The 138,529-nt window shown below is 47.3% G+C and overlaps 6 protein-coding genes and 1 long non-coding RNA gene across 17 annotated transcripts; 5 read left to right on the top strand and 2 right to left on the bottom strand.

The window, feature by feature from the left end:
* Window positions 1-3,713: 3,713 nt before the first annotated feature.
* ARHGAP40 (Rho GTPase activating protein 40) lies at window positions 3,714-43,455 on the top strand. 6 transcript variants are annotated; one of them, XM_065850094.2, is made up of 15 exons: window positions 3,714-3,798; window positions 26,429-26,631; window positions 30,482-30,702; window positions 32,626-32,701; window positions 33,073-33,224; window positions 33,829-33,994; window positions 34,349-34,440; window positions 34,570-34,647; window positions 34,901-35,060; window positions 35,773-35,855; window positions 37,012-37,218; window positions 37,474-37,614; window positions 39,216-39,376; window positions 40,380-40,435; window positions 40,848-43,455. In XM_065850094.2, the coding sequence occupies exons 2-15, from the start codon at window positions 26,451-26,453 to the stop codon at window positions 40,952-40,954; spliced, it is 1,881 nt and encodes a 626-aa protein (XP_065706166.1). In that variant the 5' UTR covers window positions 3,714-3,798; window positions 26,429-26,450; the 3' UTR covers window positions 40,955-43,455. The 6 variants fall into 6 exon arrangements, with proteins under 6 accessions (XP_065706166.1, XP_071671551.1, XP_071671550.1 ...); XM_071815450.1 differs by having other exon boundaries at window positions 3,746-3,798; window positions 26,432-26,631; XM_071815449.1 differs by lacking the exon at window positions 3,714-3,798 and adding an exon at window positions 13,155-13,374 and having other exon boundaries at window positions 26,432-26,631.
* A 33,783-nt stretch (window positions 43,456-77,238) lies between these two features.
* On the bottom strand, window positions 77,239-81,851 carry LOC139829202 (uncharacterized). The gene is made up of 3 exons (XR_011741580.1): window positions 81,795-81,851; window positions 81,368-81,469; window positions 77,239-80,616 (listed from the first exon to the last, which is right to left on the bottom strand). It is a non-coding gene; the product is annotated as an uncharacterized lncRNA (long non-coding RNA).
* Window positions 78,865-87,552, top strand: SLC32A1 (solute carrier family 32 member 1). 3 transcript variants are annotated; one of them, XR_011741579.1, is made up of 4 exons: window positions 78,865-78,981; window positions 83,252-84,043; window positions 84,812-86,853; window positions 87,311-87,552. XR_011741579.1 is itself a non-coding variant. In XM_065849846.2 (3 exons), exons 2-3 carry the CDS (start codon window positions 83,666-83,668, stop codon window positions 85,997-85,999), a joined length of 1,566 nt encoding a protein of 521 aa, XP_065705918.2. In that variant the 5' UTR covers window positions 78,865-78,981; window positions 83,252-83,665; the 3' UTR covers window positions 86,000-86,973. The 3 variants fall into 3 exon arrangements, 2 of the variants coding, with proteins under 2 accessions (XP_065705918.2, XP_065705919.2); XM_065849846.2 differs by lacking the exon at window positions 87,311-87,552 and having other exon boundaries at window positions 84,812-86,973; XM_065849847.2 differs by lacking the exons at window positions 78,865-78,981; window positions 87,311-87,552 and adding an exon at window positions 79,419-80,073 and having other exon boundaries at window positions 84,812-86,973.
* Window positions 87,553-90,189: 2,637 nt separating this feature from the next.
* Window positions 90,190-109,404, top strand: SGK2 (serum/glucocorticoid regulated kinase 2). 4 transcript variants are annotated; one of them, XM_065849711.2, is made up of 15 exons: window positions 90,190-91,239; window positions 94,730-94,875; window positions 99,441-99,510; window positions 100,751-100,808; window positions 101,627-101,676; window positions 102,237-102,294; window positions 102,885-102,968; window positions 103,277-103,408; window positions 104,230-104,342; window positions 104,825-104,861; window positions 105,423-105,509; window positions 106,845-106,940; window positions 107,215-107,370; window positions 107,766-107,855; window positions 108,074-109,404. In XM_065849711.2, exons 2-15 carry the CDS (start codon window positions 94,824-94,826, stop codon window positions 108,227-108,229), a joined length of 1,239 nt encoding a protein of 412 aa, XP_065705783.1. In that variant the 5' UTR covers window positions 90,190-91,239; window positions 94,730-94,823; the 3' UTR covers window positions 108,230-109,404. The 4 variants fall into 4 exon arrangements, with proteins under 4 accessions (XP_065705783.1, XP_071671623.1, XP_071671624.1 ...); XM_071815522.1 differs by having other exon boundaries at window positions 90,195-91,239; window positions 94,730-94,825; XM_071815523.1 differs by lacking the exons at window positions 90,190-91,239; window positions 94,730-94,875 and adding an exon at window positions 95,554-96,009.
* Window positions 109,405-109,781: 377 nt separating this feature from the next.
* Window positions 109,782-119,527, top strand: IFT52 (intraflagellar transport 52). Its single transcript, XM_065850127.2, has 13 exons — window positions 109,782-110,043; window positions 110,624-110,711; window positions 110,959-111,088; window positions 111,209-111,284; window positions 111,372-111,443; window positions 112,312-112,438; window positions 113,573-113,659; window positions 114,366-114,434; window positions 115,160-115,314; window positions 116,296-116,383; window positions 116,895-117,003; window positions 117,533-117,678; window positions 117,782-119,527. Exons 1-13 carry the CDS (start codon window positions 109,925-109,927, stop codon window positions 117,827-117,829), a joined length of 1,314 nt encoding a protein of 437 aa, XP_065706199.2. The 5' UTR covers window positions 109,782-109,924; the 3' UTR covers window positions 117,830-119,527.
* A 379-nt stretch (window positions 119,528-119,906) lies between these two features.
* Window positions 119,907-121,736, bottom strand: LOC136108362 (uncharacterized). The gene is made up of 3 exons (XM_071815739.1): window positions 120,980-121,736; window positions 120,181-120,617; window positions 119,907-120,047 (listed from the first exon to the last, which is right to left on the bottom strand). Exons 1-3 carry the CDS (start codon window positions 121,710-121,712, stop codon window positions 119,907-119,909), a joined length of 1,311 nt encoding a protein of 436 aa, XP_071671840.1. The 5' UTR covers window positions 121,713-121,736.
* Window positions 121,737-124,284: 2,548 nt separating this feature from the next.
* MYBL2 (MYB proto-oncogene like 2) lies at window positions 124,285-138,213 on the top strand. The gene is made up of 14 exons (XM_065849758.2): window positions 124,285-124,385; window positions 125,148-125,241; window positions 126,366-126,437; window positions 126,802-126,894; window positions 127,539-127,759; window positions 127,920-128,076; window positions 128,852-129,094; window positions 130,310-130,693; window positions 132,252-132,391; window positions 133,399-133,498; window positions 134,128-134,241; window positions 134,799-134,915; window positions 135,141-135,287; window positions 137,512-138,213. The coding sequence occupies exons 1-14, from the start codon at window positions 124,285-124,287 to the stop codon at window positions 137,638-137,640; spliced, it is 2,112 nt and encodes a 703-aa protein (XP_065705830.1). The 3' UTR covers window positions 137,641-138,213.
* The last annotated feature ends 316 nt before the right edge of the window (window positions 138,214-138,529 follow it).

Here is a 138,529-nt window from a genome sequence, read left to right as displayed (position 1 = left end):
CAATCTCAGATAACTGGTCTCAGAGTCAGAGGATAAAACCTTCCCACACTGAGAAGAGCAATCTCTGTAACATTGTGATGGTGAGTGGAATGACCACAGTATCTCTTTGCATATCTACTGCTTTTGTGCCTCAGCTCTGATATTTTTCACCTCTGTCCAACTCCCTGCCTCTTGGGTGAGAGAAAGCTGCAAGATTGGTTTCTGCTTGGTTAATGACTGACAGGAGGGATTTTTTTTGTATCATCTCCCCTATTTGGAATGACTCCTGTTGTAGACCAGATAGAGGTACTGCAGAATTGTATAGAATAATTATTATAGAAGTGTACTGTATAAGCAGATGTATAAATATATAAAGATATATGTATATTTAAGAAGTCCTTGAGAACTGAATTTGAAACAGTGAAAAGTGCTACATGTTCACAGAATATTAGGGATTGGAAGGGACCTGGAAAGCTCATCCAGTGCAATCCCCCCGGAGCAGGAACACCCAGCTGAGGTTCCACAGGAAGGTGTCCAGGCGGGTTTGAATGTCTGCGGAGAAGGAGACTCCACAACCTCCCTGGGCAGCCTGGGCCAGGCTCTGCCACTCTCACTGGGAAGAAGTTTCTTCTCAAATTTAAGTGGAATCTCTTGTGTTCCAGTTTGTACCCATTGTCCCTTGTCCTATTATCACTGAGAAGAGCCTGGCTCCATCCTCCTGACACTCACCTTTTACATATTGATAACCATGAATGAGATCACCCCTCAGTCTCCTCTTTTCCAACCTAAAGAGACCCGGCTCCCTTGGCCTTTCCTCCTTCAAGACAAGTTTCTGTACAGAAACTCTCCTGGTATGTGTGGCTGATATTATGTATTTTAAAAAACAGCTTAATATTTTTACACAGTGTGTGACTAAAACTAGATGTATTTCACTTGCCCAAAGAGAGCTGAAGCCAGAAATCTTATGTGAACACAGCAGTCCCAATCCTCTTAGGCTTTATACAAATCCCAAAAGATATATTTGAAGCAGTGGAAGAGCTTAGTGTCTTGTGTCTTCTCTTTCCCAGTGCCTTGACTGTATGTTCCTTTGCAGCAGGGGCTCAGAAGGGAAAGCTGGTCTGTGCCTCCACTATATCTATTCACAGTCCTGTCTACTCACATTGCTGGGATTTTTGAATTGCAGCAACTGAGGTACTCGCCATGCTTACTTCCACCAGCTGTGCTGGAGCGGTAACCTTTATTAGGCTGGGATTGCTAAGGACTGGTATCATCTGACACTGCTGGGGTTGTTTGGCTGACACACCCTGAAGCTGATCTTTAGCACGGAATCAGAAATATCTCAAGTCAAATATTTTTGGCCTTATTAACACCACTGAAGCAGTACCAAGTCAGCGTAGTAAGATTTTTGTTGTGTTGCTCCAAGGTTAGAGAATGATGCTAAGAATGAGCTTGGGCTTGCCTAGGGTAACATTTGATTCTCTTAGAGCTCTTCACATACACGAGTATCGATGTGAACTGAGCAGTTTAAAGAACTGGGGTTTAAACTTGTCCCATGTAGGACATAATACTTACACTGCAAGGCTTGTTAGTTGCATTGGGTGGGTGAGGGAACAATCACTCATGGTCTCGCAGATTTTATATCCTGCTGAAAACTGAACCACTTCTGAAAACATCATTGCCATGACTATTTTCTTCCTCCTTTTCTTCACAGCTGTTGTGCACCACGCTTTCTTCTCTCACCTGGAACTTTGTCACCCAGTTGCTCCAGATCTCTAATGTCTTGAGGATTCACCTGCTGCCATCCTCTCTGGTTACCTACATGGCTCAGCTGTTTGTTTTGTTGCGTGGAAAAGTTGTGAAAATCCTGGGCTCCCTGAGGCTGGAAAGCAGAGGGCTGTTGGCTTCAATCTTGGGGAGGAGATGTCAGCAAAGTGGAAGAGAGTGATGAAGCTCAGAGAATCACCTCAAGGTGTATAAAGCAGGTAGTCCCATGACCATTAGCAGCAATCCCACTCAGCATCAGTGAGAGCCACTGCAGCTCGGCAGAGGGTGGTTAATGCTCTGAAAAGGAAACCTACTCAAGACCGAGTCAACACGCTCGGGTCCCAACAGCTACTTTCAGAGTGAACAGTATTGACTGGCTAAATATTAAAAGGATGACAGCAGCCAGCCTCTTGTCCAGTGCTTGGGTGTGTACTCTGCTCCCCTCCTGCTTTACTGAGGGGTGAATTTCTTTTTCATAAGGACCAAGCACTACACCAGCACCAGTGATGCCCTCTTTGATTTCAGATGAATAACATCAAGGCAACAGCTCCCAGGAGTGGTTCTTAGTTAGTAAAACACAGTGATGATTTTTCTTATCCTGCAATTAGCTGAATTCTCAAAGTAGGAAGCAATTTTTCAGCACTTGAGTGTAACAAATGAAACAAGCCTACCTCCAATTAAGACATAATTAAACCCTTAGCAGATATTGGGCATGCATTTCCTTCATTTCTGTTCCAGATATGTCTTTTCAGCACTGTTGAGGGGCTGATACCAGGTTGGATCACAGCCCGAAGAGGCACTCACTCATGGACAGCTTGGGTTATGCAGCTAGAGGGATGACAGGGAGGTTGGTGGGGTTGGGATGAGCCATAATTTTGTGGCCTGAATGTTTCTCCAGTTGTCAGGCTCTGAACAGAACAGCTGTCAGCTCCTGGTCTTGATGCACGCACTCAACTATTTTGTTTTATTTATTTTAAATGAGGACCTGAGTCAGGCAGTTGCATCCCAAAGAACACATTGCTGCTTGTGAAAACCTTTGTCCCTGCTCTGGGGTGAAGTAGTTCTGTCTCTCCAGAGTCTTGCAAACGCAAACTGTGTAACAGTTACACCAACCTGCACTAATTATGAAGCACGCCTTGTTTGTGCTTATTTGTCTTTCCCTTCCCATCCCCTGAAGTCTGCGTGTCCAAATATTTGTCCAGAGCAGTAAGCTCTTAAATAAAACTTGTTTGTCCACATTTTTATTTAGAAAAAAAAAATAAATAATATTGCCGTTTCTCAGCTGTTTGCCAAGGAAATCTCTGTTTGTTCTTCTGCCCAGAGGGTGACCCCGGGGTACGGTCCTTCTCTTTCGGGGACGCCTCGTTTCCTCCCCGTTTGCTGAAGTGGGTGTTTAGGGCAGATGCTGAGGGACCCGTTACAGCCGCTGTTGTCGCGGGGGGGAAGCGGCCCAGCGCGGGGTCCGGCCCGCTCCCGTGTGGGTTCAGCAATCCCTCCCTGCCGGAGCCGCGCAGCGGCCGGGACCGGGACCGGGACCGGGACCGGGACCGGGTCCCCCCCAACCCCGGGCGGGCTCTCGCCTCCCGCCTGCGCGGTGCGGAGGGAGAGAAGGAGGGGGGGTATTTGCTTGACCCCGAGGTCCCGGGGATCCTGTGATCACGCCGGAGGGGTGTGGGTATGACCGCGGGATCATGTCACCGAGGTCCCGGGGGGGATCCCGGGGCTGACCCTGGCATCACGCTCGGGGGATCCTTTGTTGACCGCGACATCATGCCAGGGGGTCTGGGCTTGACACCGTGGTCGTGCCAGTGGAGTCCCGGACGGGTCCTGGCGTTCACCCTGGAATCACGCCGGGGGGTCTCGGGGCTGACCCCGGTATCACGTTGCGGGGGAGTCCTGGGTTGACTCCGGAATCACGCCCGATTTGGGCTGGGTGGAGCTGGGGGCGGGCGGGGCCGCGTTGCTCGGGCGGTCGTGCCGCGGTCGGTGTCCGCAGAGCTCCCGCCTCTCCTCGGCTCCTCCGGTTCAACCGCTCCCGGCTACCGAGCGGAGCAGGTAGGCTGGTGCTCGGCGGTGGTGGGGACTGGCCCTGCCCAGAGCTGTGTGCTTTCCTTTGCTTGAGATGTTGTAACGTGATTCGGGGCTGAGCTGCTGCTTTTCCTGCAGAATGTGGCTTCCCCTGCCCTGCTGGGGAGCGGGGTTATTGTTCTAGCTACAGCTCCCCTATGGATAAAGCGAGAAGGTTTTCTGGCAGTCTCAAGGTTTTTCTCTTTTCTTTTTCTGCCTAGTCCGTGTGCATTCAAAATCAGGTTGGTGAGAAAGACTTAATCTTGCAGCTGGATCGCTGGAGATGCCTCCCGCCTCTTTGGGATTTCACGTGTTTAAGCAACATGAATGTGTGTTGGGCTCTCTGTTAATCTCGGCTCACTGTCAAACCTTATTGTCTTGAGGCAGTTGCCAAATTGCTGCAACTTAAGTTAAAATGTTTTACTGTGATCATTGCTGCAAGATGTAGATGAACAGGTAAAGTGTCTAAAGGTCTCTTAGAATATTGCTGTTTCTTGTATTGCATGGCGATGTTTTAAAGCCTGGTGACACTGAAGTATATGCTTTGAGTAGTTTTCAGTCTGTGTAAATACACTGGGAATAGTTTTAGCTTGGCTGGGCTGGCTGTTGCTTGCGATGTCACTGTAATAGCAGGGAGGTGGGTGCCAGCAGGCAAAACCTGCTTGAGAAACCTACTTTGAGGGTTACTGGTTCCTGAGGAGTTCCCCACTACCACAGCTATGCTGCTGGCACTAATGGTTTATACCTGGTTTTCCTGTCTCTGTGCTATGAGAAACATTGCATGACTAAATATTTGGCTGTTATGAACATAACTTTTGTGCGTGGATTTGGCTAAAAGTAGTACTGAAGGGCCATTTTGGCTCTGCTGAGGACCTGTGCTTCTTGCAAGAGGCTGATGAAGTGTGAACCTGACCTAGAGAATGGGCCCAGACCTGCAGATGTGGGAACTCGGTTTGAACCCTGTAGACTTTGTGCTGTGGTCTACTGGTGTTAAAATTTTCCTTGCTCCGAATCTAGCTGTAGTGCCTGCCCCTGTGCCTCTCATTGCTGAGCATTTGGAGTTCACAGTATGAAAGCAGCATGAGCTCTCAGCTGCCTTGCAGTCTGCAAGTGCTTGAATAGCATCCTGGAATTCGTGCTTTAATTTCCTCTTTGCTGTGGTGTGCAAAAACTGTTTTCTGGGCATCAGCAGCATTAGAGCTTATATATTGTAGCAGAGCAGACTTGATATTGTAGTAGAGCTCCTGTCAATGGGATTGCTTCCAGAGATTTCAAATAGATGATGGTGGATTTTTTTGTTTGTTTGGTTTGGGTTTTATTTATTCATTTATAAATGAAGGCTTTTGTGTAGTTTGGGATTTGGACTAGCTGACCTTTTGAGGTCCCTTCCAATTCCTAACAGTCTGTGATTCTGTGATTTAATTCACCTGTAAGGTGACTTTTTCACCTGAGGCAAAGCACCTTTTTTCATATGCACCCAGCAGCCTCCATCCCTGGATGCCTCTATATTGTAGCAAATATGTAGTTTTCTTAGCTGCAAAGTTTTGATACCAAAATCTGGGTTGAACGCTTTGTAGCGCAGCATTAGTGGTAGTTTCTTTTGACTGACGTTAAGCCCGCTGGGAGATGCAAGTCTGCATTTCTATATACCAGTCTGGACTGCAGATGTTTTATGACCTTTTGCACATCACTTCATCTCTCTTTTTAACCCCCTTCTTATTTATAAAGCACTTACTTTGCAGGCATGTCACAGGGCTGTGGTTTGATAGATACTAAGACTCCACTGGAAAGCATCGTACATTGAAAAACGTGGATACCACTTTCTTTCTCCTCTGAGCTCAAAAGTCTGGAAGAAGTTGATAAAAGACTCAAACTCTAATCTAGTCTAAATTTAAATAACCTAATGTGTTTTGATGGATTTTGGTGATAAACATGTCTGAAAGCAGTACGTCAAAGCATTTTGGGATAAGGTCTTGCAGCACATTGGGATCTCTGATTTGTAAACTGGGCCTCTCTGGGTAACAGCTGGGTGAGCTGTGGCTGTTTACATCTTTCTCCTGGAGGAGTCATGGGATGATTTAACTTGGCCGACATCTGTTTTTCGTAAAGAGGAATTGGGGTTCTTGGGTCCAGCTGCATGTAGAAAAATAATGCTCAAAGTTTGGCTCCTGGTCCTTTGTGCCCCAAGAGGGCGCAAGGGCAGCAGCAGAGCTCTGGGTTTGATCAGGAGCTGGGGTTTGAGATGGTGTTTTTGATGCTGAAAGGAAAAACCCATATATTCTTTTTTTTTCCAGTTCATAGCATCTTTGATTATTTGCATGGAGCATTGTGTCACTTGTCAAAGCTTTGTAAGCTGCAATGGGTGAGGGTCTTGTTTGCCTTCAGGAAAAATATCACTCCCTGTGAATACAGAGGAGTGTTAGAAAGGGGGCCCCACAGAGGTGGTGGCACCTCAGTCCTTTACAAGACCCAACTGGTCAGAGCCCTCAGCATCCTGATCTGACTTCTCTTCTGACCCTGCTTTCTAGCTTCAAATGTCTTTTAGGCTCTCAGTTCAGCAAAATGTTTGCTCAATGGGGGACGTTATGGCTCATGTGCTTCTATTCCAAGCAGTTCAAGTGCTTTTAGTTGGAGACATAAAAATGTCTTAGCTGTGACATGGTGTTTGAGCCTTCCTGCTGCAGATGTAAAATCCATATGGCAGTGAGTCTTAATTGAAACCTGCTGGAGTTATTTTTCTCCTTCATCATATTATATGAAATATTCTTTATGCAGCTGGCTTGAAAGGATTAGCCTTAATTAGGTATTTTTAATCAGTTAGTGCTATTCCTTTCTGTAATGCTGTTTCTGTCTAAGAAACATGGTTTTGAGTTAGATAAGCCACTTAAGATGTGATATTCTACATATCAAATGTGGCCTGTGTGATTCATTCATTATTCTATGCCATGGCCTTTAGGTAGACGTCATTTACTGCAGCATTGTTAATGGTGTGGGTAAGTCCCTCCAGGTGGGTTGTGTAGTGAAAAGCTTGTCTGAAATCAGAATCTGTTGCTTGAAAAGTTAGGCCTCTAAATCAGTTTTCGATTCAGATGTTTACAATACTTTCTCATATTCGTTGCTGTTTGTAAGACCGTTAGGTCAGTTTGCAGGGGAGTATGTTTTGTGATCGCAAAGAAGTTTGGAGAAAGAAATACAAAAGCTGATGTAGCTTAAAGCGTATTCCCCAAAGCAAATTACTCCAAGAGTCTGGAATGTGTCGGTGGGAGGCTACAGTTCTAGTGAGATGTTGCTCCATGCGTGCAGGAGTTCTTCCCCTCCTAAATAATTGTTTCCATCTGCAGAGCTTATTCCATCGGCCCCTGGGCTGCTGGTGCCTGGCTGCTGCTCTCTCTGCAAAATTTGGGTCTCTTGTAAAACTGAAGGTTTTTCTCACCAAATCCTCAGTGCTACCTATGTATGAAGGGAACTTTACTGTTGTCATACAGAAAAATAATAGGCCAACCCCCACTGGGGGACCTTTTAAAATAAACAATACTCTTGTCTTTCATGTTCTTTTAAATTTTGAGAGGGAGAAGTTGCAGGACCCCTGAATCTTCTTGCATGATGCCTGGCAAGCCTATTATTAATTCACTGTTGTCTCAGAGTTGTTTAGTTTTTATATAATATGATATATAAATTGCAGTGTTCTGGGCTACTTGAATTGAATACTCTGACTTATGGTCTGTAAGATGTCACGGTCACATCATATGGTGGAGCCTGAGCATAGGGAGTGATACTGAATGCAGCACGTAGTGGAGACTTTGGTGTTTTAGTGAACAGCTTGGCTGAGCCCCAGGGGCATTTCTAGTGTGTGATTCCTGTTTGTTGATTTTGCAGCAATAATGTACTAATTCCTTTGTCCTGTTTTTACCGTTTTATAGAAGACTCCTTCTAGGCTGATGGACTTTGTGACTTTATTAGCAGTGGGTTTTGGTCCTGACATGTTACTGTTATGGGTAATTGGGAAGGGGCTGCCAAGGAGGTAGTGATGGCAATGGCAAGAATCTGCTCAACTATCACATGCTCGCAGTTCAGCAGGCAGCCTGTGCATTGATGACAGCAGGCTCCTGGCCAAGAGTTAACACTTTATACTGTGCAGTTATCCCAATGAAGCACAGAAGAGACATCGTTGTAAACAAGAAGCAGTGGAACGACACAAATGTGATGCACTCTTCACTCGCGTGCCTCTACACTCTTCTTCCTGAAGGTCCTCTCTTCTGATTTAGTTGAAGCCAATTAGCTGAGGTTGGTTGTTTCCTGCAGGAGGCAGCATGACAGACGTGTCTTTCCTTAATCTCAGTTCTTGGTGAACCTTCTCTGGGCTCAGCCTGTGGTGGATGTGGAGAGCATGCACACGAGGAAAGGACATCTACCTGGTGGGGTGCTGGGGCATCTGAAGGGCTGGCTGGCAGCACTGCTGGTTTGGGGTGGAAAGGAGACTTTTGCGTGAGGCTGTCTGGGTGATGGACATTGCCATTCAACTCTGCGAACTTAAACTTCTCCTGCCTAACGAACAGTTATGCTGGAGTTCTGGGAGCTCAGATTCCTCGGTGTCTCTGTGTATACATAGCTGAGCATGCTGCAGCGCTTGAGTGCCCGTTTCTCCTGCTGGTCATGCTCCTGACAACCCCTACCAAGTGACCAACACTGGAGATGAAAGCCGTGTTTCTTGCATTGAGGGCACCTGTAACTCTTGCAATGTCCATAGCAGGTGGCCAATATATAATGGAACTGGAAGGATATCCACTTTAAGCAGCACATAAATACAGCTTTGCTGATGAAGGTTGTTTTTCTCACTCAGGGTAAAGCTCGGACAATGTCAATGTTTGAAAACAGCAGGGCTGACACAGTGGAAGGAAATCCTTGCATGCCTCACAGCGGAAGGTAGACATGAGCCTGCAATATATACATCCCTGCAGCTGACCTGAGATGCGGTTGTTTTGGTCAAATATTCCGGAATCCTGGACTCGCTCCAGCTTATGCATGAGAAGGGTAAAAGTAGATAAAGGTAACAGCTGTATTTAGATGCAGTATTTCCTTTGATTAACGGGAGAGGAAGAATACCTCCTGGGAGCAGTCCTTCTAATGATATCCCGAATCCAAGAGTTTTGGAATTCATTCACTTCGTGCTTCCTACGCTCTCTTGGCCAGCACAAAGCAGGCGTGAAGCTGCTGGATGTTTGCAGGCCAGGAAAAGTCTGGAGCAAGCACAGAGCTGCAGGGTCAGTTGGCAGGTTCAAGGTTTTATTAAATACCAGCATGCATTGTGGAGAAAGCTTTTTGGAGAATGGCTTTTTGCAAAGGTTATTTTAGCTGCAACAATGTGTTAGTTGAAAGAAAACCTAACTGAGGGGCAAATCTATAAGCAGGACCAAGGAATTGCTTCTGCAAGGCTTTCCTGTGAGGTCTGTGCAGTTTTGTAGTGGATTAGCATCACCTCACTGTCCACAAAGCAAATGGCAAAGAAAAACCCATCTTTGTAAAGGTCAGAAAGCTGCTACCTAGTTGCTTTCTGGGGATCTGTGAATAACATTTAACCCTATATTAGTACTTTTTCTGACAATAGCACTGAGTCGTGTTCATTAGGACTTCCCAAAGTTACAGTAGGATGTACCCTGTGAATGCAACTTTATAACGTGAGCTCATTAGGTAGAAATCAAACAGGCTCAGTCCCCCTTCAGTGGGCTGGTGTAACTTGTTAATCTCTAATTCATTACTTCATTAATTCACCAATTCACTACATTGTGTGCTCATGAGGAAGCCAGTTTGCCATCCTTCCTCCTCTGTCAGGGTGCAGGTGTCCCAGTGTCACAGCGGGAAGCCCAGGAGCCTCAGCAGTGCAGATGCTGAAAACTTGAAAGCTTTTTGGATAAGGTGATGTACTTGCACATCTCGTCATGGAAGTTTGGTTTCTGCCACTCCTGTGGGTTGTTCCAGTTAATTCTGAAGAGTTTTGGTCTTACCAGAAACTGTCCAGTGGATGATCTGTGTGATGTTTTCTTTTTGCCTCTGCAGTACCACTGTATTACTCTGAACTTGCACGCTGGGTGTAAACTGAAAAATCTGTCTTGCAACATCACTTGACATTGATGCCTGAGATTTCGTATGTCTGACCTCCCCTTTGGCCCTGCAGTTAGAGCAGTGGATTTTTATACAAAAGCAAACAGTGTGTGGGGATTTATAGGCACTATTCCAGCCTCTGACCAACCTTTGAGATGATCTTACACCACTGACCTCACCCATCTTGTGTCGTTCTTCCTTCAAACCCTGCACTACAGAGTTTGGAAAGGTCTGTAGCAAGTTCTTCCATTCCCCTCATTGACCCCTCAATCCAAGATCACGCCTGCAATCTTCTGATTCTAGTTTTCATGAAATCTCATGGTAGTTAAACTTTGTCACGCGTATTTTGGAAAAACAAACCCTCTCCTAATGAGTTAACAAACTCTTGACTACTAATCTCTCTGTAAGAGCTGTGAGCACTATTGTGCAATCGGGTTCAGCATCTCAGCCAGTTCTGTTCCAGCTGTTGCATCGTTTATAGACGAAACTCGTACAAACAAGCTCTGCGTGGTGATTTCAGTGCATGGTGCCAGCATAGCAAAAATAGTGACAGCTGAGTGTGTTTTGTTCTTTTAAACTTCTGAGCCTTTAAAGCAGCAGCCCAGTTCTGTTTCTATCCCAGCTCTCTTCTAGAAGACAAATGAGGAGGATGCCTAAAAATATGAATTATGGGCCACTCGTAATCTCTCCACACACTGAGAAGTTTGGATTCCTCCTGATGGGCCTGTTACTGCTAAAGAGATGAAGAAGCAGAACAGAAGCCTGTTAGGATAAATGACGGCACTTCTGCATGCAAGCACAACTGTTGCTTATGAGCGAAATAATTGGCGCTTAATAGTTAGTGCCTGACTGCTAAATAAAAACTTCTACTACTGAGCTGCATTACGTTTAGTTTTTATTTTGGAAATAATTGATTGAGCAGTTGGGGTCTGCACAAATGAGGAGCTCGTTCTGTTCCCCTGCTCAGAGACTGATGGGAGTCCTGCCTGCAAATGTGAACAGCGGCATTTCATTCCCGAGTAAATGCCCTGTATCCCTGTGTGTAAGGACAATGCGTGGGGACATATTTGGTAAGTATTTTTCTCTGGATCTTAAATTTGGAGTAGTTAGATGTGGATTTAGTCTTTATTATGAATTCAATAAGACAAGGTTTGATAACACAGGCGGTTCCAGCTCAATCTCCGCAGTAGTTCCAGCTAGTCTGAGTCAATATAAAAACTTCTGGGTAGATTTTTAAAACTATAAGATTCTAAAATCTATCAAAATACCCGAACGGGGCGTTGCTTTGAAAACTAAATTTGTGTATTGTCCAGGCTCTGTTCTTGGGCATTTCACTTTTAATCTTAATAAACAGCTGAGTTGTGTAGCTACCATCAGGTCACTTTGACTTCTCCCCTTGTCTTACCATCCTTGCTAAAATTCGAGCTTATCTGAGGGGAGCTATCAGTAGCTGTTGTTTAGCTGCCTCATAACCTTGGTAGCTCTGTGCTGCTCGTGGGGCCGTGCCATGTGCATGACTTCGGTTCCGTCAGGAGTGGATGTTTGGCATTCTTTGGGCAGTAACTCCTGTAGGATGCCCGAAAACACCCTGACTCATGGGGAGTTCAACCCATGGAGCCCATCCCACTGCTTGTGATTATGGTGCAGGAAATAAACAGGATGACAACCCAATCTATCATGTCTTTGGGCTGAGAACTGGGGCAGCAGAGTGCGATAGTCCATTTCTGACACGTTTCTTATTCGTAGCTCTGTTGCCCCATCCTTTTTCCCAGAAGGGAACTGAAAATTCAACTTGCAAAAATCAAAATGAGGTTTGTGAAACAGGATGGGATGTGTCCTTGGGAATTTGAACTCTTGCATAGTCTTTTTTTCTATGAAAATGAAGGAGGTTTGAAGTGCTCCATGAAGGTGGTGCTGGGGCCAAGCTCTGCAGCGTGGACTCCAGTCCCGTGTGAGCTCGACTGACACATCTGGGCTGGCATGAGGTGGTGGTTACTCATGAGAGCTGGAGAGGGACCTGACTGCTCATCCTTGGTCCCATCTGCCTCTCTTCTATCACACCCTAGAAATGACATGTAGCACTTTGTCAGCTGGTTGCAGTGATAATTGGGCCCTGTGTTTGAGGGAAGTGGACAAGCAGCTTGGTGGTTATTAATCTGGTGCCCGTCACTTCTTTCTGCCTTTAGTGGCCAGCAAGAAAGATACGTTTTTTGCAAGGCACAGCACACGGGAGAAGTCAGACATGTGTTTGAATAGGGAGGCAAACAAGGTCATCCTCAGAAACCCGCTAAGACTTCTAATTTTATGCACTCTGAAAATGCCCAGGAGGCAGAAACATATTCAATTTAAATTAGGAAATAAGTCTTGGTTATTCATCAGAATAAGTGTTTCTGTGTATTAAGAATAGCTGCTGTGTCTTAGCGCTTCCTCCCATTGTTGCAGCCCTTCCTTGAGTAGTGCAAATGTTTGGGGTGGTTTAAATTACATTTACAGTAGTAATGAAGTTTAAGCAAGTTTGCAGTTCACTTATCTAAATAGACATCTGTTTCTAAAGAGTGTGTGATTTTATCCCCCTCCTCCTTCACTCCCCCAGCCAAAACGCTGTCAAACAGGGTGGGCAGCTGGTGGCAGTCGTGTGTCCAACCACTGGCCTGTGTCTGATGGTCATCTCTGCTCAGAGCTGCTCCTTCTGATGAGGACATGATGCAGTTGTTCTTGCAGCATCACATCCCACCAGGTACCAGCGGTTCCTTCTTTGCCCAATGTTTGGGTTTTTTTTATTTTTTTCTTAAATGTGAGATTAGTAGCCATCTGCATGCAAACAATCTCAGCTTAGGAAGCATCTGTTCTTGCTGTTTGTCCACCACCTGAAGTCCTAACCCTCTGTTTGTCACAACTCTTGGGTGCAGTAAAGCAGGCGATGTGCTCTGACAAACAGCTGCACACAGGCTGGGTTTTACAGTAAGGAGGGTCTGACTGCTCATCGTTGGGTCTGAGCCACCCTAAGGGTGGTGGGTACAGCAGGGGGCTCAAGGGGGTGATGCTGGGCAGCTGGGGAGGTGATGCTTTACCTCTCCACTTGCACTGGGTCGATACCCCAGCTCCCGTGGGCACACCTGTATCTTTTCCAGTAGGATGACAAATTCGCTCCTGTCTCATGAAGCAAAGTCACGAATAGAAGCGCTTTGTAGGGTCTGAGTGTTGCTGTGGCTGTTTCTTGACAGCTCTTTTGCTGGGAGATGCTGGTTTGATCTTGCAGAGCGGAGCCGGCCGGTGTTGCGTGGCTGGGAGCTGGTGTCTGTCACCCAGACGTGGCTGCAACTTGGTGCTTTGCCGCAGGACACAGCCTGGGTGCTGCCTCCCTGCCAGACTGGGAACAAGCTGCAACTTGGATAATCTCATCGCCTTGGTGACTCCAGAAACTGTAATAATCTCTTAATCTTAATGGGCCTACATGATGGACAGGTAACACTACTTGAGGAGTCTCTTGATATGTGGCAGGGTGGAGGGGGGATAAATTGTTTTCAGGCTTTCGTAATCTTATGTACTCTGTAAAAATAGCCCTGCTGGAGAAAAAAGAATTGCGTGTTAGGGATTTCAACTGTGTTCAGGTTTTTCCACTCTAGTTCACAGTGCAGCATCTTTCACTTGCATTTGGTTTTCATGGTAAAAAAATTACTTTGGGGATGCTTGCAAAAGGTAATGATGCCATAAGGTGTTGCGATGCAGCTCATGAACGTTGTCTTCAGGCTGACCTGAAGGCCCTGATGCTGGGTTCTGCCAGGCTGGTGGGGTCCCTGGGGTCTGACGGAGGATTTATGTGGTCTTTAGGTCTCCAGCCCACACATGCTTCACCCAGCTGAAATTCCCCATTATCCAAAAGCACGTTGGATGTTTTTTCCCCTCCTTTTTGGTCCTGAAAATATCAGGTTAACTGGGCAAGCCCAGTCGTGTTGGTTTGGCAGGACATGTAGATACCTTCAAAAATACCTTGAGCACCAAAGCTGTGATGACAAGAGCGCTGGGTCTGTACCAGTGATTCATTTGAACTAATTGGCTGGTGAGAACATTGGTATGTCTCTCTGTCTCCATGTTTGAGTGAGATTCAGCTCCTGTGATACAGATTATCTCATGCTAGTGAGCTTGGCTCATCTCTAATGATGCCAGGCGGATTGTCCTGGAGCATGAAACATACTGGAGAACTTGAAACTGGAGTTGGAATATTTATCCTGATTCACTCCATCCAAAAATGCAGACTCAGCTGGCCTCGTGTCCTATTCCTCTGCCTCTTTTCTCACAAGCTAGGAAATTAACTTACTGATTATTCCTCTCAAATGCCGTGAGTACCTGAAGTCCAGACAGGGTGAATATGAGAAAGGCTGTAGATGGTAGTGCAGCTGTTATTATCCACAGAGATCTTAAACTTTCAGTAATGCTTGTGTAATGCTTTATATGAGTAATCAAAGCTGAATGTACTATTAGAGAATTCTGTTTTCATTCTGGATGCTTTAAATTCGTCTGAGTTGTGCAACAAGCCCAGCTGAATTATTACTTCTGTGTTGGAAACCTGCAACGATGGAGCTCGCCCATATGAGTGACTGACAGCCATCTGAAAATCTGCTGGTCCAAAGGGACAAGCAGCTGGCTGAAGTTATTAAAGTAAATGTAATGAGAAGGAACGTAGCTGTGGGCTGTTGTGCCCATCTACTTGCAGTCCTGACGGCTTAGATTTGCTTTTGCATGTGGGACAAGGGATGGTCTGAAACCCAACCACGTGTTTCAGGGCATGGTGTTAAGCTTAGAGCAGCCCCATCTCCTCTCATAGATGTTTTTGTCGTTGCCCTTCCTCGCTCTCCCCTCCCATGTCTCAAACCCTGGGCAGTTTGTGTGGTCATATATGATGGTGTAGGCTTCTGTTCAATGTAGCTTTGCAACAACCATTCCCTGTATACCTGAATAAAGCATCACAACTGTTTTGATTCACTCTTTTTGCACGCTGGTAACTTGTTTCGGAGCTGATGGAGGAGAAGTTGATACGAAGTGGATAAGCTGAGTTTTGAATTTGATTCCTCATGATTCTTATTAGGACCACTTGTGATGAATAAGCTGAATAAGAAATGTAACACACAGTGTATATGTGAGGCCTGTGGGTCTGTTGGGAACTGAAGTGAACCAGGGGAAGGCAGCTCTGACTCCAGCTGTACATAAGAGCGTTCCCCCAGGTGCCTTCAGTTACCTGGAGAAAGACTCACCCACCTTCAGCATGGTGGGTCCTTCTTGCTGGGCGCCTCTTCTCTTGCTTTGCTTTAGTGTATAAAATTTGGGGGGAGGAATAAAATTTTGGAAGAATTTGGATTAAGTAGAAAGGAAGCAGGGGGGAGAAGAAAAATCCCATTAATGCTTTACATACTTCTGAGTCCCAAATGAAATTACCTTCCCTCTACCTCCTCAAGGGACTGAAGCCATGCTGGGGTTTGGCCATGGGCTGGGGTTGTGCCTAAACCGTGGAAAATTGATGTCGTTTAATGTAGCACAGAGAATGTAAATCAGGGATCCCTCCTGGACACAGCCAGGGTAGGCTTGGGACAGAGTCTGGGCTAATCCTGGTCTACAGAAGGTGCGAAGCGGGATCCTGGCAGGAATTTGGGCAGCGTTCCTTCTGCAACACATCAGCTGTGTGTTCGCAAGGTGGGATGAAAGCAGCTGGGCTGAAGCAGTGGCTGGAAAAAATAGCTGTATTCGTGGGTAAGGAAGAAAACTGAGGTGGCCTCTGTGTGTTTTTTATGAGGGATTGTCTCTAAAATAGCTGCTCCTGCCCTTTAAGCTGTTGCAGGCAAAGCAGGCTGAGCCATAGATCCAGTCTTTCTGGGAGTATTGGAAACAAGGAGTGGGGTTATTACCTGTGCTGGAGAAGCTTAGTGTGTCTTCGTTAAGGAAACTTTAAATAAATTACCTGTTTGTCCCTTTTAACTTCAGGACTATGAATAGTAAATGTTAGAGGAAAGGGAAGTTACAGAAACACTGTGAAAGGAGGTTGGGTGGAGAGAATAACAAGGAAAGAGCAAAACCTGTTGGGACAGCAGGTAGACGGAAATTCGACTGCTTTAACCCCTTTTTTGCTTATGTGTTTCTTGCTGAGATTTTTAAAGAAGGATCTGGAGCTTGCAAAATATTCGCTGTGGGTGTTACGGGTTTATGCTGCTCTTTCAACACCAGTGTCTTGCATACAGCTGGGATTTACTCACTGCTCAACTATGGCAGGATATGCTGAGTTTGCTTTTTTATAATAACAAGCGCTTGGGTTTTTTTTTGCTGCACCCCCACCCCTGAGTCCCCAGGCAGATCTTTTGTGCTTTTCTTGATGTTCTCTTACTTCAGAGAAGCACAGTTTTGAGGAGCGAATATGCTGTTCGACTCCTCCTTCCAGTGCTGCTTGTGGGAGTTACTTTTTCGCGCAGCTGAAGCTCAAGTTAATGTTTAGCAGACCTTAACTTCAGCCCAGGCTTGGAAATAACTCCGTTTAGTTTTCAGTTACTCGGAGGGCTGGGTGCTGTGTCCCAGCCGCGGGTGGCTCGGCCTTGGGCACCACTGCCTGGAAGGCACGGGTGCATTTACCGTCACTGCTGCTCACAAGTGTCACCCAGGCGTGTGGATACGGGGAGGGAGGAGAAGGATGCTCACGGCCACCCAATTAGCACCTCGTGGGTGATGAGGAGCGGATCTTCGTTACCCGCCACGAGGCTCGGCAGTCACTCATTGGCAGCGCAGGGGTGTGGATGGACTGATCGCCGCTCTCCTCCCCAGTGGACATGGACATGAGTGGCATGTGTGGCTCGGGGGCCACCAGCAGCAGGATCCCCAGGCCCCGGGTGACGTTGGCACCAGGCAGCTGTGCCCGGCTCAGCAGGTACGGAGCATGGCGGGGTACAGCTTGGGGCTACAGCTGTGCGGGGTGACGCTGCTCTTCCTCCTACAGGGACAGGGCGATACCTGGGGCAAGGTGGCTGGAAAGAAGGTAAATTTCCAGAGACAAGTTCTTTAAAACTGTGCTTTGACTGCCTTGATCATGAAATGAAACCGACTATCCTCCCCCCCCCCCCTTTTTTTTTGTTTTGGGTTTTTTGGTATTAACTCTGTGACTGGGATCAGTGCAGTGAGCTGTGCAAGTGGGACTGGGGGGTAAAATGCAAACTGTGTCTTTCCCCTGGCGGCTCGTGGGGTTTGAGAGCTGTGCTGTGATTTGTAGAACTGAACAAAGGCGAGAACTGCGTATTTATAAATATTGCACCAAGCACACATACAAAAGGGATACAACTGAAAATCAAACTACTTTGGTTGGTAAACACTGCACTGTTTGTGTGCTTAAACGGCACTAAATTACTTACGACTTCATCTAATGTGTATTTATGTCAGCTTAGAAATTGCACCAAGTTTCAGAACATCTGCCTGCTGCAGTAATTGAAACTCGTTGGTTTTGTGTGAATGTACTCATGGTCATTTTTCTTTCTAAACATACCTCACATTTTCATGTTGCTATTTTCCTAGTCTGTTTTGACCTTGTGTGTAGAAGCGAGGAAGGAAATCTTTAAAAGATGGCAGGCAAAAATTGAGATGTAACAACAACAAAATCTTAGGGGCAATGACAGAATGACCCAGGAATTATATGATAAATTACTTTAAAACTACCCATGTGTAAAAGAACTAGACTAGCACCTTGAGTGGTGCAGGGTTTCTTTGATAAAAATCAAACTATTTGGTGGCAATGTATAATTTTTGCCAAGCGAGTTAGTTGAGTTCTGGTGTCTGTACTGGTGCCAGCACAGCTCTGCGGTCAGGTCTGAAGAGCTGCTGCAGCAGGAACCCTGCCCTTGCTCACTAACTTTGACCAAAACACTTAAATCCTGGCAAGTGGCAATTTGCAGCTGTTAATTTGGGACTCGCCAGCAGGTGAAAGACATCCCGTGTGTATATGTGTAACGAAACCTCTCTGCTGGGATTGACCTAAAACGTGCCTGTGTGATAAGGCGACAATACGCCAGCCATCCTGGTTTTCTAATTGATTGACATTAATGAGTGTTTATTTTTGCGGCGGCGAGTGTGGCACGCTGGCGGGTTCCCATGAAGACACCCACTCGTTTACATGGGGTGCTGGTGTCGTTCCTCCAAAGCACGACTGAGGAGCTCTGTTGCTGAACTGGATCTCTCTGCCTCCTGCTCCTCCTCTCAGTGCTGTAGAGCTGCTGGTTCCTGGGGTGACTAGTGCTGGTGGCCAGTTATTAGTTATATTAGTTATAAATCTCAACCTAGGGGAGGCTTTTTATGGCATTGTAGTAACTGAGCACGTTTAATGTGTAATAACTCTTACCTGAGAAGTCCAAGCAAAGAGCTTATGAGTGTCCTTCCTGTCTTCCTGCATCCCTAAACCTCTCACGTGTGAAGCATCGCTGGATTCCAGCACGTCCCTCAGCTCCTCCTTGCTTTGTGCTGGTCAGCGGGTTACTCTTGTGACCTCTGCAGTCTCTTGCCTGTTCCCATACATCTGAGCAACAACTTATAGTTACTCATTCCCTGCTGTGATGTAGCTACAGCTGGTAGAATGGGCTACAAGAAGAAAATGAGTTCTATCATCCTGATTTAGTCTAAGTTTAACCTTAAAGAATTTGTAGGACAAATACTTAGCATGTGGTCATCTGCTTTTGTAAAAAGCTTCACCCTGATGAACGATCCCACAAAAAATAAATGCACGGCCTTCTTATAAAGGATTCAGCCACACTAGCAGTCTTTCCTCTGAAAGCCATGTGGTCCCTCACCCCCTTTGTCCCCAAGCTGGACAGCAAAGGTGTGCAGAGGTTGAACATCCTGCCTAAAGTCACAGCAGTGATGGAAATAAAGTCAGGGCGTCTCATCTGACGTAACGGTAGCGTGTCTTGAGGATGTGTTCAGTAACTGCGAGGTATTGACTCATTCTGGCGGCGGTAAGGTCCCTGTCAGTGTGTGCTGTGGGGCTGTGACAGCCAAGTCACTCGAGGGCAGTGAGTCCGTGCCAGCAATGCCATGGGAATCCCATGCATGGGCTTAACTGGGGGAGCCCAGGGCAGTGTCTGTACTGGGGTGGTGGGTAAGAACAAGTGTGGAGAACCTCCTGTTTGGAGCTGGTGTCACTGTGGGTTTTGGTGTGCTGGTGTTATGCTGATACATGGAACTTGAAAGGCAGACTGGATCTTTGCGGCTGCTGGCTGGACAAAGCTGCTTGTGTATTTAGATGAATTCAGTGGAGTGTGTGAAGATACCAACAGGCATGAGAATGTCACCTTTTAATTAACGTTTCTTATATAATAATCTGGTAGATCAGGCTTATCAATTAACAACTGCATTAAAGATCACAGTACTCCTACAGCTTTGTTTTGGCCAGGTACCCCTTTCCGTGGCCGGATTTCCGTGTCAATGAAAGCCCTTTCCTGTTTGGCTCACCGTGTGAACACAGGGAAAGTGAACAACGGGCTCGTCTGCAGTGTCCTTACAGCAAAACAAAAAAGCACATTCAGAGAGCATGGCTTATGGCCTCTGAGGCCAGAACTATCTCTAGTGTGGTGGGACAGACACCCAGCTAATAGACTAAACTAAACATGCCTTTGAATATTTTTAATTTGGCTGTATCTGCGTGGGCTTATCAATCTGGTGTTTGTGCTGCTCTGTGTTTGTCTGAGGCGCCTCCAGGAAGATCTGTAATTACAGGCAAATTTTGCTATTCCTTAGCTTGGTTATTCAGACCCTTACTAGACAGAGTGGAGACAAGTCTACTGCTGGTGGAGGCCTGAGATACAGATGTTGAGATGGAGTTTCACACAGATGTTGAGATGGAGTTTCACACAGATGTTGAGATGGCGTTTCTTAGAGATGTTGAGATGGCGTTTCTTTGCTCTTAAATACTTTGATAGAAACACTTACTGCCAGGTAAGTTATGGCCTATGCTTTCTTTAAAACTCCTGGTGTTATGGTGGAGGTAGCCTCTGGGGTTTGAGTCCTGCACAGACAGCACTGGAGGTGCTGGGCTAAAGCCGTGTGTTACAAGGGTCAGGATTCACATCGCACTCCACATAGCACTGGGCAGAGAATCGCTGTTTTGTCTCTCTGATGTCACCAGGGATGCTGGGACAGGAGTTGGGGACAGTGCCTTGTTGGGGTGAGAGGAAGCTGGAGCTGGGATGAAACACTCCACGCATGCAGAGCTCCCTGGCACGTCCTCTTTATCACTTGCAGAACAGGCTTCTTGCAAACAACCCCAAATGACGCTGCTCCCCAGGCTGCTTGCATAATGGGAGATCTTGATGAACTGATTGCTGCGTTACTGAAAACAAGCTGTAATCTTATTAGCAAATTGTAGTAGTGACATCTTAGCTATTCTTGCTGGTGCGATAGAGACAGACCTTCAAGTGTGCCATCCCATGGGTGCGAAATGCTTGATAAAATGCCTTAATGCGAATATAAGTGGCAGTGCAGTGTAAACTAGCCTGGGCTAAAGGCTTCTCACGGGGGATGCTCTTGGTGAAACCACTGCGTATATGAACAAATCCCCTATGGTTAGAGATATTCAAAGACGTACGGCAGCAGGGGCAGCTTGCTTCTAAGATAGCTTTAATTGTGCCTCTTGAGCTGCTTTGGTTTAGTAAAGCACGGTAAGAGTGTGTTGGGTAAGTAATTGTTCATCGGTAATTTGATAATTAGTCTGTCTTTACTTTTATGGTCTGGTCTGAGGAATCTGAACCATATGCTTTTCATTTTTTCCTAAGAGTGAGCTTCAGTGTGGCTCTTTTACTGCTGCTTGTGGGGAGGAGGAGGGGATTGGTAGTCTGTGGTGTTTATACTTTGTGTACCAAATTTGAGGATTGGAGGAGTAACAAAGCCAGGCTTTAAAGATTCGCAATAAAGCTTGGCTTTGATTTAGACCTTTGGTAGAAAAGGTGTGGAGCTTGTGTCCACAAGGCATGTCCTGGATAAATTTGCTGTCTATGTTGGGAATGGAGTTTTGTGTAATTCTACATATCTGAATAAAATAGCCGATTTTGAATATTTTATCTAAAATTCTGATAATAAGTAGATTGACTTATTTCATAAATGGAGATGCTCTTATATTAACTTTTCTATCTTTGAAAGACCAAGGTTTAAACTTCCAACAGTTTCAGTAAGCAAAATTATGGATCTTTTTATGTAGAGACAGCTATAAATTGGTGACTAACTGCTTCAGGATTTTCTCTGGCTTTTCAAATCTTCTGTCTGTTGGTTCTGGATGCCTTTACCCTACTGTGTGATTTTAAACAAGAAAACCTATCATGTTATGAACTGTGGTGAGCTGACCTTGAGTTGATTCTTTCTCTTAAGATTTACCTACGCAGTTCTTCGCTTGGGTTCAAGCTGCTTGCTCAGGGTAGGAGCTTGGAAGCAAAGTGAAGAGGCATTTTTTTCCCGCATGGACTTTTCTGTGTGTTTCTTTTAATTTTGTGCTTTTGTACCCATTTATTTTTTTGATCTTGAATTAAAGTGAAAGCCAGTAAGATGTGTGTGTTGTGATGCTAATGTATTTTTGTATTCTTTATCTGTCAAAATACTGCAACTGTTTTCAGAAGAGCTTTTGTTGCATGCTGGTGGTCTGAGTTGCTATGATGTTGTGAGTTGGTGTGCTGCTCCTACCTTGCTCTTGAGGTTAATTCAGACTCCTTCCATGTGTTTGTTTCTTTCATGCCTGCCTTTGTGCTTGCTGCGGATCTTTGGAAACGTCTTTTAAAAATTAGGTGCTTGTCATATGGAAGGACTCCCTTGCCTAACTCAATTCTTCTGTTCCTGTTGCCTTTTTTTCATCTTAGTTTTTCTGGAAACGGCATTAAAGGAATTCCATTTTCTTGGCTTACACTTGTTGCCTCCTGTTCTGCTTGAAATGCTTGGGAAAGAACCTATTTATTAATCTGCTAGAAAGGTATTTCAATGAGGGAAGGAGGTCGAGCAAGCAGTGAAGTAGTTTAGGCAGCTACAGATCCTTGGAGAAGCTCTCTGGGAATGATTCAAGCCCAGAATGAACAAATGCATAGCAACAGTGTTTATTCTATTTTGATATTCAAGAGGGCCAAGGGTTGCACGAGTGTTTGCAATGTATTTGCTGTGTGTTGACAGTATCTAGGAACAGATGAAAAACTACACCGAGACTGCATATTCTAGCCCAGGACTGGTGAACCACCACCACTCAGAGTCAACACTCTGCAGGCATGCAAATCTCGGTAAGGGCTCTGCACGGAGGGGATTTATAGAAGAAATAATAAAAACATAAACTTTATATGGTCCAGACAAGTCTAATGTCTCTTAACTCTGCTGTTAGTATTGTTAAGTCATGATTAGGCTGAAGGTGTTGAAGGAGTCAACTGAATGAATCTCAAGCCCCGTTAATACGAGTTGTGCTCTTAAATAAGAGAAGACTGAGTTTGGATGGGCAGTCTTTTCACAGAGTCATTCCTTAATGGCTGGCTTTAACCGGGTCTTTCTGGTCAGTTTGTTTTTTGCTGGGTTAATTTTTAAAACGTAAGCTTTTTGTGACGTTGATAGTGCAACTGAGTGAACTTGGTCATTCCACCTGCTCTTTGCCCAGTTGCAACTGAGTGAGTAACATTTTAAGCCAACAATCTACACTTTCAATCTGAACTGTTGCTATGTTTGTACGTCAGAGATTGCCCTCCATTGACTTGGGAATGCGATGAGGAAGAACAATCTCTTAGGTACACTGAATCTAAAATAAACTTTCCACCCAGGTAGCTGGATTTGTGTGTTCAAAGAAAAAAAAATATTTAGACCAGACAATAAAGTGTTTTCTGAATTCAAAGGCCTGACTTTTCTTTGTTGCCCTGTGAGACAGGAACAACAGCGCTAACTTAGGACTTGTAGAGCTGGGCCTTGGATCCTGCTGCTGTGTAGAGCTGCAATGTGATGTTAGATCCTGTACCTTGGTGGAACAGGGTCTAGGGCGGCAGTTTGTGAGGTTGTTGAGAAGTTAGTATGGCTTTTGGGCTCTTCGACTTGCAAGTGGTTCAAATACGGCTCTCCTAGAGTAGGAATATAGTGTGACTGATGGTGGAGCTTTTTGGTGCAAGCACTACTAGTTCATCCATGTTTCCAGCTGTGGAAGGAAGCAAAATAACCTTGTGGTACAGAAGCACATGTCAAAGTGGGATGGAGTACAGCAAATTCACTGTCTGGCAAAACTATACCCTTGCACCAGAACTATATTGTCTTAATATGCACTAAATGTGCTGGTAGATCAAAAGTTGGTGGGGCTGTGGCTCGAAACATGGCCCGTAAGGATGTTGTCACCCTTCTCAGATGTGCACCAGGAATATGCCTTGTTGCCCTAGATAAGTATTACTCCACTTGGTTGTAGTATCTCCTGGGGCAAAGCTTGCATTCAAGATCTGGTACTGGCTAAGTCATGCAGAACCTCTGAGTCAAGAGTCACCCTTTTGAAAGAGCTGAAGACAGTATTTTTGTTGGCTTATTTTCTTTTTCCAGGCAGGTGTGGGGAAGGCATTGTCACAGCCACCTGTGACACACAGGCTTGTCACAGAGTGCCTGTGCTTGGTGCAAGCTGCTGTTTGGGTCTAGAGTAGGTTCTGCTGGATCTGCAAACCTATCTTCTCTTTGGGTGTGAATACATGGGGATTTATGGCATGTGAGATGAGCCAACTCTAAACCAAGCTGAAAATGCAGGAAGAATACTTTTTAGGGGTTCTTTGATCTGTATAACCTAGATGCCATGATAGTATAGTGTAGTAACTTCAGGCAAGAAGAACTATTCTGTGCCTGCTGAGTGCCTTTAGTAGAGCAATTAGGAGAGCTTGAGATGGTTCCTCAGCCTGTCTAGTGCTGTGCATTGAGAGACTGCTCCATAGCGCAAATTCGGCTGCCACAGTGTTTCTGGCACTGGTATGGCCAAAACCAAGTTGCTCAAGATAATCTAAAATCCCCTTTCTAGTTTTATGTTACAAGTGACTGCTCTTTAATAGTATCATTTAATAATATTCTAATGAGATACCATGGGATATCATGGCAAGGTATTAAACGGGTTTTTTTTTATGCTAGCAAGGTAGTTTTGTTTTAATCTAATCCACTTATGATAAGGCTGTCAGTAAATGTGGGAAAATGGAGAGTAGTACTGAAGATGAAGAGTTACTGTGAGGGATGCTATCTAAATTTTTAAGTCCTAATCAGTGGAGATATAAGTAAAAAGTTGAAGGGGTAAATAATGATTTGGGATGGTAGCAGTAGAACTGGGACAGATGAACATGAAATATGAAGGTTAAAAAAAAACCCCTCACACACACACACAAACCCCACAAACAAATAAACCAAACGTTGGTGCAAGCACTGCTAGTTCATCCAAACAAAAGAAAACAAAAAACAACTTAGAATGACTATTTAAGTGCTCTACCAGGCTATAAAGTGGGATCTCAACTGGATGCCTGTTATTTGGATATCCAGAAATAGGAAAGGAGGGGGTGGGAGAAGTGGGGGTGAGTATTGAAAAAGCAGATCTCCTCTGCCCTTGTCAGATGTGGGCTGAGTGGCGCAATAGCTCTTTTCAATCTTTAACTTCTGTGTTCCTGTAGAACAAGCAAACAAAAACCTTCTTATACTTGTTCTCAACGATGTTGCTGGCTCTGGGTGTTCCTGGAATGATGGTTATTGCTTTAGTTCTGACCTTTAGAAGAGAAGGGCTGCCTAGGTGCATGTTGGAAAAAGCTATGAGTGTAATATGCATGCACATGTGTAAATATAAGTGCAGAATATCCTACAACATGGACCTCTTGGTTGGTAGATTTTTAAACTTAGTCTTTGATGACTTGAAATGCCTCTATAACAGAAGCAATTTAATGCCAGAACTGCTAATAATTACCTTTCAGAATGAAAGGAACTAAAACTTTCTGGTTATATTGCCACCTATAACTTTCTAAATCCTTCTAGAGCTGGGAGGCTAAATTGCATTTGGTGGTTGTTTTCTTGTCATGGTTGTCCAGGCACAAGACTTGATCTGCTCGTTGTTGTTGTGAGACGAGAAAGCAATTCCGATCTGTGTGTGGTGGTGTTTGCTGTTCACAGGTGTTTTTCCAACCACCCAGAGTTAGTGCAGTGTACAGTCTCTTTAATTGTGTATTCATAAGTTGCACAATTGAGGTGTTCTCACAAGTAGGTTCCACTTATCCCTTTGGTTTTTTTTAAGTCTTTGGAAAAGGTATACAGCAGGGTTTAAACAGCTTACAACCCTTTGAAGTGAATTAAAATTCATTGCAGGAGGGGCATTATTTTATGAACTGGTGAGAACCTCCCAACTTGCTGCACAGAGGTTGAAAGCTGAAGGAGGCAAGTCTGGGACTTTGGCTGCCCATGAATTAATCAGCAGGGTGGTAAGAAAATTCTGTATATTTGTGTTTCCCAGGACACTTGTGCTGTTTCACAGCTGAAAAATCTGGAAAAATGGGTGGTGAGACCCCGTCTGGAGTATTGTGTCCAGTTCTGGGCCCCTCAGTTCAAGAAGGACAGGAAACTGCTGGAGAGGGTCCAGCGTAGGGCAACAAAGATGATTAAGGGATTGGAGCACCTCCCTTATGAAGAAAGGCTGAGGGAGCTGGGGCTCTTTAGTTTGGAGGAGAGGAGGCTAAGGGGGGACCTTATTAATGTCTATAAGTATATAAAAGGTGAGTGCCATGAGGATGGAGCCAGGCTCTTCTCGGTGGCAAACAATGATAGGACAAGGGGTAATGGGATCAAACTGGAACACAAGAGATTCCACTTAAATTTGAGAAGAAACAGGCTGCCCAGGGAGGTTGTGGAGTCTCCCTCCCTGGAGACATTCAAACCCGCTTGGACATGTTCCTGTGTGACCTCACCTAGGCGTTCCTGTTCTGGTGGGGGGATTGGACTGGATGATCTTCTGAGGTCCCTTCCAATCCCAAACATACCGTGATACTGTGAAATCTGGTCTGGGCGGGAAAAGAAGGCCTCGGACATCCGAGTTATTTATTGCAGGAGATGCTGGAGCCATGATGATTTCTGTATACGGAGGTCAAGGCTTCTGGGTTCAGTCTGCCCTGGCTGGGAGTTGTCAGGTTTGCGGTGTGTGGAAATGCACTGAGCTTGAAACACCTTGGTTGTCTGTGAATGTGAAGGGTGTTCGTGCAAGTTTGCAGGAGAGTGTCGGAAGCAAATGTAGGAGTGGTAGGTGGTGTCTCGGGTCACTGGAAGGACAATATCAGAAAACCGATGTTGATGCTGTGTCCTCTCATGTGTTTTGACAGCAGTTTTTCCCCTACTCTAGGGGATTTGATCCCAAACTCGTCTGTTACCGCTAAACACTACCCAAAGGAAGTCTAGCACTTACCTCTGGCTTTTATTGCAGTCATTAATCAATGAAGACCTCTGTATTCTGAATGCCATAGCTGAAAACATGTGGCTTAATCTCTCTCCTTATCTCTTCCTCTCTCAGTAGCAGAAATTGCCCTTGCAAAATGAACCAGCTTCCTCCGAAGAGTCCTTTGGCATCCCCGGTGTCAGAGGGCGTGAATTCCAGGGTAGAGTCTTCAGACAACTTGTCAATGGACAGTTTTTGGCTGGAAGTAGAGAACATTAAACAGAGCGTTGAAGCTGAGCAAGAGGAATGCAGCCTTGCAGATGTCAAAACACAAGAGGGTAGGTTGCCAAAAATGTTGGGAGTGAGGGGAGGAAGATGAACATTTTGGAGAGAAAATTTGCTTATCTGCCTGAATGATTTTAGAAGCATGTTGGAATACGGCTAGAAGATTACTAGTCAAATCAGAGGTGTACATATATTTTTACATTGGGTGGTGGATAATACCCTGCAGAAGAGGAGGCCTGAGCTGGATTCAGCTTCTGAATCAAAGCTAACTCTAAAGGTCCATCAGGAGTACGTTTGAGGCTCCAGGATTTTTCAGACAGTCCCCACTAAATGGGGGGGCTCTCACTCCCCATGCAGCTGATGGTGTTTTGGAAGGCTTGTTTGTGTGCGTTCTTCTGAGACTTCATCATAGTGGCTTTTATGAGAGCTGCTTTGGTGGGAGGCAAACTTTTCCCCCTCTGCTTCGCTATTCAAGAAACCGTAATAAACATCTGGAATTACCTAAGTCCATTCACACAAGGCTTTTCTTATATATCTCCTTTCCCCCCCACCCCTTTCTTTCTTTTGATGGCTTCTTCATGTGCATGGGATGTTTCTAATGGGCTTTCTGTAGCATCAATGTTATCGTATATTTTGGAGTGACTGGAACCTGGACCAATTACCTTTAGACATGGGAGGTACTACGTCCTGGGGTGCTGGAGGGAGGATGAACTGTAATACGCATTCCCACAGATTGGATCACACATTTCCCAGGTCTGTTTTGAAGAATGTGGTTGAGTTGGCTCTACATCCTCCTGAGCGGTCGCATTTGCATCCTGTACAGCCTGCAGCTGTTGTGCTGGCCTGAAATTGAGCAGGATCCATGTATGCAATGGGGAAATGTTTAGTGAAAGTCCCAGCTTGCTGCCAAGCTTGGGAAGGGTCAGTAGCTGTCCTGGTGCATGGAGATGGGTCTGGAGAGATCATTGTCTGTGTCTGCCATAGTAGACAAGACATGGTAAACAGTAAGTTCTGCTCTTAGTGTTCCTGCATAAAGGATGTAAATTTGGGTTGGTTTAGAGCAGGAAGAGATGCAAAAGTGATTCTGAAAGTGAGTGCTCCAGGAAGGAGACTCTGGAAAAGAGGCTGCGCCATGAGGCGAAAGGCTGTCTGGGATATCCAAAACACTGATATGCTAGAGGCAATTTAATTACTGTGTGTAAGCAGGGAGACAAATAAAAGTGTCTTTTAATGCTGTATATTAATCTGGCAGGCAACACCTGACTACTTAATTGGCCATTGAAACCAGACAAACTTGAAACGATGCTCCAAGTAGTGAAGCCTTCCCAGCAGGCTGGGGCAGGAGGTACGGCACTTTGGCCTCCTGTTGCCTTCTGCAGAGGACCTTAGTCAAATCGCTGTTGTGCTGGAAGCCTAAGTAGCAAGGGGAAACTTCAGATGGTGTGGATGCAGGAGGCTGGATTTGACTGGTGCCTTTTGGCTTCCATATCTCTTCAATTAATGGTGAGAGCACCACGAGGTGGCAATGCAGCACAGAGCTTCAGGGCTCCTCAGAGCCAAAGGCACCATCGCTTTTGTGAAAGGCCCAAGAAACTGAGCTTGACCACAGCTACCAGATCAGTCTGAAGACAGCGTGGCTCGACTTGACAAATACCTGATCGTCATCGCGGCACAGGGACAGCATGGAGGCTGCGTGTAGATAAGGTGTTGCGAAACCACTGACCCACTTGGAGAACGCTGGTCCCCTGTGAAGGGTGGTGATGTGGGAACCTGCTTGGTAGTGGGAGGCCAGCGTGGAACTTTGCAGAAGAGCTGGGTCAACTGGTGATGCTTGTGGCCATACTAACAACTGAACGAGGCAGCAAGTAGCCCCTTCAGGCTGGACACGAGGAAGAAATTGTTGGCCCTGAGGGTGGTGAGAGCCTGGCCCAGGTTGCCCAGAGAGGTGGTGGATGCCCCATCCCTGGAGACATCCCAGGCCAGGCTGGACGGGGCTCTGAGCAACCTGAGCTGGTGAAGATGTCCCTGCTCATGGCAGGGGTGGCACTGGATGAGCTTTGAATGTCCCTTCTAATCCAAACTATTCTATGAACGTAGCTCATTCCTGAAATACAAGGAACAATGTCCTTTCCTTGCTATCTGCTGTTTATCCAGCTCTCTCCACAGCCTGACTGTACAGCAGACTGATAACGTATGTGCTCTGTGCGGTAGTGCCACTGAAATGTCTATAAGCATCCTTATAGCCTGTAATAATGTCTGAGAAGTGTCTGCGAAGAGTGATTCTGCTCTACCTTCAAAAACCATATAGGAAGTTGTGCTTAAAGTTTAGTCTGGAATTGTAGGATGTTTAGCTGTCCTTTAGCTTTTTTTTTTTTTTTTTTAAACAATGCTTTATTATGGATGCTATATTTTGGTAGCTTTTATGTTTCAAGTAAGGTTTTCGAACTGGTGCTGTTTAGTTTTGCAAATTTATTCCTAATTGTGCCCGCCTGAAATGCTGTTTGTCTGGAGCCCACAAGGCAAATCTGAACAGCTCGCCAGGCTTAAACCTGCAGCTCAGTTTCTGGGGAGCTCTCAGTTCCGACTTGTTTCTCTCGGATTTCCCCTTTCTCCCCATGAGTAACCTATTTTGCTGGTTTCCTTTTGTGTTACTGGCAAACATAACTGAGCCAAAAATATTAAACAGGACTTAAAATCGGGTGCTTTGGCATCAGATGGGGCAGAAGGCTCACACGGATGTCCGATTTAGGGCCTGCTGTTTAGTATTGTGTATTGGATTAGTTTCCTGTTATGACTGGAATTGGATATTTTCGAGATTTGCAAGCGATACACTTCCTTGGGCTTCCCAAAGACAAAATAAACCGAAGTTTTGTGTGCTGTGCTGCTGTGAGACCACGGTTCAAGGACAAAGAGCTGCACAGCGAGGAGGTATGAACGGGACCACGAGTGCGCAGGGATGCTCTGACCCCTGAGCTTCCATGGAACCAGACATGGGAAAACACCAAAACTTAAGGCCAAGTAGGAAAGCTCACCAGTTGGCTAGAAGATTCATTAAAGGAAACTCTTCACTTCAGGTCCTACTCCATTTGTTGTGGCGTGATGCTGAAAAAAAGTTCTGCTTTATTAAAGCACCTAAGAATACAAAGAAGGCTGAGAAGAGTTTTAGTGGAGTCACAACGTGGTTTTGCAAGTTGCACGAACACAGTTTCCCCAGAAAAATTAAATTATTTAATCTCTCAAGAGTGTGGCTTTTTATTATTGATGCAGCAATATTAAAACTTTGCCTGAGCAATTGTGATAACTGAGGACATACCAGTTTGCACTGGAAAGGAAAAGTGGGAATAAACTGTTCTGTTTCGGTCAGTTCAGTTGTGACTTTTCTTTCTCCCATTATAACCTTTGGTAGAGCGATGCTGGAGCTGCTTGCAGTGAATCAGTGTGGTACATAGAATCGAAAAAGATAAAGGCTTCATGGTGTTTGCTGTATTGAAATTGAAGCCACTTGCTAAATTGCTTCTTTTATCCTTGGATTTGTAATAGAGGCCTTGCTCAGGGCACTTTCTCACTTACACAAAGAGCACATCCCATAAGGAAAAAGCTGTCTTTTGTGTTTGAAGTGCAACTTACTTATATATATTGAAGAATGAAGTGGAATCGCGCTTGAGTGATGCTGCTGTACTGTCTCTAGGCTTCTCACATTTCATTCTGGAACTGGGATGGTCTTTAATATTAGTGTTGTTTTGAATAGGCACAGACATAGTGAATACACAGAGTAAGAATAACACTTGCTTTTGTTGAGTGATTGGATACTAATCCACTGAAAATGGTACAGAATAGGGATGTGAAGTGTTTCAAGCACTCAAATTGCTGTTTTCCTTTCTCTCCTCACCCCTTCCCTCTCAGAAGGGGAAGCTGAAGCCGAGTGGCTCCAGGACGCGGGTCTGTCCGACCTCCTCGGGGACCGTGCCTCCGACAACGAGAACATCGTGCTGCTCTCCACCCTGACCAAGACCCAGGCTGCTGCGGTGCAGCGGCGCCTGGACACCTACTCCCGCTCACGGAGGAGGAAGAACAAGCATCCCGTGCGTGATGTCCGAGACATTTTTGGAGTTGTCAGCTCTGAGGTATCTTGATTTCATGGCATCTCATGATCCCACTTTGTTGCATTGCGGTAGCTGGGTTGGCTTTCTGAGTCCAGGGCTGCTTTCATCTCCACATAGAGCAAGTAAACTTTTGAGCCGAAATGAAGCTGAGACTGTAGAAATCCTGCATCCAGCTTACAGCATTGAGAAATTGCTACAAAACCTGCAGATCCATAGTCCTCCTACAACTGCTGGAAAACTTGTGTGTAGTGCCTCTAGCACTGCAGCCTTGTGGAGCGCTGGTATCGTTTGGAGCCCTCTTGTGTTTTCCTTATGCCAGTGACATGTTAAATGATTATTAACCAGTAAAAGAGAGAATTTCTGACTTCAGTTCTGATAAGCTGCCCTCGTGCAGTCAGTAATTCTAGAGAAAGAATAGCCACTGTCTGTATTTTTTCCCGGAGAATACATGACCATTAACTTAGCAGGTGCTTTCCTGCTGTGCTGCTCCTCTTTTGGTTGTGGCCACAAGGATGAGTACCCTTGTTTTTTCGAGTGGCTGCTGGAAAGTGTCCCAATCAGGGTTCCCTGTGGCCTTTTCTACTCAGTCAAATGTCTAGTCTGAAGGTGCTGAGCTTAACAGAGCTCTGGCATTTTAAGTAGCATGGGACTCTTGATCTCTACCTGAACTCAATGCTCCTTTTCCTCAACCTGAGCATCTTTGAAACTTGTTTTACTATAATGAGATGAAATATACACAAATAAACACTTGAGTGCATAAAGGGAATGACACGACCAGTCTGCAGCATCGCTGGAAGGTGCTGTGGTTGTGGGGCGAAAGTTTCAATGGGCTCTACCTATGGGAAAAACTACGTTCAGCAAATTGAGCTTAAAGCTAATTCAGTCCTGCTCTGGCTCAAGCGGAAGCAGTTCAGGCTGTAAGACTGCAGGCAGTGATGTGTCAGTCATTTGGATTTTCATTTCCATCAGTGTTTCAAGATGGATTTGCAGTTTGCCTCCTGTCCACCTCGGTCACGAGCTACTCGGGCATCAAAACTGCTGATATTTCTGTCAGCACCTATGTACTTGCCCTCTGTTACGGCTCATTATGGCCTGTTTACTCAACAGCTGGATCCGAAGGTGCTCTGGCATTATTCGTTGCATGATCTGTGGTTTATGATCTCACATTTAGCTGCAGATACTGGATGAATTGGTTCTGCTTTCATGACAAGGCCATCAGTTGTGCAGCTGCTCTAAAGATATAAGAGGTTTTATGTGCAGATTAACTGTTTTGTCCACTTGCATTGACTTTGTACAGGTTCCTTTTTAACTTTCAGCCCTCAGTCCACAGCTCTGTGTCACAAATAGGTTCTTGGGAAGTTGTGAACCTTGATAACAGCAGATGCTTTCCTATAGTCTAACTAGTCCTAGCAAAAGGAAGGTTTTGCTAGCAGAACTGCCTGCCAAATATCTCATTATACTTTTAAAGATTCACTTCTCTCTCTAAGCACAAAGGGGTAGATTATTCTTAAGCCCGTGAGGGGAAGCTTTTAGGTGCTGATGTCTGCTTTGTGTGTTTTGGTTTGTTTTCTTTCCATGAAAAATCTTGCAATCACAGGCAATGGGTAGATCCCATGCAGCTTGGTTGGCCCACTGTCTATTAGTCCTTCAATGCATGAACTAAAACCAGGGAAAGTGGCTAATGATTCTGGGGAAGGAAGAATTGGATTAATGATGTGCAGATTTATTATAAATACCATCTATGAAATAGCCACCTGTTTTCCATCTGCCTGCCACATCCTCTAATTATGATTCTTAATTTCAGAGCAGTCTTGTAGCCCTGAGCTTGAACAGCATTTTCTTAGACTAGCAGACAATGTCAGCTGTGTGTTTTCTGCCAAAATTGGCTTGTCTTGTAATGACTTCTGTTTTGTGTAGGTAAACATGTTCTGGTTTGTCTTTCAGGAAACAGCAGCAGAGAAGGAGGAGTCCAGCACAGATCAGTTGTGGCACAATCTACGGACCTCAAATGTACACAAATGTAAGAAGGAAGTTTCTAATGGTAGAGTAGGATTGGAAAAGGAGTAGGATAATATGGTGAAATCCTATGAACACCATACAGATTTGTGTAAAGGGAAGTTAGCCATAGGTATGTCCTATTATTTAAGGCCATGCTTATGTCTTACCAGTGATCTGGTGATTTCGGCTGAAATGTTGTGGCTTTAAGCTAATTTTACCCTACTGATAAGTCTCAGGACTGTGCTATGACAATGCTCGTTTCAAATGTTAATATAGTCTTTTATTAGAAAGTGGTGTTCCCTAAATTAGTCTCAAACTGCTCTTTTAGCACACTTGTTCTCTAAGCTTCACCATTTTGGCTTTCTGAAATTCAAGACGTTTTCTCCTCTGCAGCAGAAACCCAGGATTACTCCTGCACAGTTCGAACCCCTGGAAAAGAAGAGGTGTTCAACATGGATGTCGCCTACTCAGAGCAAGCGGCTGTTCTGCTCAAGGGATCGTTCCTATCTGAATCCAGGAGGTTGAAGGATGGAAATGCACTAACTGTAAGCACTGATGGAATTTTTCCTGTTAGAACTTATTAGCTCCCTTCTCATCAAGAGGGGTACGAGGCACTTGATAGAACTGTATGATCAGCTCTTGGGAAAATGTTGTGACACGTCTATATTAGGTAGATATTTTTGGACAGATAACGCTGTTATCTTTGTGGTGTTGGGCAAGGATAAGTGTTGTGTAGTAGAGAATCAAAAGAATTCATGCTTGTCTGTGAAACTAGCAATTTCTATATGAATCTGGGTCATTTCCACTCAAAAGAGGAGAATAACTGGACTTTCTTGCTTGTAATTCTAACAGTTTTCCTCTCAACAGCTGTACTGGACTGCTTCCAAAGTTCAAGTAGATTACAGTGGGTATCAGGCTGTATTTAATGTAGATAAGATGGGATCTCCAATATAGTTAAAGAGCAATGCTGAAAAGGGAAAATATTCAGCTGTAGATTGAGTAGTAGTTTGTGGTCTTTGTTTGGTATTGAAAACAAGAGAATGAACAGGTGCCTGGTTATGGTAAGGAATGATAAAAATGCAGCAAAACTTGATACCAATGGCATTAGTAATGATACTTATACTGCACATCGTGTGTGTTTTCCCTTAGAAATTTAAGATTCCCAAGGGCAGACTAGGAGTGACCAGGATTGGAGATCTGTCTGCTCAGGACATGAAGAAGATCCCCACACTGGCCCTTATTGAACTAACAGCTCTCTGTGATGTTCTGGGCTTTGAGCTGAAGAGAAACAAGGCAGCAAAACTGAAAACAACAGGTTAGTTCTGTTTCATCGTGGTATTTTTTGGGGTGCATTCTTTACATTGATCTTCTCTTGGGCTTGTATTGATATTTGAAATGTTAGAACAGAGAGAGTCTTTGGTAAGAAATGTTGTGACAGGTGCTTTTCCCTTGATCAGAATTTCTCCTGGAAGTCACTGGAACATGACATCAAGACCTAGAAACACATTTATGCCTGACTGTCAAATGTATTTATCTCACTAACTATTCCTCTCTTTTTCTCAAGTACCTACACTTACAAAATGTGCTCTCTTAGCCTGCAGTGGTGGATATATCCCTGATGTCCATGGTAGTGGTGATATACACTTCTAACATGTTTTTTCTGTTGTAGAGAAAAGACTCTTTGGAGTTCCACTCAACACCTTGTTGGCAAACGACCAAAAACTGCTCCCCAACACCAAGGTCCCTCTGCTGCTCCAGGCAGTAAGTTCCCTGCTGGTTTCACTCACACCTCTGGTCCTCAGAGCCAGAAAACCTCAGAGGCCTGGGATAAGGAAGGGCTGACTTCTCATCCTCTGTGCCTAAAAGTTTTCTTTTTTACCCCTTCAATAGCTGCTGTCCTGCTTGGAAAAGAGAGGACTTGAAACAGAGGGCATTTTGAGAGTTTCTGGGTCCCAGACCAGAATCAAGGTATGAACTCTTTATTAGTGATTGAAAGTGTCAGAGGTGACTGGGGAGCACATTGCTGAAGCAAGTATCTAAATAACCTGAACTGTCCGATCTCCCTTCCCAGTAAAACTAGAAACATCCGTTACTGGGAAATCTGGGAGTGTCTGCACTCTTTTGACTTGATGGGTTGCCCTCCTAGTGCTCAACTACAGGATTCCCTTACGTTTGCTTATTAAAGCATGTAATAAATTCCACCTTTTTTTTTTTTTAATAGAGTCTGGAACAGAAGCTAGAAAAGGACTTCTACACCGGCCTTTTCCGCTGGGATGAAGTCCACCAGAATGATGTATCTGGGCTACTGAAAAGATTCATCAGAGAGCTGCCGGCGCCTCTGCTGACAGCAGAGTACCTGCCTGCTTTTGCTGCTGTACAAAGTGAGTCTCTGCTTTGGCTGTTTAACATCAGTTTGTTGACTTGTGCTTTTCTTGCAGAGTTCTGCTGGTCTTGGGCTCAACTGGCAGATGTGTTGGGAGCCCGTGAATTTGATGGGAATGCAGAGCACAAGATAAACTACAGCCAGAGTGTGCTGGGTGCTATAATGCGTCTTTGTTGATAGTGCTTGGTTGTGTTGTATACAACACCTTTGTGCAGAAACGCTGTCCTGGAGTCTGAAATTATGTTGTGTCATTTGAGGCTGCAGGGTTGCTACCATGAATTAGGACAACTTGATAAATAATGACATGCAGGCAACTGGGCAATGTACCCAGTCTTGGCTTGTCTGAAGGCAATGCAATGTTCTGCAAGCACCTGATTTGGAGGTTTCCGTGTCAACAGATGATCTGAATGAGTTGTGCACTTAAACAGTTAGCTTAACATTTTTTTAAAAGAAATGTGGAATAATGAGTTCTTTTTTTGAAGGGTATCAGACTTACTAGTAAACTGTGTATTCTGAAACAAATCAGCCAGTCTTCTGAAACACAAGTAGTTTGCTTCATGAGGGCTATATGGGCTTTATTTACCTCTGCAAAATCCTAGATGGCAGACACTATTGTAAGTAAATTGCCTTATTTGTTGGGAGATTCCCATGCTTAAAAAGAACAGTGTCCAAAGTTTAAATTCTGTCCTGTTGTTGCTCTCCCTCTTTAGATATTCCAGACCTGAAGCAAAGATTGCAAGCTCTAAACCTCCTGATCCTGATTCTGCCAGAGCCCAACAGAAACACCCTGAAGGTAATTATCTAGTCTGGAATTAACTGGAAAAACATGGCCTCATTCCAGGTTTTTATTCAAGGAACTCTATCAGCTTTTGTAAATAACTTGCATCATGCTATTTGGCTTTATTTCACTGACTTGAGAATGGAAACCCATGAAGCAGGGAGCAGGCAGACCTCAAGGCATAAGCTATGAGCACATTCTGCCCTTTGGGTAAAAACGCAAGAGCAGTAGGAATCAGTGTGGTCTTGGAGCATCATCTTTAGAAACCTGCTCTTCCTCTACAGCGTGTTAACACCTTTCACTCCATGGTGAAGTGCTTTTAGTTCTTACATTGTCCGTGGGCGTGCTAGCATATACGGAAAGAAGTCCAGTCTTTTGATTCACGTGTTGTGGTGTTGTCATTATCTAGGAAAGACAGTTTCAATTTTAAAAATATATAAAAACATCTACTCAGCTTGTAGCTTCCAACCCTTTTCTGATCAGGAGGCATTTCAAATCCTTTCACCGACTACTTTTTGGGAGAGTAAGAGCTGATGGATCAGCTTTGTAGGCAGTGCACAACCTCTGCCTTTCTGTGCTTCGTGACAACTGTGGTGGTTGTTGCTGCTGCTTTTCTTTGTTGGTTTGTTCTTTCTCCTGAGTAGTTCAGCTTCCAGGTAGTAAAGGCACGGCTGCCTTAGCACCCTGACAACTTGTTTTAGGGTGCTGGAATACATAATCCAGTCAGAGATGATCTGTCATGTGTCGTGACTTGGGTGGAGGCATGATACAGAAGAGATTATCCAAAAGAGTTGGTTTTTCCACATTTGGGAATAGCTTTGAGGGGATCCTGGGGGAAGGGGAAGAGTGGGGTCATCTTTGGATTCTGTAACTTTTAAAACTGAACTTCATAAATTACCACCTGCCGAGGAGTAAGAGCGCATCTGCTTCTCACATGTATTGTGTGCCCTGATTCTTGAATGCTGGACAAACTATTTCTCTGCTTGGCATGGTTATTTGTTACTATTGTAGTATTAGAAACTGGTCAGCGAACTTCCTGACTGGAGGAATAGGATTTGCTCATGGACATCAAGAGAAAAAAACACTAATTAAATGATCTCCGCAGCAATTGCCACAGTAGTTTCTTGAGCTTTGCTGGCAGTGGATGTCTTAAGCCTCTTCCTCTCTTTAGGCTCTACTTGAATTTCTCAGCAAAGTGGTTTCCAGGGAGAACAACAACAAAATGAACCTCTGGAACGTCTCCACAGTCATGGCCCCAAACCTCTTCATGCACAAGGGGCTGCCAAACAAGATCCCTGAGGGGAAGGAGAAGCAGCTGGCAGAGGGGGCGGCTGACGTTGTGCGGATGATGATCCATTACCAGGATTTGCTCTGGACGGTAGGTTGCTCGGGTGTTGTGTGATATGGTGTAACAATGTCTTGTTCTGCCTAGAACTGGAATAGGGGAAGGGATAGTCTTGGGAATTTCAGAGGAGTTAAATGTCTGTAGGCAAAACCTGTGACTGAGTTCCAAGTTTCAAGGTATATGGATATTTCGTCTATTTAAGGAGCTTCATAAAGTAATCTTTAGGTTCTTAAATGGCATCCTTATTTCTGCTTGATTTAATTCCTGTCTTCTTTCTTCCCTGCCCAGGTCTCCTCTTTTCTGGTAGCTCAAGTGAGAAAGCTGAATGAGACCAATAGCAAAAGGTACCAGTTTTGTGACAAGCGAATTAAAAATTTGCTGCGTAAGATTCATGCTGATAAAGACAAGGTGGAAAAGAACCAGGCAGAGGTGAGTTAGGACTTGGAAAAACTTTCATGCCAAAAAAACCTCTTTCGTAACATTGTCAAACACTTCTCATTGTAAGAGCTCTCATGAGGACTTGGAAACAAAAGGCAGAAAAAATCTGCAGAACCATAAGAAACAGCTTCCCAAACGCTTTTGGCCAGGTTGTGGCAAAAAGGGATCCCAACAGAAAGTGTACTAAATAAATTTCAGCCTACAAAACGCTTGGTTAAGATGCTTCGTTGTTGCAGGAGAAGGGGAAGAGACCAGAAGCAGAAATGCTGATCTTTACCTTGTGTGAAGAGCATGGTTCACATGGCTCTACATGCCTAATGTGTTTAGACAGATAAGTCTACTGTGATAAAGGCAGGCTTATTTTCGTGAATTTAAAGCAAAAAAATTAGGCTATTGCAGTAGTGTAAAAGTACCTTTTGTGTGTGTGTATGTCTCAGTTCTTTTTGCTCCGTGATATTGCTGATCTGTATAGGAGGGTCTGAGGTCTTACTCCTCCTTGTATTGGGGCAGACTTTTAAACAGATGTTACTGTCAGATCTATTCAAGTATCAAAGTTGGGAAAAGATCCTTGGAGTCATTCTGCCTTTTTCTTTTAGTTGAATAAGCATAGGTCTGTAGGAGCAAGGTTAGACCACAGATTGCTGCATTGGGAGTACGGCATAGCAGTGGTGGTGCAACTGGGATGCTCTAAGGGCGCAAGCTAGATGGAGTATGCAGGTAGAAATAATATGTAGAGAGCTCAAATCTGCAGATCTGAAGAAGAGTTTATGTTCTCACAAGTCAGTACATCCCCCTTTCCATACCAGTTGGACTCCTGAAATGATGTCTGCCTAAAATGAGGCTGGTTAAGGTGACATGTCGCTGTTGAAGGTGGTGTCACTTCAGAGAGGACAACTACTGTTTGGGCAGTCAAACAGAGGAGCCGATGCACAGAACGGTGCTAAAAGCACTTGCTAAGAATCTTGGTGTTCAGCACTGTTTTTGCAGAGAATTTGGGTTTTCAAAATTAACTCATTGCATATCAGACCCTGTTAGAATGGTTCAATGTTCTCCACAAAAGTGCTGGGAAGTTACTTCATGAAGGAGGTGATGAAAACCATTTTGAGAAAGTAGCGCTTGAACTGGGCTCTGTGATAGCTCAGTGTTTCCTTTCTTGAAACTGCCTTTCTGAAATTCAGCAGTCTGCAATTCAGCTGTCTGAACTCCTTTTTCAGTAACTTAAAAGAATCCCAGAGAAGTCTATCAGACTTCTGCAAAACAGTTTGTCAAAACGCATCCTGACAAATCCTGGTTTCAGCAAAGCTTCTGGTGCCGGTGCTGTATTTGAACAGCAGAGAGCACCAGTGAACGCTGATGGAGGGCGATGCTTTTCTCCAGCCACAACACCGAAGCACAGATGATTTGTTTATAATGTTCACCTTGACGCTTCGTGTGTCTGGGACAAGAAACAACCTAAATTCTCTGAACAGCTGGTTGGGTAGCTTTAATTCTTCACACTCTCGGATCTGTTTTGAAACTTGATGTTTTAGCTGATAACGAAAGTCTTTCTTTAAGCACTTTCTTGTCTTTGCCTCTCTGCCTGCCTTGTTCAGCCTTCCAAGATCGTGAAAGTCCACGCTTCGCTTCTCCTGAAGGACTCGCTAGAGGTGCATTTGAACAACGCAACCAGAGTTGCTGATGTCTTGAGGCAGTTTCAAAAGAACCTGTGCCAGAACGGTTGGAATATTGTTAACACTGTCAACCTCCTCAAGTGGTAAATGGCTTTTTCTCTGCTTTTAAAAATAAAAAGTAGCAGGTGGTCTGTTGGCTGTGTTTTCTGTCTTCGGGCAGAGTTGACGCGGTGGCACAGGGAGTTGTTAGGAGACTGTGCTCTGCTCCTCCGTTCTAAGCTTTGGAAATAGTGTGTTGGATGGGGCAAGCGAATGTTAGTTCAGCTGAGTGATTCCATCCCTGTGCTCGGGCTGTCTGGGGGTCAGCTCTTCCCTCGGGTTTGCTGGACTACATGTGTACTTCAGCAGCCTTGCTGGAGGGAAGGGAGAGTTGAATAACGTTGACCCTGCAAAACAAAGCTCTTTAGCTCTCCTGGAGAAAAATATCACCGGTGCAAATTACTTGCCTGGAGTAGTATTTCCAATGTGTGTGTATTACCGTAGGGGCTTTCTAAAACAAGCTTTGCAATTACCTCCTATGGTCCAGTGGTGAATTGCTGAAAGAACCCCAAAAATGAACAAAATAATTCCGTCCCTGCTCTGTCACCGTACCTGCAGACTCTATTTAGTAGGTAACATGATAGTGCATCTCCTGACTGTGTCCCTGGGCAGGAGATGTCTAGATAAGGAGGGTGTGTGGGAAATTACCTGAATATGGGTCAGCCTGGTCGTATCTCACTAAAAAGCTGCTGAGATCTTGTGCAGATGAGCTTCTCTTGAACCTCCTCCTCAGTTCTAGAGGAACGCTACGAATGAACTTTAGTATTTATACCTGTTCTCTTCCTGTCAAACAGTGTTTGCATGTAATGTGCTTCTCAATACCAGTGAGGAATATCTGCCTTGTTTTCCTTTTCCCAATTTTGGGTGTCATTTTCAACAGCTGTACTGTTCAGGAGGATCAGTAAGGACTCTGTACCATGTCCTGTAGCTTTCTTGACCACTGCTGGCCTCTGAATCATAAGCAATTTTTGGGAAGAAACATTACCAAACCATGTAACTTACCTTTCTCAGAGCTTCGTTAACCTCAGTGTGTTTTTCTTTCTTCAGTAACAACTCAATGGAGAGCACAAACTTCCTCCTGTATGAAGTAGGAGGGAATATTGGTAAGTCTGGGTGGTAACTGAAAATAAGAACTCCCATATCCCCCTTTTTATCTTAAGAAGGAGTTAAAAGAAAGGATGAGATTTGGAGGGGGCTCCAAAAGTTAAAGACAAACGAACAAGTGTGGGTTAAGCTCACCCGCAGTAAACAGCACCTGTGCTAAAGTTATCAGGTATTAGAGTACCTTTCCAAAAGTTCAAAGCTTGGACTTGGTATGATTTTAAGAAACATACATTTATTTTAACATAAACAACTAAAACTTTTCCAGATTTGTGGAAACGCTTCTGAATAGTTGTGATATTGAAATTAATGTCAACAAATACCAACTTTTAGGGGGGGAAAACAAAACCAAACTAGCAACTATCAGACTAAGGATATAAGAAATGCTTTTTTCTGAATCTCTTGTTTCGGTAGGTGAACGTTGCCTGGACCCAGACACTTACCTCTTAGACTTGTACCACATCAATCCCCATGCTGAATGGGTAATTAAGCAAAACCCATCTTATCCTCGGATGTTCTAAGGGAAGCATGAGCAAAATGAAACATTTGGTTGAAGTTTTTGGAAAGCATGGAAAAGCTATCGAGCTGTTCCTGGTGTAGTCATAGACTGGACAATGCTTGTGTCTTTGAAGGAAACCAGTTTTATTTACTACTTCCATGACAGCTGGCTGTGAGCGTACAGGAGCCAACATGCTAACAGGGGCATTGATAACAAGCAGCAATTTTCATGATGTAGCACAATTTGTGTGGGGGGGTGCTTATTCTTAAACAAAGTAGCCCCCCTAAAACAAACCCTGAAAACAAAGCTACGGTGATTGTGCAGCAAAGATGGAACGTAAGAGGAGAAGCGTCTTGAAAATGTAGGAGACATCTGTATCTTCTGGATTTACTCTTTCTTTTGATCACATTCGTGTTGTGGAGGAGAGACAGTCAAATGCTGCAGCGGTACTGGTGACATCCCTTTGGTAAGATCCACTATTGACTGTTGGACATCGCCAGAAGAAGTTGTGATCCTGGGTTTCACAACGATACTGTCACGTTCTTTGAAGAATGCGAAAGGACGCTTCCAAAAGGGCCGGATGGGATGTGAAGCCGACATCCTGTATTTAATGACTATAGCTAAATACATATATGCAACACAAGAAAATAACTTTCCTTGGAAAAAAGTGTGGAATGGTTAGCAGCCTTTCAAATGTACAGTTTGATGGGAGAGATGCCAGTCCCATACAGCTCTTCTGGTAATGCAAAAACAAATGTACAGGTTGCCATTGATGATGGAAAAACATGCGTTTATTCTGCTGGACAATGTATGTGTCAAGAGATAACCAAGGAAATATTCTGAAGTTAATCTGAGGTTAGTAATCTGACCTGGCCATGTGAGCTAAACTTCTTTTTGGAAGACTCTGTGTGAACATGTCTGTTCAAAACCAAAACCAGCCCCAGGATGTGCAGTGGCTGAACCAAGAACTGTGTGCCTGGACCTGGTTGCACAGTGGGTACCGAACTGAGCCTTCATTGCCTTGGCTGCACGTTTTTATCCCACTCAGCACAGTGTGGTCACTGTGGTCTGGAGAGAGGAGGGCAGAGCGCGACACTTGCACCTCACATCACTGCGTACTTGGCATACAATCTCAGCTCAAGTTGGTCTGCGCTCATGGAAGAGGAGTGCGGAAGTATTTCATGCTGTAATACCTCATGTGAGGGAACCTACTATGCAGTTAGAGTGGGTGGAACATGCACCACTTCTGAAAATCCCAATGTCTTTTTTTATATACTGTTTTTAGATACTGTTGGATATTTATTCATGTGACAGAAGCAGGGCTGCCCTGCAGATGTGTACTCAAAGTGTTTCATTTGCCAAGTCCTAGCTGTACTAGTGACAATCTCCAGTATTATACCTTTTGTTTAACTGAATTTATTCCATTGCAGTCTGAACTTTCCCTCCTTTTTCTTTTTTTTTTTTTCCCCCCAGGTTAATATGTAGCTCTCCCTATTCATTATCGTCATGTCCTAGTTTCTGTGTAAGGGCACTTCACTTTGTGGTTTGTCTATGTGCTTAACCCTCTTTGTGGTTGAGATCCTTGAGGAACAGGTGAGCCGTAGTTCATGTTCTTCCTGACCTCTTGTGAACACTGTGTGAGTGGTGCTGATGGCTTGAAATGATGCAGATGCACTGACTAGTGGGGCCGTGTTCATAACTGTCTTCTAAAGCACCTGCAATACAAACTTGCAGAAAACCCACCTCCCAACCCCACCTAGAACCCCAACATCAAGACTTGTTGAAGTGCCTCTTTTTTATAGGGCTTAAAATGGGTATAAAACAACCTGATTCTTGTCCTCGAGGATGGGTGATTTGTGTCTCTTGGGAGATTGAGCTGCTTTAAAATCGGGCATTAAAAATCAATGGTACCTATTCACTCATCACTTCTGGAAGTCTTTGTTGCAGTGATGGAGCTTGGCAAAGATAAATGCCAGAGATGCTATACTCTAAGAAATACCTGATACATAAAGGTATTGGTGGGAGAGAGAGAAGAACCTGTTCCTGCTCAAAGATGCTTAGAAAGCTAAACTGCATCCCTGCAAATCACATAACGCTGCATTTTTTTCCCACCCCTCGTATGCTGGATGTTTTATTAAACATTCCATCTTCCATACATATGAGGGGAAAACGCTACATCAGTGCTTCTGTAAACAAAGAAATGAGTGGGGTATTTTGAACACCAAACAATGTGAATCAGTGCTGTGGAAAACAAGGTTGGTGGGAGATTCTCATGAAACAAATATCAGTTCTCAAATATGAAATGTAAAAAGAAAAAAAATCATCTATTTCCAGATGATGGATATGCTTTTCTATTTTTCTTTCCTAACTTTGTACCAAAAAGTATGTATGAATTTTTCAGTCCCTGATGTGCAACCTGCGTTTGAATGCTGGCTTTTAGTAACTTCTTTTTTTTTTTCAAATTTTTAATTCTGTATTTAAAATTCATTTATTCAATGAAACAATAAAAATATAGTAAAAATCCCTCGGCTCCAGTTTCATTAGTGGCACAGTAAATGGCACCACGTCTGTGAATGCCAGTGGGATTTGCCTTGTGCTTGAAGAGAGATGCACCTGTGAGCTTGACAGGGCTTCCGTGTTACAGCTTCAGGAGAAGTTCCTCTTTGGACGATCTTGCTGTGAAAGAGCGACCCAGGAGGAGGAAGAGAAGGTCCACACTGGGTTTAGAAAGCCCAGAGAAAGGTTTGGAGCTGGTGGCTTGAGTGGGGGCTGAAGGTCTGTTTGTGAGGACCTAGGGTTAGTGAATTCTGAAGGAAGAAGGGCTGCCGTTGAAGATCTGAGCCTGAGGAAAAGCAGATGTCAGTGTCCCATGAAAATTCCCCTTCCCACCTCCTCAGCCCCTGCTCGGTTGAGCTGTGCTTGGTTGGTGTACGTCCTGGCAGGACTAGATGAGTTGGCCAAGAATAACAGGAATCCAGTCTGAATCTGTGGATAAACAATGACTAATATTTTAGTATTCAACAGTCAGTGATGAAATGTGGCATAAATCCACTGCTATTTGTTTAAAAAGAGCAATGACGGCAGCCTGTCCAGTACTACTGGTAAAAAAGCAGGACTTTTTATCCTATCCAGAAACAAAAGAAAAGGGAGGAGAATCCAAGTGGCTTTAGAAAGCTTTCAGAGCATTTATCTGAGGAAAACACCAGTTTATCAAACTCATTTCACCCATTCATCTTCAGTAGTATCAAAGTGTTAATCTCTCCCATCCCCAAGGGCGTTTTTTGATTGATCATTACACAGCTATCTCCCCTGCTCAGAACAACAGCCCAGGATTTATTCTGTATACGGCTTGAAGCCCGGTGAGCTGAGATAACAGGATATAGTTTACAAGAACCGTGCAAAGGCTGGTTAAGCATATATGGGGATGAAGTGGAACTGAAATACCACATATTACAATAATAAGTAATCTTCTTCAGGAAAAAATCTTTGCAGAAATATGGGATCTTCACAGGAACAAATGAAGGGAAATGCCTTGGAGGGAAATGCCATAGGAAAACAATGGAAGGCACTTCCTGGAACAAAGTGAGTAAATGACAGTGAATTCTGTTGTAAACAAAATACAGCTGCCTTTGATTAAATCTATTTCTTTCCCCTAGTGCACTCTCCAATGTTGAAAACAAGACAAATGACATCCGTGCTTTTGGATGCTGAGAGAAAGAAACTTCAAAGTTCTCTCCGAATCCTGCCTGGTCTTGATTGCACACAAGGGTTGCATATGTTGTCACCTTGGGGGAAAAATAGGAGGCCATAGTTCAACACTTTAAGTTATTAGAAAAGAGAATTTGCAACTGCACTGGCTGAGCAGCTGGGAAATGTCTGTGGCAGGATCAGTTCCTATAGTCCTCCCCAGCCATCTCTGCTCCCTGCAAACTTGTGTTGCATTCTCCCCAGCACCTGGGCCTGGCAGGATCCACTGAGCTCAAGGGGTTGCTGCTTTTTCCCCCACCCTTCTTTTCTGTTATCTAGCTTTATCCAAGGGTTGGTCTAATGAATGGGGAAGGGGAGAAAATCCCTTTAATCCTTAGTCCTTAGAAGGCAACTTGAAGGTGTTATGTTTTCACCTCTCTGACCCCCTTGGTTGTCCCTACTTGCCTGGGTGGTGAAGTTGAAGGAGTAATTGGATGAAGGAGTAATTAACCACTGGATAGAAGAGGAAAAGAGGAAGAAAACCAACAGAAATAGAGGGTGTAGGTGTACCTGTGGGGGTTATTTGGGGTTTTTTGTTTGTTTTGCAGGGTTTGGAAGTGATTCAGATGCACAGGACTTCTGTCGTCTCCATGCTCATCCCAAACCTTGTTCTTGGCAGGCTGCACTAGAAGCCTGCTCCAGTGGTTCCCCATCCTTTGCAGGCTGAAAACCAAAGGCTGGTTTCCCTCACCCGCAGCTCTTGCCAGCCTGTCCTTTCTGTGCCAGGAGCCTTCAGTACTGACTGTACTTCGTGTTGGTCCATGCATGTGGATGGATGCTCCAAGCCGTGTATGGGCTGCTGGGACTTGTGTTGGAACTGATCTTTTGAGCCTCACCCAGAGCTTTCAAAGTCCTAAGGAGTGTGGTTATACATAACCCGCCTGTGTTGCCTCCTAGCTCAGCTCTTTGTAGTGTGTAGTCAGTGCAGGTGGAGAAAGTTCCTCTTATCTGTGTTGATGACTCAGTAGTAAACCTTCTCTGGACACAAGAGGCAGTCAGAAAGTGGAATAATTGCCTTTTACTTATAACAAATGAGCAGAGCTGGCTCGGGGTTTCAAGAGAGACAATTAAAGATATTGCATTGTTTTCTTCTAAAGCAGAAGTAGACCTGGGGGTTCCCTAATAGCCCTCCTGATTCTGCGCTGCGCTCTTAGAGCATGTTGTTGTGGGTTGCATTTATTATGAGCCACTTATTATCCCTAATTATTTAGCAGGGGGGAGGTCTCTTACTTACAGGCGAATTTGTGACTTGATGAACACTCAGCTGTCTGTATTTAAGATAAAATTACTGTAATTAACAAATTGATCAACCCTACTTTCACTTTGCCTGGCTGGGACAGAACAAATGGGCTAAATGGGACCTATTTAGTACAGGGGCAGAGAAAGGGGTTTGCAGACCTCAGGATATACAGGCTTAAAGCTGCTTGCTTTTTTTTTCTGCATGCTGCTTTTAATGGTAATGTCACATAATTGTCTCTTGTTAGATAATTCTATCTCCAACAAAAACCACGCATGCTGTGCTTTCTTCAGCTCAGCCCAGCAAGGCAGAGTCACAGAGGGTGAAGAGCCAGGTGGGTTGTTTTATAATAACTTAAACCCCGAGCAGAGTTGGGTTGGGTTCCTGAGGTCCTGTGCCTTCTTGTGGCTCTGATCTGGTTGTTTGCACAACTTATGTCCTTGTTGAGAGCAAGATTAATCCCTCAGGTTGTCTTATGGTTGGCAGATGTTGCTCCATCTCCCCCAGTTGCTGCTCTTGGTGCCGCGTTGCTGGCCAAGGGTTTATGTGCTTCTGGCCCTGGCTGAGCCTCCCAGCTCCCTGGTGTGGGAAGGACTTGTCCCCAGCTCTTACAGGTGATTGGTACCTGCTAGCAGTTGCTTCTGTAGAAAAGGAACTTAAAGAACTGTTCCAGAGCTGCAGTTTTGCCCTGGATTTCTGGACAAGGCACCTGCCCTAGATGGGATCTCTCAGGCCACACTGAGCATGTCCTGGGTGTGTTGAAATAGTCCAGGGTGCAGAATAGTCTCTGGGCTTTGAATTCGTGCCCTGAATTAGTTCATGGCAGTTTCCTAATGAAAACCAGCATGTGCTGTCTAGAAAGCATTTGGCTGCCAGGAATTGTCCCTGTTTGAGCTTTGAGCTCTGTCTGTGCTCTCTGGCAAGCTCACACTGTGTGTGTGTCAGCCCGTGCTCGCTGCCTTGTCACTCCAGTATTATGTGGCACCCGTACGTGTGTTTAAGGTGATCTCTTCACAGCAGACAGACTGGAGGGCCAAGAAGTTGCTTTCCATTTTGCTGTATTCTGCTGTCCTGCGAAATGTACTGTTAAAGGGTACATCTGCTATGGAAAAAGAAACCAGCTCTGGCCATCAGCACGAAGATAGGATGGGTTACAAAGCGCCTCCTCCGAGACATGGGACTGTCCCTGTGGTTGACTTGATGAAGAGCAGATCTGGCAGTGACGGGGGGACAGAGTCTCCCAGTTACAAAGTGTGACTGCTCCAGCACCAGTTGCTCTTACAGGAGGACAAAGATGTCTAGGGGGGAAGCTGGTGCTCCTTGCCAGTGATGGTAGCTCTTGCTGTGCCTGCTCATCTAGCAGAAGAGGGGTTTGCTTTACACATGCTGTGTAAGAAAATCATGGTCAAATTTATTTCAACAGAATGGTAACAAAGATTATTTGGAAGTGCTTCAAGGGACTGGAACTGCTTAACCTGGAGAGTCATCTTCATCCTGTCCCTCTTTGCATACCCTGGTGGGGAGGTTTATTCTTGCTGCATCCATACCCACGGGCAGGTGGGAAGCAGCTGCAGTGTGATAAGGGTATTATGTCTGATGGATAAATGGGCACTAGAAGATGTCTGGGCTTGGTCTGTAGTGCCAATGGCTCAGTGTTTCAGAGGGCTTCGTCATCGCTGCCTTGTTCCGTGGTGTGCGTGGCTGCCCTTCATTTTGAAGACTGGTTGCATCTTTTGGGCGTTGTGCCACTCTCCTCCAATGGCGTCCATTGCTCTTCATCGGGCATTTCCTCCATCCAGCTCTGGAGACATCCCTGGCTGGAGGGGACGTTGGGTCGCTGCTGTAACTGTCACATACATGCAAGGAAAACCCGTGTTGAACCGTCAAAGGCAGAGCCAAGAGCATTTGAAAGCTTCATTAGCCGGGCTTTGTTCTGACGGCGCAGTCAGGCGGGGAAATAATGCCGTGAGTGTTATCAGCCATGTGCAGGAGGCGGTTGCGTAGCAACCCCGATTGGGGTACCGCGCTGCTTTTCCGAGAGTAAAAGAAACACTCATTTTCTTCAATTTAGAGGCATTTCAAACAGGAATTCATTATTGGTGAAGGATTCACTTAGGTTTTACATCTCGTAAAGAGATGGCAGGCAGTGTTTGGCCTCGTTTTAGCATCGTGTAGGTGCAAACTCACAAGTTAAACGAACCTGAGACGATCTAGGTTTTGTTTGTGTTTTCAGCTGCTGTTTTTCATCCCTTTTTCCTGCTGGGGCTCAAAATGGGATGAGAACTGGAGATTTCATTGCTCTGTTCAGACCTGATGTAAAGGCATCTCCGGGGAGCCCTCCTTGGTATCACGTTGGCTGTTACAGGTGAGAAGGGCGACTGTTCCCTCTTTCCTTTGAGCCCTGCTTAGAGAGTAAAGTACAGAAAGGGATTGGTTCTGCTACTGCATCTCTGTGCCAGGCTGGAACAGTGGCCAGACTTCAGAGCCCCTTCAGATCTGCAATACCGGTGGGGTTCTTAAGGAGCACTGGATGTGATGGATAGGAAATAGATTCACCAACCCACTTCTTGTCTGGAATCCTAGATGGTGAGATGTAGGTAAACTGAGACAATTCATATTGTTTTGAAGAACAGCATGATTACGTGGCACAAGTAAGAAATAAGTGCCAGCCCTGAGGAGCAGGATTGCCAAGTGTGCAGGTAGGACAGGGCGTCCCAGCATCTCCTGTCCTGCTGCAGCTCTGGCCATTTCACACAGAAGGGGCACAGATCGCCTTTTTAAACTTCAGCTTTGACACATATTGGGTAGTAACAGCAGTGGGGTAGGGACAGTCCGTTCTGAGAGAGGAATTGGGCTGGTGAGACATCGTGTGGGCATCCCTAATGAATTGTCCAGGTTTGATGACTGGGTACAGCACATTATCCATGTGCTATTCATCCAGACAATGGATCTGGTTTTCCAAATAAACCTGCATGGATTGGATCACCTGGCCTCGTGCATCCCTCTCTGGGTGCCTAAGACAGCGCTAGCACAGAAGGGCACACCTGAGTGCTACCAAGAGAAGACAGTAAATAGGGAATTAACAACTACAGGATATTTATTGTGTTTTTTCAGCTCTGTACAGTAATGTGGAAATCACTTTTGTTCACCTGTGAATATCTGCATTGCCTGGGTGTGCAGGTAACAGCAGAAGGGTGCTGGTATTGGCAGACACATTCAGGATATGTGGTGAAGAAGACCTGATAAAACAAACACCCTCGCTATAGTCTCATATACAGAGAAAGTGGAGGCATTTTCTTTCCCTGATTAGCCAGTGCATCAAGTGACAGCGAGTAGAAAGAATATTATTTGTATATTGTGAAACTCCTTTCTTGAATCTGTCCTCTCACTTCAGTCTTTCAATATTGAACAATAATACATCTTCCCTTCCCATTAGCAATTCAGTTTGCAGGCTGATTCAGATTAACTTGGACTCTCGCTGTATTAAACACTTTAAGGAAAAACCATAGGATCTCAGGATGTTTATGAAAAGCAATTTCCTCAATGCCAGGCAGTTTAATAACTCTACAGCCATGGCATCCAGGCTCATTTATTTTAAGCTCTGTTTCCAAACTGTGACGGGTCAATAATAAACAAGGCAGTGTGGCAGACTTTGCATGGAAGAGAGCTCATTCCAAAGAAAAGAGCACAGGCAAGTTCAGTCAGGAGTGCAGAGAATAACGTGGCTCTTGGGTCTGCCGAATGAAAGGCTCATTGAAGAAACAGCATCTTCTTCTAATCAATATTTCCCTGCCAAACTATTGGCAGCAAGCGAACATTCGGACGTGTATGGCAGAAAGGAGAACGTTTTGCTTCTCCCTCATCCAAACAGTTCTGTTTCTTGTAACGGCAACATTGTTCTTCTGCATATTGGTTTGCTTTTTTCCTTAAATCAAGTTTGTGGTGGAGAGGGATGCGTAGCCTCAGGCAGAGTTTTGCACCTGAGACCTCAGACCTATTCAAGCAATAAATACACACACCACAGTGTGTTTCAAGGGACTTGTTGAAAATATCGGAAATCGGTAGCTTGTAGGAAACAAAGTGAGTTAATACTATTTGTTCAAAACACCTTTTAAAAACCACGTGGGACCCCGAGCAGGTCAACTGGAATGTGTAACAACATTCACCTGTCTCCTGCTTCCCTCTGTGGGGATTCAAGCAGAGATGTTGGTGGCTTTAAGTTTTATTATCTCCTTTCGGAGCACGGAGCGTGCTGACGGACCAAGCTGAATGGGTTTGCTTTGTGTCCTGCTCTGCTTCTGGGAACTTCGGGCTCTCCTGCTCGGCAAGGTGTTTTCTTTGGCATTTGCCATGTTCTGAGTAGTAGGTTCAAAATGTAAGTAAGCTTTGAAAAGCTGGAATGGTCAGATTGTCATTAATATACAGGAGTGGGAAATTGGTTTCTGTTGGTGAAGTTTCCTTTCAGGTTACTCCTTGGTAGAAACATGCCCCCTTCCCTTCTCTGTGGAGTACGAAATGCTGCGGATTGTTCTTTGTTAACACTTTAGTCAAGCTTAATATTTTGATTATCTATCTCACTAATGTTTAAGATGTATCTGTTGGATAACTACGGTGGATAATTGAGCAGGTAGGTTGTCCCTGCCATTCATTACGAACCCAACTGGGGAGGTTTCTGTGTGGCTGATCAGGGAGGTGAATTGCCTCTGCTTTTATTTTGGTTGAATAATAAGTTTATAAATCAGGTGCCCAGCAGGAATGTTTATTTAAGAGTCCTAACTTACTCATAATGTTCCTGAGTGTTCACTTATTAGAAGCTCACACTGTGAATCCCCAGGAATTCATGAGATGTTTTATGTATCCGTGTACCTTAAATATAGCCCACAAGTGCAGGCTGCAGGTCCTGGGTAGATGTGCTGCTTCTGAACAGGCTTCCCACACTTATCTTCCCCTTCTAAAGCTTGGCTGAAAGAGCTGCACCAAAACCTTGGGGTCTTTTTCCTGTTGATGAACTTATATGTGGATTTCTTCATCGAAATGGGGGTTGTGGAGTCTCCTCTGGAGACATTCAAAACCTGCCTGGATGCATTACCTGTGCGATCTGCTCTGGTTGAACTTGCTTTAGCACGTGGGTTGGACTGGATGATCTCCAGAACTCCCTTCTAACTCCAACCGTACTGTTCAGTGGTGGCCAGGGTGACACTGGACCTATGGGTGGCACTGTCTCCCGTGGCTTTGTGGATAATAGTATGAGCAAATCCAAAAATATGTCCATAAGAGCGGATGAGGAATTTTAGTTAGGTCCATCACTGCATGTTCCTGACTTTAATCTGTGTTGTCACCTGTGACACTTGGTGTATCATTACCCTACAACCATAAGTACCTACAAGCACTGTCTCTCAGCACTGTAACATTTCGGTAAGGCTGCTGCTGAAATCAAGACCTGGATCTTTAAAGAAACAAATCCCTAACTCTTGACCTTCTGAGAAAGGTCACACATGAAAATGTCTTCACCCCCACCTTCTTCCCCCCCTCTGTCCTGAAGCCCATGATCTCTGTGACCCCATGAATCAGGACTCTTGGCACAGCATCTCTGCCATCAGTGCTACAGCTGGCAGGTTAATGAGATGGAAATATAATTCACCTTGAAGCCCCATCGCCTCCATCGCTCCTGCTCAGTGCACATGGTTCCTCCTGTTCTGTCCATGCTGTCTTGGGTACGGACATATGCATGTGTGAATACCTACAGCAGGATGCAGATGTGACGCACAGGGGCAAATATTGCTTATTTGGTGGTTAAAGGATTTTATTTCTTTTTTAAAAGCTGCCATGACAAATTGAATCCTATAGCCTGCTTGCACTGGCAAGGATTAAATGGGAAGAATGTGTTCTGCCTTGTCCTCTCGCAGTCCTGTCCGCCAGGACGCCTCTGCTCCCAGAGCCATTTCTGAGTCACCACGGATGAGCGTGGCTGCAGGGGACTGACTGAGCGCAGCATGGTCCTGGGGCTGCATCGCAGGATGCCGTGAAGGGATGCTGCTGTTACATCAGGCGACCAAGAGCATCCATTGCTGACTGCTGCTTGGCTGCTTTTTTTATTCCTTTGATTTAAAGTCATTCTACCAGTGTGTGGGGATGCATTTTGCTTAGAAATGCCACCTACAGATTCATAAAGAGAAAGAATTTTCATCTACATTTTTTGCAATATTTTCAGGCATTTTGTGGGTGCTGATTTTTCTTGTTGTTGCTTATGCTTTGTCTCACATGTGCTTTGCTCTCTGTCCCGATTTGGAGGGATACGACTTCTTTGCCTTTCCTTCCCAAATATCCTGTCTGCTGAAGGCTGAAGAAAACTTCTGTCTGAAAAACTGTGCCTGATTTAAGGCTTCACCGCCTTAATCTCTGGTCAGGTAGCTGGGAAAATATGCAGAAAAGATAGAGAAAGCAGATAGTGTGCCAGTTCTAACAGTGTTCAGCTCTGGTGGTGACGTCCCAGCTGCTTCCAATCTCTACCCTGCTAGAAAACCCATTTCCATGATGATAATCGTTTGACAGCTTTTAATCTTCTAGTGCAGATGTGACAAAATAGTTTCATAATCCGTTTCTGTGCATTAGGCTGCTCACTTCTATTCCTGGAGATCTGTGGCCGACTAATGTATGGCTTAGTCTGATGGTATGCGACACAACCGCATCGGCTTGTGCTGCTTAAGTGAAAGGGCTGTCGTGTTACAGCAAATGCGTCCTGAAAGTGGGTGTGTTGTAAATGCATTGTCGTGATTTAGTTGGAAACCTGAAGCAAAAAGTCACAAAAGCCCCATGGATAGCAACCTGAAAAACTTTCGTATGAATTAAGTTAAACAGAAGTCACTGAGTTTGTGTAGTAACCGGGGAAAGAGCAGAGGGGTGACGTTCCCTATGCTATCTGCAACATGACCGCTCTCGGTGGTGTTGGAGGGGTCTGTGGGCTTCAAACCGAAAATAAGAAACGGTGACTCACTCCCACTCCGAAGGTGCAGAGCAGCAGGCGATCGTGTGCTCCCCTCCGTCACACACAACGCCACTTACTCCAGAAACCCCCAGAGAGGTTTCTATGAGTCATTTGTGGGAGGCGAAAGTACAGGGATGATGGGGAGCAATCTGAGCATCGTGTTGTCTAAGATGTGCTTTGCTGCAAAACTTGTGGGAAGGAGATAAAGCATTAAAATCTAACAAAACTGTGTCAAGAGGAGTATGGGGAACATCCAATTATATATCTGAACATGTCATTTTAACTTGCACTCATGGTCATTTGACTCTGCATGTATATCTATTTACTCTAACAGTACACTAATTCGATCTCGTTCAAGCTGAATGAAAGAATGGTGAGACACTTATCCAGAGTAAGTGTCTACATGTTCGCTTGTTCCTAATTGACCAAGTGTGTTTAATTAAAAATAACTAATTTCAATAAGTCTCAATGTATAGACAGCTTAAAATGAAGGTGAAACGCGGTTGATATACAATCAATATCATGATCAGTATTTGAATTTATTTCTGGGAAGTGGCAGTGAGACCTATGGGGGAAAATGGCAAAAAGCCTTTTTCTCTTGAGATAGTATCAGATTAATCAAGAATGTCGGTAGAAAGAAAAGCAATTTCCAATTGTGCCTAATGGGTCTACTAAAAAGTCCATGAAAATGTGTGGACGGAAGGTTTTGACGAAGAATCCAACATTTGTTTTACTAATGGTAACGATACTCAGATGTAGGTAAAGATGGAAACAAGTCCAAAGCTGAGTCTAGATATAAATCCTGTCATTTCTCATCTGTGTTCTTTTAGAAATAAGAAATGACTGGCATACATGCTTAATTCAAACTAAATAGCCTATAAAACAAGTTCCCCAAGGCTAATAATAATAATATCAGGAGAAATGAATATAAGGATGATTGAATACAGGATACACTGAAGAGTGAATATGGAATATAGATACATATCATGATGGCAAGAACGGGCTGGTGTTTATGGTATGCTCGGAAGTCCAATCCATCATCTGACCAGAGGATGTAATGCAGTTAGAATCAAAAAAGATGCCTCTGTTCAAAGCAATACATGCAAGCTATAAACCAGCAAGTTCAAATAATCAATCAAAAGCAGCAAGCGGGCAAAAGTAGAATATCATCAAGCAATAATTCAGATCACAGCTGTGATTATGAGCAATAAGTTTAAATCTCCTATTTAATTAATATTAAGCTTCTGACAACCCCTAGGATAGGGCACGCAAACCTTCTCAGGCTAATGTGATAATAATAAGAGAAAATGTTATGTTCCTTTGATATTTCAGAAAGTGAATTAACCATTCATTGAAAGGTTTCAGATCTGTGTGTACAAACAATGTTCCCTTCACCCAAAAGCTGCTCAGGCAAAGGCTGGTTTGCTGGGATCGAGCATCCCTTGCCAGAGACCCCCAGGTCACTCGGGGGCAATAGGCTCAGTCCCCCGGTCACCTTTGGGGTCCCTCTTTTGGTACCGATCCATAACTGCTGTGTATCTCAGTCTTTTCTACTCCCCAAGGAAGAAGAAAAATCATCTGTATGACCCTCCTGAGCAAGACTGGCTGCAGCTGCTCCTTGTCCAAGGCTGGTGGCTGAAATTTGGCTGCCTTAGTGCAGGATGAAGGTGCCCAACTCCAGCATCCAGCTTCAGAGATGGTAATCTAGTAACCTCAGTAGCCAAATACACATGTAGAGAAGTGGCTCACGCCTGCTTCCACATCCTGGATGTCCATATGCATGCAGATCTGAAGAACGGAGCTTTTTCTAGGTGAGTGCACTGGCTGCAGCTAAATATAGCTTTGTAGTAAGTGTGTAGGTTTGCATCATTAATGGAGGGACTGTGATTTGCAATTCTGGGAATCAAGCAGCTTCCATCACCTTCCCCTGCTTTGTGAGTGTGTGGTAAATGACCTTTGGAATGAAAATATTAACAGAAAAGGAAAACATGATTGTAATTTATGAAATGTTAGCCCAGATGCCTCTAGGGGGGAACAGACCTTTCAGTCTAGCAAGCTGATACATCGCTGGGGTGCCGGCATTGACACAGGTGCATTTAAAGAGTCAATTAAGGGGAAGCTGTGTATTTACACAGCCTGGATTAATTTTGTGTTTTGGCAACTTTCTTTTTAAACACTTGGGACTACTGATATTGCTTAAAGAGGTTACTTGTTCAGAAAGTACTGGAGACGGTACCAGAGGAAAGAGGTGAAGCACAGACCTCTGGTAACAAAATGTTTATGTGGATGTGGGGTGGATTGAGCATCAGGCTGAGCAGCCAGGGCACAGGCTGGAGGAACCCCTGGTGATGGGATATGGGCTCTTGGATGGAAATAGTGCTGGAAAATGGCTGCAGATAATTGCCAGATTTCTAAGGATAATATCTGACAGAGAATAAAGAAAGCGGGTGCTCTCCTGGCAGTTGCTTTGTGCAATTCAATTCTCTGGGTAGAAGCCCTGGGTTTCTGTGGTCGTTATTAACCAGGAGCTTCCATGCAGAGCTATAAAAACCTTTAAAGACTCTCTTTGAACTTTGAGGCAGATCAGTGCGAAATGGAACGGGGGAAAATTGTTTATTGCTGAAGAAAATACAGCACTGCGAATAATAAGGAAGAAAACGCAGCTGAGGGCTCAAGTTGAATGTCTATTATGCCTGTGATTAAAGATAATGTGCTAGGAAAAGGGGATTACAGAAGGGTTTCTGTGCTAGGTCGGATGGCTAAAAACGCAGTGATTGTGGCTGCCGAGCTCTCATTGGCCTGGGCTTGATATCTAAATTACAGGGCTGTTATACAGAAATGGGCTTGATTCCCTGCCTGAAAGGCAGAGCCCTCTGCTGCCCAGCTGGCCGGGGGAGCCTGGTCCTGCTCGCGGCTTGGAAACCCTCCGTTTCTTTATTTTCCTTGACAACTAAGGGTTTGTTGTACTTTGCATGCAGTCTGTGAGACTAGGACTTGAATTATCAGCATTGTTGTTTTCCTCGAAAATCTCAGAAATACCACGTCAAAGGAAGGGGAAGAAACCAAATCTGACTCAGCTCAGATCCTCCCCTGGCTGGACGGGTGAGCAGAGCTGTGTGTTGAGTGAATGGGCTGAGGCTGATGATTTCTAAGGGCTGGACTTCATTTTGTTCTATTATAAACGCCATTCCAACCTTGAACACATCACTGGCCCTCTCACCGTCTCCGTTAGCATGTATAGAATAGGGTAATAGAATTTCTTTGGTGTGTTTTGTTTTATGCAGATTATAAGGTGTTTTGCAGGAGTATACGTGTATACAAAGGGATGTCAGATTTGGTTAAACCTTCTGGTCTGGAGTAAAACACAATAGTGTGTACAACACCCATGGAAGGGAACTCAAGAAGTGATAGAGACCTCTTCACAGACATCTGGAAACCACCAGCGGGTGCTCTGCACCCCTATGCAGTGGTGTGGGTGTACAAATAAACTGCTTCATTTTACTTTGAAACTTCACGCTAAAGCTTTTTTATGTAAGACACTACAAAAATCAAATATGTATAGGTCCTTCCAATCACCTACACTCCTGTGTAGACTTTCTGACAGCTCATAAGTGACTGCTTTGTTTTGAAACTGATTTTTTTGTTGTTGTTTTAATGAAGTCTGTGTCCGTTTATTGATAAGCATAATGTATGGGGAGGCAGTGCAAGATTTATGGTATTTTCAACAACAAACTTGCATGTTTTTAAGTAGCTAGGTTTGTAAGTGATGACTGAGTTGTTGTTATTTGGCAAACTTAATTACATTTGAAATGGATACAGACTTGAATTTGGGAGATGCTGCTTTCTGTTTTAAACAGAATTGTTTTCCATAGGGATAGGAATAAGATTTCAGTGACATGTTTTTGTTTAGGAAGCTCAAGGCACTTATTACAAATCTCAGAACCATTCAGCATCACAAGTCGTTTTCTCTGGAAAAATCTTTCTTGCTCTTGTATCCTCAGCCCCCATGAGCCTTGATCTGGGAATTGCTGCTATCAGCTGCCTGCAGGGTTCTGCTCCCGGCTTATCTGCTCCCGACACAGAAAGGGCACGGTCAACTGCTCATGGGCCTCGAGCCCCCACATCTCCCAGAAACATCACCAGTATCTGCAGGGTCCCCTCATCTTCCTTTCTCATCTTATCAAGGACATGGAGGGAGAGCATCCTTTGCTGTCTGCAATTTCCTTAAGCTTAAAAACTGAAACACAATTTATCATGCTTGTTGAGTTCAGCTTATTGACATTTAGCTGAACCTTATTTTTAAGCACGGAGCTACTTAAATTTGAAGATATGGGGCACACGGTTATCTGCTTAGTCTTCAGACGTGAAGGTCAGATCTCTCTCTGGCAGCAGTAATACCAGTTTGTACCATGGCACTGGGTGGTGTAGCACTGCTTCCACTCTGGCTTTGTCACCACTTTAGGGGACGTGTTGCAAATCCCGTTCCCTTGGAGCCCCAGACTGGTTGTTGGCTCCTTGGTGTCACCTCCGGGTCACCCTTCCTGTCAGTGCTTATTTGGTGAGCTGGTTGTGGGGTGTGGGTGCCCCACAGAGCTTGGTCAGCACATCTGCAGGTGCCAAGGGTCTGATGTGACAAACTGTGATTCCTCAGCCAAGGGCAAGGGTGAAAATGCTGTAACAAGAACCGTCTCTTCTGCAGAAGGACAGGACAAATTGTTGTTTGGTTCATCACCAGGCAGGTATTTCGAACTGGAGCATCAAACCTGTGCTAACCACACCCTTTCAAGCCTCTACTGACCTTGATGTTCCTTGAATTATTTAGTTTAAAAACCCACACAAACAAAACCCAGCTTTTCTTGCAGTCTTCCTATTGCCGCTCCTATTTCTTCTGCTGCTCTGGCTGCCTTTGCCTGGGATCGTAATATCACAGTTGTCATTGTTTTAACAAAATGGGGTAGGAATAGCGAGTGTTCCTGCAAGAGTGTGGATACAGAAGAGGATTTGGGGTCTGTAACTGAGGAGAGGCTGGATGATGTTTGGTGTTTCTGTGATTTTTACTGAAAAACCGGGTAACGCGTGCAGGCTAAACCTCCAGCTCTAAGTTGTGTGCAATTTTTACTGGTTTTAAAGGAAGAAAAATGACTATAACTCAGAAGGTGCATCCCATGGTGTTGGGCTGCAGAGGCTCCAGCGCTGGTACAGTGATGTTGGAGGCCTGTGTTTGGGTGATGCTCAGCTCCATCATGAGGATGAGGCAATGACACCTGCATGTTTTACACCTGTCGTCTGACTGGTTCCTATGAATTTTCCGATGTGCCTTTGTGGCCAACCATGCGGTTGAGCCAGGTTGTGCTGGACCCCAACCTCCACCCTTCCATGTCTTGTTATTTAATGTTAGCAAACAAGGTCAAAGGTACAATAACTCCCCCCTCCTTTGTTTTCACAGCTCTCCTGCTGTAATTTTTTAAGAGCCAGTCATATGTGGGATCAGGCAAAGGTTAAATTGCAAGGTTCTCTTAGCCAAGGAAAGATTTGACTCCTAGCCCGAGGCAGGGGTATCTAACCCGAGCTGTTATATTGCTTGTTAGATTCTGTTTTTTCATAGGCAAAACATATTGACAGCATAACCTCACTATCCCTGTTTGCTGCAGGGAGTGATGGATTTTAGTCAATCTGTGTAAACCTGATCTAACACATCCTGGTAACATGTTATCCATAACCCTCCCAACATCACCCAAAGAATAGGTGACATTGTACATTTTTACTGAGTTACACCAGGAAAAAGTGGTTTGTCTCTCTGCATCTAGTATCTGGTGAGTGTGAACTGATAATTATTAGGTGTTTTTTCAGACTGATGCCACTGTGGATGAACAAGATTTGTGTTTCTCGTGTGTGTATGCAGGGCACAGAGTTGACTTGTGACATGGCCATGAGTGCTGACTGGTTGCTTCTGCTTTGTCAGGGAATTGAGAAAAATGAATTTCCATTACGTAAGTTCACCTGCATTTAAATTTATACAAATGCAACCTGAAGGCAAGTTGCTGGAAGCACCTTAGGTGGCAGGTCTACTCAGGTGTGCTGATGGGCTGCAGGGAACCTGTAACTAAACAACAGCCCAGACTTGGCTGGTCCTGAGAAGCCTTACTTCATATGGCTTTTCATAGGAAAAGAAAATGAAGCTGCAGCACAGAAAATTGCATTAAAACCGTGATGTAGGACCATCCATATGGACCATCTGGCAGACCCGGCCGAATTGCTGAGCCTGCAGGGCTCTGTGTCAGCGACACGTGGAGGGAAACCATGCGTGAACAAAAGCATTGCTCATTTTATCAGCGGGAACAGTGCTTAAATATGACAAAGGTTTTTACAGTGACAGTCATCTTCTAAGAAATCTGTTGTAGTTATTTTTTCTTCATGGTGATATAGACAGACGTACTGTGTTTTTCTTGGCCCTGTGTAGATGCTGTGTACTCCCTTTCTGGCCCCTTGTCTGGTGATGGAGGTGGTGGTTTCTCTACTCAATCCTCCCAGATTTCCCAAATTTAGTTTAGTTTTGTAACCAAGGAGGAAAATCACAAGAAGCCCAACAATGTTCTGAAGTTTCAAATATTCCTTGAGATGTGGCTCAACAGAACCGCATCCTAGCGGCTGTTCTCTTTCTGCCTATTCCTTCTAGGCATCCCCGTCTGACTAATATGCTCATAAAAGAAATGTTTTGGTAATCAGTCCTCACATACTGTTATAGAATAACTCCAAGCTTCTTTAAAAAGTCATAAACCCCATTTTTGTGATGAGTGCTGTACCAAAGTGTGGACCATGGTACAGCTGCAGCAGATGGGAGTGAAAGCTCCTCCATAGCCACCTTCCAGGTGACTTAGTGCCTTCTGATTGCCAAGTTAAAATTCTTGGGACCCAAAGGATCTGGAATTTAAGCCGTATTAAAGCTTTCAGCATCTAAGGTGAATTTTGGAAGAAAGTATAGTTGACCTTCCCTCCCGTGGACTGGTTATTTCTCCGGTGTCTGTACAACATATGCCCCTGCAGACAGAAAACAATCTTTGCTTTTGTATCAGGATTCAGATAAACAAAGGCATCGTCAGCTACCCCCCGAGAAGCTGGGCTGTAATTGAGGTTATTAGCTTTGCTATTTTTCAGAGCGCGGAGCAGACTGGTGAGCAGCCAAGCCCTCCTTGCGCTGACAGCATCTCCGCTGCTCCCACAGCCGCTGTGTTAAACGCCTCCCGAATCCCCAGCGGCCCCCACCTCCTCTGCTCCCGTCCCCAAGCTGCCAACCCCCCGCTCACCAGGAGCTTTCGAAATGGCAGCGTGTCTGCTTAAAAATACAATGAAATTTTAATGACTACAAAACACCCCCTTTTCCACCCGACTGCCCTCTGGAGGAGCGGAAGGTTGGGAAGTTGGGCAATGTCCAAGGGGTGAATGTCTATTCCTGCTTTACTAGCTGTGTAGGAAGGAGAAAATAAATAGAACAGGTATTTTAAATAATGATTTTTTAAAAATTATTATTACCTTTCAGTGTCACGGATGGAGAAAAGTGGCCAGGGAATAATTTGTTTTACTTGGTAGTGACATACACAGGCAACCATCTCAGTTCATGTGGTTGTGGTCCAACTGGTTCCTGAACACCAAACCCCTTTTTGGGTTCTGACCAGCACTGCCAAATCTGCCCAAGCCCTGGAACAGCAGGAGAGCCTGACTGGCAGAAAGCAGAAACCTCTGAGCACCAAATGCTCATCATCAGAGATTTGTGGCAGACTCTCATCATCTGAAAATCAGAGCCACCACAGTGGCATCCCTGGACCTCACAGCTGGTTTTCAGAGGGAGCTCAGTGCTGTGGTGGCCAGCAGATTCTGATCAATCAGTCTGCTCGGTGTGCTCAGTCTAGATTGGATTTGTCACTTTTCCCCTATTACGCCCTTGGGAAAACACAGTGTTACAGCACTTGGTGTTTGTGTTCACCTAAGCGCAGTGCTGAACCACTGCTCTGCTTCCTCTGCTCCAGGGACCGCTGTGCTCTGACACCTCCCAGCCTTTCTCCCAGTAGTGTTCTGTGACCTATTTAATCATTGCTAAAGTAAATTAATTGGAGACATTGGATTAAACTGTAAATCAATAGTAAGGCAACACACGGTCCCACTACCGCGATGGGGACCAGGAGGCAAAATAAACAGAGATGTTACCATCATTGTAGAGTTTACCGATGGAAGAAGCTACCTCTGCAGCAGAGCTCTGCAACGAGCTTCCATAGAATCATAGAATAATTTTGGTTGAAAGAGATCTTTAAGATCATTGAGTCCAACTGTAAACCTAACACTGGCACTAACCCATGTCCCTAAGAACCTCATCTATGTGTCTTTTAAACCCCTCCAGGAACGGTGACTCCAGCACTGCCCTGGGCAACCTGTTCCAATGCCCGACAACCCTTTCTGTGAAGAAATTTTTCCCAATATCCACTCTAAACCTCCCCTGGCACAACTTGAGGCCATTTCCTCTCATCCTATCACTTGCTACTTGGGAGAAGAGACCAACACCAACCTCACCACAACCTCCTTTTTAGGTAGTTGTAGAGCATGTGTGAAACCCTCCTTCAGTTGTAGACTAGTGTGGAATTCTTCTGGAGATTTTCAAACTCCAGAACTTTCTGCTCAGGGTTGCTAAAAAGCCCTTTCCCTGCCTCTATGTCCTTGCTCTAAAAGCTGCAGAAAGGCTCAAACCAGGACCATTTGTCCCAGGGAATTATCATGGAACTGGTTCTGCCTCCCATCCCCTTGGCTCCTGTGGCAGAGCTGGTGGGATCCCATGGCCAGGATGGGGTGGCCAGGGGTGAGTTGGGTTGAGTCTCCCCAAGAACTGCATCTATCACATGAGATCTCATCTTGCTGGCTGCTGGGGAAGCTGTGGGGAGTCCCAGAGGTCCCCCAGCTTCTGCAGCCACTGCTCTGCCATGTACGTGCTGGCACATTTGGAGCACACGGTGTGGCACAAGCCCTCCCCACGCCTGCTGCCCTGCGGGGAGCTGCAATCCCATTGCCCTGCTGGGATTCCCCTCCTTTCTCTACCAAAACCCTGTGATCAGCAATCACTTCTTTTCAGCCTCTGTTTGCTCACAATCGCAAAAGATAAAGCCGCGGTTGTTATTTTTATCCCCTCTGTGACTTTATAGATTAATGTGACATTTCTGACTGCTGCAGTTTAATGAGGAAAACAAGGTATTGGCAACTAGAAATTAGCGATGGGTCCTTTACAAATGTCTGGATACCTAAAAATAGCTGCGGAAGACAGTGCTGCTTGTACGTTTAAAGCAAAAGAACAAGCAAAGCAAGCTTTCCCAGAAATGCTTGAGGGAAGAGCAGATTTTTTGTTTAAGGCTGTTTTGTGTAATTGGATAATATGATTAAATATATAGGTTATGTGAGGACCTGATGCAATCCCCTTTAGAAACTGTGGCATATACATGAAAATGGCATAACAACCAATTGCATGTGAGGGATAGTTACAATAAATGCTGTTCTTGACGCAATTGCTCTGGAGAAATTAGTGGCAGATGCGTTATTTGGATAAAAGGGCTATTTTCTGCCAGATGAATCTGTCTATGAAAATGAATTGTCCTTTGCCAAAATAATTTATTAAGCCTGAGTCATTGATAACTGGGTATTTTGTTTGAATTTCCTTGTTTTATTAATCCTGTGCTTGGTTTACATGTATATATGCCAAACGTACGTACTCTAGCAATGGCTCTGCCGTGTGAATAGATCCACGTGAAAGCCACAGAAGCTGCTATTAGATCCCCGTGGTTTTGGCAGCAGTTACACCAGTCCTGGGAGCTGGGTAATCTGAATATATTTAACTCAGTGCTTTTTTGGTGCCTGAGCAAGGGATTTGCCATACCCCGGGGTTGGCTTTTTATTAGCATAACTTAACGGCTGGCTATAAATAGAAATAAAGGGAAGTACAGACTGAGACCTGCCTTCCTAAGCTCTGTCTTGGGTTGTTGCCTGTGATCTTATGTTTTTCTTTTTTATTTTATTTTTTTTTCCTTTTCCACAGTGATAAATAGTTAAAAAGCAATTACAATGTTAATTTGTTGTGTTAATGTGCTACAGCAGGAAGCCAAAGGGACCCGCACTGGCGAGCCTGGAGAGCCAGTCAGTTCCCATTAACCATCCTGGCTGCCGGGGGACTTTTCTGCCACGGAAAAACGGGGAAACGCAATCAGCGTCTGATCAAGACTGACACTGAAAATGATGCAATCACGTTCAAGTGTCCCAGAAGGACCGCGGCACTGAATAAAGATAAAGCCACTTAGCCCTTCCTTTCTTCGCTGGGGTCATTGGGAAGGGAAGGATGTTATTAACTGAGCAATAAATCTCACTCTTGAGGCTTCTGGTTTTGGTTTTGCTCCTCTGCAGCTCCTTGGTTATGCAAGGAAGGGGATGGTACTCAGCAGACACCCTTGTCCCCGCACGGAGGGTCCTGTCCAGGCACCACCCCAGTGATGAGATGCTGAGTGCGGAGTTGTATGGTGAGCACCAGTGGGAGAGCTCTGTCATGTTGTCCGTCCATGATCAGCCTGTTCTTGCTTTGCCGTTGTCTCTACCTGTGCTCAGTTGTCACTGGAGTGTTGCCCTTCGGGGTCGCAGAGATGGGAAAGCAAAACTTCTTGTCTCATCCCGTTCTTGCTGGCAGTGAGCAGCAGAGCACCTGGCAGGGAGCTTTGACTCTTTGTGTGGGCCACATCTGGACCATATTTGGCCAATTGGGCGCTCTAGTGTGGGATGGTCCTGGGGTTCATGAGCAGGTTATCGTCCTTCCCTTGAGTCTGTCTTTTTCTGTTTTTCTCCTTTTCTCCTTCTGATATGTTATCAAGGGGTTCAGTTTCCCCTCACTGCTCTTCATGGCTCCCCTGGGCTCCATCAGCAGCTGAAAGCTGCCCAGACCACCAAGCCATGTTCCAGCGTATGCTGTTCCTTAAGGAGAACAGCAGGTTTTTCCTCTCTTCTCCTCCCTATTTGCTTCACATCCCAGGTTCTCTCCCTAGGAAGGTAGCAAGAAGCAGCAATGTTGCTATGCCTGTTCTTGAAACGGGGAGTATCTCTCTCACCTTGAGAATCCTTTTCTATAGAGGATGGAGCTGAGGATGATGGAGAAAAATTCACTCCAGAGCAGGGGGATGGAACCAGTGAAATAACATAAATTCTGCTGGCTGGAGTATGGCTGAACAGAGTGTAACTCCTCCAAGCAATAGTGTCACCTTTTTATTCTGGGGCAGAACAGCAAGGATTTGCAATATCCACAAGATTTCCTTGGAGAAAGCAGCAGTTCTCCTCTCTTGTGTGCATCAAGAATCATTTTGCCTGACTAAATGTTGGTGGGGACATTAATTTTTCTGGCTTCACAAAAAAGAATGGGACTGTCCCACTTCTAAATGTCCAGGGAGAGTTAGAAAAGGTGACTGATTTCCCTGAGATCCCCATCTCCTCTGCTGATCCCTTAGCTAGTGATGTTCATTGCAATAATTTGCAGCAGAATCTTGACAGAGCTGGATATTAACGTGAGATGTGCAAACCCAGACCACGGGCTCAGGTAAGGAGCCCAAGTTTTGTATTGACATCTGAAATTTTATTCTTGGCTTTAGTGTGAGAGCAAGACCTGGCTGCTGTTCTTGTAGCTCTTGGGCCGCTCTGTGTGTCCTTCCCAATTGCTGCTCTGAGCAGAGAAAAATCGCTTTTAGACTGGGGTGCTGGTAGAAATGCCCAAATTTTGGCTTACAGCCTTCATTCCATTCCACCTGTCCTTCCTTTTGAATGTTTACGACGCAAAACCTGCTCCAGCAGTGCTACTTATAATGTCCGGAATGACAAAACACAGCTTTAATCAAATGCTTTTTGGTCAGGACGTATATAAATAAGTAAACCAGTCTTCAAACCAGATGACTTGCTGTAATAGAAAAATTCCTTTTTATTGAAGGAGCTGACCTTCCAAGGAATTAAAACTCATTAGCCTCTCCCATTTAGAAAAAAAAAGAGGCTTTTAACATCCATTCAGTATCCATTTGCAATCTCTCTTGAGGCCCTGTATTGCCACTTGGATTTGGTGAGAAGTATCCCTAATAAACAGCTGGAAAGTGCAGGAAAACACTAGGGAAACTGGAATTTCTGAAATATTTTCATTTTTTTGGTACTAAAATAAACAACTGATTACTAAATTAGCAGTTAAAGCGAACAAAACAAAACCCCCACTTTCTATCGCTCTTGTAAAGAGGAGAGAAATAGAAATTCAGTGCCAAAATATGCAAATGCTGTGAAGCTTGAAGAGGAAAAATGACACATTGCTGCTCATACCATAGCCCTGGCCTGGTGTGGTACCGAGTGTTTGCACTGCCTGTTCCCCACAGAGGGTGAATGAAAGGTATTTGCATTAAAATAAATGTTACCAAGCCAAAGAATATTTATTTTTCAAAAACTATTCATTAAAGAACACGTGCAGAGCTATGTTAATATCTTACAACTTGATACTCCGAGACCTGATTTTTTCGGTAGTCCTCAAGTCAGCGATTAAAGCCCATAGGGTTTGAATTTTGAACATACCAGTTGCTCAAGAATACTAAATCCCAGTTAAAAATGAGATTGTGTGTTTCGAGCTGACTATGTAAGTTAAGCAACTTCATAAGTAGATGAGGATAATGCTGCTATGTCCTACTGAATTATTGTGCAGATATATGTTAATGTCTGAAAAATCTGGTTGCTCTATTGCCCATGAAAATTGGCCTGTGAGGAAATAAATACTTGTGCATTCAGAATAGCCCCCACCTTTGTGCGAGGAATGAAGCTTGTGGCCACACGGTGAAAATGAAGGAAGATATTGTTATTTAGTCTTTCTTGGAGTGTTACCCTTTCCATGTGCGGTGTGAAGCAGGAGCCATTAAGAACTGCGGTGGTCAGAAAGCTGAATTTTGGATCTGCTTAAAGATACTAAACTAAGATTGTAGGGAACAGTTCAGCTCTGAGGTTTTTAGTCTCCCATGTGGTTCATTTTGCAATGGTCACTGATGGTGAGTATGTTGTATGGGTACTATCCTGCCTTTAGAGAAAACGGGCAGCGTGTTGGTGTTTTTATCCAGGAGGCAGCACAGCTACTATTTAATAATGCTAATGCTGTGTGAGATCTTGGCTTTAATAGCCTGCATGTGGTGCAGCTCCTTTAAAAGCATTTCTGAAAACGTAACAGGATTGCTGTGGATCTGGCGCTCGCATCGTTGCCCCTCAGTTTAAGTGATGAAGATGCTGCAGAGAGGTTTTCAGCTTCCTCACCTCAATCCTCCTGCTGCCCTGGAGCCAACACCAGAGGAGATCAGATGCTATTGCAACCCATGGTGTCCCGTGCCAGCCGTGTCACCTCTGAACGTCCCATGCTGTGCAAAGGTGTCGCAGGTGGTGGGTGAGGACATTGGAAGGTGGGAAAAGCCCTGACAGGGAAACCCTCGCCGTGGGGGAGGACAGAGCGAGTGGCAGCTTTCCAGAAATCAAGTAAAAATCGATATTTAACTGGGGCAGCTGGTGTTTAAAAAAGATCAGTGAGGACTATCTGTATCCCACTGGCATCTGCAGAAGTAGGATTCGCTCTTCATAAAGTAGCCTGCAAGAGAAGGGTGGTGTAAATATGTTAGTAGGTTCTTGATTTACAGAGATGATGACTTGAGATAGCTCTGTGTGTGCTTGTTCCCCTTGTTAAGCCTCATTTTGATACCTTGGGTTCTGTTCACTCTATTATTATATTTATTATCATTATTACTATCATCACATTAAGGAGCTTGTGCTGCTCATGCTGGTCCTTTCACAGTGTCCAAGGGCACCTTGTATACAAGAGCGATCTCCAGCTGAAGACCAGGTGGTTCAAAAAGAGCCATCCTGTTAGTGAAATTAGTGAAATTAATGATTGCTAGCACAGTGTTAGCATTTCCCTACAAACTGAGGTGTTTACAGTCTGAGTCGTAGCCAAAGTGGCAGTGATAGGAGGGAGATGTTGCCTACACCCCTTCTCATCTCATCGAGGGTTGGCTGCACGTGTGTAACTCAGCAGAACGAACACCAGGTTTGCTGCTTTTCTATGGTATATAATGAAAAACAGTTGGCTGATTCCAGTATAGCACAAGCAGCACGGAGTTTGGTGTGAAGGTAGATGCGGCTTTTAAATGCTGGTTTGATTTGGATGGACCAAAAAAAGGTAAAGGGTCAAACTATGATGCCTTTCATATATATCTTTGCTGTAAAATCCTGTTCAATGGTAGTATATCAGCATAGCGGAGGAGCAAGTTACATCCCTCGACAATTATTTTTTTAAATAGTATTTTTCTCTTTCTGTAGATTTAAACACTTTGTCATATTTGCCAAGCGAGCCAGATTGTTAAAGGGAAGAGAAATCCTCTCCTTCTCTTGGCACTCCACGGTGCCACACATCTGGTGTGAATTTTAATATTGTCGTCGTCAATTAAACGAAATAAAGCCAATTTTAGGAAAAAAAACCCCAAAGTCAGGATTTTCCACTAAGCCTAACTCACCCCCCTGCCCCTTCAAATGTTATAAATAGAAAAACATCATCAACAAACTCCTTCACTGTGCAAGAACCTAATTTCTTCCTCTCCGCTGGGATCTGGTGTGTTTTTCAGTCTGTCATTAATTGTGCTGTATTGTGTGCATTTTCTGCTTCACTAGTTAGTCAGATAGGCAGCAAATGGAGTCAGCTCTAGGTCAGAGAACACGAAAAGCCAACTCCTGCTGCCTCCCAATCAGGTAGAGATATTGAATTGGGCTTCACGTAATTGAAAACATTAGCAGGCTGGAAAATAAGCCAATTCTTAAACACACAAGCCTGAAATGCAGAAAAGAGACAAGGTCTGAGATTCTCAATGGGCCGGATCCATCTCCCCCTGAAAGCAATAGAAATTCTCCCATCTCTTGCAATGGGATCAGAGTAGGGTGCTTGAAAAGAAACACAGTGATTTAAAGGTAGAGATCAAAATACTTAATGTCCCCGAAACCTATGAATAAAATGAGGTTTAGTGTTCCCATTTCTTGAATAGACATGCTGAGACAGGAAAAAAAAAAGGGTGTTTTGCCTTTTATGAATATGGGGTTTTTCTTATCTGTAAATATATAGGGCAGTCTTCCTAATTGTCCAGAGCTTTTCCTTTCCTAAGTTGATGTCTAGAAATCACTTTTCACCTATAACCGACAAAGCAGAAAGTTTTGAAAGGCAGGAAATATCCCACTGGTCCAGCATTTCCCCAGCCATCGGCTCTTATTTAAATAAGACCTGGACCTTTGACTTTCCACATTGCCACTTTTTCACCCTGGCTCCTTTTATAAAGGAAGCACAAAAACTGAGGGTTATTGGCTGACCTTGCAAACGTTGACTTCAACAAGCACGTTTGCTACCTCGCATCTTCAGCTCCAGAAGATCCACACTTGTGAATCTGATGTTGGCCATTAAATCAGCTGATGGAAACTTCTTTGCTAGTCTCTCTCTTTTCCAGCTGATGAGATATTGCACCTGACCCTTTTTCTTGTTATTTTTTCCTGGATATTCTGTAGCTAAGTGCAAGACAGACTCTTGGAAAGACAGATGCTGATCGGTGCGATTTGCAGTAGCTGCGAGTGTCTCCTCTGGGCACAGCAGAGCCTCTGTAGTAGAGGGATTTTAATGGCATTAAGCAAGTAGACATCCCTGGGCAAGTAGGTGAATATTCCCATGCACATCTGTGCAGAAGTTTCTAAATGTCTATAACTACAAATATTTAATCCTCCATTTTATAACTTGCTTATTTTGGTGTCTCAGTCGGGGGTGGTGGCAATCGCCTCAACCACGGGAATGTGCACGGGAAGAGGTTACAGTGCCTTCAAATGCTCTGCTTTTTCCTTACAGCGTAATACAACTGGAAAAGGACACCAAAGGCTCCAGTTCAGACTGGGTGGGTGCTGCGAGTAGGGCAGGGAAAATGGTGTCCTTGGGGACGGGCTGCTCTGTACAGAGCATCTCAGAATGCCTAAGCAAAATCTCATCTCTGCCCTTAAAATAAGGGGAAGCGGGGAGACAGGGAGTGAAATGTGCAGTACACCTTTTTGCACAGACAGTTTTTTCTGGGGTGATTATCACATTGTTTGCCACCATATATTGTGACGTTCAGCACAAACTTGAATGTTACGCTGTAACTTGACCCCCCCCCAAGTCTGGTCTCCACTGTGAATGCTGTCACACCACCAATATTTGCGTTTTAACTGGGATTAGTTGCACGTGCAAATCTCCTTAGGTATGAGAAGCGCAGAATAAGAGTTGTAGCTGTGCAAAGTATGTCAGGAAAGAAACTGTACAAGTGTATGTGATGGAGGTTCCCTTATCAGGTGAGCAGCACTGGCAGATGTGTCCTTCTGGGACCTGCCAGATCAGGGAATGGCAGAAATGATGGCGTGCACTGAACAAAGGAGATAAGGCAAAGAATAATTCCCCATTGCCTCCTATCTACATCATCGCAGCCCCTCGGTCTGTGTACACCGAACATTTGGCGGTCCGTCACAACAATACCCGCGCCGCGTATCAGCGGCACGACAAAATGTTCTGGGTTCATTGCTCTGAATATCCTCAGCTCAACTGTTTTGAAAGGCGTGAGCTGGAGCCGGCTGTTCCTCTGTTATTGGCCCCCAAAGAGCAACCTAATTCACTGAGTAAAGGGGCAACTGCAATAGGGATGGATGGATGTGGATGGGTGGCTGTACCTCCAGTATCTGCCCAGTAACCGGCAGGAAAGTGTCACAGAGAGAATCTAAGGGCAGCAAATAAATGTAACTCCATGGGAGGGAAAAAAAATAAATAGAAATCTGCTGTAGCCACTATATTCATATATATAGCAGTTACCTCTATATGCAGAGCATCCCTATACATTTTGCTACCTCCACGTTTTAAAAGGCAATTAATTTTATTATGGCTCAGGCAATAAACTGTCCTCTTTCACAGCGCAGTACTCTACCGAAGGGGGTGTGCCCATCCAGAAATACCTCTTTACAACCTCAGGCATTTGTTTTGTTGATGCAAATCACACATTAGAGGCACAGAACGGCAGTTCCCCAGTCTCCTGGTGGGCACAGGGACGTGCTCTGGTTGTGCAGCTGGATGCAAACCACAACTCGTCGTGTGCCTGCTCAAGCGTAGGAAACGTACGGGGGTTGTAAATTCAAAGCTGACGAAATCTGTGTGAGGTGTTAAAGGTCCAAACAGTAAAACACATTTGAGCTTTGAATTTTCTTCACCATCACATTGCAGGGCACCTCTGAGCGGTGTTCCAGTTACTGACAGCAGACTGCTGGGGAGGAGAAGGGGGAAACACAGCTATTATACAGGTAAGTATATTGATACTATTGATGATGCAAGCAGAAATCCCACGGTGATGGAAAGGAGGGTTGAGAACATCTGTAAGTAGCTTCCTGGAATGCTGGCACTGTCTGCAGACTTTCATGTTGCCATTACACTGATTGTACAGCAATGTGGTCTGTGAGGTTCACAGAAAAACAGCAGTTTGCAAGCGACACGGACATACAGGTCACCTTCATTAAGTTTCAGAGTAAACACCGCACAGGGATGAAGGTGGCAGTTGACAGTGCTCAAAGAACAGTGAAAGAGATTACTTTTAGGCGTTGCGATGATTTCAGAAAGGTGAAAATGAATCTCTCCCTCGACCCAGCTGTGTGTTGTTAACTGACACCTTTAACAATGTGCTTTTACTCCTGGTGTTGTTGCAGCTGAGACTCTTCGGCAGCTCCCTGTGTGTGATGTCTGTGCTCAGGTCCATGTGGGACATCTCAGCAAAATGAGACTGCTCTCCTGGGCACACCGGCAAATGAGTGAGCCTTGTGCATTTACAGGCGTAAATTTGGCAATGGAACTGAGCGGAGAAGCAAGGAGAGGATTCCTGCCCTGTTTCCAGTGGCAGATTCCACCTCACAGCTGGTAAACCCTCCCTCCATCCTTCCTCAGAGTGTTACCCAGCGAGCTCCCGCACGTTCCTCATGTAGGGCTGCAGATGGTGGCCAGAGATGCGTCCTCACCTGTGCGTGAGTCTGTCTTGTGTCACTGGTGAGTGGAAGGGGCTGAGCCCGGGGTTGAGGACAAGGCACACAGGTAGAAAAAACCTTCTGTGCTTTTGTCTTTTCCATTTCCTGCCTTTTCCTTGTGTTCAGTTTTGGGCCCCTCACTAAAGGAGGGACATTGAGGTGCTGGAGCGAGTTCAGAGAAGAGGATGAGGCTGGTGAAGGGTTTGGAGCACAAGTGTGATGGGAGCAGCTGAGGGACCTGGGGGTTCAGCTGGAGAACAGGAGCTGAGGGGAGATGTTCTGATCTCTGAACTGCCTGAAAGGAGCTTGGAGCATGGAGGGGGTTGGTCTCGGAAGTATCAAGTGATAGGATGAGAGGAAATGCCCTTGAGTTGTGCGAGGGAAGGTCCGGATTGGATATTGGGAAAAATTTCTGGCTGGAAAGGGCTGTCAGGCATTGGAACAGGCTGCTCAGGGCAGTGGTGGAGTCACCATCCCTTGAGGGGTCTAAAATATGAGGAGATGAGGTTCTTAGGAAAGTTGGGTTATGGTTGAACTCAATTATCTTAATGGTCTCTTGCAATCAAAATGATTCTACGATTGACACGAGTATGGAGTCTGGCCCCATGTCATGACCACCTTTCAGAGCACTGTACGGGGTGGCTTGAAGGCACCTCCTGATGCTTTTGAACCATCAGGTGTCCAGCAGTGATGCTGGAAGCTGACAACTCTTGTTGCATGACAGGATGAGGCCGGGGGTATCTGCTGAGCTCTGAGCGACGCTGCAGGAACCCACTTGCTGCAGTTGTCTGTCCATAGCGTGACAGCTTCTGTGGTCTGACCTGACACCCCTCACCCCTGGTTTGTCACCTTGCCACTGCCTTGGCTTGCACTCACGCACCATGGGGCATCTCTGTAAATGCTGCTGCTTAAGCAGGTTTAGCTTCTATTTCAAGCCATAAAAGCTGTGTATAGGGCTCAAATCTCAGGCTAATGCTGATGTCCAGAAATATTAGGCTAAAGCAATGCTTTTCTGGGCTATCACTAAAGCATAGATTTAAAGCCTGGCAAGGTTTTGTGTGTGTGTGCTGGTAAAATGGCATTCATGCTAACTGAAAATCAAAAGAAATGGTCTCAGCGTAACAAGGAAGCAGGAAAAACAGAGAGAGAGATACAGATTTTGATCAAAAAATAGAACTTTGATTCTTACAAAGCCCCGAATGAGACACAGGAGGGGCAAATATTTGTTCTGGTGCTGACCTTCTCAGGCAAACAGTGCGCCAGGCCCTGCGGGGCTGGGGGAGCGAGAAATCACCCGCGGCCAAACAAGGCTGGAGAGCTCAGGGGAGCTGGGATGAATTTCCCAAATTCCAGCACAGTGAGGAGCCCTTATCTGGATGAATGCACCCAAAAAACACCCTTGGTTTTTCAGGGTAAGGTCTGTCCGAAGCAGCCCAGCCTTTCCCCACCTGGCACTGGCTGCGGGAGGGGAGGTACCAGCGCAGGTCTGGGGCATCATCAGGGGCAGTTTGGGGGGGCAGCTCTTCCTTAGCAAATTGCTTTAAATCCATAGCACAATGACTGAAGAAACGCATAAACGGCGACTTAGCAGATAGGGAAGAGCAGCTTAGTAGAAAATGAGGCAAATACATAATTCTTGAAGAATAAGAAGCTCTTTTGCACAACTGATAAAACAATTGCTCTTACTCAGATATGCTATAAACTTTACAAAGCTTAGAAGAGAAGCAACCCCCTGGGTTAACAGTTTTTCTTCCAGTAGCAACATAGATTCATTTTTGCAGCTACTCAGTGGTGCTCGAGAGAGATGAATTCATTTCCAATGTGAGTCTAGGCTTGAAATTCAAGCATATTTTCAGCATACGTGTAATTTCCTGAGTGTGAGGGGTCCTGCTGTCTCAGCTACAGAATAGTTTCAGTGTTTTGAGGTGAAAAACGATCTTCTAACAAAACTCAGTAGAATTTGCTGTTCCATCACACTAAGAAGCTGATCTTGGTGATGTCTGTGCCTGCAAGGGCACGGCTCTGCTGTCAGGTGGGGAAAGGCGCTCGCCTGAGCTGGCCACGCTCTAGGATCAATTACTGATTTTCCCTACAGCTCCAAAGGGTGATTGTTTTTCCTTCTACCTTGAATGAGTATCTGGGGGATGACGGCAGCCACCAAAGCGGGGGTAGCTCTGATCTCTGCCCAACCTGGAGGTTAGGACAGGTTTAAGATGGTAAGGAGGAAGACTACCCAGGAGAGGCACTGGGTTAATGGGGTGTGAGTTACGAGTTCTGGTCTCTTCATCACAGCCCTTCTCATCCTGAGATCATCCCAGAGCCAAGCCAGCGTCTTTATTGTGGGCAGCTGATCACCTCCATAATGATGCCATTTGTGACTAATCTTCCAGGATTAAAAATGAACTGTAGCCGCTGCGGCTTCCACCTTTGCCGCATAGCAACGAGAGCAGAAAGTCAATTAATTACCTTCTTGCTGGAATCCAGGGGCCCTTTCGTCCTCAGCTCAGCCGAGTGTGTAATGGAAAAGGGAGCGAGGCAGGCTGCGGCCGGCCGGCTGGGAATTGCACGACAAAGTGAAAGATGAGCGCTGGGAAAAGAGGAGAGGAGGGTGCTGGGGGGAAATCCTCATCCTACAGGTTCATTAGGGGAAAAAAAAAAAGCCACTGATTACACAATTTTTGCCTGGTTTCGCTGCTGTCAGCCCGAGTGATGGTTCTGCAGACATCCCTGTCTCCTTGCAGGGCAGTGTCTGAGCTTTGGGGATGTGGCTGATCTGCTCTGAACTCCTCCCCGCTTTGGATCTGGGTTTTCGAGAAGCTTCTTTCAGTGACAGTCACTTTTTGGCTGCCACAGCCTCTCACGTTGTCCCAGAGAGATGTCACGCAGCAGCTGATGCCAGACCTCTGGTTGCTCTGAGAGCTGGTTTCAAAGGTGACTGGTTTACTATTCTTTCAGATGGCTTTCTACAGTGAAAGTTAATGGAAAAATCATTTTAAAGGTTGAATTGCCTCAAAAAGATTTGTCTGATGGGTACAAGCACAATCGAGAAACCCTGGGTGATGGCCTGAACAGAGGTGCTACTTCTAGAGTCTTGTCCATAATTTGTGGACTTACAAGGTCATGTTCAGCCCTCCCAGGCTGGGACTCAGTGAGCAGAACCCTGTTCTGAGTGAAAATGGAAAAATGAAAGAAGACAAAATAATATTTTAATGTCCATTTATCAGATCTGACAGCTTCAGACCCCTCAGTAATTACCTGTTAATGAGAGCAAGCCAATGTTTTCTTTGGCCCCTCAGGTTTAGCAGTCCCAGGCCACCTCATGTGGGTTAGGAGTGGGGACATCAGGAATGACACCTCCTGGGGCAGAGAAGACGTGCCAGTGGAAGGGGAGGATGAACTGGGGTGTGCACAAACCTCCAGCATGGGCAGTGCTGGGGGAGGCAGAGCCCGCAGGTCAGGAGGGGATGGATCCCTGTGGAGGTGGCAGCTGGGGAGCTGTTAGAGGGAATGTCTGAGGGAAACTGGGCATTGGATGGTCAGAAAGGCATCCTGGTTTGTAGGAGGAGTTAAACCTAGGGAGACCATGGAAAGTGAGAGCCTCTAGTTTAACTTGACCTTCAGAGACTTCTGTCCTGCTACCAGCTGGGATGTGAGCTGAACCAGCTTCTTCTCCCAACTAACAAGTGACAGGATGAGAGGAAATGGCCTCAAGTTGCACCAGGGGAGGTTTAGATTGGATATTAGGAAAAATTTCTTCCCAGGAAGGGCTGTGGGGCATTGGAACAGGCTGCCCAGGGCAGTGCTGGAGTCACCGGCCCTGGAGGGGTTTAAAAGGTGTATAGATGAAGCTCTTCGGGACACGGTTTAGTGCTAGAGTTAGGTTATGGTTGGACTCGATGATCTTAAAGGTCTCTTCTAACCAAAATGATTCTATGATTTATCTACAGTGACAAAACTTTGCTTATTGAAATGGGAACAAGAAACCTTAGTCTCTGTTCTCCTGCACAAGCTGGTAGAGTCTGGGATCCCAGGTGGTCATGGGGGATTCGTACCACATAAAGGAGATTTTGGCAAAATAAATCCTCCAGCTTCACCAGCCACAGACCTCTGTCATGGCAAGGAGGACGCTGGTTCCTCTTGAAGAGCTCGAGCAGGTGCCGTGCTCAGTTCTCAGCCTAGCAGCACCTACAAGTCTTGAGGAGCAAGTCCTGAGGATCTTCTACCCCATGCAATCACTAAAACATGTTTGATTAATAAGCTGATCCTAAGATCAGGTGATTTACTATTGGAAGAGAGTTTCTGAATCACAGTCCTGCTCTCAGACCGCCCAACTCTCTCCTTTCCCAGGCTCACAGTGGAGAAGCAGTAACTTTAATTCTTATTAGTAATTTATCTCAGCCACAGGTTGTGTGTGTGCAGGGGGAGGTAATCACAGAGCTACCTTCCCTGCTGTTTTTTTCCTGAGGTTTTACACTCTCCAAATTTCTTCTTTCATAAATCAAATTAACTAAATTGCTTAAGAAGTACTTTTCTATTAAAAGAAGATAATATTATCACACCAAAAGATTTACTATGAGAACTGTCTGTGTAATAGTAATACTTTGAGTTTACGGGCTGTTCTCTTCAAAGTTTAAAGGCTTTGAACATGCTTAAGACTTCTCTGTGGAATGAATATTCTGGCATGGATTTAGAGAGGTACAAACTGAAGTGCTAATGGATGAGTAGTTACGAAGGTGGATAAAATATTGGTTACTGTATTTGCTGAAGACCTTTGGATTTCTGTGCAGAGCAGGAGTGGTAGCTGGAGTCTGGTGGACGTTCATTGCCAGGACAATTTCTGTTTGTCCTAATGATTTAGGCCCAAACATATATATGTAATAAAGTGCTAAACTACAGTTTTCTGCAAGGGGTAAGGTGGAAGTTAGATGTGTATGTACCCATTGTTCCTGTCTCTTTATGACTTCATTTATCGTGTCTGAAAGGCAGAATATTAGTGCTTCCCACCAGGGTGGTGGCACCAGGAATAGGATGCAGCCATCCCCATGGGAAGCCCAGACACCACTGGGCTGGGATTCAGCATCCCCCGCGTGGGAGCTCTTCATTTCTCAGCTCTCTTGAAGGTAAGAGTAGAGTATTTTTGCCTGGTTTTGCAGCTGCAAGGAGGTACCTGTCATGATGAATACAGATATGTATACATATGTCTATTTATATACATGTGCATATATGGTATTTTTTACATTGGGGAATATTACACTACATGAAAGAAGAAAAGCCATTCTGCAATAGTCTGGTCTCCCCAGTGTGCGGTTAATGCCAAAACCTCCCAGGGCTGCCTCAATTCCTTTGGTGCTTCTGGACAAGTGACTGCTCACCTGGTCCTGAGGACAATAAAAATTACCCCATCCCAGTTTTGCTAATCTAAAGTGCTGTCACAAAAGCTTTCCAGATCAGGCTGTTTACTAAAATATATAGAAATACTACATTTAGACCATCATGAATACGTGCTGCCCCTGTGACCAGACCCAGAGTGAGCGCAGAGGAGCTGATCTGCTGCCCCGTTGTATGGAGGATGAGACCCTTGGCAGAGGTAGGATGCAAGACTGAATTAAGACACTGAGATTAGCTGATCTCTTTGAGCTGCATAAGAACTAAGCAGGTTCTCTATGTAACCCTATTTCTTTGCATTTACACTGTTAGTCCCAGGGAGACTGGTTCTCCCTGATCCCAAGTCCCCTTCTGGATGCAAAAACCTGGTGCTCTCACCTTCCTTGGGCTATACCATGTTTTCCCAGTGCTGTGCATTGAGTTGAAAGAGAACAACATGTTTGCAGCTTTTCTGCAAAAAGATGGGGTTTTTTTCCTTTATTTTTCTAAGAGCAGGACTCTACCTGCACTGCAAAGCAAAGGAAACCGAGTCAAGTGCAGCAGCCGGTGCTCACCCACAGGCACCAGCATCTCGGTAGCCAGCAGCGGGCACACGGAGGATGCGCAAACACCAGCACAAGGTGAGGTTTTCTGTCTCACCCTCCCCAGTAGCAGCTCTGATGTGGGCTGAGCTGTCTATCCCTTTGGATCAAGCAATGACGTACCTGGCTTTGCCCTTCGTTTTTCCTTATGCCATGGTGACAGCCTCACGCGGCGTTTTCAACGGTTCAGGTTTTGGCTGTATCCTTTATGTAGGTTTTATTTTTAGTCTTTAGCAAAGTCCAGCACGCAGAGGCTGCCCATGCAAATTCTGCCTCTTCAAATAGCAGCCTTGTGTATGAGGCTTCAGAGACCCCGACTGCAATTTTGCCGGTAGGACCAGTTTAGATGTTCCCTGTTTGTGTCACCAAAATACTGAGCATGGTTCTGTTAAAGGAATATACACAAGCATGTGCCTGCAGCCTTCCCTTACCAGCCTTGGCTAAATTGCCAGAAATGTCACAAAGCGTGGGCCAGGTTTTCCTGATGTGCTGCTCTTGGTTTTCGGATGGGGCTGGGAGAAGCGTGCAAGAGATGTGAGTAACCGTCTGCGTCATCAGCGTGCCCTGATCAGAAACCAAGGCAAAACGGAGGAAAATGGACAGATGGGGGATGGACCTGGCTGAGATTGAGCCCTCCTGACACAAAACACCCCAAAGGCGAGCTGGCTGCCAGTGCCATCCCTCTGCTCTGAGGGGCCTTTCCTCACTGCCTGCATCATTTAGAGAGAGAAGGACTCTATATGCAAGTTGACCTTAATTGGTATCTACGAAGTACGCACTTCCCTAGTCCATAACAACTTCCTGTGAAATACAATATCATGTACATATATGAATATTTAATTTGACAGTGATGAAGCTCAATATATAAAGTCAGTGAGAATTCTGTTAAGCTCATGGGAACAATTCTGCTTGCATAGTGAGCTGGGGATTTGGCATCACAAGTAAGCAATGGCTATCACTTAATTTTTATGTCAACAATAAAGATGAACTCCAAGTTAAATTTAATTCCAACCTATCGGAAGTATATTTGAGAACATGTGGTCAAATTGCAAATTAATTTTTAGTTCATAGATTATAATGGTTTATCAGAGCTCTTCCCTTCTGGGAAATGAAAATCATAGAAAATGATGTATAAATTGTGTCCCAAATTACAGATCAGAAGTTGTCTATTTTAGGAATAATGAGGCTAAATCAAGATGCCTTTATTTAGTTTCCATATATTCCTCAGGTGAATTTTCTTATTGCAATTCACGTTAATCTAAAATGATGTTATTTACAGCCTTTTATATGCTCTGTCTTTGTTTTACGTCTCTATAATTTAGGCAGCCATTTTGTGCTTGGGAAAAAAATTAAAGAGAGGACATCCTTTGCGGGCTTTGCTTTTGGATTTTACTCTGTTACGGTTACCTTACCCCAAAATATCTGTCACTCTGGCTACAACTGTCTTTGTCTCGAACGCCGTACTGCGCACAAATCCAGCCTCGATATCCAGAGGACAAACTGAACAGCAGCTTGTATGAGAACCGATTCTGTATCCAGTGTTTTCCCTTTATCCCCTAAATGCTGAGAGCAAGCTCTAAACAGGGACCAGGAGGAGACGGTGTAGCCCAAGGCAGGGGTGTTTGCTGTGCTATGCTGGGGCTGATTTTTTGGGGCGTTTCCAGGGTGCTGTGCTGCAAACTGCAGCCCTTCTTCCCCCCTAAACCCTCCTCACCCTGCACCGCAGACTGACACCGCTGCCTTTCCCTTCCCTGCCCTCCCGAAATTCCCAGAGCTATTAACTAGGTCACGGGAGCTGGTCCCAATCCAGCAGTTTATCTAATTGCCTTTTTATAGTATATTGTGCGACTCTTTATTATCCTGTCAGCGTTCCCCTGCGCAGTGCCGGAGCGGGGATGAGGAGGCAGAGCTGGGATGAAGCTCGCTGTCGCGCAGCCACTCGTGTTCGGGAGCGGAGGATGAGTTGGTGCATCTCGGATGCTGCGGGGATGGTAAGGACCTGGGCAAGGAACCCAGGAGCTGCTTTTAGCAATGGCTGAGGGCAAGGTGGACCACTCCTGAGTCTTACCAGCCCATCTCTGGGTACGCACTGTGTGTCTGGGACGGGTGGCTGCTCCTCTGAGAACGAGTGTCTGGGCTGACCTGTGCTAGGTCTGCACTGGGCAAGCTGGTCCTTGGGCAGACGTGGCCAGGGAAGAGTCTTGGCTGATTAGGCAGGAGGTGCCCCCCTGGCTTTCCCATCTCTGCAGGTTTGCTGACAAAGCCCAGCAACAGGTTTTAGGGGTGTGCACAAATTTTGCGGCATAAGCAAGGGGGCTGTGCAGGAGCGATTGGGAGGATACACACTTTCATTTGGACGCCCACGTTTTTTCTGAGTATTACAGGATGATGAGGCTGAGCACGCAGGAATTGCAGGTCCCCTTTTTTCGTACAGACACAATTCGCAGCACAGTGTGTTTGAGGCAGTCCAGAGCCCACCAAAGCCCATGCGAACCAAATTCTTTGGGGTTTGGGAGCCTCACTGAGCAGAGAAGTAGGAGTGACGCTTGTCTTGCTCCCAAATAATTGCACCTTCATGCAGCTGCTTCTGCACTGTGCCACCCAGCAGCCTGGAGAGGGGCTGTTGGCAAGAGCTGTAGAAAGGCAGCCCATTCGGGGCTGACCTTTCCTGCCTGCCTTAAATGATTTTTTGAGCATGAATAGCTCTTTTCCCTCAGTTTATTAATCAGAAGACCCAGTCACGACTCCTCAGAGCCTGCTCTGTGAAGATAAGGCAGAGTGACTCCTCTGGCTGCATCTGCCGGTGCCTGGGGAGGATGAGGGGGACTGGGGGAGCTGTTTCCCCGCAGGAGCAGGGCTGCGCACCCCCAGGGCTGTCCGAGGGGGGACGGGACCCTCTGCCCGCCCCGGGGAGTGGCTGCAGAAAAAGCAGTTTGGACCAGAAACCCCCAACGTCAGCCCCGGGCAGAGGGGAGGGCTCCGGTTCGTCTGCAGACTCGCTCTATCTTTTTAGCTTCATCAGAAAATGATTTGCAGCTCAAACGTCGTTCCCTCCCCGCGAGAGCCGTTAACCTTTGGATAAGGTTTGGCACCGTTATCCTGCTTGGGTTAATTAGGAGTTAGGGAGAGTCCAGGAGTGACGCGGCTGCCTCCATCCCTCTCTCCCTCCATCCATCCCTCCCTCCATCCCTTCATCCATCCCTCCACCCCCCTCCCTGCTCCCCCACTCCGGCTCCCCGGCGGCGCTGCGGGCGGCGATGGGGAGAGCAGCAGCGGTAAATGTCCCTACCCTCCTCTTCCATGTCTCCGGGCTTCTCTTCCCTCTCTTCCTCCGTCTTTTCCCTCTGTTTCCCCCCCTCTCGCCCCCACTCTTTCGGTGTGCTTTATCCACGGTTTAGCCGCGAGTAGAAGTTCGGGGAGGGGGGTGTCTTTTGTCTTTTTTCTTTCTTTTTTCAGCCGTGGATATATAAAGTCTTTTTCTTTCTCCTTTGGAAACGGGACAGGAACGACCCGCCGTCCCGGGGGCAGAGGAGGGATCCCTGGGGAGGTGTTTCTAGCAAGACCGGGTCCGGCAGGGTGGGGGGTCCCAGGTGCGCCCCCTAAGAGGGGGGCGCAGGCTCAGCTTCCTGGTGTTAGAACCGGGTGTGGAATTATCGAGTGGGCACAGAAACACCTCCGGAACCCTCCACTCCCCCATCTCCAGCATCCCCCGGATCTGCTGCAGCCCCCGAACTCTCCTATATTCCCCGCACCCCTCAGGCTTCTGTTCTCCCCGGTGTCTGCAGAGGCTGGGCAGGCAGCCGCTGCTTGGCCGGGGGTGTTGGGGTGATGGGTCCGTCGGGCAAGGAGGGGGCACTGCCGCATCCAGCAGCGGAAAACAAAAGAATATCCCCTGTCCACGGGGCACCCCGCCCGGATAAACGGTCCGAGACCGCAAGCGGGGATGGGGGGGTCCCACGGCCCACGCAGGGAGCCCCTGCCCCGGGGTACGACCCTCTGCCCTGGTCCCGAGGAAAAGGACTTATTTTCAATCTCCTTGTAATTTTTAAGGATTTTTTTGATGTTGTTTGGATTTGGTTTGGTGGGGCTTTTAAATTTAGTTTGGGTTTTTTTTGTTTGTTTTTATTGCATATTTTTCGTAAGAGGTGCCTCCCGAGCCCAGCACATCCCTAGCACCCTAACAACAAAAAGCCCATCTCCTCCACCCTTGGCATGATGCCGGTGTCTGGGATCCCCTGGCATGGAGGGGTGCTGGGGGGGGACCGCACTGGGGCTGCAGCTGTGTCCTAGCGGCCCCCAGCCGGGCAGGACCGAGGGTTGGGGTGCCGGGGCAGGGGAGGGAATGTGCCAGGGCGATTTTATGAAATATTCACGCACCAGACAGCGGTTTGGGTGAATTGTCGTTCCTCCCTGATGCCCCCTGCAGCCTCCAGAAATAGGTCTCCTTCGCGTCTTCTTTCACAACGAACTTGTCTTAGGCTGAATTAAAAATAAAATAAAACTTAAAATTATAATAATTAATAACAATAATAAATCGTTGAATTAACCTCCCCAAATGATCATCGTAGCCGTCGTTTTCCAGAACTGTCAAGAGGTGAAACGGCGGCTGCGGTAGCCGAGGTGATGGCCCCAGCCCCCGGCGTCCTCCCCCGGTTGATTTTCATCCTCCCGGTTGATTTTCATCCCCCTGGTTCAGCCCCAGCCCCCCCCGGCCCTGCCGCGGCCCCGGCTACGGGCAGGACGCTGCTAAACCCGGGGCGAATACGAGCCCCGCTTGGCTTTCTCGACCTATTTGTGCACTGACATGTTATAATTACGCCGCAAAGCCAAGGATGTGCTTCGTTCAGCCGCCTTCCTCCCCTCGCAGGGGAGGAGTTGCTATAAAAAAGCCTAATTTTTTTTGGGGGGGTCCGTCTGTCGGAGCAGCCCCCGTCGCGCCCAGAGCAGCGACCGAAAGACCCCCTTAGGGATAAAGACCCCCAGGGATATTAATATATAAATATAGATAAATATTTATATATTATATGGGGTATTTTTACGGATTTCATCTGCTTTGCACCCAATTTCCTTTCAGATTCTGGCGGGGGGGGAAAATGTATTTAAGGTTTCGTTCCCACGTCTGCTCGGTGCCGCATTCCCACCTGCACTCGTAGCCCGAGCGCTCCCTTCCCTCTCCCTGCTCCTTAAAAACGATATTAGGAAATAATCTAGCGCTGGTTTTTCCGCCTATCTGTAGTAAAAAAAAAAAAAAATGTCCTTTTTTTACCTTCCAAAGCAGCAAACGAAACACAGATTCCCCACCTCCTTCAAGGACTATCTATATTTTTTAATAAAACAACGATGCAAACGATGTCCTCGCAGCAGAGGCGGACGTGCCCTCACACACAACCCCAAAATGCCAACACTCCTCCTGCCACCCGGTGCTTGTCTTTGCCGTAGCACAAGACAGGAATTTCTCGTTGCCGTTGTTTGTCGTGTTGGCTGCTCACCTCGGAAATATTTTAAATAAAGAAAAAACCCTAGGGCTTTTAAATTACAACGAAGTATAATCGTTTGAAAGCAAAACGAATATATATATATATATTTAAGAAAGGAGATTCTCTAAATTAAATGTTGGGGGGCAAGGGGAGAGAGCCGCAGCCGAGCACCCCCGCAGGGTGTCCCGCAGCTGCATGGCGGTGCCGGAGCGTTTCGGGGACAGAGCCGCTGCCCCCCCCGGCTACCAGTCCCGGCCGGGAACAGGGAACCCGTTCCCCTCCCGTTTTGGAGCACACAGATGACAGGAATCATTGCAGAGCCCGAAACGCGGGTTCCCTGTGCGCGATTTCCGCACAGCGTTGTGCTCCTCAGCGATGGCAGGATACGCTGCCCCCGCTGATGTCCCCAGTCTCCAAAGGGGCCGCACGTTTTGGGGGGCAGAAAAAGAAAAAAGAGGAGGTGCGAGGAGGAAAATTCCGTTAAGAACCAGTCGAGAACCGCCTGTCCGCCCCTTCAATGGAGGCTCTTTTGTTTCTCCGTGGGGAAGGGGCTGGCGGCCGGAGGCCCGAGGCGCGGGTGTTGGGCAGGGTGTGGGGCAGGGTGGGCAGCGCAGGGGCTGCGGAGCCGGCGGGGGGGGAATGTCCGCGCTGCGGCGATGCTGGAGGGGCCCGGCAGGCGTGGGTGGGGAAGGGGTGGGGGGAGAAGGTTGGGCTTGGCCGGGGAGGCTGGTACCTCCCCCAGAAATGCAGCAATTCTCTCCCCTCTCCCTCTTCTCTCCGCGAGGTGGGTGCACTGCGATGGAGACGCGGCGAGCTCTGCCAGGGGCTTGCGCTGCCCGTCTGGTGACAGCCACCGGCTGCTGACAGCCTCCCCCCACCAATTCCCGCCCGACTTGCCCCCCGATCCCGCAACAGGGGCCGGCGGAGAGGCGCGGAGCAGCGCGGAGCAGAGCGGAGCGGGCGGCGGAGCGGGCGGGCCCGCACCTCCCGCCGCGGTGTCATGCCCCTGGGCACCCCGGCGCGGAGCCGCCCGAACTGCGCCGGGACTCGGAGGTAGCGGCTCGGAGGAGCCCCCAGCAGCGGCCACAGCCCCTCGCCGGGCGCGGAGGTCCCGTCCGCCGCCCCGCCGCTCCCTCGCCCCGTCGGGTCTCTCCGTCCCCAAGGGTCACCGAGCAGCGGAGTTACCCGAGCAGCCACCATGGCCACCCTCCTCCGCAGCAAGCTTTCCAACGTGGCCACCTCGGTGTCCAACAAGTCCCAGGCGAAGATGAGCGGCATGTTCGCCAGGATGGGCTTCCAGGCGGCCACCGATGAGGAGGCGGTGGGCTTCGCCCACTGCGACGACCTGGACATGGAGCATCGGCAGGGGCTGCAGATGGACATCCTCAAGTCCGAGGGTGGCGAGGAGGGCGGCGAAACCCCCCTGGAAGGGGACATCCACTACCAGCGGGACGGCACCGGTCCCCTGCCGCCCTCCGCCTCCAAGGACGCGGGCGTCTGCTCGGAGTTCTCCGGGCAGGGCAAGCCCAAGATCACGGCCTGGGAGGCGGGCTGGAACGTCACCAACGCCATCCAGGTACGACCGCCACCGTCGGGCACCGGGGGAGCGCTCCCCGGCCCCGCTCCCAGCCCACCGGCAACCCCGGGGTGATGGCAAACCCGCTTCGGGGAAAGAAAAAAAAGGGGGGGGGAGGAGAGAGAGAAAGAAAAAAAAAGGGAAAATAATAATAAAAAGAAATAAAAATATATGGGAAGGACAGGGGGAAAATAGAAGAAAAAAAAAAAAGAGGAAAAAAGAGAGAAAAACAAAAAGAAAAAAAACGGAAAAGAAAAAGCCCCAAACCTGGTTTTCTCTGCTTTTTCCCCCACCACTGGAATACAGAGCCAGGGAGGGGCACTGGGCCCCAAACTCATCCTGCTGCACCTTGCCGTGTATCCTGGGGGGTGACGGGAGACCCTGGGGAGGGCCTGGGGCGGCAGTGGGGCTGCACCGGGGTGCACTGAGAGGGGCTGGGGACAGAGAGAGTAGAGGCTGGGGCACAGCCCAGGCGCCAAAACTGTTCTGGCTGCTGCAGGGTGAGATGCTGTGGGTGTACAGGTGTGATTGTGGGGGTGTTATTGCGGGGGGTGGTACGTCAGAGAGGAAACGGCGGGGGGTGTAATCGTGTGTGGCCGCAAGTGCGTGGCGTGACTGTGTGACCGATTGAGTGGGTGTGATGGTGTGCAACCGAGACAGCGAGTGTGCATGTGACTGCGACTGTGCGACTGCGTGTGCCCGGGTACGGGCGCCTGCGGGTCCCCTCCGTGAGACGCGCAACACGGTTTCCATTTTGTCTCTTTCTAGGGGATGTTTGTTCTGGGCCTGCCCTATGCCATCCTTCATGGTGGATATCTAGGACTCTTTTTAATAATTTTTGCTGCAGTGGTTTGCTGCTACACTGGGAAAATCCTTATTGCCTGTCTTTATGAAGAGAACGAGGATGGGGAGATAGTCAGGGTGAGAGACTCCTACGTGGACATAGCGAACGCGTGCTGCGCGCCCCGCTTCCCCACCCTCGGCGGCAGAATCGTGAATGTGGCTCAGATCATTGAACTGGTCATGACCTGCATTCTCTATGTGGTAGTCAGTGGGAACCTGATGTACAACAGCTTCCCCAACTTGCCCGTCTCCCAGAAGTCATGGTCCATCATTGCCACGGCAGTGCTACTGCCTTGTGCGTTCTTGAAGAACCTCAAGGCAGTCTCCAAGTTCAGCTTGCTCTGCACATTAGCCCATTTTGTGATCAACATCTTGGTGATCGCCTACTGCCTCTCCAGGGCACGCGACTGGGCCTGGGACAAAGTCAAGTTTTACATTGATGTGAAGAAGTTTCCCATCTCCATTGGCATCATTGTCTTCAGCTACACCTCTCAGATCTTTCTGCCCTCCTTGGAGGGGAACATGCAGAACCCCAAGGAGTTTCATTGCATGATGAACTGGACTCACATAGCAGCTTGCATCCTTAAGGGACTCTTTGCCTTGGTCGCCTACCTGACCTGGGCTGACGAGACCAAGGAAGTAATTACAGACAACTTGCCATCCACCATTAGGGCAGTAGTCAACATCTTCTTGGTGGCCAAAGCCTTGCTCTCATACCCCTTGCCGTTCTTTGCGGCTGTGGAAGTCCTGGAGCGGTCCCTTTTCCAAGATGGAAACAGGGCCTTCTTCCCCAACTGCTACGGCGGTGATGGGCGGCTCAAATCCTGGGGCCTCACCCTCCGATGTGCCCTGGTAGTTTTCACCCTGCTCATGGCTATCTATGTCCCACATTTTGCCCTCCTGATGGGTCTCACTGGGAGCCTCACAGGTGCAGGGCTCTGTTTCCTGCTCCCCAGTCTTTTCCACCTCAAACTCTTGTGGAGGAAGCTTTTGTGGCACCATGTCTTCTTTGATGTCGCCATTTTCGTCATAGGTGGTATCTGCAGTGTTTCTGGGTTCATCCACTCTTTGGAAGGCCTCATAGAGGCCTTCAGAACCAACGCTGAAGACTAAGGAGGGGCCAGAGCCGGTTGCAGTAAGAGAATCGCATCGAACATCCACATAGCCAAATAATTCTGCATCCCTTTAATGGAAAGAGTCATTATTTTCGTTACGTGCATCCAACAAATTCTATGTCATAGAATCTGCAAATTAAAGGAAATAAGAAGATATGAACGTGTCCACCCTGCCATCTTTTTAAATAAGCTAAGAGTTAAATATATTTTTTTGTTATTTAGAATTTTTTGAAGGAAAATGTCTGGTGCCCCATCCCTATCTCCTCACTTGTTGCCTGAAGCTTGGCTCCCCGCAACTGACCTGTTGGGAAAGAGTCGCAGTTTTCAATACTCCTTACAGATATGCAATTCGGTGTTTCAGGAGCTGAAACACAGGTGCCGATCCAACGGGACTGGGTTACCGCGCTCACAGACGGAAGCAAACCAGCCGTGGGTGCTGGGAGCAGGGACCTTCATTTTACACTGTGTGAGATGGATGTAGATGAGACCCAGATTGTACGACCAGCCCAACAAGTCCAAGCAGCGGCTGATGACCAGTGATGCCAATTACCTGCAATGTTTACACCGTAGTCACATAGATGTCAGGACTGCTTAATTCTTCCATCCAAATTCACACCGAGGAATGGCACTTCCCATCAGCTACAATATTTTGTCTCTGGTTGAAATTGCAGACCTGGAGTCCACTTCTCGGTGACTTTTGTTTTGTTTCAACGATCGTTATTTCTAAATTATCAAAAGTTAAAAAAAAAAATATAATATATTGTTGGATTTGATGTCGTTCAGGATACAGGAACAGAATTACGACACAATTCATTCTGTGCAATCTACCAGATCCGTGGAGCTGTTTCCAATGTACGTGTGGTGTCATTGTGGTAAATAAGATGAAAAATGTATATCAGAAAAAAAAAATCTATCTTTAACATATAATGTGGTACATAAATATATCAAACAATAAAGAGAAAACATAGTCGATGAGGCTGGCCTGGTTCGTGGGGGGCTTCAGAGGAGCTGGGCAGGGGCAGAGGGAGGTTTATCCTCAGTGATGGTGGGATTAAGCTGTTTGCAAGAGGCAGGACACATATTTTGAGAATGGGTCGTTCTACAGTTGAGGGGGTTGCTTTCAACCCCCACTCCCCACAACTTTGCTTTACTCCCGTAGTGCTCACGTTCTAGGGATGGATGGAGTTTACAGATTTTTGTTCTTGTGAAGGAGAGGAAAAAACCCTCACAAACTAACAAATGCAGTGGAGCGGGGGGGAAATAAACGAAATAAGGGGCTTGAACCGAATTAACTCTGCCCTACCCACAGGTGTGGAGCGTCGGATTGATCCCCGCGGCGGGGGCGGTCGCCCCCAACCCCATGACGGAAACCACCTCGATTTACACCGATTTGAAAGCCACAACAACTAATTCGTTGTCTGCTCAATACGGCTGCACAGCGGGGCTGGGGGGGTACGAGACACCCACCGACAGCACTCCCGCAGCCCGGGCACAGCAAAGGTCCCCGTGGGGCTCCTTTTGTTGCCCCTAAATCATGTCGACCCCCGGTAGGGGCTGAGGATCGTCCCACCACCGCCTGGCCGGAGCTGGCGGAGCTGCCCCTCGACGGCAGCGGCAGCTCCGCAATGCGGTACCCAGGGGTGGGAGGCGGGGGGGGTTGGACAAGCCGGGGAAAGGGGCTGCGGGTAGGAGGAGGTGATACTCCTTCCCAGAGAAAACAGCATTTCGGGCGGTTTCCCGGGCAGCCTCCGAAAGGAAAGCGCCGGGAAGCTGTGGAGTTTATTCTGCATCGGGACAGTGATCTGTTGTGCCGTGGGTGGGCATCGCGGTGGGGTGCTTGCCCCATGGATTAGCTGCGTTTCCCTCCTTGCTGGACCTCTCTTTTTGGAGGGATGCAGCTCTGCCCCATCCCCATTCTCAACCTCACCCCCATCTTCATCCCTGTCCTCATCATCCTCATCCCCATCTTCATCCCCATCCCTATCCGCTTTCCCATCCCCATCCTCATCATCCCTATCTCCGCCTCCATCCCGGTGAGGTGACCCGTGATCACCCGTCGCTCCGGCAGGCACCGGCAGCCGAAGCTGCCCTCACCCCCTGCCCGCCCCCGGCGCTGCCTGCTCGGTCCCCCCTGCGAGGGCCGCCCGGGGTCTCGCTGGCGGCGCAGCGCCCTCGCCCGACGGCGCGTCCTGGCCCGGAGCCACCGCACCGACCGGCCCGGGAAGCGGGGAGACAGCCCGGCCGGGGGGCTGAGCGAGCAGCTTCTCTTTCATGGCTGCCGGCTGCTTTCTCTTCTGCCCCGAGCTCTGTGTTCCAGCTCTGTTTTCTCCCCAGGGTGCTGAGAAGGGACCAGTAGGGGTGGAGATCCAGCCCCCCTTCTCCCTGCCCTGTGTAGGGCTGAGATAACCTCTTGGGTCCTGGAGAACAGAGGAACCCTCGGAGGTTAATGCACATCTGTGGTTTGCAAATGCTTTGCATGTGGTGGTTTGAGGATCCTTTTCTCTCTGTGTTCCCTGTTTGGATTGCAGGAGGCACAGGGATGCCGCCAGGACAGCTGCCATGCCGCAGTGGGAGGGCAGCTTGCTCGCCTCTCCTTGCGGGCAGCTGCCTGTGCCTGGATGCGGGATGCTCACCAGCTGATCTCTCCCATGCCTTTGTGTTTTTCAGGGGCCAAAGGTTCTCTGGTTCAGGGCTTGTGATGATGGAAACCATTTTATGAAGCTTTAACTTTGCAGAGGTTTTAAACCTAATTCAGCATTTCCCCCCCCCTTGTGAACAGAAACAGCTCCTGCTTTGAGTGTATTTGGGGCTCTAAGATGATTTGTGCCTTTCTTGTGATAGCAGGGGGAAAGCGAGGGCAGCCAAGGGCTCCTCGCTCTGCCCCTACCCCAGTCCTCAGGGTGCAGAGCAGGGGACCAGAAGCAGAATGTCCCCTCAGTCCATGCAAGGGCACCTCAAATCCCCAAGTCCTGCCCAGGTATGGCCCCCCAAACCCCTTGTTCCCCAGATAGCTGAGATACTCCCTGGCTGGGGGGACTCTGCGTGGCATTTTGGCCTCCCCCGTGATGCCCGGCAGCAGGTTGAGCGGGTTCCAGGGATGACAGGGAACCTCAGCGTCTGGCTCGCCGTGGTTTTCAGCTGTGGTAAAGCCAGTGATTATCTAGTGAGCCCCAACGGGTTTTGTCTCGCTGTCAGTTCTGCTCAAGCGCTTTCTCCGTGTTTCTGCCAGGCGCCGATGCGCGCTCGTGGCTGACGTGCGATGAGCTGGTGAAACAAGCCTGCTCAGCAAGCTGGAGTGATAAGCTGAGGCTTTGTCCTTTAAACTTGTCCGTGGCTGGAATGAGTGAGGCGGTTGGTGCAACCCTTGTGACTTGGGCTCAAAATACAGGCAGCCCCCTCCAGCCTGCTGCAGCAGACATTTTGATGCTGTGCTGATGCTAGGCAAAGCGTACATGAACCGTTGCAGGAGATGTGCAGCCTTTAAAGTAGAGGATGCAGAGGAACGAGCAAAATAAACCCTAAACCAGCAGCAGGTTTAATTTGGACAAAGCAGAAAAATGAAAAGCCAGCATGATGGTAAAGTCTGATCTCTGTTCCAAATGGCTTTTGTCTGCAGCTTCATAGCTTCTGATCATGTGCTGCAGCAATCCTCTAAACCTTCTCATCCTGAAAATCAGACAAACAAAGGCCCTCTCTGCACTAGCAGGGAACAGATTTCTTTCTCTCTCTGTGTCTTTACAGTCCCTCAACTACAATAGAGACCTCTATTTGGGTTTGTTCCCTGAGACATGAGGGTAATATCAAATCTCTGTTATCCTCATGCACCCGCACGGCTGTGCCACCCACGGGACTGTGAGGGGGTGTGGGCCCCCTCCTTTCCGTGTGCTGCCAGAGCTGGCAAGGGGTCAGATGTGGCTCTGCCTTCTCCCCACACACACAGAGCCAGAGCCATTGGCTGTGGCAGCAGTCAGCTACCTTGGCCTCGTGAACCTTAGATGCCCCAAATCACATATTCCAGACATTTCAAAAAACACCTGTTTTGATGTTCTACACCATCTGATTTTATACATTTTTGTTTGTTTGTTTTATCCGTCTGTGTATTCAAAACCTACCTCAGCTCACCCTTTTGCTTTTATAATGGCCTCCCGGTACAGTGACCCTTTTTCTTTCTCCTCTCTGCTTTGGGATTCACAGGCCCAGCTGAGATGAGCATGTGCTGATGGTGAGAGGTCAATAATTTAACAAACACTTGAGGAATTGTGCTACTATTCATGTTTCCTCAGAGCGGTGGGACCTCTTGACCAACTACATTGTGGTCCATTCCTGCGAAAGGGTCAGGTACAGAAGGGCTTTTCGGGGTGAAAGAAACCATCCTGAATAATCAGAAAATGCCTCTTGAGTATGAAGTTTGTATTTTGGGTGAGGAGCTGGAGGCTCCACCAGTGGCCAGCAGTGAGTCCTTGGGTACTCACGCAAGGCTGTGGTGACCACGGGTGCTGGGCACCTGCAAGGGGGCAGGGAGAGGAACAGATAGCAAATGGGGGAGGATATGAAGGGTTTCGCTGGGCTCAGTTCTGATGTGGCCATAGGGCTTGGTCCTTGTCAGCTGCTCAGGTGCTTGTTCCTGCCTACATGTGGCCTAGGATGGGGAGCCTGGAGCCACAGGAGGGTCACACAGGAGGCAGAAGTGAGGTTGTAGGACTGCTGCACCTGCGAAGTTCAAGCGTGTAGAAGTCCCTGGATCTCCCGCCCTGGCTGCAGCACCTCACTCAGCACCTTCCTTGCTGGCAAGTTCTGCGGTTGCTGGTGGATTGACAGCGGGTCTTGCTCACGTCCAGGAGCTCTGGCTGGTTTGTGCGGTGACCCATGCCTCATTACCTCTGCTAGGACCTGGCATGTGACCTGGCACAGCCCCCGGTGAACAGAGCACTTTGTTCTGACCCTTTGCACTTCCCTTCCAGCCAGCCGCCCTCTAATCCCCCCAAGGAGGGATTTTCCTCTCCCACCCCGGCTCCCTGTGCCTCGGTTCCCTCGCAGAGCAGTAGCAGGGTAATCATTTACTTCCTGCCACAAACCACTCCTTCGGACTTTTCCTTTGACCTTCAGACCGAATTGCCAAAATAAAAACAGCAGGACGGAAAGCGGTACATGCTGCTTTCCACAGCGGGAGTGTTGGCAGCACCCACCGGCCACACTGCCCGAGCCCAGGAACCCGGCTCCTGCGCCCCTTCTCTGCAGGTAACGTTGATTTACTTTATCTGGGATGATAATGAATCTCCCTTCTCCTAATGAGGTCCAGAGGCTGTTTGGTAGAAGCAGAGGTTTTTGTGCAGGACTTTTCCCTTGCTGCCAGGGACTCGGCTGGCCCGTGGGAGAGCTGCTCCCAGGGTCTGGCTCAGGGTCAGCAGATGGAAGCAGAGAGGGTTTAATTTCCAGCTGTGGAAGAATCCAGAGAGGAGAGAAGCAGCCTCCTTGCTCCCCCTGGAAATATTGTATTAGGTGAAAAGGTTTCTTGCGTTAACTGTGCTTTTCTCAGGAAACTTCCATCACAAGGAGCTCCCATCACACTGTGTGTGTCCACAGCCCCACACCAGCTCACCTCCCTGGGTGAGCTCCCGTGGGGAGCAGCCACAAGTGTTCCTGACCCTGTGTGATTTCAGGAGCTGGCAGAGAAGCAGAGGTAGCTGGTGACTGACCGTGTGTCCTTCCATGTCCCTGAGCCCCAGGGAAAGGAGTCTGGTGTTGCACTGGGCTTTTGCAGCCAGCACCTGAAGTGTGAGGTTTGCACCCGAAATTTCGGGTGGTTTTGGCTGCGTCTCTGCAGCCAGGCTGGGCCTGGTGAAGCTCAGGGACACCGTGCCCAATATTGCTCTAACAGGGCATCCCAAAGCCCTCGCCAGGAGGACATGGAGGGCTGTTTCTGCTCGGTATCGGAGCAGGGGTACAGCAGCATAGAGCCGCTGCTCTTGCACAGACTGACAGGTCCTGATGATTCCTTGAGCAGCACTTGGCCCAGTTTGGACTGGGCTGCTCACTGGATCCAGTATATAAAGCTCTGCTGGAGACGATCTCCAGCTGCACCAGCACCAGTTGCTTCCTGGTTTTTGCATGTGGATAAAGAGAGGTGAAAACTTGTAATCCCATGCAGTGGAGCTGCAGTCAGCAGCTCTCAGGGATGGTGATGGGGACAGAACAGGAACGCTTTGCCCACAAGCTTTCCTAAAGAAAACAGCGCTGTGCCAGCAGCAAGGGGCCTGTTTTCGGGCTCTCTGAGCTGTCTCCAAGCTGCTAAGCCCTGCTCAATCCGGCTGGGAAACTGCCTCTCTGCCCTTGTCCCCGCCAGGCTGGTCACACTCGGGGCTGGAGCTGTGGGTGGTGGCCATGAGTGCACAGCCTGCATCAGACCATGCTGCAGAGAACAGGGGTGCTCATCCCCCCAAAAACATTGTTGATTTGTTTTAAGAAAGGCTCTAAAACATAGTATGCAATATATCCTAAAGTCCTGCTGGCAGCAAGCAGGTGAATTGCACCTTCCCCAAGGACAAGGCTGAGCAGCCAGGAGAGGAAGGGTGGCTTAATAGTCTGCTCCCAGCTTCGTGTTATTCACTGACATCGTGCCCACACTTGAAAAATGCTTGGAAGCAAGAAAGTCCCAGCAAACTAATTTAAAGGCAATGATAAGGCGTTTCTTCCTCTGGAGATGTTAGGGCTTTACAAGAGATCCGTAATATTCTGCCACATTTATATTTGTAGAAACAGAGGCACAGAAAGTTGCAAGAGTTGCTCAAAGCCACTTTTGCTGTTCTTCGGAATAAAAACCTGATCCCAAGTGGCCTCCTCTTACCTCCTTCCACAAAAACATGGGAAACCTCCCAGCACTCGTGTGGGATTCCTTGGCAAAATCAAAGGCAATGCCTGAGGCAGAATCCAGGCTTTTGGAAGCTGAAAGAAAAATGTAGATGGGAAAAAAGAAATTTGAAGAATTCCAGTGGTCACCAATAGTCTATTTAGTCTTTTATGACTCCTCTTAGGATCAAGAAATAGGCTCTGACCTTTTAAAGAATATCCTATCCTATCCTATCCTATCCTATCCTATCCTATCCTATCCTATCCTATCCTATCCTATCCTATCCTACCGCTTGCCCAGCAGAGATAACTGAGTAGCCAAACATTTGAGGTCAACTTTCACTGCAGGTCGATGGAAATTTGCTTTGTGCTCTCTAGTGAAATGTTTGTTTTACTCTTATCTGGCCCCTTCCCTGCAATTCCAATTGCTCAGGACAGTGTGGTTCCACTTCAGCGACACTTCTATGATTAAGGTTATGGTTATTGCTAGATAGGGAGATTAAGATAATGCACCTTTCCCTACAAAATAGCATATATGCATAGCATATAAAATATTAGAAAGAGGAAAGGGTACTACTCTGTGTGTAGGGAGGGTGGGTCTGGACCTGTTGTTCACTGTGTCCTGCCTTGGAGAAGCTGCAAACGTGGTTTCCCTGAGGTGAGCGGAGGGACCAGGCTCAGCCATTCAGGACCACCCAGTTCTTGACCCCTTGCAGGGCTTGGGGATGTGGAGGCATGAAAAGGAAAATATTTCCAAGCACAAGCAATGTTCCAAGCTGTGCCGGTGCAGCTGAAAGATCAGCTTTCTGTGGCCATGGCTGGTTCCCACTTTGCCTGATTTTTCCACCATGGTCTGACTGAGCCCTGCCCAGACAGGGGACATGCACAGAAAGGGTTAAATCACCCCAGAGCTGGACCCAGGTCCAGCCAGAGGTTTTCCTGGCACAGAAGTGCTCTCTGGAGGGCGGGGAAACACCTCTTGTGTGCAGAAGACCAGTAACGCTGGCAAAACCCAGCCCTGACACCAGCAGCTCTCCAGCTTTACTGGAATTGCTTAGTTTTGTTCAGGAGCCTGTGGATGCTGAGCAGGGGAACAGGCCAAGGCCAGTCCTGGTGTAACACGTACAGGGCAATGCCTGCAGCACCTGTAAGGATGTGTGCCTGCATGTCTATATAAGGTACATATCTATGTAATGTATGTGCCTATACAATGTACGTGCCCTGCAAGCGCTCCCACGTCCAGCAGCCCTGTCAGCATGGCATTGATGTGTCCCATCATAGGCAAGGGATGCTGCTGGTTGTGACCATGGATGCCTATGGACAGCGCGAGGAGGAAAGTTCCACCTCTCTGGTGGTGTCTGATGTTGAACGCCCAGGTGAGGACCTGCTCTGTGCCAGGGATTTGCTGGCGGCCCGTGTGTCCCTGGGCTTCCAGGGAATGTCTTCTCTTGTGCCATGGAGCCGTAAGTCCCAGTCCAGTCAGCCCAGGCACAGGGAGGACAAATTGACTCTCAGCACCTTAAAAGCATCAGACAACAAAAATCCTTTCTTGAGAGCAGAAATCTGTGAATTTAATAGTTGTAGGGTAAATCTCTTCTGGTGTACAGAAGTCAAACAGCCAGTCAGTACCACCCAGCTCTCTTTGAACACCCTTCTTTTGCCAATCCCAAAGCACTTTCCAGAGAGGTGCACAGAGAGGGACATTGGAGTGGTGGTAGAGCCCAGAGTGACCTGAGCACCCCGATCCCCACCAGCCCGAGCACGGTGGGTGTTGACTGGGGAGCCAGTCCCATGTCCCAGATCCATGCCCGGCTGGTGGGCAGCCAGCGCTGCGCCTGAGGGCTTATTCCTCCTCTGACTCCTGTGCCCTTCGCCTTTGCAGCCGGAGAAATATCTGTGTGCTCTGCTGCCCGAGGACGCCTGGTGCTGGTCGCTGAGCTCCAGCCGTAAGGAGAAGGGACCTTTCAGCTGGCTTTATGTACGTGGCCTGGATGGAGCCCTCCTCCACCACCCTGGGGAAGACAAAGGGTAATGCTCCTGGCTGGTATGGTGTCACTACACCCCTGGGGACAGCGAGGGCGTGGAGGGCTGGGCTGTGGAGCAGCTGGCACAGCCCCATTGCACATCTTCCAGGTGGGCTCCAGGTGGCTCCTAGCGCCCGTGGGACCCGCAGCTGGCCCAGAAGGTGGTTATGTGCAAGGATGTTGGCTGAGCAAAAAAATCAGGCTTTGACCTGAGAGAGAACAATATTTCAAGCAACATGCTGCTTCCTCTCTCTTGTTACACATAAGAACATGAGATGTTTCAGATGTTTTGACCCTGGTAGCTGTAGTTTGGGGGAAGGGGTTTGTCCTGTGTGGACCAGTCCCTCTGCTCCCCCAGGGAAGCTGGATTTCCTCCTGCTCTAGCTGCACATGGGAGATTTTATACAAAATGACAACAGAAGCAAAAGGCAACTGCTTTATTTTTAATGAAGAGAGAGGGAAGACACCAGCCCTCCTCTAATGCCTCCTTTTGCACAGAGCTTGGTCTCTCTTCTCCCAGATCACTGCATGTCTCTGACACCAGGTGTTCCCCTCCACGTGCATTATGTTTGCATTTAATACTGCTGCAAAGCACCAACCTGGCTGCCCTGGGCTGCAGTCTTCCTGTGTGGGTGAAGGACACTGGAAGCAGCAGCTTCTGCTGGGTTTGACTTGAACCAAACCACAGGACAGTGGACAAATTTCAAGCCTACTATGATATAGAAAATCATTCTGAACACCTGAGATGCTGTCTGGGATGTAACTGGCTCCTACCCACCACCTGCACCTCTCCCTCCTCGTCCCAAACTACCACCCCCACTTAAGTTCTCACTCCTTGGATATACCCAGCAGGTGTTTCTTCATTTTTTGCAGCTGATCATCCTTTCCTGCTCTCTTTAAAGGGCTGGAGGGGGGCAGCAGTGGCCTGATCACCTTGAGGAGGTGGGGCTGTTTGTGGGCTCAATGAGTTGCTGTAGGAGACCAAGCTATTCCCCTCTGAGTTTTAGGAAAGAGCTGGTGGCAGGGTGGGCTGGTGCAAGTATGGGAAGTGTGGAGAATGAGGTGTCTCTGTGCTCGCTGGCTGTGGGCTGCTTCCCCTGCTTCAGGACACAGCCTCTGCTGGGAGATGTGCTCCCAGGTGTGTTTGATGCTTCGTTTTCTATTTTCATGAGATTATTTTTTTCAGTATGAGATTATTTCTTCAAGCTTTAGCTATCTGCTTTTCCCCCCACCCTCTCTTGCCAGCTTTGCATGCAGTTTTTCTTTAAAATGTGCTGGGTTGTTTGTGAGTTCCAGCTTGCTTGGAGCCAGGGCTGCTTGGCTGGGGTTCCTGCTCTGGTTTGCTGTGTTCCTGGGGTGTAAGCAAAAGGATCCACAAGAGAAAACTAGACAAGCTGGGAGCTCTGCAGAGGGCAGCTAAGAAAGCTTCCCCGAGTGAAGAAGTCCTTTAAAGTCTTTCCTAACCTTTCCCCGGACTTGCTGTGTGCTGTAGTGCTTCAGTGGGAATGAAAGCAGAGCTCAGTGCTGGCCTGGAGGTATCATCTCTTGGATCTATAGCAGGGGAAAGCTTGAGCTTTTTTTTTCTTGCTAGTAAAAGCATGTGTTTGCAGGACGACTCCTCCTTTTGAATTCCCCCTGTGCCCCTTTTCTGAGCTAAAACTGGGGCATCTCCCTTATGCAGTCCCTGTGATGGGTGAAAGCTGTGGGCTACCTTAGGTGCCCCTATCTCAACCTGCCCCTCCAAAACCTGTACGGCTCCCCAAACATCACCTGCTGCCCCGGTGACAGCCTGCCAGGCCTCCTTGTCTCTCCATGTTGGCAACCAGCCCTTTCCAGAGCAGGAGAGGACGAAGCACTTGCTCGGAGGGGTTTGCAATCTAGGTTAGGTAGGAGATGCTGAGAGCTGTGACATCAGGGGAGAGGGTGGGAGGCAGCTTTGCAGATGACGAGTCTATGAGGTTGCTTCTCCGTGCAAGGTACGCGTTGCATTAGTAATGTGTTTGTAGCAAATAACGCTGGGCTAGCATGGGAATGTGGGTCAGCGCTGGCAGAACTGTTGAAGGGAGAGGGAGCTGCTCGTGCTGTGCTGGGAAGAAAACGTATGTTACTGAGGGGTGTTTGGTGGGGGGGAAATTTAGCTGCAGCAACTGCTCCAACTTGTAAGTAGCAGCTTTATGTTGTGTTAGTGGGTTCCTGCTGCCTGGGGGTGCTTCTGGCCCTGGGTGTTGGGGTGAAATGGTCTTTGGGGAGGGGGTTGCAGAGTGCAGATGTTTGTTCCTGGTGTTATAGTCGCATCATATCAAGAAACTCCTAGACTTGCTTGCTGATGCTCTCTGTGGCCCTGGCCATGCCTGGAGCATCCCTGCTGCCCCAGCAGGCACAAGGAGGGATGCAGCCAGGCATGTACAACCAAGGATTCCAGCGTATTTTCGTGACCTATTTCTGATTCTGTTGTTCAGCGTGTGTGCGCTCAAGAAATCTTTGTGCTTTAGGGGGAGTGAGGTTTGTTAGTGATAAGGAAAAGCCTTTTTGGCTGCTTGGGAGATTTAAAGGTGGCTTTGAAGGTGGGCTTGGGCTGAAGAAGGTGGCTCTGAGCCTGAATAGAAAGTGATGTGGGTATAATTATCCTAAAAATGTGCATGGTACTTCAGTGCAGAAAGAAAGACTCTTGCTCAGAGCAAGTGCACTTAATGAAATAGCTTTGCTAGAAAACGCTGCCCTTGGTCAGCAGGGACTTGTTGAGTAGCTTCACTTCCAGCAAAGCAGCAGTGGAGCAGAATGGGGCTCGTGGAGGGAAGCATGAACAGGCTGCCAGGCTGTGACCATGGAGAGCTGTGCAGCCTTTGCTCTCTGCTGGTGCTCCTGCCTGGCTGCAGCTGTGCAGGTCTTGCTAAAGCAGCCTTGTCCAAGCCCCTTGGAGCAAGTCAGGAGCTTGTCCTGCGTCCTGTGCTACCAGCGAACACCTCAGACCAGGTGGATGTGTTTTGGTTTGCCCATGTGCCCCTCAAGATGCCCAAACTGTGACATCTCCACTAGTGCCTGAAGGGAATCCTTTGTTTTCCCCTGAGTCTGGGATCAAAAGAGTGTTTATGGCAGCATGTGGACCCTGGGGCCGAAAACCAGCTTGTGAGAGTTCAGATTTGGAGAGCAGGACTTATGTCCCTATGCTGTGACCATGATATCTGTCTGGTCTGTTGAGCAGCCTTTGGGACAGATGCAGCCCTTAGGCAGGCGTTGTATGACCTTCAGCAGACCTCAGTGAGCCAGGGAGAGCCAGACTGTCAGGGAAATAAAGACTATGTCAAGTGGGAGGAGATGGGGATTGATTTGTCTGGGTGTTGCCTGCTGGGACAAGCTCTTGGACCTGCTCCAGGGCCAAGTATTGCCCAAGGTCAAGGTCTCAGACCAGCCTGATGTGGTAAGCTCATTCACTGAATGGTATGTTTCTTTAAATGCCTGCTTTCCTCTTCCCTGTCCATTCAGAAACTCCAAAACCACATCCTGGTTATCGGCTCCTCTCCAGATCCACAGGTCCCAGAGCTGCTGGTGGTGCGTGGTTGGTGGATCTCTGGAGTGTGCAGCTCCGGCAACCTGCCACATCCCCAGAGCTATGTGGGCAGGGCTCTGCAGACAGGCTTGTGTTTGCTTCAGATCTTGTCATTGTCCTACAAACTCCTTGCCCAGGGACATGGGCTTTGGCAATCACTGCTGCCAAATTCTTGGTCCATAGAAGAGCTGTACCACGATGATAATTTGCTTGTATCTACAAAGGCTTTTTTGAGGAGGCAGGGTAGTACGTGTTTCTGTGGATGCTTTGGTTCTTTCCCTTCAGTAGCAAAATTAAGGCTGAGCCAGGGAGTTAAACTAAGTCTAGGAATATTTTTATCTGCTCCTAAGCAAAACAAGGAACTCCTCTGCACAGGTTGCACTTCTTGGGCTTTTCTCTTGCTCAGCCTGTGCAGCGGGGAGCAGGTCCAGGACTTCGCATTTCTGTGAAGGGCAAGGTGACAACGGGTGGTGGCAACCGCCTGAGCAGGGATGATCCGTGGTGGGAATCCCGGCTTCTGGCACTGGCTGCGTGTCCTTGGGCAAGTCACTCCCTGCGATGTGTTTGTGCTGGCTTACCTCCTGTGGGGCCCTGAAAGGTTTCATTCATGTCCCTAATTACTCGTGGAGTCCTGAATGAAAGGAGCAGTGGATATGCCAAGTGTGTGACGTATCCCAGTACAACATCGTCCTTGTGAACGCTCTCCTTGTCCCTCCTGGGGACCCAGGGGTGGCTCAGGAGGCTTGGGGGTGGTGTTTTAGCCAGTCTCCTCTGCCATGGGAGAGAGCAACTGTGTTGTTGCATTTCTCCCCATCCTGTGAGCTATTGAGGGCTCCTGGCAGGGCTGGGAGGGGAGCTGTCCTGGTTCCTATAATTTCCTGGTTATTTTGGTATGTGGGTGGAAGGGGGAGGAGGGCGGCTGTGGAGAGAAGAGCAAGGTCAGTGAAGAACAAACATGCCTCTGTGCACTTGTGATCGTGCCACCAGCTAACAGCCTTCGGTGCTCCAACTTTTCCTCGCAGAACTCATCAAGCAGGGCCGTGAGAGGATAGGACAGACCATCAAAGCCTCCGGCTCCAGGCTCTGCTCGTAGTGAGTATGAAAACCTTGTAGTGAGTATGGAAAACCTCCCAGCGGGATGAGAGCCCTTTAAAAAGCTCAGCCTGATAACCCGGCGCTGGCAGGGTGGTGAATGGAGCTGGCTGGCACCGGGCAGATGTGGGCAGGCCCTGGGGACAGCCGCCAGCACCCGCTGCCACCCACCATCTCCGCTCTGTTCAGCCCGGCCACTGATCAGAGGGGATCCGGGATGGCCGTGGGTCTGTGCACGGAGATGTGCAGGGCTGGAGAGGGGTAGCACCCACAGGTGAGATCTGGGGGGGGCTGGTGGGATCTTTGGGCACCTTTTTTTGGAAAGGACAGGGTGGCTGGGGGACAGGGGCTGTCAGAGCTTTCCTGCGGTGTGTAGGAGTCTGGTGGGGCTGAGGGGGAATGGACAAAGCGCTCTGGGGCAGAGGAGAAGGGTATGGAGCTTTTATTTTGCCTTCTGTCATTTCTTTAATCCTGGCTTTTGCAAGGAGCATGGGGGAACCCCTAAAACCAGGGGGAGGAATGTCTGGTGTGGTAGGACCCAGTGATGCTTGAGCAGGCTGTCTCTGAAGCAAATGCTCAAGTCCAACTTCTCCAGCCCCAGCAGCACTGGGTAGATTACAGTCCTGTGCTTTAATGCCTCTGCTCACCAAGCCCACCCTGGCTGCCATGGCCAGCCCCTCTTTCTGCAATGTCAACAGTCCCAAACTGCCCTGCTCTGCCCTGGGGGAATGGTCTCCAGCTGTTGCCAGCCCAGATGATTGAGGGACCAGCTGGGACTGTCCTAGCTGCCCTGTGGGGATGCTGGGTGGCAGAGCTGGGTGCTGCAGCATCCCTGTGTGGTGCAGAGGGGGCTGTCCCTGCATTGAGAGGGGCCTGACCATGGCCAGAGGGCTTCAGTTTTGTCTGGCCCTGATGCTCTGCTGCTGCTGGGGCTGCGCTGGTCTTCACATGTCAGCACCCTGACCAGTTGCTGCAACTGTAAATAAAGGGCTATCTGTGGCATTTGATATGCTTGTGCTTGTTCGCATCAACCGGTGCACCCGGGAACCTTCTTGCCCCCATTTCCTGTCAGTGTGCACCACCAGTGCTGCCCGCGGTAGCTAAGGAATTCAGCTAGGGTCTCCTGTGATGGAGGGGAACATGCCCTGGGGTTTATGCTGGTTCCTGTCAGGTTAATGATGTGAAGTTGTTTCTCTCTTGGATTTTGTTTCCAATACTGGCTTGCTCTTCTTTTTCCAAGTGCTGAACGAGTTGTTTTTTTAATGGATCGTTCCCGGAGCCCGGACAAAAGCACCCAGGTGAGACCATTGTACTGTGCCAGCATGTCCTCACCATTGTGATGAAGACAGGGGCTGGTGCCTGTAGTAGAAAAGTAAGGAGAGCCTGCATTAGCTTGCTGGGAGTCTTGCTGCTGCCTTGCCCCTGTGGGTGATGCTGGGTGGAGAAAAAGGAGAGCAGAGAGGCCCTATACAGCCTTCTGGACCAGGTATAATGCTCCTAGAGTCTGAGGAAGGGAAGATTCCTGGGGAGCAGGAAGAAGAGGAAAGCTGTATGTACCTCCTTGTCATTGGGAAGAGGGAGGCTGCATCTCTGGGGTGCTGGATGTGTATAAGGCCACTTCCAAGGCTCCAGACTTGGCAGTTTTGGGGCTTAATGGGAGCGGTCAGAGGGCTGCAGGGTTTGGGGGGATGCTGGTGTCCTGCTGCAGGGTGCTCCTCTGCCTCAGATGCCCACAGGCAGTGGGGAGTGACTTGTTTCAGTGCTGTGGTGGGCAACTAAACCATGCAGTGCCTTTCCTCTGGTAGCACAGCAGGGCTGGGAAGCCTCAAGTGAGGAGCTAAGCAGTTGCTTAGTACTCTTACTCTTTGGGCAAGTATGGGATGAGGTCTACAGCCCAGACTCTAGCTTACTGCAGCCTCCAGCTCAGGGATGATATCACTTTAATGCAGAGCTCTGTTCTCCCTTTCCCCATCACTTAAAAGTTTGCCAAAAAATCCACTCTCTTTTGCTGATGGGTGTTTATCAGTGATTCTGTGCAAGTGATGCTGGATTGAGGAAAGGAAAGCACAACCTGCAGCATGGTCCCTGTGAATAACGTGATTGTTGTCTTCCCTAGCCTCCAACGCCAACTGACAACATCAACCTTGGACCTTCTGCTAACCCCAAGTAAGCCCCCTGCAGAAGCCAGGTAGGGTGTGGAGCATGCAGGGAAGAGATCTGGCAGGGGAATGCCTGTGTCTCATGTGGGTGGTGTCTGCTATGTCTTCACAGTTATATTACTTGGTCTTTAATGCCGTGTGTATCACCCATGCACCAGCTTTCAAGACAAGTAGCTGTAGCGGGGTCCCTGTTATCATAATCACCCTCTCCTGTCCATGTCTGCAGCCCCTTGTCCCATCTCTCTTGAGGAGTAGGATGGGAAGACCTTCCTCATCACTGCTGGCCCCCTGACTCTTTCTCTAGAATTGGGGACAAGCTGTGTCACCTGACAGGTGCTTTCACCTGTGGCTGTGTTCTGCAGATGGGATGCTGAGGGATTGCTCATCCTCTGCTGGGTGCAGGACACACACAGTGTGAATCCGCTGCTTGCTGGCTGGGAGCAAGGGCCACTTTGATCCCTTTCACAAGCACTCGTGTTTCCACGAAGGAACTCTGCTTTGATGGCAGTGCTGCTGTTGCATGTTTCTCTCTCAGGAACATTAACTTGCTTCATTTTTCCCCAACAGTGCCAAGCCAACAGACTTTGATTTCCTGAAGGTTATTGGCAAAGGAAGCTTTGGAAAAGTAAGTGGATTTGTACAGGTGGGCTGTAGCTCTCTGGAGGCAGCTTGGACGGAGACTTCCTTACTGGAACAGTTTCTGGCTGTGTCCTTTCCTTGCACCACTCCTGAGGGGTTTGGCCTGAGTAGGACTGGGCCTGGACAAGACCTGAGATAGGGTTTGCATAGCCCATTCTTACATTGAGCTGCCCTGCAGCCTCTCTAAGGACAGAAGGATGAGGTGTTTTGTGCTCAGGATGGTGGTGAACAGTAATTGGTTTAAAACAGGCCTCAGACTTTTTCAGCTAATAAAAGATCTCTAGACAAATCTATGCATTGATAGCAAGGATCCACTATTAATGGATTGTCCACAAATAGTCCAAACACACTTTTTAGGTAAGAGAAGTATTGTGGAGATGTCATGTTCCTTTTTCTGACAATGAGAAAATGCTGGCAAGTCAGTGGGCTAGAGCTTGGTCTTTACAGCTTTGTACCTGACCCTGTCATGTTGTACCCTGTGTATAATCACTGACAGCAGTGTTGAGCTAATGAGAAAACACTCATCAAGTGGCACAAGGTGAAACTGAAACTGGTGACCAGGACCTTCTGTTGCAGGTTCTCCTGGCCAAGCGCAAGTGTGATGGGACTTTTTATGCTGTGAAAGTCTTGCATAAGAAAACCATCCTAAAGAAAAAAGAGGTATGTCTGCTGTCCTTGGCTACTTCTGCAAATAGAGGTCAGTGTATGAGCAATCCTGGTAATACAATTGGTGTGTATTGTGGCCGAGTGAGCATTTGCGTAGACAAGCCACATGTTAAACATGGATTTCTTGGTGCCATGGGAAAACGGAGAAGAACTGGGATGAAACAGGTTAGAGAGGAGAGATTGGTTTCCTTTCTGGAGCTGGAGCTGACCCCCTAGAACTTGCAGCTTCTACTTGCTTTCAGAATGGTGGACTGCACTGGACCTTTGCCTGAAGCTCTAACTCCTTTCCTACTTCTTTACAGCAAAACCACATCATGGCAGAGCGCAATGTGCTCCTGAAAAACGTCAAGCACCCCTTCCTTGTGGGACTCCATTACTCCTTCCAGACTTCGGAGAAGCTTTATTTTGTCCTTGATTATGTAAACGGGGGAGAGGTGAGTGCATGTACAGGCTTTATTTTAATCCTCTCTGCGGTCCTTTCCAAACAAACTGCTTTGTTGCCTGAAAAATTCTTGTCAGAAGATAATTATGTTGAAGTATAATGTTGCCTTGACTGCTGGCAAGGACCAGCTGGGAGTGGCTGGCATTCACCTGTATGTTGACTGAAGATCTTGCTGGATATGACCCATGCTAGCTGATTCCCAAGGCAAAAACACTGAGAAAAACATGTGCTGGGGTGTTTTAAAATCCTCTGGAGAATATTGGAAATGCTGATGATGTTGGTGAGCTTTGGGCAAAAGTCATTTGTGGACCAGCTCTGGATTCCAGTCCAGAGCTCTTGTAATTCCACTACAGCAGGTCAGACTTCTGTCCTGTAGAAGCTCCTTTCTCCTCAGCTATGGTTTCCTGTGCTGCCTGCAACTGGCTGGGAGATACTGTTAACAAGGATGTCTTTTCCAAGTCTAACTCACATTGGACATCTTAGCGGGTTCAGCTCTGTGCATGTACCTCTCTTCATGGCCGTACTACAGCTATAATTGTCCTGTAGGTTGTAGCAAACTAGTAAACTTAATTAGATCAGCAGATTAGCAGCTTTGGGGCAATGTATTAAGGGGGTGACATGAGTAGGACAAATGAAGCAATTTCTGGAAAGGTGTTTAGATTGCTAAAGTCATTTGGTTTCAGCTTATTTGGTGCTGTTCATGTGTCACTTGCTGCAAATTGGTTTTCACTTGAGCAGCTGGCTTTCAGGCTTGTTTTAGTTATCCTTCAGTTGTTTAGAGAAGAAATGATCCACCTTATGATCTCGTTGTAGCTCTTCTTCCACTTGCAAAGGGAGCGGTGTTTCCGTGAGCCCCGAGCTCGATTCTATGCGGCAGAAGTCGCTAGTGCAATTGGGTACCTGCATTCCCTAAACATCATTTACAGGTAAGGCACATCTGCCAAGGACAGCAGGGACACCAAGTTTGTCCAGCCAGGCTGTGTGCAGTGCTGGGGAGAAAAAGGGTTTCACTGACAAGACGGTGCACAACTGGCACTTTATCCTGCAAGAGGGATGCTGTCTGCATGGGACTTGATGGGCAATAAATATGCCCAGTCTGATAGTGTGAAAGAGGAAGGTTAAGGATACAGAGCTAAAATAAACCTGGCTCAATAAGTAAGACATTGTCTCTCAGCAGCAATTCATATGCAGATATGCAGGCTAGCGCCTGACCTTGTATGACAGCAGTCCCTCTGTGTTTGCATGTATATTGATACCAAACAGTGATGGGAATCTGTGCTCTGTGAAGGTCTGGGTGAACTGGATTGGGAAGTTTTGTTAGGTCCTGTTCTTAACTGATGGTGTTTCAGATCTGGCTTTCCTAAATATCTGGCCAAATCTGCTCAAACAGCACTTTTTTGTCTTGCAGGGACTTAAAACCTGAGAACATCCTTCTGGATTGCCAGGTATATTCACAGCTTGTGCTGCCTTCCTTCTGCCTTTGAAAGCATCAGGACTATAAACAGAGGGCTACATTTCTGCAAGCTGCGCTATACTTGCTTCACTGTGTGGGTTTTGTATGTATATATCACTGCATATCTGTGCAGATCCTGCAAGAGGGAGTGAGCCTGCTCTCTGCGGAGCTGCACACTTGGAGCCCTCTCGGCTTGTTCCAAAGAGCTCGGACCTGACTTCTGGGCAGGGATCAAGGATGCAAAGAGCAGGGATCAAGTATGCAAAGAGCAAGTCAAGGCTGCTGCTCTGGTGGTGACTGCTGTATTGACTGGCTCTGTGCAGTGGCAAAGCAGTGCTGCATCTCTTCATAGCTATGCAGCTGTAGTCAAATCAACTAAAAAAATATCCAGATCCCTCTCTGTAGGCTCCTGTACTTGTACTATAGGAGGGGAAGCAGATGAACAGTGAGGAAATAAAACATGCATGAGATGCAATGTGAAGGCCAATGCTCGGGAGCTCTGTCTCCTCTCTAGAAAGAGTGGGCCAAGCTGAAATTTCCCTCCCTCCTTTAGGGACACGTAGTATTGACAGACTTTGGACTCTGCAAAGAAGGAATGGAGCAAGAGGAGACAACATCTACTTTTTGTGGCACTCCTGAGGTACAGTGTGCGCTGGGGTTTCTCTGTGACCTGGGGGCTCAAAGCCTTCAGAGATTTGCTGCTCTGGGGCTCAGACTTGTGTGTGTGCTCAGCTTCTCAAAATATAGTCTGTGAATTAGAACATTTTGGGCTCTTTCAGGCTGTCAGCCTGAAGCTGGAGTTCAGATAAGGCTTTCCCTACTCAGCAGAGACATCTTACCTTTGACAGCTGATTAGTACTTCAAACTTGCTGTGTTATCAGGGACAGGGATCCCTGTGCTTGGAAATGGCTGGTCTTGTGAAACTGGGGCTGCTACAGGTGGCTGTGGAGACAACCTTGACCCTGGGAGCCTGTGCCCAGGCTGTTTACCTGCTCCGATACCCTGGAGCTGCAGAACAGGGATCCTGCTGGCAATGACACACAGAGGACCTTGCTGTGCTCCTCTGTGTGTCCTTGGTGTGCAGAACACCCTGTGCAGGGGAGAGGGGCAGGCATTTTCTCTAATGTACCTCAAACAGGTTTTGCTACAACCTGTCTCCAGTTTGGCTTCTGGGAGGATTTTTTTCCCCGCTTCTTGCTGAGCTGGGGATTTTGGCAGCACTTTGGTCTCGGTAATACACCTGTCCTGCTGCCCCTCCTCGGGTGGCTTGAAGAAGGGTCTGTAAACAAGACACCTTTCAGTGTTCAAGCTCAGGAGAACAGGCAGGAGCTTCCTGGTGATAGCCCTTGGATTTCAGTGTGGACTCACTTGTGTAATAGTACAGCATGAACCAAGCAGAAATGTTTGAGGTATGTTTTGTAGATTTTTGTGTGTATGTCTGGTTTGTGTGGGTCTTTTTGGGGGGCGAGTTCTCTTTTTTTTGTTTGTTTGTGGTGTGTTTGTTTTTTCTCCTCTGCTCTAGATAAGGAGCCCGACAGTTGACAGTGTTAATGCTGTGTGAGACCAGGGTCAGTGTGCTGCTTGTTCTGCAGGCAGCTTGAATTCTTGACTGTTGCTGCCTGATGTTGGTTATTGGTAGTTTTGCTGCTTTGGACAGACTTAGTGGAATTAAAAGCTGCAGCTTCTTAGAGGTGCAATGTGCCATTGCAGGACAGATAACCCAGCTGAGAGGTGGGTGGCAAATCCTTGTGCAAGTTCTCTATAGGGAGAGAAATGCTTTGAGGGGTTCTGGTAGGTGTCTTTCAAACCCATTGCTCTGAAGCAAGTGGGGAATCCATCAAAGCAGGGTAGGAATTGCATCTGTGTGCTTCCTAATGCATTTGTTCTGCTTGCACTGCAGCTAGGTTTGCATACTTAGGAGGGCAAAGCCCTTCCTTTAGAATTGACTCTGATATTTTCTTCTGACTCTTCCCAGTACTTGGCTCCTGAGGTGCTAAAGAAGCAGCCCTATGACAGGACAGTGGACTGGTGGTGCCTAGGGGCTGTCCTTTATGAAATGCTGTTTGGACTGGTAAGTTTGGAAGTGATCTCTTCTACTTTACATGCTGGAGAACTTATTTTCAAAAGTTGTGAGAGATTGATCTGGTGTTCACATGGTACCTGACACAGACGATTGAATTCTGAATTAGACAACCTGGTTCAATCATACTGTTGTCCTTTTGGACAGAAAGTATGTGGCAGGTCTCCCTCACCTACTTGCTGCAGGACTCACTTTGACCTGCGATGTGTGGTTCCTTATGGTAGCTCCTGTTTTACCTGGCTGCTTCTCCTCTCTTTCAAATTAGCCTCCTTTTTACAGCCGAGATGTGTCTCAAATGTATGACAACATTCTGCACAAGCCACTCCACATCCAAGGAAGCAAGACTGTGGCAGCTTGCGACATCCTTCAGGGACTTCTCCACAAGGACCAGAAGAGGAGGCTGGGTGCCAAGACAGACTTTGTAGGTGGTTTCCATTATGATCAGGAGGGAGGATGGATAAACATTTCTATTCTGAGCCTTTCTTTTGCGATAATGGCACTGTCTTGGAAAAAAGCTTTCCATGCAGGTTGATGTCTCTCCAGCCTCCTAAAAGAGGCTTAAGGAGTTAACTTGGATTTCCCAAGGGAAAGGTGTGGTGGCAAGCTAGGACACCAATGTGTGAGGGTGTCATCTCCCTTTAAGGGAATCCTGGATCATGGCCCCAATGTATTAAGGCATTGCCATGTGGCCCTACATGGATATGCGGTAGCTCCAAGAATCACTTCAGCCACTCAATGCTGTGAAACCAGCTGGCAGGTTCTCAAAAAGGAGGACTGGCAGAAGAGTGACTTCTTCTCCCCTCATTTTCTATGCAGCTTGAGATAAAGAACCACGTATTCTTCAGCCCAATAAACTGGGATGACTTGTACCACAAGAGGATCACTCCTCCATTTAACCCAAATGTGGTAAGTGGGTATTTCTGTTGGTATCTCTTATATAGTGGTATAAAAGGAATCATCTCTACATGTCTTATGATGACACTGAGGGATGCTGAAGTGCAGGTTATGAACTACAGACTCAGTGGTGATGACTCTCGAAAGAACAGCAGTGTTAGACTATCTGATCACAAGCAGTTTGGGCTCTGCTCACTCAAAATGATGTGTATCTCTGCTCCTCGCCTTAGGCTGGTCCAGCTGATCTGCGCCACTTTGACCCGGAGTTCACCCAAGAAGCGATCTCCACCTCCATCACCCACACGCCTGACCTAGCAGCCAGCAGCTCCAGTGCCTCAGATGCATTTTTAGGGTTTTCTTATGCACCAACTGAAGAGGACATTTAGGTTTTATACAGGCTCTGAGAAGCCAGATTTTAACTGAATGGGTTTTATGTTTGAGTTTTTTCAATTTATTTTTTTTTTCCTGAAAAGATTGGTACTGTCCTTTGCTTGTGGTTTAAGGAAACCGGGACTAATACACTAACTGGCTGGGATGCAACTCTTAACTCTTGCTGTTTGGTGGATTTCTCTCTAAGTGACTGTTCCCCTAGCAAGAGAAGTGAGACACTGATTATTATTATTTTCCCCTGAGTGTACTGTGTTACTTGGCAGAATTGTATTCGCTCTGTGGTTGTATTTATGGTTGAGGTATGTACCACCATTCACATCAACAGCCATGTCCTCTAACTGGACACTTTTTGTTTTGGAGGAGCTAACTCTGCCCAACTGCATTGCCCTCCAAGTAGAGAGGGAAACTTCACACTACCAAGAGCTGTGGCTTCCTTACTTTAAGTGGACTGTGGCACTTAAACCACTCGTCTTGGACTGGGCTGAGTAATGTTTTATCAGTTATTGCTCCAAAGGTGGCTGCAGGTCTGTAAATCCTGACCAGGTCTGTAAATCCTGACCAGTCCTGTAGCCTTTCACACCAGCCAGTCCCTTCCTAAGGTGAGCAGATCATCTCTCTCTGGCCCAGGGCTGGGATGCTGCTGGAGGAACAAGGAGGCTGTTATGGAGGAGAGGGTGTGTGTGTGGAAAAACATCAGATAAAATAGGTGGGAAGAGGTTGGGTTGCTTAGCAAAACAAAAATAACCTTGTGGTCTAACCCTCCTTGGGGTGGGGGCTCCTTTCACAGCACACACTTGACTGGCCTGGGGCACAGAAACACTGCACCAAGCATGATCCAGAGCAGCAAGGGCAGCCCCATCACTAATGTACAAGTTATTTATTCTGCTTTAACTCAAACACTGGTGTATTCATTGAATGTCACTTCCTGCTTTTTCTTTTTTTAAAGTCATTTTGTTGTTCTCTTGTTGTGGGGAGAAGAAAGGGGGCTCAGAGCTTCTAACAGCAACATGGGGATATACAGGGGGCTTTCTAAAAGTTGTGTGATGCTCACCCTTGTGGGAAGCTTCTGCTGGAACTTTTTTTTCCTTAATCACCGGACTTTGTTATACCTGCTGAAAGCATTAGCAACATGATATGGTTTATATTAAAATGCATTTCTGCTGTGCCTCCATCTCTGTGCTGTGTGTGAAGGAAGTGCAGAGGAGAGCAGGGAGGGGGGTGTTGCTGTTATGCTGTGCCTTAGAGTGGCTGTAATGTTTGGGGGATTTTTTCGGTATTTTTGCTTTTACTGTCCCGGAAACCCGTTCCTGCTGTGGCAACTGACTGAGGGGACAGCGGGCTAATGACAAACGACAGCCCTGGGCTAATGACAAACGAGCGCTGGCCCGGGCCTAGCCCCAGCGCTCCCCGCCCGCCCCCGGGGCTGCACCGAGCGCGGCTGCAGTGGTACTGTCCCGCTTCCCCCCCTTCCCGGCGAATGGGCCAAACCACGGCGGTGACCTCAGCGCCGCGCCCCCCGCGCATGCGCACTCGTGTCCGGCGCGTTGCTACGCGGTAGCGGCCGCGTCCCCGCTCGGCCCGGCCGCCGACGCGGGGACATTTCCCCGTTCTCCCCGCCGGAGAGTGGGAGCGGTGGAGGTTCGCTCCACACCCCGAGAGCTGGCATCCTTCAGGATAGCGCCGGTGACGCTATGGAGAAGGGTGTGCGCAATGTCATCGCGTTCAACGCGTCCAAAGGGGAGAGCTTCCCTCTCGGCAGCAGCTACAAGTCCCTGCGGAAAAGGCTTCGCGGCAACTGGAAGATTCAGAGGTGAGGGGAGAAGCCGCGTTTCTGTGCTCCGAGGGGCCGTTGGGTGTCTGGCGGACAAGAGGCTCCGTCAGCCGGGCCTGGCCCTGCGGGGCGGCCCGGGAACCACCCGAGTCCTGGGTAGCGGGTGGAGGGAGCGGATCCTGCTCCCTTCTGTTCTGGTGAGACCCACTGCGGTGCTGGTCCTGCTCTGGGGTCCTCAGCACACTGCAGACTTGGACCTGCTGGAGAAGCCCCTTAGTTCCAGAAGGACAGGGAACTGCTGGAGAGAGTCCAGCACAGGGCAACAAAGATGCTGAAGGGAAGCACATCAGGTGCAGAGTTTAATAGCAGCTTTGATGGTTTATACCAGTTCTGGATTTTCCAAAGTACCTTGTTAGAAAGGCTTTTCTATTTAATGAGTGGAATTTGTAAAGATTATTGTTACTGGAGTCGTTGACTTTAAACCCAGGTGAAAGGATGCAAAGTGACTGAAGTGATTTGCTTTGTGTTTATTTGCCATTTCTTTCATTTTTTTTTTCGTGGTGTTGTGGTTCAGGGATATATCCAAGAATAACATGTGTCTTTATTAATCTGTTTATAGCTTAAAAGATGAAATCACATCTGAGAAACTGTTTGGGGTAAAATTATGGATTACAGCAGGGCCAAGAGAAAAGTTCAGTGCTGCTGAGGTAAGAAGTCAATAATGGTTATATTTCAGTATTTGTTTAATGTGAAATAGAAAAGAACAACACAGAAGAATTTGCAATAGTACTGCTGTCTACGAATTTACACAAACTGAAATTTGAATGCTTTTTCTTTCAAGTTCATTCCAAATAGCCAAAATTATTCACCTTCCCTGCCCTCAGTATAACTTCCTGCTGTCATGTGTGTTGTTTCTGTCACGTGTATTTTTTCTGGATCTTTGCTCTCTTCTAGTTTATGGTTCTGAAGAAATTCCTGGAGGATGGTGGAGCCATTCTGGTGATGCTGACAGAAGGTGGAGAGTCCAGATGTGGCACAAATATTAACTTTTTGTTAGAAGAATATGGGATTGTTTTCAATAATGGTAATGGCGCTCACTGATACCTTTTCTTCTTCCCTTTTCAATAAACTCATTTTTCATTGCTGTATCTAGCATGCTGATCAGCTAAGATGTAAATTTCTTTATATTTTTTCTTTCTTCAAGATGCTGTAGTACGAACTGTATATTTCAAGTACCACCACCCAAAAGAAGCACTGATCTCTGACGGAGTCTTAAACAGGTAAATATTTGGGGTATATACATCTTTAGAGTAAACTCTTAGAATCTGTATTGTTTTCAGTAAGTTTTGCTTTTCAACATCTTATAGGGGAATCAGTGGAGCTGCAAGAAAAACAGTCCTTGAGACATCAGATGAAGATGGAAGTGGAGGTGACTCACAGTAAGTGTTTTCCTTTGAGGCAGCTGATGTGAAAATATGTAGAATCGTTTGGGACTGGCAGGTTTGTAATCTAGCAGGATTATGTTGTGCTTGTGTTGAGGTTTTCTACTGTGTTTCTTGTGTCAGCTTCTTGCTCCTCAAGATTGTATCTGGAAAGGACAATCTGTTTAACAGTGCTGGATAACCAGTGAAGGAGCAGGCATGATAGGTTTGAAGGAAATTAGTAGTGTCCTGACCAGATCTGTTTTGTCATTTGTCTGTGGATTTGAATTTGATGGAACAATGTAAATATGAATAACCTCTAGACAGTGACTGGTCTGTTGCAGGTGTGAGCAATGCTACGTCTTTTAAAGAGCCTTAATCCAGCGTTAAAATAGACATTTAATGCAGTTTTTAGCTTTCCATCCCTCTGTGCTGCAGAGGAGTGAAAAGGCATTGAGAAGAACACAGCTTTTCCATAAATAACTCTAAATGTTTGTATTTGTCCTTGCAGCTAGTTTTTAGACTAAGAAATGACTGTGTGGTTGATTATAAAGAAAAATGTAAGTGTTAAAACATTTTATATAGTTTTATTCCAGAATATACGTTCATCCGTGAGTTAGCTGGCCTTCTCTCAGGTACAGGACCGTGCAGACAGAAATCCAGAGTGTTCTTTGTTCCTTATGTAAGACAAATCATCAACCTGGAAAAATCCATCGAAAGAGACTAAAATGTCATTATAATGATCTGAATGTTCTAACCCATGCCTCTCTGCATTCCCCCAGCAGTGCACAATTACAGTTTGCAGTTTAGGGAGACAGACTGAGTTTTATATGTCCAGCCTACCTGATACATGCAGGTGCTTATGGAGTGTCTGTATTTCCCGCAGAGCGCTCACTTTCGTGTATCCATTTGGTGCCACGCTGAATGTGATGAAACCGGCGGTGGCTGTTCTGTCAACAGGATCCATCTGCTTCCCGCTCAACAGGCCTGTTCTTGCGTTCTACCAGCACGAGGTACGACTCTGCATGCGACAAAGCACGAGTTCTCCCCCTGCCCCGCACAAAAACTGTGAGTGGATTTTCTGGGAGCGCTTACAAACCCACTTCTAGTTTTGATGCACCTGCAAACTCCAGATGGGCCTGCTGACTCCTGCCTCCTTCTATGGGAAACTTTTTTGCATGGGGTTCAGAGGAGAATTAATGTGATGGGCAGCAAAAAATAGGTATTTATTTGGCTGACAGATCTTTTTAGTTACTTCTTAGAGTTTGAAGTTTTTTCCCGCTATTTTAGTGATCATTTAGTAAGTTAAAGTATTGTTAGCGTCATAAACACGCCGAATTGAGTTAAAGAAGAGAACTGTCACCTTGGAACCAGTAGATTTGTATATGTTGTCTTCCCTGTCCAGCCCTGTTAATTGAAAAAAAACACAACCAACAAAAAAAACTCCCAGAAATCTAGTAATAGTTGATAGATACAAAGGATTAATATTGTTAGTGAATGTGAACATGTTAACGCACTATTTACTATGTAGATGAGTGTCTAACACCACTGTGGTTCTTCAATATCTGTGTTAGGAAGGTGATTTTTTTTGTCCTGAGGATGCCCAACTTCATCCCCCCATGTTGCAGCTGAAATAAACCCCGTAAATCAGAGACAAAGCAATATGAAGTGAACTTACAAGTACACTTACTGCTCGCATTTTAGTATTTACAGCTGTTAGAGTAAGATATAATAAAATTCTTACACCCACACAATATTTGCACATAGATCTGCTAGTAATGCATTCATTTCACATTATTTCTTTTTACTTGATTGAGAAAAGAGTATTCTTTTTCTGTAAAAACAACCTAAGTGCAGCTGTTGTTGATGATACTCCGTGGGGTTTTTTTGATTGCCAGCCAATTGTCTGTCTACTCGCTTGAAATGCAGAGCACTATTTTTAATACATTTATGAGCCTTAAGAGCAAATACACTTACAATGCTGCTGCGCTCTTGTGGGCCTGCCAAGTTTGAAACTGCTTTTGCCACTACTTATTCCAAAATTTCCTAGTTCTTTAAATCACTTTGCAGTTAGACATCATTAACAGTTGCCTCTAAAGCTGCGATTTGAAAGGAGTTCTTTGCTGTATCGTGTTTTTTGTCGATAGAGTCAAGGTGGAAAGATAGCAGCACTGGGATCTTCGCACATGTTCAGTGATCAATATTTAGATAAAGAAGAAAATGGTAAGATCATGGTAAGTTTCTTTTGTTTGTGTTTTGTTTGTTTGGTGTTTTTATTTATTGTTTGTCTCTTTTTAGCTTTCTTAGTAGGTATCCACAGCACTTACAAAGCAGTCCAAGCTCACTAGCTCCATTTTAGAGCAAGACAGTTGTAAAATGGATTCAGTATGGAGATTCTAACCCAATGCTACCATCCTGGGGAATATGTTAGAGCGCAAGTAACAGGAGGAGGTTTTAAAGACAGACTTTATTATTTATGTTATAGTGCACTGAAAAGCTTTTGCTACTTCTGTTCACCACTTTATTGTCACTAATACTTAAATATTCAATAGAGTGGTTTTGTTTTTATTACTTTCTTGTAGCTTCCTTGGTGCTCGATTATGGCTACATGATTAATAACAAATGTTTGCACATATAGCTCCTGATACCTGGAGGTTATAAAGCACTTTCTAAAGTGGGATATGTAACATCGTTATGTGTGAGAAGGGGAGTTTCCTGCTGAGGTGCTCATGAAAGTCTGCACCTCATACCAAGTATGCTCATTGCTTCCGTATGGAAATACAAATAAAGCTTGTGTTTACTCCACAGATATTCTTTCATTTATTACCTTTTTTCTTCCTTTCCACTATATGTTATGTAGCAGATTTAATATGAATGTTTAGGCATTATAATAGGTTATTCGGACTCTCCAGAAGTTAATTCAGTTTTGTCATTCTCCAGGATGTGCTTTTCCAGTGGCTCACAACATCAGATATCCATTTGAACCAAATGGATATGGAGGACCCTGAGGTAAGAGATCCATCAAAAGAAAGTAAATAATATTAATAGTGTGATCTAGCAGCACCAGTTTTGGCAAACCATGTATTTAGCACAAGACGGCCAACAGGTAGTTGGATGCTGTTGTTGCTGCAGACCCTTTATTCAGCATCTGAAGTTGGGTAGATGGATGGATTAGGCATAAAAAATGATGGTATTGTGTCACTGTCAGACTTAGATTGCTACTCATGATGAGATTTCATTTGTGAAAGTCTCTTCCCAATTTGCCCGTGTTTATGAGATCATTTGCTGCTCCAGCATAAGTTTGCGCTTCACTCTGAGCCCTCAAACATGAGGAATGTGTGTGAAGGCAGATTTTCTGTATGTGAAGAGGGATCGACCTGTGTATCCGTTTTAGTTGCTTTTTTCACTGATGTTTGCAAATGCTGTTTTTATGTGGGAATATGTGATAAAATTTTATATTCTGTGTGCGTAAAAAGTTTTTCACAGTTGACAGGTAAGCTGGTTCTTTTAAAGAATTAGCAGAAATCCAGATACAACGTCCATGTGGTGAGGAGCTTTACAGCTGAGAGTGGAGTTTGCACAGTCCACCGGTCCAGTACTGCACTGCAAATGGTCATGCCTGGTAGAGACTGAAAGAATTCTTTCTAGATGACATATTAAGTGAGATATATACTAGAAAGAGACTATGGGTCAGTCTTTTTAAATCATAGATGCGTGTATCTGTGTCTGTTCAGATTTCAGACTATACCATGCTCCCAGATACAGCTGCACTGAGCGAGAAGCTGCGAGTCTGTCTGCAAGAAGGAGACGAGAACCCAAGAGACTTCACAAAGCTGTTTGATACGTCCCTTTATCAGCTGGATACAACTGCCCTCCCTTCAGTTATCAAGTCAGCAGCTGTGATTTATTTTTTTTTTCTTCCATTGTGTGTTCTGCATTTTCTGTTTGTACTCAACGGTGTCTGCTCAAGAGCAGAAAGGACTGAGCTGTAGGCAGCATTCTGAATATGGATATACCAGGAGGCTGATTTATATTAATACAGTCTGGTAGCGATGTTTTCTCTTGCTTCTTGTCTTAGCTGCTGTTTCTGACATAGTTTTTTCCTTTTTTCTGACTCCTGTTGATTCAGTGAACTGATACTTGTAGTAGAACTGTCTACAGTGATGTCAGGTACTTTCTGGAGTGATAACTGAGAGCTGGTTATTTTTCCACTTACGGCTTCACATTTACTGAATCTGCATTTCACTCATCTTTGCATTTCCAATAATTCTGTCTTGAGATTCATCTGCTGCTTAGTTTTACTGGTTTGGGATTGCTGGCAGCTTTGTCCCTCATAATTCACGTTACCCTACTATTCATGTGCGAACACTAGCAGGCTTGACATAGATGCCATGAGACTCCACTCTGTTACAGACACTTTTTTCTTACTCTGCATTTCTTGTATTTTTGCTAGATGTGAATTAATAGTGGAATCTCCCTTCTCATCCCATCACAAATAACTTTAAAAGAGCTTTTGGTTACAGATTTCCTGAAAATACTTTTTTTAACTGGATCACTTTTTCCTTCTGTGCGTTCACACAAAGTTACTTGAAGAATTGAGGTGTGACTTCCTTCTATTTTATCATCTTATCCACTTATCATTATCTTCTTCTCTGTCATAAGTTTAATTAATTTGCTCACTGTAGAAGTCAGTTATTACTGATAAGTACTTTTCTGGGATCCTTCTAAAATCAGACATCCTTTTTTTTATGCTGTCACTGTGCATAATGTTGACCCTGGTGTCTTCATAAAAATCAGTCTCTATAATCTGCAGTGGAAGTGGATGTTGTATCGTTTCTTCTCTCATACTTTGTCTTTTTCTGTGCTGCAGAGCTTATGAACAGCTGAATGTGAAACATGAACCTCTCCAACTCATTCAGCCCCAGTTTGAGACTCCGCTCCCTGCCCTCCAGCCAGCTGTGAGTGATGGTGCTGATACGGCCCATGCAGAACCCCTCTGTTTCTTGTAAAACCTCCTTAGAGCTGCACGGTTGCAACTGAAAGTAGCGTCTTATGCACTACTCTTTAAAAACACAAATCCAACTGCATGAAAAAGAAAACACCCTTCCCAGAATTAACGTGAGTATGTTTCCAAGGTGAGCTGTTAGCGAGCTTAGTGCCTCAGCTGTCACCTGGATCTCTTGGAGCAAAACTGAAAACAAACTGCAAATGCAGTATGTCTGGTTGTGATGCTAGGTGGTAATTCTGGCATACTCGTGGCTGAACTCTTTTGGAATATTCACTTATTTTTCACAAAATACAAATGGAGCTTTTAAAAAAGTACACCTTTGTACTTCGGGCCTTGGAATTGCTTTTGACTTTATGAAAGGTTTCTTCAAGTCTAATCTAAGTCCACAATTATTGTCTTAGAGATCTGTAAAGTGTAAGAGAAAGATGTGACAATAAACCGTGCTAATTCTTCACTTCAAGGTTTTTCCACCTGCTTTCAGAGAATTGCCCCCTCCTCCTCTGGAGCTCTTTGACTTGGATGAAACGTTCGCATCTGAGAAGGCTCGGCTTGCAGAGATTACAAACAAATGTAAGTGGAGCAGGCTGATTGTTGACACATTAATATATAAAGTCAAAGTTTTTGGAGGAAAATTGTTGTTATATTTAATTTTCAAACACAAGTCTTATTTATGAAAATCCACTCCTCTCATCCCGGGCCAAGAAACTGGATGGCCTTGGAAATGGACAAAATGTATGTAAGATGACATTTTATTTTGTTTGTTACATGACATTTTAATATGTTTCTGCCTGCTGTTTCCCATATCACACTTAAATTGCTTTGTGTGCTCTTGCTGATTTATTTAACATCTTTTTATGCTTTGGAGTTAAAAAGTTAATATTATAATTATTAGTTAATAATATTCTAAAGACACCTTACATCTAAACCAGATGAGAACGTACTAGCTTCAGGAATACATCATGGCTAGTCCACTGAACTTAGTTACAGGGCTTAACCTTCCAGAATGCTAACAACAGATGAGAGTAATAGTATGTTTTTGCCCAACTGGTACGGATCTGTGTGATATTCAACTTCCTTCTTCCTTGGGACGCTTGTTTAGGTACCGATGATGACCTGGAGTTTTACATACGAAAATGCGGCGATATCTTAGGAGTGACAAGTAAACTCCCAAAGGAGAAGCAAGATGCCAAACATATCCTGGAGTACATCTTCTTCCGAGTGGTTGAGTTTAAGAAACTGAATCAGGTATTTTTAATAACAGAATTACAAGTGAATAGTTGATGGTGTCGACATTTCTACCCTATTGATAAAATTCTTTTTGTTTTTCTCTCCTTCTCCCTTACCCAAGGAACATGATACTGACACAAGTGAAGCTGGATTCCAGAATGCCAACTGAGACCTGGCTTTCCCCAGTTTGAGATAGAACTTCTAGTAAAAACATATTTTTCCATTTTTTTAAGCCTCCATGTTCAGCGTATTAATTGGTTCAGTACATTAATTGGGGCCATCTCCGTACTTCACTGAATGTTCAGATTGTTTATGTGTTATGGTGTATGTTATGTGTGTTATCATTTATTAATGCCTTTCGAGGCAGAGCTTGCATTTTGCAAGCACTTTCCAAATGATTTCCTATTTTTCTACTTCTTTATGAAAACAATTTTATACTAAGAAAATGTGGTTTGGGTCTTCCTTTCTGGCTCCAGGATTTATTTGCTTGCAAGGCTTACTGGGGGTTCTCCTGGTGTACATGTTGTCCTTAATTGCACTGTGGGAAAGAGTGTGATTTTTGGTTTGCTAACTGTGGAAAAGAATATACAGCCATAAATACAAGAGCTGCTGAGAATACACTGGACTGTCAGCCTGAGGTGGTTTCCCTTTGTCTCTCAGCCAAAGTGAACTGAGGAGAGGTGGGTTTGTTACTGTAGAAGGAAAACATTTCTTCCAAGGGAGGGGAAGAATTGAAAATAAGCAATAATGACATTGTTGCAGGTTATTGCCTCATAAGAGATTGAAAACAACATCATTTTGAAGAGAAGGGACAGCATTTGGATGAAAAAGGCTTCTAAGATTTAACAGGTTATTCTTAAGAAAATGTGATACTGTGTAGAAACTCAGGAATATTTTTCCTTACAGTTATTTGATATCCAGTCTATTCCCAGAGAGAGTCAGCTAGGTAATGCACAAGAATGGAAATACAAGTGAAATTCGTTGGCCATGAAATGTTGAAGCTCAATGCCCAGCAAAAATAGAGCCAAAGATACCAGTGGTGACAAGAAAAGATTTGTCAACGCTCTTAACACCATGTGGCTTTGTTGCAAGGACGTTTTTTATATCAACACTGTGAGATTGCACTTTAAATACCACACTTTTTGGATGTCAATCTGACACTCAAACTGTGGAACTTATATTCTTCCCCCACCCAAGCCGCTACGCAGCCTTTGCGACACTTGTGCTTTATCTCGCTTTGCAACGTCTTCTAACTCAGAAGCTGCTTTTTCCAAAAGATCTGCTCATCTTTTATCCCACAACAAGTCATTTTACATTCCTCATGCTTCGGGTACCAGCTTGGCGCAGGGTTTTCTAAAGGAGGTGCCCCAAGGCTACCTGGCAAGTTACTGACCAGTCAAGATGTGCTAACAGAATGTTAGCAGAAGTTTGTATATGTTTAATCTGCGAACATGCTCTTTTTTTATAGCAGCATGTTTGAAATCTTCCATTTCTTCTTCTATTTATTTTTATTTAATGGCATAGTTGTGGTTGTCACAGAGTACCGTGTACATTCCAGCTCCAGGTTTACACAATAAGCTGAATCCTCTGCAGTATCAGTCAACTGGCACAGACAGCAATGGAACCAAACAACGTGTGATCCCCTTGCTAATTATAGACCTGGTTTGTACTGTTCTGTGCTGTTTCTACTTCAAACTGTAAATACATTCTCTGTCTGGGCCCTTTTCTGAGTTGTTTGTTACCTGTTACTGATGTTGTAACATGGTTTAGATATAAGTCATCTGAGCAGCCAGGGAATACAAGCAGCTCCCTGTTGATGTTGTAGTACCACTCTGACAGCTGAAGTAAAAGAACATTTTTTACTAAATGCATGTGTTGTTTGTGGGTTTTTTTTGGTCCGGAAACCCTAGTGTGAAACGTATGTGGAAGCAATAGCTTGCATCTGCCTTTCAAAGCTGTCCCTTTGGCCCTCTGGAAGTATTTAAACTGTTATGTTGTAAACAGCAGCACTTACTTTGGTCACGGGAATATGGTACATGTAAAGTTTATGGCTGATTGGCAGAATTTTGAAGGAGGGGGAGGGTTTTTGATAAGGGAGGCGAGGCCGCTGGGAGCTTAGGGACACAGCCATAGAGTTTAGATATTAATGAAATTACTGCTTTAATTCACAAAAGTTGCTTACAAGCAGCTGTTGCAGCTTTCCCTTTTTTCTCTCTGCCCTCTTGTGCAATGGGACTTCTCATCCCTTAATCTCTGCCTAAAACAAGAGAGGGGGAAGCATATATTGGTTCTTCAATAAACTTAATGCCCTGGAAAGCTGGTTTTAATGAGTAATTCTCCATGCCTTTGTGTCTGTTGTAGTGGGGGGGGGGGGAAGGAAGAAGTGGCTGTGTAAGAGCAAGAAAACAACGGGTGGGGGGGCGGTTGCGAAGGAGCCTGTCCTTGGGCGCTCCGTGTCCCGAATGCTCGCGGTGCTGAATTCCAGCTGCGACGAGGATTAAAATCTTTGGTAAAACTAACGGCGGGGGCGGCTGGGGAGCCCCGAAGCCGCTTCCCCCCTGCTGCCCGGGCCCGGGCCCGGCCCGCCGCTCCCAGCCTGTGTTTCTCCCCGTGTGCCAGAAGAGGGATCCCCAGCCCCGGCGGCGCCTCTCTGCCCGCGCTCCCCGCGGCGGGGCCCGGCAGCCGGCCGGCGCCTCCATCATGGCCCGGCGGCGGGGGCCGGGACCGCGCTCCCTTCCGGCACCGACACTTCCCGGAGCCCCTGTGCCAGGTAACGGAGGCGGGCGGGCAGGGCCGGTAGCTGCCGCGGGGCCCGGCCGTGTTGCGGCGGCCCCGGCGGTCGGGAACAGGCTGTGGAGCTCCGTGGCGGCCCCGCAGCGGCTGGGCCGTGGGGCTCCCGTTGCGAGTGGGGGAGGCTGGAGGTGGCTGCGCTCGGTGGGTTTTACCGGGAGCCGGACCTGCGCCGCGTTCAGCAGAGACCACCCGCACAGTGAAATTTATATCTTTATTGCGTTAATACAGAAAACAGTGATTGGGGAAGGAGGGGGGAGCCAGTAGGGCTGCTGCTGGCTGTAGGGAGCTGCCTTCCGCAGCCTCAGCATCCTCCAGCCAGCAGTACCCCAAACAGTTTGCTGTTTCTGTCACCCCGGCTGAAATACGGAAGCTTTGGCCAGGTGGTGCCTTCAGCAAACCAGCCCCTGGCTCAGGGCAGGAGGGCTCCATCATCTTCTGTGCTGCACTGTGGATGGCAGCTCTGCATTGTGCTCCTCTGCAGCACAGAAGATCCCCAGGCAGGAACATCACAGAATCTGCTGCAGACACGCAGGGATGGGGTCAGGATCACTCAGCTGTGTCTCAGGGGTGGCAGACTTGTGCATCAGCAGAGGTTGCCTCTTGAAGGCTCCAGGCCAAGCCAGAGGAATTACTACAGAGCTCTCTAGGGACGGCGTGTCTGGTTTGGAGCATCCCAGTAACCTTAACTCCTCGTTGCTCGCATCAAGGGACAGGCTGCTATCCAAGGGGGGTTTTATGGCTGAGATCTCCCATGTGGGTGCTGGCGTCTTCCCGAGAGTTGAAGCGTCACCAAGGAGATCGATGCTGTTGGAGAGCAGGCTCTCCTGCAGCTTGGAGTGCATTTCCTTCTTGCATGGCGTTGAGGTGCTCTGCAATGCCACGTCCAGCAGGCAGCCAGCTCTGCCGAGGTGCTCACAGGGCAAACCAGACACATCAAATGTGGCCTGACCATGGTGGGCCTTGCAGAAGCAGACAAGACTGAGGTCAGAGGTACCCTGGGTCAGGCTGTGCAGGTCAGTCTTCACACAGCTGCTCAGAGACTCTGACTGCTTGACAACACACAGAGAACTGCTTTTTGTCGAGTTGTCCAAGTCCGTGAGAAGCTCCCAGGTGTCTGGTTTGGAGGCGCTGCTAGAGTCCGTGTAATAACTGTAGATGGGAGAATAATGGGTATGGCTGGAGGCCCCGGCCACAAACCCATTGTCCAGGATGTCCTTTATGGTCAGGGTGCTGGCACCATGTCTCTTGGTGGACAGCATGGTACAGAATCACACCACTATCAAGCTTGTGGGGACGAAGACGTGCCTGTCAGAAGAAACACGTTACTGTTCCCTAATGAATTGCAGACTTAAAGTAGCAGGACTGTGCTTTCCAGAATCCTCAGTCTTGCTTAGGAAAGCAAGGAGTTGAGTGGGATCCAGGACAGGGAGGTGGGTATCCAGTCTGTCATTGTCTTCTGGAGCAACATAACTGCACCACAGCCTGTTTGTTGCTCAGAGGTCATCAAGGAGCCTCCCTAGAGTTGTATTTATTGAGCCTCAGCCTGTACACTACTACGCTTAGCTTTATACAGGGTATAGAGCATCTCAGTAAACTTCTCCATCTGTCAGTGGTACTAAGATGGAGCTGGTTTTCCCCAGAGATAAGACACTTCATCCTTTTTTCTCAAGTCAGAGGGTTATTAGCCCCGGTTAGAGTCGAGTCCCTGTGAGAGTGAGGCACTAAAACCAGGCTCTGGTTAGGACAGTAAAGACTCTTATCTTATTTTCAGTCCCACACGTAGTGACCCTCACATGGGTCCCCAGACAGGTCTGTGGGAACAGGCCATCCTGGCAGGTCTCACACTGCACACCCTGCCTTCTGCTCCATGGGCAGGGGCTCCCTCCATGTCCCCCCACATAGGAGGGGAATTCTCAGCACCACCTCAGTCAGAGGGAATGGGGCAGGTCAGGGAAGGCTGCTGTGCTCTGAAGCCATTTTTACACTGAACACTTCAAAAGCAGAGATAAAAAAGCTCCTGACTTTACTGCAATGGGCAGCTATATGGTCAGTCTATAAGGAAAATCTTTCTTAAGACACTTGAAGTGCTTTTTCCTTAAAGATAATTTAAGTAAATTAGTATGTGGGAAATAAAAAGTACATGCTAAGAGGACAGACTAAAAAGCACTACTTACCTTCAGCTTCTATAGAGACCCCCTTCAAAGTTTTGATCCTTTTTTACCATTGTTACTTACAGGGGTTTTATAGTTCTGGTAATTAATTAACAGCCTAATTTCCTAATTAAGCCAGTTTGGGAGGGGGAGGAGTTTTTGTTTCTATGTTTTTAAGCACGGGGTAGGGGGCTGTGACAAAGTGCTGAAGGGAAACCGAGTTCTGCTAGGGCTGGGTTGTGTTTGTAGCTGGGCAGCCCTGGAGCACAGGGAGGAGGAGGAGGATGCACGGAGCCTTCCTACCTGGACAGCACACCCAGCGAGGGTCCCCAGCAAGGTGGCACCTCTCTTAAGTTTTATCGCTTGCTCTGAAGCACTGGCCAGGCGCAGCCACATGCACAGGCTGAGGGTGGTTATTACAGATAACGTATGGGCGCTAGTGTGTGCTGTGTATACACAGGTGGGTGGAAACAGCAAGAATCCAAAATGCACATGTGTGTTTGGGGACAGCTGTCACCGGGGTGGCTCTTCCTGCTGCTTTTTCTCTCCCATGTTCTGTGCACAGTGGGACGGTGCTGCCGCCTGGGCCCATGTTCTGTGCATGGTGTGACAGTGCCACCACCTGGGCCAGGTTCTGTGCATGGTGTGACAGTGCCACCACCTGGGCCAGGTTCTGTGCATGGTGTGACAGTGCCACCACCTGGGCCCCGTTCTGTGCATGGTGTGACAGTGCCACCACCTGGGCCATGTTCTGTGCATGGTGTGACGGTGTTGCCGCCTGGGCCTGGCATGCAGGGAAAAGCTGAGCTTTTCTGTGCTGACCTCCTCTTGTCCCTTCTAGAGTGTCAGACCTGTGCTCCTGTTGAGGACCCCCTAGTGCACCCCTGGAGCGGCACACGCAACGTAGGGAAGGTGCTTGATTTTAATTTGCGTTTTTTTTTTTTTCCTGTTTTGACGGGAGGGGACTGCTGGGGGTCCTGTGTCCCGTGGCTGGTTGTGGTGTGAGGTGACCACAGCATGGTGGCAGAACCAACAGCCCCCATTGCAGAATCCCAGAATGTCAGGGATTGGAAGGGACCTGGAAAGCTCATCCAGCCCAATCGCCCCATGGAGCAGGAACACCCAGATGAGATTACACAGGAAGGTGTCCAGGCGGGTTTGAATGTCTGCAGAGAAGGAGACTAGGAGAAGTTTCTTCTCAGTTTTAAGTGGAACCTCCAGTGTTCCAGTTTGTACCCATTGTCCCTTGTCCTATCATTGCTTGTCACCAAGAAGAGCCTGGCTCTATCCTCCTGACACTCACCCTTTACATATTTATAAACATTCATGAGGTCACCCCTCAGTCTCCTCCAAGCTCAAGAGCCCCAGCTCCCTCACCCTCCTAGAGCTGAGCTGAGCAAAGCCCTGTCCTAGAACTCTGCAAAGCAAAAACCCCATCCTTGAGCTGAGCTGAGTGAAAACCCATCCTAGAGCTGAGCAAAGCTGCGGCCCCAGGGGTTTTTGGTACATTCTAGTCCAGGGGGGCTTTGCAGCGGGTTGTGCAGGGCTGGAGGTGACCTGGAGGGGAACCCCCTGTCCCGGCCCAGGGCGGTTGGTTTGGGGGGGATCGGGGTCCCCCCGGGGGCGGGGCGGGCGCCCTCCCGCGCGCGCCTCTTTGTGCGGGCGGGAGGCGGCAGCGCGCATGCGCGGCCCGGCCCCGCGCGGGCGGGGGCCGCCGTTGGCGCGAGATAGGAAAGCGCCGCCGCTGCTGCCCGGCCCCGCCATGGCGCGACGCAGCCGCGGGTGAGTGCGGAGCCGCTAGGGTGCTGGGGGGAACGGGGGTGTGGGGCAGCCCTGGGGATCTGCTGGAGGCTCCTGTGCACCGGCCGGCCCGTTCCCGCTCTCCGGCGGGCTGCAGGCAGAGCCGCGGCCCCGCACCCGCGGGCTGGCGGTTCGGCGGGTCCCGCGCTAAGGGCTGCAGCCGGGAGCGGGGGTTGGCGGGGCAGGCCCGGGGTGATGTGTAGAGCTCCCGGCGCTGCTTTCCGCGCCCTTTCTCTTTGCTCCGGGATGGGGTATGGGAGGGAAATGGTGCCAGTCCCTCGGTGCAAAAGCTCCCCGGGGGATAGGAGGGTGCAGGAATCAAGAGAAATGCTCCTTCCCCTGCTCTGAGCAGCATAAGGTTCAGATTGGGTATTAGGAAAAAATTCTTTATAGAAATAGCTGCCAGGCATTGGAACAGGCTGCCCAGGAGGGGTTTAAAAGGTGCATAGATGAGGTTCTTATGGACATGGTTTAGTTCCACGGTTAGGTTATGGTTGGGCTCAATGATCTTGAGGGTCTCTTCCAACCAGAATGATTCTGTGATTCTATGATAAAAATTGCTAACATGTACTGGGAGGCCAAAACAGAGGGACCCCTTTAAACTGGGGGTGTCTGAGTGGGCGTCTGTGGGGTGTCAGGGCTCGGTGCAGGTCTGCAGCTCTGCTCTGCTCCGTGAAAGCTGCTTCCTCTGCTGCATTTTTGTGAGAGGTAGAGATTATCATCTTTGTTTCTCCATCTCTTCAGCGAGGACCAGGATGAGCTGCATTGCCAGGATACCGACTCAGACGTGCCGGAGCAGCGGGACGGCAGGTGCAAAGTCAAGTGGACACAAGAAGAGGTGAGTGAGAGCCTGGTGCTTGCTGAGAGCAGGTCCTGTGGGGTGAGCCTCTGGCCTGGCACACAGGGCTTGGTGACACCACCTCCTGATGTCTTGCCCCTGAAGAAGACGGTGTATCTGTTTTACTGGTGTGAGCCAAGGTCTTTATGTGAATGGGGAGTTCAAGTGAGTTTGAAGCACGGCCTGCGGAGTAAGACCTGTGGCTGCTTTAGCTTAAGCATCTGAGCCTTGAGTGAGGTGTCTACAGCTCTCTTGTGAGCAAAGAGGGGTTCCGAGGGATGGCTGAGGCCTCCAGCAAGCTCAGTCACACCGTGGAAATGTCCTCCCTTTTCTGTAGCAAAACCGAGGAGAGCTGAGACTGTTGGGATCATGGCTTAGTCATCCTGGCTGAGAGCCTGATATTAGTTGGGATATTTTCTTCCCTTCTCCCATTCCCTTCATTGCCTTTTTGCTGTGTGAAAACTACAAGGTGTCCTGTCTCCCCTGGGATGTGAACACTGAGTAAGGTGATCGTTGTGCAGAAATTAAAGCCTTGGGCTCATTTTTGGCATGGAATTATTTCATGCCTCTGCCCAGCTGGGGCACACAGACAAGGACATCTATAATAGGCTTTTTGTGAGCTGTACATCAGCAAACCTGAGCTACAGTGGGGTTCAGAAAGAAGTGCTGTAGAGCCCAGCAGCACTGCAAGCCTGTAGACCATGGGACAAGTGGTGATACACTGAAACCGGTCAGCTTTCTTGGCTGGGCAAAAGCAGTGACCAAGCTGGGAGACGGACTGTCTGGTCAGGGGTTTGCTGGGGCTGGATAAGGAGGTAGGATTGGCCACAGGGTTTGAAGCAGATTGTACTGGGACAGAGCTGGGCTCTTGTTTTGTACTCACTGTATGAGCTCGTCTGAGTACAGAGCCCGGAACCAAACATGCTGTTCCACTTGGGTTCCACATACTGGAGCACTGCTAAAGGACAGTGTGAGCCACCTTCCTCCCCTGAGCGCAGACAGGCAAAGAAACCTTCGTGACTGATCAAAATGTCTGGCTTTTTTTCTTGGTGCTGTCAACCCAGGGGTGCCTGTGGCTCATGTTGCCTCTGTGTATGTGACCGTGATGTCTTTGTTCTTTGCAGGATGAGCAGCTGAAGACGTTAGTAAGACATTATGGGCAGAATGACTGGAAGTTCCTGGCCAGTCACTTTCCTGTAAGTGACCCCTCTCCCAGCGGGAAATCGTGGTGTTTGCATGTAGCTTCTTGTGCTCAGCATGCTGGTTGTCTGTTTCTGCACAGCACCTTGCACTGTGGGACTGGGTTCTGTGACTGCAGATCTGGGCTGTGGAAAGTTGCTCCTTCAGAGCAGGGAGACATCATTGTATTGAGCCTGTTGGAGCTGGGATGAGAAGCTGAGGTTCCTGTCCCTGTCTTCTGTGCCTTGTGCCCTAGTCTCTATTCTGTGTGTGCTCCTGCAGGTTTTCTGTGGGACAGCCGGGGGGGACGGGACTGCTGCTTCTCCAGAGGCTTTTTGAGCCTCTGGACTAACACACAGCTACTCTCGTTCCTTTTCCCAGAACCGCAGCGATCAGCAGTGTCAATACCGGTGGCTGAGGGTGTTGAATCCAGACTTGGTTAAGGGCCCTTGGACCAAAGAGGAGGACCAAAAGGTGAGGTGGGGCAGGAGAGGGTCAGAGCATTGGGCTGTGGCTGTCTGCAGAGAGGATGGAGGTGTCACACCCTCAGGTCTTGCAAACTCTGGGTAATTCTGGCCTGTTGTGAACAGACTAATGCAGCATGGTCATGACAAGCAGGTTGAGGCTTCTTTAGCTAAACACCTCCCTTTCACACAGTGTTGCTAGAGCAGGCTGCCGAGGGAGAGAGCAGAAAAGGGAATTAATTCATCTGCCTGCTGGCACATCTCCACCTGACCTGGCCATGTTGACCTAAGAGAAAAATAGCAGTGGCATTTCCTGTGCCACAGCAGACAGCCTGAAGTGGATGTCTGAGGTTGGCTGGGTGAATCATGACTGCTGTGAGCCTGTTTCTCTACTGGTTCCAGAGTGAGCTGAGAGGGACCAGCTCAGATAGACACATCATCCTGAAGTACAGAGGAAAAGTTGGAGTTGCTATCACAAGTCTTGTTACACTTGATTGTCAGTGCTGGATCCCTCCAGCTTTTTCTCCGAAGAGGCTTTTCTCTCTCTGCCCTTACCTGGTTGCAAGAGAGGTGAAGAGCAAAACCTGGAGATGACTCTACTGACCTTCCCCTCCTTTATTCCATTTCCTTATTTCCTTCCTGCTCTCTTCAAAGGTAATTGAACTGGTTAAAAAATATGGCACCAAACAATGGACCCTGATAGCCAAGCACCTGAAAGGGCGGTTAGGGAAGCAGTGCCGGGAACGCTGGCATAACCACCTGAACCCGGAGGTGAAGAAGTCCTCGTGGACAGAGGAGGAGGATCGCATCATTTTTGAGGCCCACAAGGTCCTGGGGAATCGTTGGGCAGAGATCGCCAAGCTGCTGCCTGGGAGGTAGGACCTCTTTGCTTGCTGGTGCCTTCAGAGCTGGGTGGCCCGTGGAGATCTATGTGTTGGGCTCAGGGGACATGGCTGGAGAGCATGTAGGAGCTGGTAGCTGTGCTGTAAAGCTGATGTAAATGGTGATTTCTATTTCCTTCTGCTTTCTCTGCAGGACTGACAATGCTGTGAAGAATCACTGGAACTCCACCATCAAGCGGAAGGTGGACACGGGAGGCTTCCTCAATGAAACTAAGGAGTCCAAGTCTCTGTACTTGCTCGTGGAGGTGGATGACAAGGAGAGCCAAAGTCGAACCAGAGCAGGGAACCAGGTACTGCACCAGCACACTTGCAGCAGGCAACTGGGTCAGTGCCCTGCTCTGCTCATGCATATCAGAGCTGTTCATTCACCCTTCTGCTGCCTCACACACTGCCTTTGCCGCAGCCTGGTGTCTGCACCGACGGTTTGGGCCTCCCCCCAAGACACCAACTCTTGGGAGAGCTCTCCCTCCAGCAGCGGGAGGTGTGGTGTGAGCCCAGGTGGGTTATCCGGGTGGAGGACAGCAGTCTGCTAGTGCTGTTATTTTGCCAATCGCAGCATCAGGTCTGTCTTGGAGACTGCAAATTCTCTTTTTATTTTGGCTCTGTTTTACTGCTCCTGGTGGGAGAAGGAGGCTGCCCCAGACAGTGGGGGGGGTATGGTGAAGAGATGTTGTCGTCTTCTTCTGTGGAAAAGGAAGCAGGGGAAGTACACCCAATTATTTTTTTCATGAAGAAAGCATGTCGTTTTCAATGGCAGGCTCTTGGAAAGTAGGAAGTGCAGAATTAGTGCTACCTGCTCAGCCTTCATTCAGCTTTCTTCTGGGATACTGTTCAGTGAAATCTTAATTAAATGGTCCTGTGCTTGTTGTGATGTATGGACTCCTACTCAGATGGTATGTGAGACAGAGCAGGGAGGGAGAACAGGGACCAAAACAAACTGAATGGCTGTTAGGAGAGCAGGTGAAGCTGAATGTGGCCAGGGACCCTTCCTTTTTGTCCCCAGGTCTTGACATTGTTCCCTTGGTTTCTACTAACGGCCGCACTTCCTTTATTCTATGCATAAAGACTGTCCTGCCAAACCAGCCAGCCAGTGTCTCTGAAATAAAGGAAGAGGATGTCAGCGATGAGGAAGTGACGGGTGTGCAGGAGTTACCCTCGGAGCTGCCGGCTGCCGAACTGGTAGAACAGAACGCGGAGGGGACGCCAGATGATGCAGTGCTTGAGGATGCCTCTTCACTTGTCACGTCGCCATACAAATGGGTGGTCGAAGCTGCCAACTACAATGAAGCTCTGGACATGATTGAATCTGTGAGTAACAGACCCTTGTTCCTCCAGCTAACGGAGGGAGAATGATCTCTGTGATTTCCCCTTGAGTAAATTTACTTGGTTCCCTTGCTTGTCACCATGGGCATCCCAAGGAGGGCTGGGTCTGTCACTGGCCTCTGGTTTCGCACTGTCCCTTTCCCAGGGCTGGGTCTGGCCTTTCCAGCTCTGCCAGTGTTGCTCTGGGATGCACATTCCCTGAGATGGGTGTCTGTGCAGGGGCTCTGCTGGTGTGGGAGGCTGTAGACACTGGCAAGCCTGATGTTAAACCTTCTGTCAACCCATGTCCCCAGCTCTCCCTTTTGTAACAATTTGGTCTCATGAGCTTTCCTTTCCCTCCTGTAATGGGATGGGATAGCACAGGACAGATTGGGAAATAGGCCAGACCCACTTGTACTGTGTAGAACAGAGCCCTTCACACTGGGATGGCACCACCATTTGCTTTCAGTGGAGGTGGCTTTGCTGAAATGAATAATTTTGGGCCAGTCAAGCAATGCTGAGGGCCCCAGGGTGATGGAGGCACGCCAGGGCTGGAGACTGGCTAGAATCTACAGAGCACTTTGCTGCCATCAGAGAGAAATGTCACTTTAGCCCCCATGCTTCCCGATGAGCTGATTGTTCGTGAAGGATCCGCTTTGCATATGTGTGAGAGGACAGAGAGTTACGCCATCTGTGGGTTCTTAGGGAGCTGCTCCGTGCTGCTTTGGGTACTGGTGGGGTTGAGCTCTGGAACAGCTGATCTCTGAACCCCTCCGGTTATTTTTAGTCTTCCAGCAGTGCAGGTTACAGCAGAGCCCTGTGTCCAGCTGTACTGCTGTGCCCAAGTCTGTGGCTTGGTGTTGGGTGACAGTCGCTTCATTCAGCCCCTATCCCCAGCTGCTTTTTTGTTTTGTTCCCCCAGTGTGGGGGTGCAGCTGTTTGTGCAGCTGTGCTGTGAACTGAACTGGGGAAACCAACCTTGCGTAAATAGAAAAATCTGCCCTGCGCTCAGGCGGCAGCTTTCGGCTGGGTCCGTGCCCTGCTCTGCTCTGCTCTCAGCTGTGCTGGAGGGTCTGAGCTCTCCTTGCCAGACTCCTTGCAAAAGCCTGTGCAATCTCACAGAGCCAGTCATTTCACCTCTCAGTTCATCTCTGTGTCTGCACCAGTTGGCTGCTCAGCTTTCCTTTTTGGGCGGCTTCTGATGGTTTCCCTTGCGTGCAGGACCTCGACGGGTGGTGTGATCTGACGCAGTTTGACCTGCCTGAGGAACGCTCCGCTGGCAGCAGCGGCAGCAACAGCCCGGTGAGGCAAACCCCCAGCAAACCAACCCCATCCCTGCCCAGCGTGACCGAGTACCGCCTGGACGGCCACACCATCTCCGACCTGAGCAAGAGCAGCAAGGGGGAGCTCATCCCCATCTCTCCGCATGCAGAGGTGAGCTTTGGCACGCCGCCCTCCGTGCTGAAGAGGCAGAAGAAGAGGAAGATCTCCCTCTCCCCCGTCACGGAGAATGCCACCAGCACAAGCCTGTCCTTCCTTGACTCCTGCAACAGCATGACACCCAAGAGCACCCCTGTCAAGACACTGCCCTTCTCTCCATCTCAGGTACGGAACAATGGCAGAGCCACGTCTGTGCTCCTCTGCTTGGGCTTGATAATGAGCTAATAAGCGTGTTAGTGCTCTGTCTGCTTGCCTTAATGCCATGTATCCCCCATCAGCTCTGCCAGCTTTGTATTTCTCCTCCCTTCAATGAGGCAGTACCAGCACACAGAGTGTGTCTGTTTGCTAAAACAAGGCTCAGAGCTGGTCTCTGGCACTGCTTGTCTTCAGAGTTGCTTTTCCTGTGGGAGCAACAGCCTGTGTCTGCCTCTGGCAGCGTTGCTGGAGCCCAGCTACCCTGTGTGATGGGCAGGGTATGTCCTCGTGCTTGGGATGCAGTGCCACATGCCTGCCTGCTCCAGGATCACCGGAGAGCATGGGGCTGCTGTCCCCAGGGCATTGCTGCCCCAGCTGTGGTAGTGGAGTGGCAGCAGCAGAAAGCGGCTTTCCCTGTTTGTTTCTATTTAAATCATGCAGGCAGACTTGGCAGCACGTGCCTTGTGCAGTTGCTGTGCTTAGGAAAAAGCTCCTGGGCTTGTCGTTGTTCCAAAAGGGACTCAAGATCTTTGTCATGGCTCTTACAGTGTCCACACATACGTGGACACATGGTCTGCAGCATAGATCATCGTGGAGCACTATGGTGGTGAAACCCACTAGTGTCTCGTGGATTGATATGGGGAGTTCTGTCTGTAAAACAGAATAAAGGCAGCTGTGTTGCTGTGTTCTCCATCACGGTTCCTACAGCTGTGCTGCTGTTCAGGCCCTGTCTACCTGTGCTTTCCAGGCCTTAATTTGTGCTGTTTCTCCAGCCCTGGGTGGCACATGGAAGTCTGACACCCAGGTTCAGGTGTTTATCAAAGGCAAGGCCAGCAAGAGCTGGGAAATCAGAGCAGGACCTGAAATGTGCAGTTCTGCAGAGTGTAAAAGGCTGGAAAGCATGGAGTGAGTCTGAGAAGGCGAAGAGCATGTCCTGCCTCTTGGGCTGAGCTTCAGCCACCAGTGAATGTAACACACAGAGCTCCTCTCTCCCGATAGGTTCTTGGGTACAAACTTTGTTCCTTGTGGGAGTAAAGTTGTCACTTATTAGCTGCCATGAAGTAAAATCCTAGCAGAGATGAGACAGTTTGTCATTTTTCTCAGTTCAGACAGAAGACAGCTCAATGCAAAATCTGTTAACTTGTACGCTGTTGTTTCCCTCACATTTGCCAACCTGAGGTCAGAACTGACCTTTGGTGGGCTGGCATTACTTCACCATCTGGACCAGTGCAAGGAGAGACTTCTCTCTCACCCTGTAGCTGCTTGTAGTCATATCAGCTCACCCCTTGTGGGAATTGAATGATCTTTATAAGTGTGAGGCACCTTCTGGCAACTTTAACGTGTGTGTCTGTGTACAGGACTGTATGAGCCTTTAAGAGTTGTGGTTTATATTGTGACAGATCCCTCTTGTGCTGGGCAGATAGTCCCTACTTCAGGTTTTTCCCCATATTTAGGAAAAAGTAATGACTTGTGATACTCTGCTGGGATGCCTGAGTGTCTTCTCTTTCTTCTTTCCTGTGCTGTGTAGTTCTTAAACTTTTGGACCAAACAGGATACACTAGAACTGGAGAACCCATCTCTGACCTCCACACCTGTGTGCAGTCAGAAGGTGATTGTCACCACCCCTCTGCACAGGGATAAGACTCCTCTGCTGCAGAAGAACTCAGCGTAAGTCCTTAGCTCCTTCTCCTCCATCGCCACCCAAACAGCGTCCTTTTCCTGATCCAATTCAAACAGCATCCTTTTCCTGATACAATTCAAACATACCTCCCCCAGTACTTGTACTGGAACTACTGAGAGAAGGGCAGAGCAGGCTGGGGATTTGCTTAAATCAGTGTTTTTTTTTCCCCCTGCAAAGACAGTTCCTCTCTGAGCTGCGGGGAGCAGGTGTGGAGGCCACCTGGGGCTGCAGCCAAGTGCCCAGCGTTGTGCTCAGCTGTTGGGTGTGCTGCTGCTGTCTGTGCACGTCGTTGTCTGGGAGCTGGTGCTGTGCTGTGAGTGCTGTGCCAGCAGGGAAGGGGGTTGATTTCCTCAGCAGGAGCTGGTCAGGTCCATCCCTTTAGTTCTGCACCCTCTGCTTTGCCTGATCGGAGGGGCAGGCCAGGGTGATGACTACCCAGGTGAGAAGAGGGCTCTGCACAGGGGGTGTTTTGCTGGCAAACTGAAGCAGCAGAGTGTTTGGGGGTGCTGGCTGTGCTAGCAAAACTTCCCTGTTGTTGGCATGGTCTAGAGCAGCTCCCCATGCAGGCAGTGTGAACTGGCTCAGCTGCTCTAGGTGCATTTTTACCCAGAACTTCTGCTGGTCCAGCTGTGACTGTCACAAGCCCAGGCTGGGCCTGAGCAGACTTGCCAGCAGAAGCATTCAGAGTAGTGCTGGCCTGCAGAGCTGCATGTCACTGGTGTTGGAGCTGCTGTGCCGCTTTCTGATGGTGTGCTTGGCAGCTGGCGGGGCGGAACAGCATAGCTGGCACATCTGAATGATGTTTTCCCCGCTAAAGGCTCCTCAGTGCCTGTTTGCCCTGCTCACACCCCAGGAACAGCCCAGGCAGGTGGCTTTTGCTGCCACATCAGACTCTGCAGGTAGCTCATGTAGTGAGAGGGCTTGGAAGGATGTGTGTTACTTTGTGTGGGTTTCACCATGTCTGATCCTTTGTGTTTTCCACTTTTGCTACCAGGTTTGTCACACCAGATCAGAAATATGTGGTGGACAACACTCCTCACACCCCCACACCTTTCAAAAACGCCCTGGAGAAATACGGACCAATTAGACCTTTGGTAAGTATTGGGCAGGTCTCCCTCTTGCCGATGGCAGAAATGTAACAAACGCAAACAGGACGTGGGGTGGTTTGCAGTGGAGCTGTGAGCGAGTTACCTGTGCCATAACAAAGTGCAGTTTGATACTGCCAGGCTGAGGTGGGAGGAATGAAGGGGGCCTTGTCATGGTAAGTAGCCACAGGACTTTCAGCTCCTCTGTAAACTACCTAAAAATGCCCCAAACTGCCCTTGAATCAGACTGCAGTGCTTGGCTACTGATGACCTGGAGGAAAACCAAGGGCATGACCTACCTAGGCATCCCTGAGGAGCTGGGTCTGTTAATGTGGTTTTTGTGGAGGTGGGAGTTTCCAGTGTCCCAGGCCTTCTGTGCGTGCTGGTCTCTCAGTGGCACATTTGGGCTTCAGCTAATAAGCACCTCTCATGTCTGGAGATCTTGTAAATCTGTCAGGGTAGAAGAAATCTGGTCATCTCTTTTACAGCTGAGAAGTAAATAAGTCATCTTTGTGCATATCCCCCCACTGTGGGTTCCTCTGACCCCATTATCCCTTGAGCAAAATGTAATACTCATGAGTCTGCCCAGCGTAAAGATTTTGACTGTCTTGAGCTTTCTCCCTGCCTTTTCACACCAGCCCCAGACGCCTCACCTGGAAGAAGACTTGAAAGAGGTGCTCCGAAGTGAAGCTGGCATCGAACTTATCATTGAGGATGATGTGAAGCCTGAGAAACAGAAGAGGAAACAAGGGGTGAGCTGATTTTGCATCCAGTACCTGCTGCTGAGCTGCCATGTGCTGTTAAGGGGTGTCTTGGCTGGTTTTGTTCATCCTGCCGTTGATGCCAAAGTGTTTTGGCCTCTGGCTGCTGCCTTTTAATCAACAAGAGGTTAAGGCCGGCTAAAAAAATACAGCCAGCTGTGTCCTGGCTTATGCCGAACTTGGGCATGGCAGGAGATGCCGTGTCCCTCACCCGCAGGAGAGACCTGTGGCACACTTGGGTCATCTGTGGCCAGTTGGGCTCCTGGAAGGCTGTGGGCTGGTGTGCAGAGTCTCTTGGCTCAGTTGCCCTGGTAGTTTTCTTTTCTTACTAAAAGGAGTTTCCTCTTCTCAATGGGAGGCTCTGGGTGCCGATAGGAGAGCTCTGGAAGCTACCGTGCCCTGTGGTGGGGAAGGCTGCTGCTCACCTTCCTAAAATGCTGGAGCAATGCAAACCTGGAGTGACGTGGGCTTGCTGAGCACTCTGGGCCATGAGGATGGAAGTTCACTGGATTGATTCATGCCAACACTTGTTTTTCTGTGTCCCCCAGTTGCGCAGGAGTCCCATCAAGAAGGTTCGGAAATCTCTGGCCCTGGATATTGTGGATGAAGATATGACACAGAACGTGCCTGCCCTCCCCAAGACTGTCTGTTTCAAAAGAGCCCAGGTGAGAGATCCTGTGTTCAGGTGTCGCTGTTGAAGGGCTAGAGCTGGCTTCTCCAAAAAAAAATTCCTGTGGCAGTGGGAGCTTTGCCATCTGCAGCTGCCTTTGGGCAGTCCATGTGAATGTGGATGACGGGCTGGATTTGTCAGCTGACCTTTTGGTCTGGCCAAATATCAGCACTGTTGGGGTAACTTGTTTCCTTATGCTTTTCTTTTTTCCCCTTTGCAGCCTGTGAATTTCCTTTCGAGGTCCCTCAACATTACCACCTCGAGCAGGAAGAATGACAGCGGTTTGCTCAACAGAGCCTTCGTGCAAGTGCAGCCAGAGAAGATGTCCTACAGGAAAATGCCGAGCCATTTCAGACCACCAGCACCGGTGAGCCCTGCAGGCACTGCCCTCCCAGCCAGGACGCGGGTGGTGCTGCAGCCCTTGTTCCTCCTCAGGAGGAGGAGTGAGGGGATGAAGCTCTGTGTGCTCTTGCGTAGGTAGCCACGTCCTGGCAGGCCTGCCTTTGCACCCAGGTTTGGAGATGCTGAGCCAGCGACATCATGCTACAGCTTCCTCCTGGGGCTCAAAGCCCCATGGCTGCTTGTTTGGCCCTGGACTTACCCATGGGAATCCACATCCTTTCCTAATCCATCAGGGAATTTAGAGGATTTCCTTCAGGCAGGCAAAGCCTCTCGCTCTTTCTCACAACAAAGCAGGAATTTCAGACTTAGGGATGAGGTGCCTAGGGTTTCTCACAGGCCTATGTTATCTAACACAGGTTCTACTCATCAAGCACACAAGGTCAGTAAAACAGATTAGTGTGATGTATGTGCTTTTTCTACAGACAGCTGCAAGTCACTTGAGTGTATTTACTTATAACCAACCTCCTCGCCGAATCTTCCACTACATTCCCATACAAGTGGGCAACAACAGGCTCATCTTTTTTGCTTCTCTGCGCAAAGCAACTCTAGGGGGTGCTATACAAATGCCAGACGAAATGGTTATTTCCCATCTCTGATTTTTAGGGTGCTCCCAGGCTGTGATGAAGGCTGTGTGCCATAGGCTGTTTACCTGAACCCGTGGTGGTACAGAGCTCCTGCTGCTGGTGTCAGAGCACCCTGTGCCTCAGCTCTGCGCTGGAGCACGTCTGGGCTGTGCTGGAGTCCATGTAGCTTACAAATGCCCTCTGCGGCATAGATGGTTTCTTGTGCTCTCCTGAGAACCTTCACCATTTGGTGTGTCTGCAGGCAGAGTGCACTGGTAGAGGGGTATCCCGGCCTTGTTAGGCAGCGTGGCTTAAAGAAGGGGATTTGGATGGTGATTTTTGCAGATATTTGCTTGGGCCAAGTTGTGGGAGAGCTCTGGTAGCTTGAACGAGGATGGAAATAAATGCGCTCCTTGACGGGGTTGAAACTGCAACTGAGCCTGAGTGTGAGGGTGTTTCAGATCCCTGGAGAGCCCAAGTACAGTGTTGTCTCCACTGAGCAGCCTCGGCTCAGCCTTCACTAATGGGGCTTGCAGCTGTCTCTGGATTGGAGCTGTCTGTTGTGAAAGCTCTTGCTCCTGACAAATACTCCTCAGCCAGAGTAATTCCTTTCCCTTCTCAAAATAAACCCTACCCAAACACTTCCAGTTCTCCTCCTGTCCTAGGCAGGGTTGGTATTGCTCTGGGAGTGAATAGATCCATATTAATTAAGCTTTTGGAGTGAATTGAAGGTGACAGAGGGCAGCTAGTGCGGTGACAGAGTACAGGTGAGCAGTGAAATCCCATTGCCCAGAAACAGCAGAGCTGTGTGCGGTGTTACTGGGCGCTCAGGATTTACTGCACTGGACTGGTGTTGCTGGCAGTGACAGTTATTTATTAAGGAAGCTCACCTGGCTGGGGGCTGAACCGGAATCAATCAGCCCCAAGCTGTGCTGTGGCTGTGTGGGCTGGCGTTACCATAAGCTATGCTAAAGCTCAACCTCTGGTTCTTTGCAGTGCATGTAAACGGGTATTTCCAGTTCAGGGCATTGTATGTCTCTTGGCTGGTTTATCAGAGGATTTGCAAGGGTTTTCCTGGAATGCAAAAACACCTCCTGGGTGCCCTTTCTGCACCTCATTTTCAGCTCTGCCTGTGAGCTGCAGAGCCCTGCTGAAAACAAAGGCACCAAATTGCTGGTAAGGATGGTCTTTGACCAATCTAGACCTGGGGCTATGCAGAAATTAAACTGATTGGGAATAAATCCCAAAGCTGTTCTTAAATTCCTCCCATCCCTCTGGATTCTCTTTAGCACAAGGAGCCTTGTTTGTGCTTTGGGGTTTTTGCTGCAAGCCAGGTAAGGGCAAGCTCTGAAAGAGCACACGCGTAGTCCTGAAATCGAGTATTCACCTGGGAAACCACTGAACACAACCTCCCTTTGCCAGAAACTACTCAGCTATGATGAGTAGCTGGTGGTGTGCAAGTTCCTCCTGCTTGCAAGATGAGTGTTTGTAAGTGGGAGGTTTTATTTCCCTTGGGTAGCAAGTAGCTATTTATATATTTTTGTAGTATTTTAGAACAGGGAGTGGACATTGTGTTTGTCCTCTCCATTAACTGTGGTGTACACGTGCTTTCTTTTCTCTCTGTAGATGACCAGGGCTTGGAAAGCGGTGGCCTGTGGTGGAACCCGAGACCAACTTTTCATGCAGGAGAAAGCTCGACAGTTTTTGGGCATGTTGAAACAGAGTCACACATCAAGGACCTTAATCTTATCATGAAGGATTTCTCTGCTCTTCTAATTTTATTTTTTAAATTTTCTTTTATAAACGGAGGGGAGGGGGGAACCACAGGAAAAAGTATCTTTTGCCAGGCCATGGTGTGTGGGTGGATTTTTTTTCCTTCTGTTCCCAGGTAGATCTATATTGTAATCAATTGGGATAACTGCTGGCTAATGTGTGGAGTGCAATTTTTGGGTTGGTTATGGAAAGGCAAACAAGGGAGGGCACAGAGCTGGCAGCAAGACCTCTCTCTTGGAAGACCTGGGTTCTGCAGAAGTAGAAGCACATGGAGACCAACCCCCCCCCGCCTGCCTGGATTCCGTGCTGGCTGCTCCGATACCTCGAGAATGGCTTTTGTGAAGGTTCCTGCACGTCTTGGATCTCTCCTTCCAGCTTTTCCCAGGGATGGAGCCGTCTCCCTTCGCTCTAGGAGGAGGGAGGGAGAAATGCTTTGGGGTGACCCGTGTTAGGAGGTGGTCCCTCACTCCATGGGGCTGCTTTGTACTGCTGCACTGAGGGTGCTTTTCCCCAGGGCTCTGCCCCCTCCCCAAATAAACCATGGTGCTAATATCACCCTGTCTTTGGAATCTGGCTCTGCGTGGGGTAAACGGGATGCAGCAAAGTGCCGGCTTTGAGGAGGGATCTCTTCTTTCCTGGCAAATTGCTGAATTCATGTGTGGCTGGGGCTGCTTTTCTCCTCCCTCGGTAATTTAATCGGCCGTTCGGGAACGGTCTTGGTTGTTGTATGGGAAGGTGTTGGAGCGTGTTTGAGTGTAGAGTGGCTGGGATCTCTGCGGAACTACAGGATCAGGTGGAGGCTGCAGAGTTGTGGGCAGGAGAACAGCACAAGAAGCATGGAACGTTGTGAAGCCTCTTCTGTCCTTCCTTC

The sequence above is a fragment of the Patagioenas fasciata genome, chromosome 16 (assembly GCF_037038585.1).
Source record: "Patagioenas fasciata isolate bPatFas1 chromosome 16, bPatFas1.hap1, whole genome shotgun sequence".
NCBI classification, from domain to species: Eukaryota; Metazoa; Chordata; class Aves; order Columbiformes; family Columbidae; genus Patagioenas; species Patagioenas fasciata.
Note: the sequence above shows the minus strand (reverse complement) of the source record. Positions and strands in the feature narration are given on the sequence as shown.

Excerpts from the sequence above, each read along its gene's own strand:
- ARHGAP40 (XM_065850092.2), top strand. The coding sequence starts at position 16,719 with ATGGACATGAGTGGCATGTGTGGCTCGGGGGCCACCAGCAGCAGGATC. Across the intron at positions 30,703-32,625 it reads TTGGAGTTGTCAGCTCTGAG|GAAACAGCAGCAGAGAAGGA; the intron begins GTATCTTGATTT and ends TTTGTCTTTCAG. Across the intron at positions 35,061-35,772 it reads TGCTTTTGCTGCTGTACAAA|ATATTCCAGACCTGAAGCAA; the intron begins GTGAGTCTCTGC and ends CTCCCTCTTTAG.
- LOC136108362 (XM_071815739.1), bottom strand. The coding sequence starts at position 121,712 with ATGCTGTCCACCAAGAGACATGGTGCCAGCACCCTGACCATAAAGGAC. Across the intron at positions 120,618-120,979 it reads TCCTGACCCCATCCCTGCGT|GTCCGGCTCCCGGTAAAACC; the intron begins GTCTGCAGCAGA and ends AACGCGGCGCAG. Across the intron at positions 120,048-120,180 it reads GCTCCCCAGCCGCCCCCGCC|CCACTTCTTCCTTCCCCCCC; the intron begins GTTAGTTTTACC and ends GCTCTTACACAG.
- MYBL2 (XM_065849758.2), top strand. The coding sequence starts at position 124,285 with ATGCGCGGCCCGGCCCCGCGCGGGCGGGGGCCGCCGTTGGCGCGAGAT. Across the intron at positions 129,095-130,309 it reads CTCTGGACATGATTGAATCT|GACCTCGACGGGTGGTGTGA; the intron begins GTGAGTAACAGA and ends CCTTGCGTGCAG. Across the intron at positions 135,288-137,511 it reads ATTTCAGACCACCAGCACCG|ATGACCAGGGCTTGGAAAGC; the intron begins GTGAGCCCTGCA and ends TTCTCTCTGTAG.
- SGK2 (XM_071815523.1), top strand. The coding sequence starts at position 95,835 with ATGAGTTGCTGTAGGAGACCAAGCTATTCCCCTCTGAGTTTTAGGAAA. Across the intron at positions 100,809-101,626 it reads GCCCGGACAAAAGCACCCAG|CCTCCAACGCCAACTGACAA; the intron begins GTGAGACCATTG and ends TGTCTTCCCTAG. Across the intron at positions 102,969-103,276 it reads CCATCCTAAAGAAAAAAGAG|CAAAACCACATCATGGCAGA; the intron begins GTATGTCTGCTG and ends ACTTCTTTACAG.
- IFT52 (XM_065850127.2), top strand. The coding sequence starts at position 109,925 with ATGGAGAAGGGTGTGCGCAATGTCATCGCGTTCAACGCGTCCAAAGGG. Across the intron at positions 110,044-110,623 it reads GGCAACTGGAAGATTCAGAG|CTTAAAAGATGAAATCACAT; the intron begins GTGAGGGGAGAA and ends ATCTGTTTATAG. Across the intron at positions 116,384-116,894 it reads TCCCTGCCCTCCAGCCAGCT|GTTTTTCCACCTGCTTTCAG; the intron begins GTGAGTGATGGT and ends CTTCACTTCAAG.
- SLC32A1 (XM_065849846.2), top strand. The coding sequence starts at position 83,666 with ATGGCCACCCTCCTCCGCAGCAAGCTTTCCAACGTGGCCACCTCGGTG. Across the intron at positions 84,044-84,811 it reads ACGTCACCAACGCCATCCAG|GGGATGTTTGTTCTGGGCCT; the intron begins GTACGACCGCCA and ends GTCTCTTTCTAG.